This window comes from Kogia breviceps, chromosome 14 (assembly GCF_026419965.1).
Source record: "Kogia breviceps isolate mKogBre1 chromosome 14, mKogBre1 haplotype 1, whole genome shotgun sequence".
NCBI lineage: Eukaryota > Metazoa > Chordata > Mammalia > Artiodactyla > Physeteridae > Kogia > Kogia breviceps.
This window is the reverse complement of record NC_081323.1, coordinates 69,599,773-69,743,262: the sequence shown is the minus strand read 5'-3', so window position 1 is coordinate 69,743,262 and position 143,490 is coordinate 69,599,773. Positions and strand designations below refer to the sequence as shown.

The 143,490-nt window shown below is 46.3% G+C and overlaps 3 protein-coding genes and 2 non-coding genes across 9 annotated transcripts; 2 read left to right on the top strand and 3 right to left on the bottom strand.

Annotated features, from left to right (window-relative positions):
* The first annotated feature begins 8,502 nt into the window (after positions 1–8,502).
* CDR2 (cerebellar degeneration related protein 2) lies at positions 8,503–33,296 on the top strand. The gene is made up of 5 exons (XM_059037032.2): positions 8,503–8,845; positions 16,800–16,912; positions 29,565–29,713; positions 29,971–30,135; positions 31,371–33,296. The coding sequence occupies exons 1-5, from the start codon at positions 8,767–8,769 to the stop codon at positions 32,227–32,229; spliced, it is 1,365 nt and encodes a 454-aa protein (XP_058893015.1). The 5' UTR covers positions 8,503–8,766; the 3' UTR covers positions 32,230–33,296.
* Positions 33,297–38,797: 5,501 nt separating this feature from the next.
* On the bottom strand, positions 38,798–70,157 carry POLR3E (RNA polymerase III subunit E). Of its 5 annotated transcripts, none has more exons than XM_059036965.2 (21): positions 69,986–70,157; positions 62,898–62,971; positions 61,707–61,757; positions 58,415–58,492; positions 57,537–57,652; positions 57,020–57,102; positions 55,088–55,195; positions 54,689–54,738; positions 54,247–54,366; positions 53,053–53,138; positions 52,744–52,788; positions 52,558–52,649; positions 51,461–51,581; positions 48,770–48,851; positions 47,425–47,484; positions 47,177–47,334; positions 46,597–46,658; positions 45,439–46,001; positions 43,037–43,114; positions 40,512–40,637; positions 38,798–39,600 (listed from the first exon to the last, which is right to left on the bottom strand). In XM_059036965.2, exons 2-21 carry the CDS (start codon positions 62,931–62,933, stop codon positions 39,544–39,546), a joined length of 2,172 nt encoding a protein of 723 aa, XP_058892948.1. In that variant the 5' UTR covers positions 62,934–62,971; positions 69,986–70,157; the 3' UTR covers positions 38,798–39,543. The 5 variants fall into 5 exon arrangements, with proteins under 5 accessions (XP_058892948.1, XP_066869699.1, XP_066869701.1 ...); XM_067013598.1 differs by having other exon boundaries at positions 69,931–70,122; XM_067013600.1 differs by having other exon boundaries at positions 55,088–55,157; positions 69,986–70,113.
* A 156-nt stretch (positions 70,158–70,313) lies between these two features.
* Positions 70,314–70,395, bottom strand: TRNAL-AAG (transfer RNA leucine (anticodon AAG)). Its single transcript has one exon. It is a non-coding gene; the product is annotated as a tRNA-Leu (tRNA).
* Positions 70,396–84,408: 14,013 nt separating this feature from the next.
* On the bottom strand, positions 84,409–143,066 carry EEF2K (eukaryotic elongation factor 2 kinase). The gene is made up of 18 exons (XM_059036975.2): positions 142,386–143,066; positions 128,882–129,194; positions 115,186–115,286; positions 111,773–111,833; positions 110,393–110,430; positions 109,844–110,015; positions 106,382–106,531; positions 106,017–106,149; positions 105,630–105,757; positions 104,489–104,690; positions 102,422–102,489; positions 99,035–99,112; positions 98,140–98,202; positions 96,611–96,745; positions 96,289–96,477; positions 90,564–90,688; positions 86,506–86,684; positions 84,409–84,783 (listed from the first exon to the last, which is right to left on the bottom strand). Exons 2-18 carry the CDS (start codon positions 129,116–129,118, stop codon positions 84,674–84,676), a joined length of 2,169 nt encoding a protein of 722 aa, XP_058892958.1. The 5' UTR covers positions 129,119–129,194; positions 142,386–143,066; the 3' UTR covers positions 84,409–84,673.
* TRNAW-CCA (transfer RNA tryptophan (anticodon CCA)) lies at positions 124,319–124,391 on the top strand. Its single transcript has one exon. It is a non-coding gene; the product is annotated as a tRNA-Trp (tRNA).
* Positions 143,067–143,490: the final 424 nt, after the last annotated feature.

Sequence of the window (143,490 nt, the reverse complement as noted above, 5' to 3'; positions counted from 1 at the left end):
AGAGAAAGGAAAGCATATGTCCATACAAAGATTAACATGTATACACTGATGTGTATAAAATTGATGACTAATAAGAACCTGCTGTATAAAAAAATAAATTAAAATTAAATTAAAATTTATCTAAAAAAAAAGACACAAATTTTCACAGCAGCTTTATTTGTAATAGCCAAAAACTGGAAACAACCAAATGTCCATTAAAAAATGAATAGGTAAACAAACTGTGGTATGTACACACAATGGAATATTATTTGGCAATAAAAAGGAATGAAATATTGATACCACAGCAACATGACTGAAGAATCCAGACCAAAAAATAGTACATATTGTATTATTCCATTTATATAAAAATCTAGAAAATGCAAACTAAGGAAGAATTAGAGGGAGGGATTACAAGGACAATTTGGAGAGCGATGAGTATGTCCACTATTTTGATTGTGGTGATGGTTTCATGGTACATACATAGGTCAAAATGCACCAAGTCATACAGTTTAAATATATGTAGTTTATTGAGAGTCAATCATACCTCAGTAAAACCGTAACCAAAAAACTACCTTATTTCAACTCATTTTTTGTTTTTTTGATATCATAAAATGTTCTAAAATTGACTGTGGTGGGAATTCCCTTGTGGCCTAGTGGTTAGGATTCCAGGCTTTCACTGCTTCGGCCCAGTCTCCATCCCTGTTTGGGGAACTGAGATTCTGCAAGCCATGTGGCACAGCCAAAAAATTTAAAAATAAACAAAAATAAAATTGACTGTGGTGATGGTTGCACATATCTGTGAATATACTAAAAACCACTGAATTGTATACTTTAAATGGGTGAATTAATTGTATGGTATGTGAGTTACATCTCAATCAAACTGCTTAAAAACATCTATCTATTGGGAATTACCTGGCAGTCCAGTGGTTAGGACTCTGTGCTTCCACTCCAGTGGGAACGGGTTTGATCCCTGGTCAGGGAACTAAGATGACACATACCACAGGGTGTGGCCAAAAAAATAAGAATATCTACTTTTTTTTTTTTTTTTACTTATGTAAGAGTTTAACAAACTTTTTTTACCTGGAGGAGATACTACAGGCAAGTACATGATTAAAAGTGGGAATGTATATATAGCCTAGAAGCTGACAATAACAAGTAGAAACAAGAACTCAAACAGCTCCCCATTCTGGGTCAGCAAACAGCTTGAAAAACCTCAAACTGCCATGAAGGGAGAGCATCATTTTACTGTGTACACATAGTACCTGGGACTATACTGATAAGCCAGAAATGCTACTCTATTTGGGAAACTCTGCTAAACAGACCACATAAACACAGTACCCTTTAGAGAGAGAATCTTAAAGTGCACTACTCTAAAGGCCTCTGAGCCTCCCTTTTCTCATCAGGCAGCATGGGTCTTTCTCTCAAAGGCAGTTGTCAGGATTACACGAGATAATGTATACAATGTACTTGGCATAGTCCATCGCACACGGTAAGCACTCAGAAAATGTGAGTTATCAATATTATGGTATATACAGTAACCAAACTATGATAAAGGCCTTGAGCTAATGGCAAGAAAGGCAAATTCTATCCCTCATACTTTGCTTAAGAAAGTGTGGCAACATTTAGAACATTTCAGAACTGCTACCCCACATGGTTTAAATCTTTTGGAAAGTTAGTAAACAGTAAAAACTTGTCTATCTAGAGTAACTTATTCTCTGAAGAGTATAGATAACAGATTTTAATTGTGAAAACAGGACAAACCCATATCATAGGCTAGGTTGTCATATTTTTAGAGGATATATTTAGGTTAAGGGAAGCAATTTTATTCATCAACTCTCCAAATCGTGTAATAAACAACAGGCTGGTATAGTTTTTGGAGGATACACCCTCTACCATAATGGTCATGGCCATGGAATTTTACTAACGCTCTGGAATTCTAGGACTCCAGTCTTTTAGCCAAGTGTTTTTGAACCCTGGCTTCAGGAATCCATGATCAAGTAACTCTTCTTCCTTGTAACAGTCACAGGAATCTTAAATGTCAGGATAAAGCAAAATGACATGCTCACAGGAAGCCATGTGTTTTCCTACATAGTTGTGCGGAGGTTTAAATGAGGAAGCTCAGGAGAACAAAACTGAAAAGCTAAATGTTTAAAATATTACATTGCTCAGCTTTCTTGGGTTCTCCTTCCTTTTTTCCTTGCATCTCTTGTTTCCATTATATTTCTCCAGAATCTTGTATAATTTCTGGGAACTCTGAATCTTTGGGTCTCTTAGTAAATGTGAATCATTTTTTCCAACGACTGATATAATCAGATTTTTAACTCCTCAGCCAGGTAAGAGTTATATCTTTAATCCCTGTAGGAAGATACATGAAGAATCATCACATACCCGTGGGCAGATAAAGCCTGCCCCATACATGATGCTCCTTATGGAAGAAGGAAGAACATCCTTAGGAATGAGATTATCAACAAAGATCATGATGAAGTTACTGAAGAAGGTTAAATGGAAGACTTGGAAGAAATTCATAGTCAGAAAAAGGCGAAAGTTTTTCTGGATCAAGATTTGTCTCATCAATGAGATGACAGAGGTCCAGGGGATATCCTATTCAGTTTCTGAGAAAGGGTTTTCCTCGGGGCTTCTTTGAGGTTCTAAGTGACTCACGTGGCGCATGCTAGTGTAAAGGCTGGCAGTAGCAAGGATAGCATGACAACAGTGATGGCATGAAAACTGAGCAAAACTTCCATGTTATCAGAGATGAGACCACAGAAAAGGATACTGGTAGATACTACCAGTGATGCCACTTGGTTGATTTTAATAAGCTGAAGCCGACTAGTGAAATTAGTGAAAATAATTTAAATAATTAGCCGACTAGTGAAATATCTAGTGAAAACTCCTGCAAACAGTACACACTGGGCTTGCTGAACAAAGGTAAGCGTGCTATCAAAAGCACATAATGATACCACCAGGTGAAGCCCACTAAGCCAGTCACCTTCATGATAGTACTTCCAAGGGAGCCAAGGAAGCAGGAAGGCTATTGCATATAAAGGGCCACCACACAAAACAGAACTATGATGATGGGAACAGCAGTCAGCCTAACAGTTGTTGTGAAAATACCCAGTCAGGTCGTTAAGAGCATTCCAAATCATTAAAATCATCTAGGAGAAAAAAAAACAAAACATCACAGGATTATTTTAGTATAGTTTATACTGATGAAAATGACCACTGAATTTTTAATTAGTGTGAAGTAACCAAAGTTGATCAGTTGGAAAAAAAAAAAAAAAAGCTCATTGCTTCCAGTATCTGTAGGGGGTATACATACTGAAATATTAATAATATAATAACAGCTAATACTACCTCTCAAAAACAGTGTACATTCACTTTGTGTTTAGGCAAACAAGTTTTTACATGAATTATTTCATTAAATCCTTAAAACAACCCTATGAAGCAGGTACTATTATTATCCCTGCTTTACAAGGAAACTGAGGGCCAGATACGTTAAGCAACTTGCCTGGCTAATAAATGACAGAGCCAGGGTTTGAGCCAAGGCAGATGACCCCAGAGTCTGTGCTTTCAATCATTAGGCTACAGTGTCTCCCCACAAAGCACACGGCCATGCCTCTGCAAAGAGTGATGGCCTGTTTACAGACCATGGCACAGTTTTACATAATTTCATTAGGAAAGGTTAAAATATTAGTGTTTGCCATCTCAAAATGGCAAAAACACTTATTAGATCAAGGATGTCGTTGTTGGCAATAAACAAGTAACATGATAAGCCATATGGGTTTTTAAGACCATGAACTCTATCCATCCTGACCATCTAATTGGTAATGAGTTACAATAAAATTTGTGAATACCATGGGTCATTTCAAAACATAGAATATCTTAATAATTCTAATTTTTCCACATAAGGGAATTCTCCAGATAACCAAAAGCTTACCCTTTAAACTCTAAAGCTGTTGTGTTTTAAGTGACAATCTTTCAAAAGTCTCTTTGCCCTTAAACAGAGGATCTTGGACATGGATAACCTCTTCTTGATAACTCTTTCAGCTCATGAGGAATCAGCTCTTTGGAAAATTACAGCAAGTCACAACTATGAGGAAGGAGAAATTCTGTCCTAAGGAGAAAGGACAACAAGGGCTCCATCTCACCTGTGCTTGGTAAAAGGCCACTTCTGAAATCTTGTACAAGTGTAAAAAAGCCTTTACATACTAGAAATTGAAGATAGAATTTAGCATTTCAGTCCCTAATGTTATCCTAGAAAATGCCCAAGCAATGGTTTTGATATTTTAAAATGCCATTTTCCACACAGAGGAATTCTTCCTTTAGTTTAAGGACAAAAAGAAATGGTTAAAATTCACTGCTTGCATACAATAACTGATGGGTGGCAAAATTCCACTGGACACTAGTTAATTTAAGTTAAATAAAAGTCCAAAACCACTAGCTGTGAATATGCAACGAGATTTAATACTTTACTTTCTTATCCACTCACTCAACTATTTGTGAGACGTTGCCAGGAACCCTAGTTTGCATAGAGTGTGGCTTTACTTGAATATATTTTTAATATCTCTTCTAACGTATAAAAGTGAAATATATTCAAGAGTTTAGACATGTTTAACTAGTAGTCAGGGAGATGTGTTTATGGCAGTATTATCCTCCCTACCTGGGAGGGTACAGCAGAAAAGAAACAATGAAGTGACATCCTTTAGCAAGTGTCAGAGAGAAGGAATAGAAGCAAGCCCTTCATCTTAGCATAAAGTTGTCCATTCAGTAGTACAGACTTGCACTGGGAGATTTATTTTTGATCTTCTCCTGACATCCTATGTAACTTTGGCCCAAAGGACATAGCTAAGATGGATATAGAAAGAACACATTTTGGTCCTTGCTCTGATGTAAATGTTCCTCTTAAATCTGGCCTATTGTCTTACCCTTTCAGGGACTTGATTTATACAACTGGAAAACAGGAAAAGGTTAACCAAGCAAGAGGTAGGTCTAGACTCATCTTGCTTTTAAAATCTTGACTATAGTTTTAAGATAACACCATGGGGGCTTCCCTGGTGATGCAGTGGTTAAGAATCCGCCTGCCAATGCAGGGGACATGGGTTCAAGTCCTGGTCTGGGAAGATCCCACATGCCACAGAGCAACTAAGCCCGTGCGCCACAAGTACTAAGCCTGCGCTCTGGAGCCCACGAGCCACAACTACTGAGCCTATGTGCCTAGAGCCTGTGCTCCGCAACAAGAGAAGCCACCGCAATAAGCAGCCCGTGCACCACAATGTGTGTAGCGCCCACTCGCCACAACTAGAAAAAGCCCACGAGCAGCAACGAAGACCCAATGCAGCCAAAAATAAATAAATAAAATTTAAAAAAAAGATAACACCATGATTTTCCTGTTTTATAATGGGCAGGTCTCCAAAATCTTACTGAAGCACAAAACAAAAATATTCAGATAATTCGAGAGATGTTACCTGCTTAAACAATTCTTGGGAATTAAGCAGGAACCTCAGTCTATATCACCCAATTTCTTAGAGAAGGGGAGAGCAAGTGAGAAGGGGGAGGTGGGCATCTGGCTCAAATGATCAAATTACCTAAGTGCCTGAGTTTCATTTTGCATCGGGTAGATACAAGAATGATTTTAATTCTATGGGAAGCAGAGCCCTAGAATTATCAGAAAGGGTTATGAAACCCACATGCAGACCAAGCATTGTCTGTAAACAGAATAAAGCATATTTTGCCCATTTGTGTACTAGCTTTCTTAAAATTTTTGTAGATTCTGCTGTAATGATACAATACAAATACTTGAACTGTTATCATTATGCATTCTCAAACTCTTGAAAAATACAAGTACTATTATGTGGAGGTCAGCCAACATTTTTGGCTTTAAAGGTAATTCTCAGGTTTGAAAACGCTGGGAACTACTGTTGAAAACCGCACTCTAGGGAGTTACTTTTTGGCATAAGTGAGAATGAAGATTGAAGCTGAGGCCACAGGGTTACTAAGAGAGCCGGAAACAAGGGAGTCAGTAGAACCAAAAACCAAGATACAAATTTAGCCCACCAAAATCTAGGCACTCTTTCTTAGTTTTATTTCAGGCATGCTAAAACAAGAAGCATGCCACACCCTCTGAACTGATCTATCATTAAGTCAGAAGGCAGGTATTTATAAACTCAGAATTTTGCAGAGTCATAAGCTTGCTTAGTTGAGTTGAAATTTTTTTTAAAAGATTTTGAGTTAAGCACCCATCCTGTCTGAAACATAAGGTTTATGTGACATATATATACATATATAGTGAATATAAGGTTTTAATAACATTACAAAAAATCCATAGCCTAAACTTCTGTTTATACATATTGAGAGGAGGAAGTAAAAATCTTCCTTATTTCTATCCGCAAAAAGAACTATCAATATTTTGCTTTAGATTATTTTCATCGTAATAAACACTTATTTCAGTAGGTATAAAACTGAAAATCACCACTTAACAATCTTTTTAAAGCCAACACTACTATCTAAAAACTCTCCTTACCTGATTTTACTATAGCAACAAAACACCAAAGAACAAGAATAGTGTATCTTTACAACCAGGAATAAAGGATTTCTGAAACTGGTTCTTCTGTAACACAAAATGTTTTATACAGAAGAGTTTAAAAGTAGCAAAATGGTGTCATGATTAGGGTGGGCAGGTGCACAAAATACTGGTGAATTATTAAATGAAACCCCAACCCCTCCTTTTAGAATCAGCTTGGGTTGTTATTCACTAACCTATTACTAAACCAAATAATAATGTTGCTGAAGAGGCTGCTTATGATTGCTCCTCAGCTATGACTACATAGACTCTAAAAGAATGATGGAAACCCCTCCAAAGCAGGGTTTTCAGCGCTGGAAGCTAACTTGTCTTTTTCAGTGCAATTTTTGTTCGAGCTTTTGCAGGGGGAAAAAAGTTTCCCCAAATAGTGTCCTTAAAAAGAACACACTAATACTAAAAGGCATAAAGTCTGGTATGTGTGGTTTTGGTGGGGGGGATTGCTATTTAAAATCATCAATAACTTTAATTCTCCAGATTGTTCTTTTTCGTTGTTGTTTTCTGTTTGTTTTTTGAAGAATGTTAAAGAGCATTTCAATACAGTTTCCCATTTGACCCGGAGTCAAAAGGAGTTTTGCCGTGGAGAAAAAGCACTTTCAATCTTGCAGATTAGTGGCTGAAGGTCAGAGACATGATTCCAGCCCTTCAGCTTCCACAAATCACCATCAGCAAATCCTAAATCCAATCATCTCTCTTTCACGTTGGTGGTATAGTGGTGAGCACAGCTGCCTTCCAATCATCTCTCTTTCCAAAGAGCTTTCTCTGTAGTGACTTACTTGTAAATTAAGACAGTTGGTTTTGGTTAGTTTCTTTTGGCTCTGGACTAATAATATCTCTACCAGAATATTGACAACCAGGGCAGTACAGGCTACACAGGGGACCTAGCTTCTTTCTTAACCTAGCAATAAAAAGTAGATCAGTTACATTTTACCTTTTAGTATACCTGGATTCAGAAGAAAAGGATTTGTGAGTTTACCATTCCTCTTTTCTTACCTCTTCCACGTTTATTGGCTGCATTCTACTCTAAGCTGTCTTCTGTCAGCTGTACCTTTGACCATTACATCAAGGCTGAGAACACTGACCTTCTGGTCTGTCACCCTACTTTAGAATTTCTGTGCTTTGTCTGCACAATGATGGTAAGAGCCACAACCCATGAGCCGTATTTATTTTGTTACTGTCTGTGGAGAATAGCGTTCACTGCCCTGCTGGCCATCAAGTGCTCGGGCTGCATTCTCTTCTTTCCAGGTGTAACGTCATGACTTTCAGGTGCTTAACTGTGCAGTTAGCTTCAGCTGCACCCCTTCCTGCCCCCAGATACTCAGGTAGGTCCGAGGCCCACCATTTCAGGGGGAGTGAGTACAAATTCTCAGCGGGTTAGAGGCTCAGATATCAAGGAAAAAAGAGCTAACTGCTCTAAACTTCCGACCGACCCTCAATTTCCCCGCATTAAGCAGAGCAAATCTGGGAGTCAAAAGACCAGTAGAGGCCGGCGGGGCAGCGGACCTCGGTGTCCCGGCACTCCTCGCGCCTCCCGCCCGCAACCGCCCACTGCTCGGAGGCCGGACTCCTGTCCCTCACACCCACACAGCCGATCCATCGGCCGGACACCCATCACAGGGGCCGCGGAGGCCGCCACCTCTACACCCCAGCAACCCGAAGGCACGCCCAGAAGCTACTCAAAGCAGAGGAGGAGGCGGGGCCTTCGGCCGCACCCCTTCGCCTTTTCCCGCCTCCCTTGTTTCCTTCGGAGTCGCCATTGGCTGCTTGCCCTTGAGCCCGGACGAACAGCGGGCCTGCGCTGAGAAGCGATTGGACTACGTCGCCGCCGCTCGGCCGGCGGCCCGCTCACGATTGGTCGAGGCGCCGCCGGGGGTTTGAATCGCAGCCCTGGTCTGGGAGGGTTCTGCCGAAGTGCCACGTTGGGCCCGGCTGCGGCTTGAGGAGCCGGCTTGGAGCGACGGCTGGGGCGCTCGCGCCAGGGCGCTGGCCGTTGGGGTCGTTGGGCGGCGCGGGGTGAGTCGGAAAGCTGGTCCGCGGCGTGCGCTGCGGGTGGCTGTGGTCGGGCGGCGCGGCGGAACTTGGGCGGCGGCGGCGGGTCCCGCCAGAGGGCGGCTCTGGCTGAGTGCGGAGGGGCCGGCGGAGAGCCCGGGGCAGCGGCTGAGGAGGGCCGGCGGCGGCGGGGGCCGCTGCCCCCGGAAGAGCCGGCCGAGATGCTGGCGGAAAACCTGGTGGAGGAGTTTGAGATGAAAGAGGATGAGCCGTGGTACGACCACCAGGACCTCCAGCAAGGTGAGGGCGCGATCGCCAGGCGGGGCCTGGTCTGGGCGGCTGCCGGCTCGAGGCTACTCCTCCCGGCCGCGAAACTGTTAAAAAGTTGCTTTTGCTTGGGGCCCACCGATGCCAGGGGCGGGGTGGGTCTGGCTATCACCTGGCGTTGGGACTGTCGCGCCTGCCCGTCCCACCCGGGAGGACTCCGCTTTCCGGGGCCCAGGCTTCTGCGCGGTAATCAGCATCAGCATCATCAGTATCATCACCACCACTACTGTGTGTGCAGTGCTAACCGGGCGCCGGGCACCGTTTGAAGCGCTGTCCCCGGATTAATTGATTTAATCTCCACGGCGTTCCTCGGAGCAGAGAGGGGTGGCCCCTTACCGGGCTCGTGCCCCGCTCCGGGAGGAACCACAGCCGGGGCTCCCAGCGAGTGTGAGCTGCTGCAGGTGTTAAGTCCCCGGGTGTCAGTGCTGTGTGGCAGTAACCGTGCCGAGCCCTTTCATACATTTGATAGGCACAGTAACTCCGTGAGAGAGTGATTCGCGTTATCCCCATTTTCCAGATGGGGAAAGCGGAGGCTAAAGCGGCCAAATGACTTCCCTGAAGTTAAGTGTGGGAGCAAGTATTTTTTTAAAACTAATTTTTATTGGAGTATAGTTGATTTACAATGTTGTGTTAGTTTCTGCTGTACAGCAAAGTATTTTTGAACCCCCACACTCAGAATGAGGAGTCATCATAGTCACTGCCCAAACCCTGTCTCTTCTTCACCATCTGGTTTACACCGTTTTCAGTTGGTGTTAGACTGTTGGGGGCGAAAAAAAAAACTGCTTACGCAGAGTAGTTTACCGGATGCCGAGTGAGATGACTTGAGGGTACTTCTACCTCTGCCACTTCCTTCACTTTGCACCCTAGCTTTTTAGTTAAAAACAGGCATTCCTGTCTTGGATTTCTTGTCTCCAGAGAAAACCTTAGAGCGGCCCTCAGTTTGGAGCCAGTGCCACCCAGCTTTTTGCCTATTAATAGCAGGAACTTGCAGTTGGGAAGCAGCGTTTGTATGCCAGACACTGACGCGCCCTTCACACAGGTGCTCGTTTAATCCAACAAAGTTTCAGAGGTGGAAGTAGATACTGTTATTGGGGGAGCTAGGATTCCACTCCAAACTCCAGAGTAAACTTTCTCAACCACTATACTGAATCCTGAATAATCCTCAGGAATTTTTTTCAGGCATCTTGTTTCAGCTGTTCTGTGTAAATCAACTTTTTCAGCTCTAACTTGCACAAAAAATTAACATCTCATTTAGTTGAATAGTAAATGGCCATGGTGTTTGTCCCTGCTAACCACTGAATTTGGGGGGAAGAAAGAATGTAGGCTTGAATGACTCGTACTTGGAAAAGAAACATAAGGAATTCTTTTGGGGGAAGGTGATTTCTTAAATCAATATGTCGTGACCTGTCACTTAAACCAAAGCAGTTCACCATTACACTTATCTACTTTAAGCTATTCAGTGGCTGCAGTGCAGTATCTGCCGTCATGTTCACAGCGTCCACAAGGCAAATTTGTCTTACATTTTAACCTGTTTTCAGAATTCCCCCTAAGGATTGATGGCCTAGTTTGAAACTTTCTCCAGGATTTATGAGGCAGCCATTGTGCACTTGCAACATTTCCCTATAATAAATTAAGCAGTTTGTCCTATAATCAAAGCTAAATAGTTTTCTTTACTGTATTTAGAAAGTGTAGATCTGTATAGGCTCTTTTTTTTTTTAATCTAGCACAATACTTAGCACATAATAGAAGCTCGATTTTAACATTTGTTGAACTGAACTGAGGCACTCACACAGGATTATTGTTTTCATGGCTCTCTTCCATCAGGTGCCTTAGTCCACACTGAACTTTCCCCCTGCGGGAGGATTTTAGGAACAACTGATTGTAATATTCCAATCTACTGAGGAGCAAATGCAGCATATTGGGGTTAGATGTGGAACTCTTTAACCTCTGATCGAAATGAAGTCATCAGGTGGTCAAGTTTAATGAAACCTTAAAGAGCACAGGTCCAAACCTCCTTAATGCCAATTTGCATTTGGAATTTGTTCTGTGCTTTTCAAAAGACTTTTACATCTGTTATCACGATGGACTTTGACATAACCCTTTGTATCATAACTTAGTTTAAGTGTGTAGTGTAGGAATAGATGTGAAATTCCAACAATCATAACTGTGAATATGGCCTGTAAAAGCATGAGGGCTACAGTGTGAATAGAAGGGTATCTTTGTCCCAGTTTCATTAAATTATATGTTAAAGAACTCCTAAACTTCTAAAGGATTTTTTTAGTTTGTTTATTTCTCAACAATTTTATTTATTCTGTGCCAGCTGTTCATCCAGGCACTGGGGCCACAGTGTCTGTCGGCAAAATAGGATAGGCGGGATCCTACTCATTGACGACGGTCTAGGAACCTGTTGACTGGAGGAGACGCCACCTCCTGGTGTGTGCCTACTACATGTAGTGCCTGGCACAGGGCGAGCCCTCACTAGATAATTTTGCAGCTGAGTACAGTTTGGGAGCAGGTCTGTCCTCTTTGATTGATAAGCAGATCTAGTGGGATTTTATCAAGTGCAGACATATGTCTGTTCATTTTTTAACATCCTCACTATTAATTTTACTGAGAGAGCCTTGTTTGGAGAGAGCTGCTAAAACAACTAAGATCCTGTTCTCAAAGTCATAGAACTACAGATTTTTTCCCTTTATCAATAGAAGCATTATTTAAGTAGATTGAATCTCTGCACCAAAGTTTGCTTGGGGCATTCTTTTTAAAAATTAAAATTGCTGTAAGTTTCTAACCTCGGAAGGCTCTGAACTACCATTCATACCTTGTTAAAAACACCTAAAGCTGTGTGCAGGCAGAAGGAGAAAACCCTTTGCTTTTATAAAACACTTTGATGAAGAGACTGTCTTTTGTCAGAGGGCTGAGTTGGCACAGTGAGGACACTGACAGTGGTCTCTTGGGGGGGAGATCCTTTCTGGGACAGCAGGAGCCTCCTGTGCAGGTAATGATGGTGCTAGCTCTGAAATGTGCCCCTGAGAACAAGGTGAAAAGACTTAAGAGACTGGGTTTTCTCTTAGACCAGCTGCTATTATAATTGTCATTAGGTGAGCTGTGCAAGCTTAGAATAAGGATTCGGGTTTCTACTATATGGTTCAGCAAATGAAATCTTAGTTTAAAGGAATCCTAAGATTTCTACTTCTTTTTAAGAGGAGTACATTTTCCATGTGAGCAGCTAATTTGCTGAATCATGGTCATTAAAACTGACACCATCATTTTTCTTGATGTTTATATTCAGGTTTTTTGCTTTCCCAATTATAGTAACATTGGCAACAGGGGTTGCACAGAAGCATCATCAAATGACGCATTTGGTTTAGTAATAAGAAAAGCTTTCAGCCTTAATGTTATTGAATTACTGCTAGAGACTACATAGGGAATATGTCGTCCTCGTATCTTTTAAAAAACTGAAGTAAAATAAGAAAAATGTAATAGCAGTGGGATTTAAAGATTTCAGAATTCTGGAAGGAAGATCTTTTTTAAAAACTCACTTGACTGCTAGGGCTAATTTTTTGCCTAGAGCATAGGGCTGAGTAGAATATCTGTTTAAAGCTAACAGTTTACACTGTTAAAATAGATTATTATCACTTGCAAAGACTGATTAGTGGAAGAATATTAAACATGAAGGTATTGAAAAGTTGCGGTTCTCAAGCCTGCAGTAAATCTGTGATATTTTTAGTGGCTGCCTACACCAGTTCAGTAGGATTTAGAAAAGGCAACCTCTTAATGAAAATCCTTATTGTAAGGTGAGATGAACAGGTGCATAAGGCTTCAAAACTATATTGTTTCCTTTTCTTTTATGTGTTAATTAAAAATAAAGGACATTTATTCTCCCATTCCCCCCACTAATTTTTTAGAAAACCTTCTTGGGCTTACTGCCAGCTTTTGGCTCCCTTTGGTTATGGAAACCAGATGATACACAACAGGAAATAAACTTTTTTTTTTTCTTAAGACCAGAAAAGACTCTTGTCTTTAAACTAACAGATGAAGTAATATCCTGTTATACAGTGTGACTTCACAGACACTTTCTTGTAGTTGAGACTTGTTTTGCCAGAATTCTGTCCTAAACATCCTATGAAATATTTAGGAGACTGAGACTTCAGGTTACTGAGCCAGGCTGGGGCTTTGTTTAACTAGAAATAAGGATTGCGATAAGGACAAGTCTCAAATTCTTCTCTGTTTGCTATTTACTGGAAGAGTGCTATACTTGGCATCACTCTCTGCAGCAGCAGGAAAAGGAAAGCTGTTCCTGGCTGCTTTAAGTAGCATAGGTAGTTTCCTAACTGAGGAAAATAGCTGAAGTGGTCTCAAGTTAAGTCTTTATTCTGGAAGCGGTTTTGGCTCAGGTTTTGATTACTAGATAAGAATATCTTTGGTGAGTCTCGGGTCCTTCGCAGTGAGGAATTACCCCTTTACAGCAGGCCAGGAGAGACTTAAGTAATGTCTAGGTAATGTTTATATGCTTTGTCCTTAATAATTCAGCGTGGTGGTTCCTATGTGGGGCTATGTATACACATTGCCTACCCTCTGAGTACAAAATAATTATTTCTGGAACGTCTCAGCTGTGCTTAGTTCCTTTTTCACTTAATGAAAACAAGATATTAACTTGCCTGGGATTGTATATGCTTTCACTGGCAGTGCAGGCAGTAAAAGCCAAAGAGCTTAACTCTAGTTTCTCATTGCCATCCAGGAAAACAAGTGAAAAGATTAAGTACCTCAACTAGGAAGATTTGTACTCTCTACCTTAAACAAAGAAGTATATGGACATCTCTGTCAATAGACTTAAAATTGTGTGGATATGGATAATAGAGAATTGTGATGAAGGTGAAAGTTAGAATTGACAGTGGTTTATCTTTTGCTGTGACTCACCATGTGGATTTGGTCAGGTTGCTTAGCATCTTTGTGCTTCTCGTTTAAAAATCTCGTCTAACTACCTCGAAAAGATATAAAAAATTAATGTCTCTTAAATGCTTTGAATGGTTTGTAAAGGGTTTTATGTCTGTGAATACAAGATGTTATTTCATAGACTTGATATCTGAAGTCTTAAGTACATTAATAGACATTGTTAATATTTAAATCACAAGAGAATGTATTTTAACACCTATCTAACAAATGTATAAGGTTTTATTTTAAATTGGTGTAAAATGTTTTAAAATAGTGGTGTTTGGCGCGTTTTGCGGCTTTGTTTTTTTCCTAAGGAGGGAAAACTAACCAAGCACAATGCTAATTATGCACTCAGACCGACAGTACCAGGTAACAAAGTTGTTGCTTTTCTTTTACCACTTATTCTAGGTTAAGTTTTAATATTGGTGTAATGAATAAATGGTAAACCTTATTTGTCAACCTCTAAAAATTGTTTTAAAATCATATGTGGTGAGGTTCCGTTTTCATAATGAGTAATAATAAGTATATTTTTCGACACTAAGTGAAATGACTTTCCATCATACTTAGAATAAAATCTAAACTTTCTTTCCCATGGCCAATAAAATTTTGTGTGATCTGATCCCTGCCTACTCCTCCAACTCGCATACTACTCTCCCGCAGCGTGCTTCCATCACACTGGCTTTATGTTGGGCTGTGCAGTGTGCCAGGTTCTTTCCCATCTTAGGACCTCTGCCTGGCATTTACATGGTGAGATCCTCCTCCTTCAAGCTTTAGCTAAAACATCTAAGAAAGACTTTCCTTGTGACCTCCCTTTCTGAAGTAGATCCTTTGTACATTATCACCACACCCAGAGGTTTTTTTCCTTTTTCTCTCTCGCATACCACATGCAATTGATTAACGTATCCTTTTAGCTCTACATTCAAAACATATCCAGAATCCTATACCTCCATTCATCTGCATCTCTGCCACTGTAGTCTAAGCCACCGCCTTCTCTCACCCAGATGATTGCAATGTCCCTGTCACACTCCCTCCTCCTTCGTCCCTTTCCGTCTACACACACACACACACACACACACACACACACCCCACACACCCCACACCCCTCAAGCCTCGTTGGCCTCCTTATTAGCCCCAGTCATGCTTGCCAGGTTTGCCTTTGCCTGGACTGCCGGTCCCCTAAGTAGATCTACGTGGGTCACATATTCAGTTCCTTCACATCTTGAGTCTTATGTCACCCTTGTCGCCTGTTCTTTTTTTTATATATATAAATTTATTTGGGGCTGCGTTGGGTCTTCACTGCTGCACGCGGGCTTTCTCTAGTTGAGGTGAGCGGGCGCTACTCTTCGTTGTGGTGCACGGGGCTTCTTACTGCGGTGGCTTCTCTTGTTGTGGAGCACGGGCTCTAGGCACGCGGGCTCAGTAGTTGTGGCACACGGGCTTAGTTGCTCCGCAGCATGTGGGATCTTCCCGGACCAGAGATCGAACCCGTGTCCCCTGCATTGGCAGGCGGATTCTTAACCACTGGGCCACCAGGGAAGCCCTTGTCACCTGTTCTTAAATTTCAACCTCCCACATCCATACTCTTCCTGCCCCCTTCCTTCCTTTTGTTTTTTTTAGCACTTTTTGCTATCTAGTATATATTTTTTTCATTCTGTTTCTCCCAATAGATTATAAGCTCCATGAAGGCAGGGAATTTTTTAGCTGAGTTTATTCCTGTATCCCCAGAACAGTGTCTGCTATTATTGAATTATGCATACATGTATGGATGAACAGTGTTTATCACAGTTTGCAAGTTTATTTATTTACTTGCTGTCTGCCTTCCCCCATTAATCTGGGAGTGTCAGGAAAGTAGGAAATTCAGCCATTTATTCACCATTCTAGCCAAATCTTAGCATGGTGCCTAGCAACAAAATCATTCATTTGTGAATCAATGAATACTGATAATAACTTTGCCTGTGTATTGCAGCTTAATTTGTAAAGTACTTATGTATTATTTCATTTGATTTTCAGAATCATATTGACTGGACAGTCATCTCTCTACACAAAATACTAAATGTAGGGACTGTTTTGATAGTGTTAACCTGGTAAATATCAAAACTGGACCCCAGACCTTCCTACTCAGTTCAGTACATTTCCCACTATATCAAAGGACCTCTCAAAGAAATTTACTATGCAGATAAGTGTTTCAGTCACCTATGTTAGAACTATTGTCCTTTTTTGTATCACTAAATTTTTATTTCTGGGATTTATAACAAACAAATCCTGTCCTACGTGTGTATATGCCTAAGAAGAGAGAGCTTTGGAAAATGAGGTTTAAAATAGAAATATGGTTCTTTGCTAAATGAAAGTATGAGCTATGACTGAGTTACCACACAAAGTGTACTGCAGCTTTGCTTATCTGGTTTGCTCATCTTGGAGAAGGACATGAAGAGAAACGGATAAAAATGAGAGAGACCTGCAGCGATGTTCTTATCACTGATGTATCAATAGTTTTCCTTTTTTTGACTTAATTTTTAGTCCACTTAGGAGGCCAGGATCTGTAACAACACACTTTGCTTTGACGGTTGCATTCACAGCAGCCAGATTCCTGGGAACTTTAGAGACTGTTGAAAGGTTTGCCTGTACTTTGGCTTAACAGTCCATCCAGAAAAGTAGACAATCAGGATATGATTAAGTCCAGTCCATTAGCAAATAATTATGATCTTAGATGTCACAGTGCTGAATGATCATTCCTAAAGAAATGAATATCACTATTCTTCATGTCTTACAAGTAAAGGTACATCAAGAGTACATTACCTGGTAAAAGGCCCTAATACAACTGAATTTTAAGTAGAATCCAGGTTTCCTTCTGTGCCATTCCACCTTCCACTGGGATCTGACTTAAACTTTATATGTTGGGTTGGGTCTTGTTTCATTCTTAAAATAAAGGACTGGGTTATGTAAAATGTTAAAGTGAGATCATTTGCACTATTCTAAGATTTACTTGTTGTGCTAGATCTCCAACTTGCTGCTGAGCTTGGGAAGACATTACTGGATCGGAACACAGAGCTGGAGGATTCTCTTCAGCAGATGTACACAACCAATCAGGAGCAGTTACAGGAAATTGAGGTAATTTACCCCGTGGGAGAGTTACCTTTGAGGTGTGGCCTGTCGCTGCTGTGGCGCCAATCGTATTCTACTAAAATAACACTTGGAACTAAAAGCAACGTTTAATTTCTAATATACACTTTTTTTTAGAATAAAGAACCATTGGGAAGTGTGCGAAGGTTGACTTTTACTTTCTTTAAGCATTCCCAACATGTAAGTCTGCTATGATGAAAGAAATTTCTCTCTTCACACTTGGTGAAGTGTACTAGAAGTAAATGGTCCAGTATTTACAAGTATGTGAAGCAAAATAAAGCTGTGAATATTATACTGAATTTTTCACTTTTTTATTTTTAAAATGAATGATGCAATATTTGAGATATGCGAAGAGGTACAAGAGACTAATATAATGAACACCCTTGTACCCACCAAACAGATTAAGAAAGAAAACCATCCACATTGTTGAGACTCCCTCTATAACCCCTCCTTGGCTACATCCCCTCCCCCTAACCAAACACCATCCTAAATTTGATGAAAAATTTTAAAATTGTAGTACCTCATTTTGTAATACGAAAGATGCTAGATTAAGGCTTTAAAACGGAGGTGCTGTCTTGTAAATAGTCCCATTAAAGTAGCCCAGTTATGTGTAGACCAGGTGACTGTAAGGATGCTAGTTATGGATATTAACCAAACAGTTGTCCTATTAGAACACTTCATGCCCCAAACTACCCTCCCACCCCCAAAAAGCATTGCACTTAAATTACAACTCCTTCTCAAATTGGTACAGTAGAACCAGGACTCTTATGTCTATGTGCAGAAAAATATAAAAGACCTTAGAACACAGAAGCCATTCATCATGATCAGAACTTCCTGAGCTCTGATTATATATTGAACCAGATGCTAGAAACGCAAAGACGTGGAATAACATTGTCCTTGACTTCAATCAAAATTACACAGATTTCAGTTTTTGAATACAAATAAGCCTATCATCAGAACTAAGACAAATTTATTATTTCAGTATCCTTAATTTTACATAGTAGCCATAATTAAGATGCATACAGTAGATTCCCCTCCCCCCTTCATCAGGATCTATGAATTTAGCCAAAGATGTGACTGAAATATACCTTTATAATTCTAGGAAGGTGTATCTTATAATGATATTGAAGTCACCAGCTATCATTTTTGGTATATTTCTATATTAGAAGAGCATAGAACATGCCATACCCAAAACTGAATAGAATTGGGCAGAAACCTAAAAATGCAGGAAAACCAGGCATTTTAAAACTATTAAACTAGCCAAATGTCATACATGATCAAGGACCTCATTCCTGTTTTGCTTCATAGACGTCGTTTCTCAACTCATTGGAAAATTTCATAGAGTGGTCCTAGGGCATATATATGAAGATTACTGTATACCGTGAGGTACATTTATTTGTATTTGGGTAAAACATAGTCTTAATACATTGTATTGATGTTTTCCATGAAAGCACCTATAAATCACTATAACTGAATACTATAATGCTTATTTTAGCACATTTTCCAAATATAGATGAAAAAAGTACAAATATTTGTATAATTAGAGAATGATGCCTATTCGTTACTATAGGAGATGACAAACACAGTTACTTTATCATCTAAGTTACCTGTCTTTCTACCTTTATTTTCTTTTCTGTGGTATTGAAGATGATTAAACAGTTGAAACAGATCATTGACATTCTGAAAAAAATCCAAAGATCTTTGAAGAGTCTCCAAATCTACGAATAACACTCCACTATCTAAAGTCTTCTATAAGATTTTTTTTTCCTAAAAAAATGTTTGTGATCAAGCTTTTACACGGATGTGATTCCTTGGCCCCTGTAGTCACCTCTCCCCAACCCCCAATTCTTATAAGGTGTTGAAAAGCATAATAGAAATGAAGTATCCAGGTCAGACCTTAATGATTAAATAAATATACAATTAAATATATGTATAAAGCTAATTAAATAAATTTAGCCTGGATTACTTCCAGAAACATTTCCATGGATCTCTTGTTTCTGTAATAGAGCACGTGGTCCACTGGTTCATAGATCCAAGCATTGTAGCCTTCAACATTGTACCCTTTATCCAAAGCTGGTTTTTGACTAAGAAAAACGCTGTCTTAGATTTCTTCTCTGCCATTGCAGTTGGCTTTCTTCTTTCTTTCTTTTTATAAATCACTTCCTGAAAGTCAGTAGGAATGGGATGAAACAGGGAGATGAAATGGCAGTTCTGGCTAAGCCCACTTACCAGCCAGAGGCCTCCCACAGACCAGCCTTACTGCCTGTTTGGTTCACACCTAGGCCCAGGCAGACTTGCAGATCACAACAGACTTCCAAGGTCTCCCTCCGGTAATCTACAACAAGGAAAGCCTGACACTCTTGTAAAAGTAACCAGGCAGCTGAAGAACCTAATTCCGTACTAAAAATGACCCTTGCAATAGGTATAGTGCCTCTTATCATTATATCCTTTCGGAGCCCCCTAAGCTTTATAAGGACTCTTTCCTTAATTCAAACCTTATGTCTTTTTTTTCTCTTTAACTTTTTTTTTTAATATACATACAGAAAAAGGCACAAATGCTAACTATATAGTTGAGAGAATTTTCATAAACATACCCATGCAGCCAATACCCAGATAAGAAATTAGAACATTATCAGCTCTTCCAGTCACCACCCCGCCTAAACAGCACTCTAACACCCTAGATTAGTTTAGCCTGTCTCTGAACTTTACACAAATGGGATCACTTGTACAAGTTTTAAACTGACTTTTTAGAATGTTTATTGGGAGTTTTCCTGATTTGAAAAGTAATACATGATCATTTTTTAAATTTAGCAAAATATAGTTGAAAACCAAAAAGTAAGCTCTTATCCTACCAACCCAGAGAAATTTTAAATCAGCCAGAAAATGGTCCTGGAACAAGCTACTCAGAGTAGATGAAGAATGTGCAGAACTGGTGAAAATGCTAGGATAAAATCCCCAAAACTATACAAAATTAATGCACAGAAATCTCTTGCATTCCTATACACTAATGATGAGAAATCTGAAAGAGAAATTAAGGAAACACTCCCATTTACCACTGCAACAAAAAGAATAAATTACCTAGGAATAAACCTACCTAAGGAGACAAAAGACCTGTATGCAGAAAACTATAAGAAACTGATGAAAGAAATTAAAGATGATACAAACAGATGGAGAGATATACCATGTTCTTGGATTGGAAGAATCAACATTGTGAAAATGACTATACTACCCAAAGCAATCTACAGATTCAATGCAATCCCTATCAAATTACCAACGGCATTTTTCACAGAACTAGAACAAAAAATTTCACAATTTGTATGGAAACACAGAAGACCCTGAATAGCCAAAGCAATCTTGAGGAAGAAAAATGGAGCTGGAGGAATCAGGCTCCCTGACTTCAGACTATACTACATAGCTACAGTAATCAAGACAGTATGGTACTGGCACAAAAACAGAAATATAGATCAATGGAACAGTATAGAAAGCCCAGAGATGAACCCACGCACATATGGTCACCTTATCTTTGATAAAGGAGGCAAGAATATACAATGGAGAAAAGACAGCCTCTTCAATAAGTGGTGCTGGGAAAACGGGACAGCTACATATAAAAGAATGAAATTAGAGCACTCCCTAAAACCATACACAAAAATAAACTCAAAATGGATTAAAGACCTAAATGTAAGGCCAGACACTATCAAACTCTTAGAGGAAAACATAGGGAGAACACTCTATGACATAAATCACAGCAAGATCCTTTTTGACCCACCTCCTAGAGAAATGGAAATAAAAACAAAAATAAACAAATGGGAACTAATGAAACTTAAAAGTTTTTGCACAGCAAAGGAAACCATGAACAAGATGGAAAGATAGCCCTCAGAATGGGAGAAAATATTTGCAAACGAAGCAACTGACAAAGGATTAATCTCCAAAATATACAAGCAGCTCATGCAGCTCAATATCAAAACAACAATCCAATCCAAAAATAGGCAGAAGACCTAAATAGACATTTCTCCAAAGAAGATATACAGATTGCCAACAGCCACATGAAAGGATGCTCAGCATCACTAATCATTAGAGAAATGCAAATCAAAAGTACACTGAGGTATCACCTCACACTGGTCAGAATGGGCATTATCAAAAAAAATCTACAAACAATAAATGCTGGACAGGGTGTGGAGAAAAGGGAACCCTCTTGCACTGTTGGTGAGAATGTAAATTGATACAGCCACTATGGAGAACAGGATGGAGGTTCCTTAAAAAACTAAAAATAGGACTACTGTACAACCCAGCAATCCCACTACTGGGCATATACCCTGATAAAACCATAATTCAAAAAGAGTCATGTACCAAAATGTTCATTGCAGCACTATTTACAATAGCCAGGACATGGAAGCAACCTAAGTGTCCATCAACAGATGGATGGGGCTTCCCTGGTGGCGCAGTGGTTGAGAATCCGCCTGCCGATGCAGGGGACACGGGTTCGTGCCTTGGTCCGGGAAGATCCCACATGCAGCGGAGCGGCTGGGCCCGTGAGCCATGGCCGCTGGGCCTGCGCGTCCAGAGCCTGTGCTCCGCAACGGGAGAGGCCACAACAGTGAGAGGCCCGCGTACTGCAAAAAAAAAAAAAAAAAAAAAAAAAACAGATGGATGGATACAGAAAATGTGGCACATAATATACAATGGAATATTACTCAGCCATAAAAAGAAATGAAATTGAGTTATTTGTAGTGAGGTGGATGGACCTGGAGTCAGTCACACAGAGTGAAGTAAGTCAGAAGGAGAAAAATACCATATGCTAACGCATGTATATGGAATCTTAAAAAAAATGGTTCTGATGGACCTAGGGGCAGGACAGGAATAAAGACACAGACATAGAGAATGGACTTGAGGACACGGGGAGGGGGGAGGGTAAGCTGGCACAAAGTGAGAGAGTGGCATGGACATATCTACACTACCAAATGTAAAATAGATAGCTAGTGGGATGCAGCTGCATAGCACAGGGAGATCAGCTCTGTGCCTTGTGACCACCTAGAGGGGTGGGATAGGGAGGGTGGGAGGGAGGGAATATGGGCATATATGTATATGTATAGCTGATTCACTGTTATACAGCAGAAACTAACACACCATTGTAAAGCAATTATATTCCAATAAAGATGTTAAAAAAAAAATCCCCAAAACTGTGACTCATTATGGAAATAGACAACTAGGAAACTGTGAAAGGATATTCTCTCAGTAGAACTACAAGTATGCTTTCAAAGACTGTTAACGGGTTTCAAACAGTCCTCATAAAAATTAGTGTTTTGTTAGGCACTGTTTTTAATGTAAAAAAAACGATTAACTAAACATTGAAAGTAATGATTGGCTTCAGAGATGCCTATAGCCTGTGTGGCTTTTACTCAGCATCTAATTTTTCAAGATTCCAGAGCAAGTTTTTCTCTCCTGAATGAGGGGGTGGAGAGAAGCTTTGGAGAGTAATGAGATCTGACACATCAGACACAATCAGATTCTCGTAAAGTTTTCTACAGTTGTGTGAGCAGCCCACAGCCTTGTGTTTCTGTTGCTTCTCTGCTTGGAAACCTGCATTATCCCCACAGGAGTCAAAGAAGTCTGGCCTTAGAGGTGTCCCTTCTTTCAAAAGCTCATGTCTTCCTCGGAAATTTTAAAGCATTTTGTGCTTCCCCTATGACATTTATCGATATTCTACTATATATTACACTTATTTCTTGATTTGTTTTATTCTATTTCTCTCCCCCCGCCACCTCCCCATTTTCCGTTGCAACATTGAAGGCTGTTGCTGTTTATTCATGGTCTTTGGAACATAGTAGGTAATCACTGAATACTTGTTCAAATCAGTATCTTAACAGAGGACAGGTAAGCAGTTTACGAAGCACTTCCAATAATTCCTAAACTGTGGGTTTCCACCTCTGGAGATTTTGAAAGGAGGTGGAAGGAGCTCTGGCCTCAGTGTTAGAATGTTCAGACTTAAGCCCTTAATTCTATAGCAAATAGCTGGACTTTAGGCCTGTGAAATTACCTCTCAGATCCTGTTTGCTCTGCTGTGTAATGGTGATAAGAGTGCTAGCATGATGTTGTTACAGAGTTGTTCTGAGGTGATGAGATTATGTGTGTGTATATATTTTGGGCAGTATAAATTGTTGCACAGTTTATTTATGTGTTTTAAGAATTTTAGTAATGAAAGAATCTTAATTCTGAAAAAAATAAATCCTTTTCAATTATTGGAAAACAGATCTTAAGAACAAGCAAAGCTTTTAAAAGTGAGATTATAGGTGGTTTTTATTTTCATATTCATACTTTTTAATTTTTTCCTAAATTTCCTTCAAGTGAGATTATAGGTGGTTTTTATTTTCATATTCATACTTTTAAATTTTTTCCTAAATTTCCTTCAGGGGGAATATAATATTTTAATCAGGGGAAAGAAGTTTCTCAAAAGTAATGGGAAATATTTCTTCAGTATTGTGGAAGGTCATTTCGATACTAAATTCAGAGGATTTGGGCTGTAATCCTTAATATAAGAATAATCCCAACACTGCATAAAAGCTGAATTTCCATTCCATTCCTTATGAGTTTTTAGTTTGGTTGTGTCTGTCTTTTCCAGCATTCCAGGTCAGGGTTCTACAGTTGCAAACAGTTGTTAATATAATCCTGCTGGCCTTTTTCAAAAGTTTGCCTCAATTGTAAAGGTGGCCTATTTATAGCTTTTTCACATAACCTGAACCTTTTACTCCTAGTTGAGGTGACATTCTGTACAAATTCTAAGACAAGTGGGAGATAACCCATGGAACTTAAACTTTGACACTCTTGCCTATAAGTTGACATTTTTGCCTGTGTTTTTGCTACCCCCATGTTCCCCTCCCTCCACTGTTTAGCTTAAATATCCCCTCATCACCCACCCCTGTTTAATATGACAAATACTTTTGTACTCGATCTCTTTTTGGCACTTGAATTTTAGGATCTTGGCAGTCCAGACAGGTTCATTTGAGGCTATGATCAAAGATTCTGAATAGAGAAAACCAGGACATGAGAAGCATAGCCATACCTGTAAATGTAGGGTAGAAAATAAGCTAACCCATTTCCTTGTAGAATCAGAAAAAATTTGATTAAATACTAATTTGAAGTTTTAGAGGCCAAGCCTTAAAGCAGTGTCTGACTGCATGGATTCTGATCCTCTGGCCTCACGTCAATACTTGCTGAGAGAGCTAAACATTTTTCTTTTAAGTTGCTGACCAATTTAGTCAGATTCCTGTGTTAGGTAACCTATCACAGATTCTTGGAGAAGTGAAGGGCTTTTCTGATTAGTTTTGATTTAATCATAATAAGATTAAACTCCTACCACGTGAAAACAAGCTTCCTGCCATTCTTTAGATTGTCCTTAAAGCCAAGTCCTCTAAGACCAAAGTATCACAAGTTCTTCCTAAATGGTTTCATTGTGGTTTTTTTTTCCCTCTACCGGTTTTTGTTGTTGTTGTTTTTGTTGCGGAGCACAGGCTCCGGACGCGCAGGCTCACGGGCCCAGCCGCTCCGCGGCATGTGGGATCTTCCCGGACCGGGGCACGAACCCGTGTCCCCTGCATCGGCAGGCGGACTCTCAACCGCTGCGCCACCAGGGAAGCCCTCCCCTACAGCTTTTTATATATTAAATGAGGGGGACCTACTGCAGTTTTCTAAACAGCCTCTTTGTACTTATTTACATATTGACTTATTTCCTTTATGTCGGCCACGACTCTAATTTGAATATTATATCTTTTAAAAGGGACACATCTTGGGGCCCATGTAAGAGAGACTGGTAAAAAATGTCTCTTTCAGATTTCTGAGGCATACCTGTGCCATGGGAATAAACACAGAGAAATTGTCCATAAATGGAGCAAGAGGGGAAAGAATTCGTATCTAATAGGGCCTTTTCCTAAAAGGGCTATAGCCAAAGACATTCTCAAACTCTTTGAAAGAAGGCTCTCAACATTCCAGCAGTCTGAGTTGTGGTACCAAGCATGACGAGCTGTTGTGAAGAGAGGTCTAGAAATTGCCATTAGCCAATATTTTTTTAGTCCCTGCTGTGTATCACAAATTGTGCTAAATGGACTCGATGTATAAGAGCCTTCCCTTCTTCAAGGAGGGTTAGCAAGACTATGACATTAATAAGTAAGCAATTTGTTTATTATTAAGTGTGAAGTGTTTTGAGGGAAATTAATAAGAGTGCCTTGGGAGTGGTGGTGTTTTAGACAGGGTGGTCTAGAAAGGTTTCTGAAGCCTTTATGTTTGCATGGAGGCCTAAAGGATAATCTTGAGTTTTTTGGCCATCTTTGTGCTGTGGATCCCTTTGGCTATCTCGTGACTCTAAGATGAACCTCTTAAAATACATAAAATTACAGAGGGAATTGGTTATATTGAAATGACTATCAAAATATTGAAAAAATAAATTTGTGATATATTACTATCAGTGTTTATTAATTCATTAAATACCAAGATCTAAGCAATCTAAAAACTGTCATTTCAAATAGTGATAAGTCAGGATTTCTGCAGCTACTATCATGTGCTATGGAAACATCTGTGATTCCTGTAAGTGATGAAGTCCTAAGTACTCCTCATACTACTGGTGGTTTGTTGCCTCCATTCATAATTGAAGAAAATGCTAAATTTCAGTTAGAAGTTAGTGAAAATGAAGGTGTAACTTTTCTCCCATCCAAGTTCGTGGACCCTGTCAATTCAACCTGTGGACCTCAGGTCAAGAGCTGCTGGATTAGATGGAGCCAGCCAGGAAAGGCGAGGCCCCTGGGAGAGGGGAGATTGGGTAATAAATAAAGCTCCCCCTTTAGGAAGGGGGAGCTTGCCTTAAAGGGAGGCAACTCCACAATTTCAAGATAAAGGTACCCCCTGAGGGTGAAATAAGGACTACATATGAAGCTGGAAAAACCATTTAAGAGATGGGAAAATGTTAACACTGAAACATATTAAGGAATTGTTGGGGTTTTTTTTAAGTGTGATTGGAATTGTGGTTAAAATGAGGTCTTATCGCTTAGAAATATATAAATATGTATACTTAAATTAAGATGTCTTGGGGGCTTCCCTGGTGGCGCAGTGGTTGAGAGTCCGCCTGCCGATGCAGGGGACGCGGGTTCATGCCCCGGTCCGGGAGGATCCCACATGCCGCGGAGCTGCTGGGCCCGTGAGCCATGACCGCTGAGCCTGCGCGTCCGGAGCCTGTGCTCCGCAACGGGAGCGGCCACAACAGTGAGAGGCCCGCATACCAAAAAAATAAGTCTTGCTTTAAATTAATTGGGGATGAGGGGAGTGGAAAAGTAGAGCTGAAACAAGATTGACTGTGTATTGATAATTGTGAAACTGGATGATAGATAGATGAGGGTTCATTAAACCATTTTTCTGCGTTTATATATGTTTGAAATTATCCATTTTAACAAGTTTTTTAAATGCAGTAGATAAGATTAGCCATCTGTAGAGAATCAGTATTTGGGTGGACTGAGAATTTAGGAAGGAGCACTCAATTATATAAGTAGTATATAATTTCAGGGAATTACGATGGTAGGAACATGTCAAAATACAACATGATAAAGAATGCTGTTGCGATACAGTTAAAATATAGACTAATTTTTGTGAATAACTGCAACTAAATTAAGTCCTAAGAAGGGAAATGGTATACATTAAGCTTAAGAATCATTGTCGATCCAAGTGAATGTGTTTATGTCTCCTGGACCCAAGAGAAAGAGACATTGGGTTCGGGGAGGGGAGGCTTCCAGCATTTGCCATGTCCAAGATCAACATTTCTCTAATAAGTGTGATCCTTGGACCACTTGTACTAACATCACCTGGGGTTTTTCCTAAAAATGCAGAATCCTGGCTCTACCCCAGTCTCATTGACTCAGAATTTTAGGGGAAAGGGGCCCAGATTCCTATACTTCAGTAAATCCCCCAGTTGAATTTTATCACATGTAAAGTTTGAAAGCGCGTAACTGTAGATAGGGATGAAATAGCTACTCTTATCGAGCACTTTTAACCATTTGCGAGATACCATGCTGAACCCTTCCCTCATATTAACCTCACAGCAACTTTGTGAGGTAGGTGATGAGGAAATCTCACCTTAGAAAAACTAAGTTACTTACGGGAGGTCACCCAGTTAGCAATGGCAAAGTAGGACTTCAAACCAAATTCCAACCCCACAGCCTGTGCTCTTATCTTCTGTGCTGCTGCCTCCCATCAGGCCATCTCTCTTCTCTGATCCTGTGCCCACCAAGACTTGCATGGGAATTGGCCTCCCACCTGCCCTCTGTGGGGCAGATGTGTCCTACGGAGGATGCGACTATTCCAATCACTAGGCAGGGATGGCTCCTGTGGCAACTTAATAATGAGGGTCTGGTCTGTGCATTAGACTTTTTTTTAGGTTGTTGTGAATCAGTCCCAAAGAATATTTGAGATCTTATACTTGACATAAAGTAGCTTGCAAAATTTCTGCAGCTATTATATTCATTCCTATGTTCTAAACCTTCTTCTACTCCAGTATTCCGAAGAGATTGAAAACATTCCCTGCCAGTTACAGGAATCTACCAGGACATTGCCAGCCAGAGGGCAGGATTACAGGCACACTTCTAGGAGAAGCTGGTGGGGATTGAGGGAGTGAAGAATAAACACAGGCTTTTACAGGGGCTATGCTGTGTGCTCACTCCATCTCATTTAATACTTTCGATCCTACAAGGTAGGTACTAACGGATCCACAGTTTATTTTCAATTCTGAACCCGAAAAGCTCTATAAAAACAAGATTTTTTGCCTTAAGTAGGCAACAAATTTATTTGACAGCAAACCCTGACCTGAGCTCATGTGAGGCTGTTTATAATCTTTATTCATACTTTTGATGAGAATATCAATGCTTGATAACAGGGTGCTACCCAACCCTCACTGGGATGTTATAAAGTGTGTGTCGTCTTCCTAAAATTTAAAGAATTTTCCAACACACTCTTGGCCAAGAGTTTCAGATGAGAAGGTATGAGAATTAAGTGTTTTCTCAACACATTGCTACCGAGCTATGTAACTAGTTTGAAAAAAGGCCTCATATACTTTTTTCAACTCTGCCACACCACTGCCATTTAAAGAGCCCATTGAAAGTCATATAGCCCTTTCTTTGAAAGAAGTCTGTTAGCTTTGCAAATACTTGTATAGGTATGTAAGAGAAGCCTCAAGAAAAGTATTTTTAAAGTCATGTCTGGTCTGTTACCATGTGGTCATTGGTAATGCATCAGACCTACCTTTTTCCTCTTTCTGGTTGTGCCCCAGAGAAATAGTGTGACTATTTCATTTGGAATATCTACTGTCTTTCGTCGTCTTCAGGTGGAGTTGAGTCGGAGGGGAAACAAGGAAACGTAACATTGAGGCATTAAGGTTGTGACTATTCCCCTTTATCCTTGGCCATTTAGAAAGCAGTCTTAGCAGTACCAAAATAAATAATCTGTCAAGTTTCTCACAAATAAGGAGGATTATGGTGACAACATTCTCACAGAATTAAAAGTATCTTTGAATAATATTATGTTAAAATATCTTTTTCTAGTTAAATCAATATTTTTTTCCCTGTTCTTTGTCCAGAATGTCTTCACCCAGAGGGAAAAAAATTAGATTTTTTTCAAGCAAATATCATCTAAAATCCTCCTCTTTAGGCTTTTCTTATGTCTATAAAACATATTTTTGTTTAAACATTGATCATGTATTCCGTGCTTTTTCTCTTGTGGGATTATCGTGTCTCACTTAGATTTTCCTGTCAAACATTAATTTTATGTGTGTTTTGTGCTTTGTAAGGGTAGAAGAGCCTTATGATACATGAGATGTTGGTGAGCTTTAGGGAAACTAAGCATATAAAGGATGGCTTGTACTCAGTTCTTATTAAGGAAAGTAGTTTAATTGAGATTTAAAGTTCTTCTTTTCGTAAAATAAACCTGTGGTATTGTGGTATAATGAAAATCATGTATTTGACCTTGTCCCCATGTCCTGGTGTAGCGCTCCTAAATCCCTTGGAATTTCCACAATGATAGGATGGAGACTGGTTGCCAGAGGGACCAACCACATGCTTAGAGGGTTAGAACTTTCAGCCCAATCCCCAACCTCTGGAGAGGGATCAGGGACTGGAGATTGAGTTCATTCACCAGTGGCCGGTGATTGAATGAATCATGTCTGTGCGGTGAAGCTGGGTTTCCGGGTTGGTGAACACATGGATGGGCTGGGAGGGTGGTGCACCTGGAGAGGCAAGAAAGCCCCGCACTGCTCTCCACCCCCATCCCTGCCCTACGCATCTCTTCCCTTTGGCCGTTCCTTAGTTGTATTCTTTATAATAAAGCAGTGAGTGTAAGTAAATCCCTGTCCTGAGCTCTGTGAGTTGTTTTAGCGAATTACGGAACCTGAGGGGAGGTCATGGGAACCCCCAGATTTACAGCTGGTTGTTTGAATGTGCGGGTGGTCCCTGGGACTTGCCAACAGCACCTGAAGTGGGGGCAGTTTTGTGGGACTGAGCGCTGATAGCTCCAGGTACTCAGTGTCAGAACTGAACTGAGGGATACAGTTGGTGCTGGAATGCTGCAGGTATCTTATGTGTTTAACGTGTAAACTGGTCACAATCATCTCTTCCAGTATCTGACCAAGCAGGTGGAGCTTCTGCGGCAGATGAACGAACAGCACGCAAAGGTTTATGAGCAGTTAGATGTCACAGCAAGGGAACTGGAAGAAACAAATCAAAAGCTCGTTGCTGACAGCAAGGCCTCACAGCAGAAGATTCTGAGGTAATGTTTTTAGAATCCATTGAAGAAGCCCTAGGAGAAGTCATTTAGTATAAACTAGAATAGAACGTGGCTGTAGTGGGTTTGGGTCAATATGCGGGAAGGTTTAATTTAATTCTCCGTGGAGAATAGAGATTAAATAGAAGTCTTTTCCAATTATGGAAGCCCAGTTTGAGTGGCTGGCAGCTAATCTCTCCTCACTGCTTATGCCCTTAATTTAATATGACAAGCAGCAGTTGGATTCTGTCTGTTCCTCGCAGCCTGACCGAAACAATTGAATGCCTACAAACCAACATTGATCACCTCCAGAGCCAAGTGGAGGAGTTGAAGTCATCTGGCCAGGGGAGAAGGAGCCAGGGGACGCACGACCGGGAGAAATCGGCACCCAGCTTCTCGTCTCTGAAAGAGCTGTATGACCTCCGCCAGTAAGAGCCTGCCTTTCCATGGCATTTGCAAGCAGGAGAGCATCTCGTGTCACTGACACATTCTGGATTCCAGTAGATTAAAAGTACCCTTCTAGGAAATGCCACTTGGCTATTAGACCACCGGTGGTTTGAACTAAACCACTGAATTTAAACGTACAAATGATTGAGTTCTTGGGTATTAGTAATTCTGTGAACACTTATTTTTGAAAGTCTCGTGTATTTTAGTGCTTTTAATGTGTTAAATCTTAATTTAAAATAAGGTGCAGTACTTCTGATAGACTACAGATTTGGGGGTTGTATTTCACATTCCAGTGAAGAAAAAAATTGAAAATTCAGTTAAACAAAAATCCAGGCAAACAGAAGGTCTTTTTGCCTGCAGCGATGCCTTTACAATATAGAGTTCTGAGACTGAATCTTTATTTAGGAACTATTTCTTGAGCACCTGTGTAAGGCAGGTGCTAATGCCAGATGTGAGGAGTGCTGAGCAAAACAGACAAAGTTCCTGCCCTCGTGGAGGTTTCAGTCTCATGAAGAGGCAGATAAGCAAACAGTCACCCGAATAAGTACAGTTACAAGTTGCCTAGGAGTCGGAAGAGGCGAGAGAGCAGCCCGTGCACCCGGTGGTCCTCAGCGCCGACCGTTCGCCAGGCCGCCTGTGTGGCTTTTCACACACTGCCAGACCAGCGGCTCCCTCAGGCCTAATCAGAATCTCTAGGTGTGAGGAAAAGGCTGCCCAGGTGTTTCTGATATGTGTTTGTGGTTTAAAAATCACTGCAGCAGTGGTTCTGTCTTAGCTGTATATTAGGAATCACATGAAGAGCTTTTAAAAAGAAAAAAAAAAAATACTCAAGTCCAGGTGGCAGACGAGCTAGGTCAGAATCTATGTGGGCGGGACCCAGGCTTCAGTATTTTTTAAGACTGCCCAGGTGATTTCTAATCTGCAGCCAATTCTGAGCACCGCTGGCTGTTCTGATTTCCTTGAACGGTATCAGTCATACAGCTGGTCTTTGGGAATGGATGTTCTGTAGTATTTTGAATGTTTAAAAAAAAAAATTAGTCACAGAACTTGTGTCTTCTCACACGTGTCCATTGTAGCCACTGCTCTAGTGTGCAACAGGCAAAACGTCAGTCACACCACAGCTCCTCAAAAACAGGTAGTTGAAAAAAAATCATCAGTCTCCCTCTTTGCATTCTCGGTCGACCTGTGTAACAGATTCTTTCAACATTTTCCCCAGGCACTTCGTGTACGATCATGTGTTTGCCGAGAAGATCACTGCCTTACCAAGTCAGCAAAGCCCAGATGAAGAAGAAAACGAGCATCTGAAGAAAACAGTGACAGCGCTGCAGGCCCAGCTGAGCCTGGAGCGGCAGAAGCGGGCGACCGTGGAGGAGGAGTACGGGCTGGTGCTGAAGGAGAACAGGCAGCTGGAGCAGCAGCTGGGCGCCGCCGAGGCCTACCGAACCCGCGCGCTGGAGCTGCAGGCCGACGTGGCGGAGATGCGGCAGATGTTGCAGTCGGAGCGCCCTTTTGTGAACGGGGTTGAGAAGCTGGTGCCAGACTCTCTGTTGGTCCTTGTCAAGGAGCCCAGCCAGAGCCTGCTGGAGGAGATGCTCCTGACCGTGGCCGAAGCGCACAGAAAGCCCCTCAAGCGCAGCAGCAGCGAGACGGTGCTGAGCAGCCTGGCGGGCGGCGACATTGTGAAGGGCCACGAGGAGACCTGCATCCGGAGGGCCAAGGCCGTGAAGCAGAGGGGCATCTCCCTCCTGCACGAGGTGGACACGCAGTACAGTGCCCTCAAGGTGAAGTACGAGGAGCTGCTGAAGAAGTGCCAGCAAGAGGAGGACTCCCTGTCCCACAAGGCTGTGCAGACCTCCAGGGCCAAGGACCCGGCTGCAGTGAATACCCAGCCTGAGCCGGGCACCCTTGGCTGGGAACTGGCCTCGGTCACCCCAGAGCCCATCAGTTCCCCCACCACCTCGACGCCACCAGAATACAAAGTGCTTTTTAAGGAGATCTTTAGTTGCATCAAGAAAACCAAACAGGAAATAGACGAACAGAGAACAAAATACCGATCTCTCTCTTCTCATTCCTAAGTGAACCGCCAGCTCCACTAATTGGCCTGTTTCCTGTCACCCCTCTCTCCCTCTCACACAAGTGTGTGTAGACCCCAAAGCCTGATACTGCTCCTGACGTCTGCCTCATTGCTCTGCTTATTTAGCAAATGCATACAGTGAGGGAGGAAGGTGGCTACCGGTGGCAGTTGTATAATCGAGTTTCGTTTAAGCTCCTCAGCAAATCCCACGACAGACTAGCCTCTGGCTGGCGTGACAGTTAGGTTGCAATTCCTTGAAAAACCCCAGGACCCGTGGAGGGAAAATATGTACTCCTGGAGAAGTAGGCCTGGAGTAACTGTAGTATATACTGAGTGTATGTATATATATACGTAGTCTATATAATATAGGGGAAAGGGCAGAGCTGAAACAGAGCTAAGGCAATTCCTACTGCCTCCTTGCTTAACTTCTCAAAACTATGTAGAAGTCAGACGGCTGCCAAGGGAAAATACCTTTCGCAAACGCTGTTGGATACTGTGAATTCATTAAGAAGAATGTTCAGGAGAAAGCAGGGGTCTAATCCAAATACATGGCATTAACAAATACTCCAAGCCTTTGAGTTTGTTACATGGGCTACCAGTTGAACTGTGACTGACAGGTAATCCTAATACATTTTAGTCAAACTGAATACCAAACTGAAAGGGCAGGCTCTGGTTGGCCGAGTTAGCTTGTTAGAGCCCTGGAGGGCCTCTTCCCCACATTAAAATGTTTTTACTCAAAGCTGTAGTGGTTAGGATAGGCAAATCATTCTTTTCTTAAATTCAGACTGAAGGGGCGAGATGAAACCCTTACCCACACTGTGCTGTCTGAGCTGGCCAGCCTGCCAGCCTCAGGCTGCCTCTCCTCACTTCCTACCATTCCTGTAAACATTTGTGACTTGCTGCAGAAATTCCTGTCTGCCACTTTATTAAACAGTGTTGATGTCCTCACTGTGGAAATAACACTCATCCTCTCACTTGCATACTTTTAATTTAAAACTATTTAAGAGAACTGAGGTTCCATTTATTGTGTATATTTTTCTAAAAACCAAATAAAACTACCTATGAAAATGAAGAAATGGATCAAATTGCTTGTTATTTTAAGCTTAAGCCATTTCACTGTTATTACCAACTTTTCTTCTTCCAACAAATCTCTCTGGGAAGAACTGAGTGATTTTATTTTTCCATTTCCATTTTTTCCCATTCCTTGGAATTGTGTAATAGCACAAATTCTGTTCATACTGATAAATGTTCATTAAAATTACTATATGATTGAAAAACATTTTCAAATGTATATGCTGTATATAATTTTCACTATTTTAGAAATGTCAGACTTGGTTCTGAATTCATAGCATTTGACTAGGTAATTCTCAAAACATTTGATCACTCAGTCATAGGAAAGACATTTTACAGTATTCAGATGTTAAAATGAGCATTGAATCTAATTTTGCTCAATGGCAAAATTGGATTAATGGGTAAAACATTATTTTTTCAAACAGTACAAAGAGTTTGTAAAGTAAGTTGTCTCATCTTCCCTGACCTCCCAACCTTTCTCCCCAGAATCAACTAGTTACCAGTTTGTTGGTGTATCTTTACAAGTGCGCTCATTATCATCCCTTTGGTTTTTTTTTGGCTGCGTTGGGTCTTTGTTGCTGCGCGTGGGCTTTTCTCTAGTTGTGGCGAGCAGGAGCGGGGGCTACTCTTTGTTGTGGTGCACAGGCTTCTCGTTGCGGTGGCTTGTCTTGTTGTGGAGCATGGGCTCTAGGCATGCAGGCTTCAGTAGTTGTGGCATGCAGGCTCAGTAGTTGTGGCTCGGGCTCTAGAGCTCAGGCTCAGTAGTTGTGGCACACGGGCTTAGTTGCTTCACAGCATGTGGGATCTTCCTGGACCAGGGATGGAACCCACGTCCCCCTGCATTGGCAGGCGGATTCTTAACCACTGTGCCACCAGGGAAGTCCCACCCCATATTTTAAACTAGGAGTATACCATGTCTTTCATTTTTACTGAACCATGTATTTTTTTTGAACTATGTATTTTTTTTAACATTTTATTAAAGTATAGTTGATTTACAATGTTGTGTTAGCTTCTGGTGTACAGCAAAGTGATTCAGTTGTACCTATATATTATTTTTCATATTCTTTTCCATTATGGTTTATCACAGGATATTGAATATAGTTCCCTGTGCTATACAATAGGACTTTGTTGTTTATCCATTCTGTATATAACAGTTTGCATCTGCTAATCCCAAACTCCCAATCCATTCTCCCCCACCCACTTCCTCCTTGGCAACCACAAGTCTGTTCTCTATGTCTGTGAATCTGTTTCGTAGATAAGTTCATTTGTGTCATATTTTAAATTCCAATATAAGTGATATCAAATGGTTTTTATCTTTTTGTGACTTACTTTATTTAGTATAACAATCTCTAGGTCCATCCATGTTGCTGCAAATGGCACGATTTCATTCTTTTATGGCTGAGTAGTCGTCTACTATATATATATATACCACACCATCTTTATCCATTCATTTCTTGATGGACATTTAGGTTGTTCCCACGTCTTGGCTATCATAAATAGTGCTGCTGTGAACATAGGGGTACATGTATCTTTTTGAATGTTTGCTCCAGATATGTGCCCAGGAATGGGACTGCTGGATCATATGGCAACTCTATTTTTGGTTTTTTTGAGGAACCTCCATACTGTTCTCCATAGTGACTGCACCACTTTACTTTCCCACCAACAGTATAGGAGGGTTCCCTTTTCTCCACACCCTCTCCAGCATTTATTTATAGGTTTTTTTTTTTTTTTTTTTTTTTTTTGCGGTACGCGGGCCTCCCACTGCGGTGGCCTCTCCCGTTGCGGAGCGCAGGTTCCGGACGCGCAGTTTCAGCGGCCATGGCTCACGGGCCCAGACACTCCGCGGCATGTGGGATACTCCCGGACCAGGGCACGAACCTGCATCCCCTGAATCGGCAGGCGGACTCTCAACCACTGCGCCACCAGGTAAGCCCTATTTATAGGCTTTTTAATTACGGCCATTCTGACTGGTGTGAGGTGATACCTCATTGTAGTTTTGATTTGCATTTCTCTGATAATTACCAATGTTGAGCAGCTTTTCATGTGCCCGTTGCCATGCTAATAAACTTTATGACCCTTGCCAAAGTAACAGAAGAAAAATGGTGTTTCCTTTTAATTTATTTTATTTATTTATTTAAATTTATTTTATTTCTTTTATTAATAAGGTTGAATAGCTTTTAATCTGTTAAAAGCCATTTTTGTATTGTCCTTTGCCTCCTACTTTTCTTATTTAAGAGCTCTAGTATTTAGGAAATTCACTTTTGCAATTAGAAATTACAAATATTCTATTTATCTTAATTTTTACCTTGTTGCTGGCATTTTGCCAAGCAATACTTTTATGTAGTTACATTAATCTTTAAACACTTTCTTTTTGTGCTTGGCAGTCGTTTGAGCCATCTGAACTTCAACTTTTTTGGTTTTGTTTTTATTGTGGTAGAAATACACAATTACCATCTGGACCATTTTTAAGTGTACAGTTCAGAGGTATTAAATACATTCATGTTGTGCAACCATCACCACCACCATCCATCCCCACGACTCTTCCTCTTTAAAACTGAAACTCTATACCCATTAAACAATAACTCTGGGAGGTGGGATCAAGATTGTGGAGTAGGACCCTGGGCTCACCTCCCCCCACAAACACATCAAAACTACAACCACATATAGTTCTCGTTGAGAGCCACCTGAAGACTAGCAGTGTGGCTCTTCTACAACCAAGGCTGTAAAAAAAAAAAAAAAAAAAAGAACCACACAAAGTCTGATAGGGAGAAGTGATGTAGTCCAGGCCTGCACCCATAGTGGGTGACCCAGAAGAGGGGATATCACAGGGCAGGCTCAGGGATCCGCCCTGGGGAGCAAGGTGTTCAAGCCACATATTAGGCACCCCAGCCCTGGGGTCCGACACTGAGATAAGCCCCGTTAGCTGGCTTGAAAACCGGTGGGTCTTACCAGACGGCTGTAAGTGGCCGGGATTCTGCTCTTGAACAGCAGGCACACTTGCTTGCTCCCAGTCTCAGTGTGGAGGCTACAGATTGAAGACCACCTAGTGCTCTGGCTGGCCTGCCAGGACCACCTCAGGGCACCCCCGGCTTGTACCAGGCTTTGAATAAATGTCTGCTCCAGTCCTTTGCCCATTTTTGAATTGGGTTATCTTGTTGAGTTTTAGTTCTCTATATAATCTGGATATTAATCTCTCATTAGATGATATGATTTCTAAGTATTTTCTCCCATTCTGTGGGTTGCCTTTTTACTCTGTTGAGTCTTTTGATGCATATTTAAAAATTTTCACCAAGTCCAATTTGTCTTTTTGTCACTTGTGCCTTTGGTGTCATAGCAAGAAACGATTGCCAAATCCGGTGTAGTAATGCTTTAGTTGTCTTCTTCTAAAAGTTTTGTTTTAGATCTTCCATCAAGGTCCTTGATCCATTTTGAGTTAACTTTTTCTACGATGTTAGGTCAGGGTCCAAACTTACTCTTTAGCATGTGGATGTCTAGTTTTCCCAGCACCGTTTGTTGAAGACCGCCCTTTCCCATTTGACAATATATATTAGGGTTTATTTCAGGGCTCTCTATTCCATTGGTCTATTTGCCTTTATGATCACTGTAGCTTTGTAGTGAGTTTTGAAATCAGGAAGTGTGAGTCCTCCAGTTTTGTTCTTTTTCAAGATTGTTTTAACTATGTGGTGTCCCTTGAGATTCCATATGAATATTAGGATGGGTTTTTCTATTCCTGCAAAAAACATCATTGGGATTTTGATAGGGATTGCATTGAATCTGTAGACATTTTAACAATACTGACTCTTCCAATCCATGAACATGTGTTTCCGTTTGTCTTCTTTAATTTCTTCCAGCAATGTTTTGTAGTTCTCATTATACAAATCTTCTACCTCCTTGGTCAATCACTAAATATTTTATTTTTTTGATGCCATTGTAAATGGAATTGTTTTTGTAATTTCCTTTTTAGATTGTTCCTTGTTAGTGTGTAGAAATGCAACTGATTTTTGTGTTGACTTTGTTTCCTACTACTTTGCTGACTTCATTGGAACAGACTTTTTGTGAAATCTTTAGTTTTCTACATATAAGATCATACCATCTGCAAACATAATTTTACTTCTTCTTTTCCAATTTTTTTCTTCTTCTTGCCTAATTGGTCTAGCTAGGACTTCCAACACTATGTTAAACAGAAGTAATTATGGTAGGCATCCTTGCCTTGTTCCTGATCTTAGAGGAAATGCCCAGATATCACCCTTGTATAGACATTTTATGGTTGACTGACTTCTTTAACATGCCATTGGAATCCACTACTTAGGATTTTATTCATATCATGCTATCTTTGTCAGGTTTTTTAATTAATCCTTGGATAAGAATTTGGGGGCCTATTACATGCTGAAGTTTAACCCTTGTGTTACCGCATAAAGATTTGATATATTCAACTATGATAATCCCTGGCCCTTTTCTTCTCTAATAATTGCTCTGTTGCAATTTCTTTCCAACCACTTTTAGTAATTTATATTTTCCTTATAAATCATCTAAATGCTCTAACTTTTCCCATCTCACTATCTATACAAGCTTGTGCCATTTTCCTTCACTGGTAACTAACTATTGGTATATCTCACTCTACATTCATTTTTCACCTCATTTTGTTTTTAAACATTTCCTATGTTCTTTATCATTTTCCTAGCAATTTGAATGCAGTGTTTAACTCATCTCTCTTTATTAGTGTTTAAGGCTTTGACTCCCTACTGAGCCTGACTCCCCCAACCCCTGCCAGCTCTGCTCTGCTCAGTCTCTGCTGTGCCACAAGGGGCCTCCCCTTGGGAATATTATATGATAGCTGGACACATTCCAGACACATTTTGGAAGTTTTTTTACTCTTTTCAGACTCGTATATGTTAACAATTAGAACCAAAAGAACATAATATACAATCAGCCTGCTAAACTACATTACCAAATATTAGATGTTTCTCTTTTCTTTCTTAATTTTTTTTTTTTTTTGGGGGGGGTACATACACGTAGACCATCATCTAAACCTTCAGATAGTAGTGGCTCTATTGCCCAAAATAGACCATGGCAAACGTCTTACTGTAGCAAAATTTCACATCTAGCCCAATCCAGCTTACTCTTATTTTTTCATAATCCTCTAAGGGCTGCACTGTCCAGGAGTCACTACGAGCCACATGTGCCAAGTACTTAAACTGTAGCTAGTCCAATTGTGAGAGTTATAAGATACCAGATCTTGAAAACTTTGTACCAAGAAAATATTAATATTTTTTATTACATGATGTTTTAGCTATATTAGGCTAAATCAAATACATTAAAATTTAACCAGCTTCTTTACTATCTTAATGTGTCTACCAGAAAATTTTACAATTACATATGTGACTGCACAGCACTACTGGGCAGTGCTGCTGGCTCTCTTCCCTCTGGTGTACATACAAGGCTTTGAAACCACAGAGAGCATTGCCTTCTTGCAACCATTTGAAGACAACAGCACCATGATGCCACATTAGTGTTAGCATTTATTTTAAAAATACACAAAATATAAATTCTTTACATCAAAGTGGGATGACCTCACTTATACATTGTTCCATACTTACCTGGTTTTGCTTGCATCCTTATGCAAACATTAAGGATAAATGGATTTGATTCTGATTTTTTGCTATGGTTCACGTAAACAGTTGAGACTGCTACATAAAGTAGGTTGTTTTAAAAGGTAAAATGGCCACAGGAAACCAACAGTAAAACAATTCGATTTGGTTTGTTTAATGAAATTGGCAGAAGTCTTAGCAGATAGATAATTAAAGACTTAATATTGGCTTCTAGGCATTTTAAATATTAAAAACCTTGAGGTTTTCTTGTAAACACAACTTAGACCTTGTTGGCATTAAGTTTGAAAGTAAAATATTAAACCATGATTTTCATCATCCTGCCCATGTCAGTATACACTCTCTTTATTATGAGAATGAAACCAAATAATAAACAAAATACATCAGGAATTTCAAACTGTACTGCAGAGAAGGTCCCAGCTGGTCTCTTCTGGGAGCAGTCTAACTTAAGCTGACCCTGCCACTGGCTGAGTATGATCCCCTCTGTCCACTGGACAGTGCAATGCCACGGGCCACGAGATGGTCAGTTCCTCTTGCTCCAAGTCTCCTGAAGCAATCGAGACTCTACTTCCACCTCTGCTGGCTCTGCCGTCCTTCCTTGGGCTTGAGTTCACTGGGTTAGTGGTTTGCAACTATTGTCAAGACTGTACTGTCCCTTTAAGGTACCACATGCCACCATAGCTTACACAGCAGTCCTATGAATAGAGAAACATGTCAAGGGCAGACTTTAACAGGAAAAGGAGCTACTTACATTCTACGCAGAATATCAAAACTCGATTCATGATTAATGGGGAGATCACAATCTGTCTGACCACGGCACTGCGGCCGCTGCCCAGCCTCCTCCGTGCGTGAGCCTCAAGCCCCTCCTCTCCTCGGGGTTATCTTAAGAGTGAGGGGCTATAAATGAATGTGCTCTATAAACACAAAATACAAAAACTGAATAAGCTGACCAGAACAAAAGTGCTTCACAAATAGCATCAGCATCTATGGACCTGGAATACAAGAATACTAGAATATAGGGAATTTGTCATCAGCTTTCAGTGTTCCAATGCTTTCGCAAGTACGATATTTGTACCACAGAGTCAATTCGAAAGGCATTATAGGTAATGCTTAACAGGAATTAAGTATTTTCATATACTAGACAAATGATATATTCCTTTTTAAACTAAATTTTATTTAAAAATTGTTCTACTAAAAGCAAGTAGCACAAGAGTTAGTATGTGGCCACGGCAAAAACCATGGAAGTGGTACATGATTCAAAGGAGTGGGGTAAGGATTCTAATCTAAGCCCTGTCACTGTAAAGGATGACTATATTTTTTTCAGATGGAGCTTACATCTTATTCAAGTTAGTCCTTTTGCATATAGAAACCACACCGATGCCAATTATCTGTTGCTGAAGACCCGACTGGCTGGGGAGGAGTCCAGAGGAAGCCTGATTTATAAACAACACAGCAGCAGGCAAGGCACGAGACTAGGTCCCTTTCCACACACAGTCAGCCTCTATCTAAGACAGGGAGGAGCCAGTTGTGGGCGCCCTGGTTCTTAAGCTCACGGTCAGCAAAAGCCTGGAGCCTCCAGATATTATTATACACAAAATGGATGTACCTTTAGCACTTTATCCACCTCCTGTTTACTCAGATCTTCTCCACACTCTTGAGTCAGCCGAGACTGGATCATGTTCCGGCGTACCCGGTAATTTTTGGAAAAAATTTCAAGCAAAACCTGTCGATGCTTTAGTAGCAAAAACATGTTACTATGGGAAACAATCACCTAAAAGAGAAACATCCCCAAACAAGAAACCCAAAGGCTATGGACCTAACTGCACGCTGCAGTCTTTGCTCAAAGTCCTTGCTCAGGACCTCTGGTTAAAGACAAACACGTTTGGCCAATCTGTCACCTCTTAAGACACCAATAAAATGAAGAAGCAAAGGGGTATATGCCCACAAGAACAAAAACCCAGTGACGCATCGGCAGAGGATGAGTGACTGAGACATGCTTTTTCGTGATTAAAAAACAGGAGTGGTAACTGATTCAGCAAGCAGGTGAAGCCACCATCTAAACTGCGTGAAGACAGAGAACAGGATGAGAAGTGAGTGGCTTAAAGTCCTGACACACAAACAAGACAGGATGCCATGAAGCATTAGGTCCCAAAGAAAAACTAAATAGGAAGGATAGAGGACAGTCAAAATCCCCACCCCCTGCAAAGTACAAAAGGAGTTAAATGAGAGAAAAAAGATTTGATCCACTAGGTCCAACATATGACCTAAGAATTCCAGAAGAACAGAAAAAAACAGGCACAGGAATTACAACTCTACCACAGAACTTCGTAAGAATGACTCAACTGTCCACAGCAGGGTGCATCTGGAGTTGCACTGATGTGCCGTATGCGGAGTGAGGAAAACCGTCCTTTGGTTTAAGGGAAGAGGGTGTGGGTCAGACTAAAAAGACCAAGGAACAGAGTGTCTGTGTGCACAACTCTGAAAGCTTGAATACAGCAGAAAATGATCTTAAATTCAGAGGAAAATGATTTGCCCTCCAAAATCCTAGTCCCCGACAAATAATAAAACCTGAGGACAAAAAGAAAGCCATTTTAAGACATGGAAGAATGCAGACAACTCCTTGTGCTCTTAGAAGCTAAAATTAAGCAACAAGGAAGACAAAAGATTGCAAGCCAGCAAACGACATGGAGCTGGTCCCGCTGGAGAGGCACCTGGGGAGTCAGATTCAAGAACGGTACTACTGTCGGTATCTATGCGTTCAGCAAACCAGTAAGTGAAAACAGGAAGTAGTATAAAGAAGAAATGATGTCAATTATATTTCAAGAAAGCTGGAAAAAAGTGAAAAAAAAAGAGAAGAAATGTAATCGTAGATACTACTGGTATTTGGCTCTACAATGAACAAATTTCCAGTCGTGATGCTATAAGCATTGATATATGATTTAACAAAAAAATTGTCATAACACATCCCACACCTGTCTACATTCTCCCATAGCTGAGAACTAAATCCTCATCCACCACAACAAGAAGCCCATTGATAACATCAAGTTGAGACATCAGAGAGCAGTATAAGCACATTTTGCATATATATAATAATTTTTTTAAATGGAGGAGCTCTTTTGGTGGCATCTTGTAGTTAAAAAGTGACTGCCTCTGAGGAGTGGGAATCAGGTCGGGCAGGGCAGGAGACAGTTTCCCATATAGCTTCAGTCTTACTTATCTTTAAGAACATGCACTTATACTTTTCTCCTTTTAATTATTGGAGTACTTCAGGAGTAGGAAACCCAGATGCCACCTATTCTGGCCAAAAGCACACAGAGACTGTTCCAGTTTGCTCTCCCCATCTACAGCACCATCACAGAAGGCCCTGCCCCTTCGGTATTCTCGGCCTGCCTGTCAGATACTTCTAAGAGGCAAAAGGGGACACAGAACTCAGTGGGGGCTTTTGCTCACTCCCCTTTCTCCCCAAACCTGAGGGACAGGACCTGGAAAAGGACAGATCGATTGGAGTTTAGCAATTAACTCTTAATCTTTAAAACTCAGGCAAGCTCATGATTTAAGGAAAACTTCTGGACCTCAGGTGCTGCTGGCTGCATTCATATTCTGTTCACTGGACACCCGTGACCCTTCCTGTCTGGGTGTGACTAGAGGCAAAACGACCAATTTCTCTAACCTGAGATCTGATGCAGCACCTGAGATCTGATAAGGAATCCTTTTAATTCCTACCGCCATCAGCCACCTGAAAAATGTGGTCCATCACAGGCTCACAAGCCTGCCTGGGCATCAGAATCATCTAGAAAGCTTTGCAGAAACTTAAAATACCTAGGACCCTACCCCATTCCTATGGAACTGAACTGAGTCTCTGGGGTCAGCCCTGGGAATCTGTATTTTTTAAAAGGCGATTTTGATGCTGATGGTCCAGACTGGCACTTGGAAACCACTGGTTTTGGCTCACACTACTGGCGCATCCAGCATATCTGAAGTACACAGAGACACAGAGCCAGAATATTGAAAACTGGGAGCGGCTGGAAAATCTGAAGTGGACATGACCACACTTGGGGTCTCCCCAAAGGTCTAACCCTCTTTAGAACACCGACCTGCTCCTGGGGAGGATGGCAGCAAAGGTCACCTCACCTGGTCACTCATGTCTCCAGACTCCCAGAGGGCGAACACCTTCTGCTCATCCGGGGAAGCAGCCGTCTGCGGGGGAAACTAACCAAGACCAGGTGTGAGCTGGCCGATCTCGTGCTCACCGCCTGGACCCTCCCTCCCTCGGGGCCGTCAGTCTGCACCCGCCCAGTTCCAGGAGCAGAGTTCCAGTGCCAGCTCGTGCCAGCTCCTGCAGCTCACCAGCTGTGGGCCATGGGCTGTGGGCCGTGGGCTGTGGGAAGCCGCACACCTGCCTCTCTCTGCTTCCTCCTCCTCACCAGCCACACCCCGCGCGCGGAGAGGCTCCTGCGAGGAGCGGATGCGCCCGGCCCACGGACGTGCCCAGCAAGGCAGGGAGGAGGCTGCTTCTGTTTTTCCCATCAGCCTGGCATTAGCTCTCCTCTCTGCTTTAACATCCAGTGTCCTCCCACCCTAAATATCAACCCTCCGACGTGTCCTGAGAAGCACTCCCACGCCCGTAACTCCTTAGGAATACCCTGGGGATTCCTTTCAATCCCTCCCACAAGGGCCGGGCCCGGACGGGCTAGAGGGCCTGCCCGACCCCAAGCGGCCCGTGCCTCGCAGATCAGCAGCGTCCGAAGGTGGGCCGAGGAAAGGGTGGCCCGGGCTCCTGGTTCCTGGAGAAGGGGGACGGAGAAAGGGGCGCCCGGTGGAGTGGCACCGCAACACAAGCAATAATAACAGTTCCTACCACGTAAAGTCCCAGGTGGGGCTCTAAATACACAGTCTCATTTGCTACCAGAGAGGAAGCGAGGTGTTGCTGCCTCCACTCTCCATGAGAAAAGCCCAGTTCGGAGAGTTCACTCAATGTCTGTGGTCACACAGCTAATAGGTGGCAGAACCAGGAGTTAAACTCAAGTCTTTGCGAGTGTACTTGCTCTCCCTGGGCCTCAGCTCCCTTGTATAAAGAAAAACAAGGCTGGACAGGTCTAGGAACATTCCACCTTGGACATGACTATGATACAGGATCACGGGTCCCAAGGGTGGCCCACTCCATGCCCCTGGCCCTCTGTCCACTCCAACAGCACAAGACGGCCTGGCTAACATCAGGCAGGCGCCTCTCCCTTGCCTGGCTCGGTCAGTCAGCAAAAGGCGAGTCTGCAGATAACCGGACCCGTCTGCTACGTGGACAAGGGTGGCTCCAAACAGGGCAGGGCCCCCAAACCCCAGTACCTTCTGTAGAGAGCTCACCCAGGAGGCTCCTCGCCACACGGGCCAGATCCCCCGGGACACCCCGGCCAGCCCGGGACCCAGGGCCTCTTGTCCTAGTTTCTGCTCCTCACCTACACAGGGATGGGCCTTTGCCTCAGATCACCCAAGGCTGCAGGTGCCCCTGACCTTAGACTGCAGACGTCAGCGCTCCCTTGTTAAGAGGCAGACACAGCCCCACCTCACCCCATGTGCTGCCAGGTCTGGACAGAGCCTGGGAGAGAGAATGACGAGCACAGCCTCCCGGGGGCCACAGCCTGGCACGCTTCACCCTCAGCGCAGGGAGGTCGTCTCCCAGGGTCCCTCTGCTCTTGCACTTCCTCCCCTCTAGGGCCCCTTCCAATGACGGACAAGCAGCCCAGAAGCCGGGGGCGGGGGCGTGCCCGCGCCCGCCCTGCACCTGCAGGCTTGGCACCAGAAATGCTAATGGAAAGGTCACAGAGCCACGCTAGTCAGCCAGCCTCCAGGGCAGGGAGGCCCACTGGCAGGAGCCCAGGCACAGCTGGGGGCTCTGGTGAGGGGGCCGGCTCATCTCAGCTGAAGCAGAAAGGATTTAAGACTTGGAGCCACTGTACAGAGGTTCAGCTTCCAGCTCTATCACTTCCCGGGTATGTGACCTTTAAACAAGTTCATTCTACTCTGAAACTCGAGCTTCTTCATCTATGGTTGCAAGAAGATCAAATGATACTGCAAGTCAAATCATCTTGAAAAACGGCAAAGCTGACAGGAATGAGGGACGTGCCGGCACAGGAGGGGGCTAGACCCCAGGACGGGGAGCCGGCGTGACCAAGGAAGGCCCTGCTGTGTGCCAAGCCAACAGGTGACGGCCTTCAGACTCCCACTCAGCCCTCACCAAAGCCCCGTGACACGAAAACTAACATTCACCCACTTGAGATGAGGGTGCAGAGCCGAGAGGCTGACCGGCCCAAGGTCACACCCAGCAACCACGTGGGAGCCGAGATTCACACCAAGGCCAGCAGTCTCCCGAGTGCCCCTGCCCCGTGCACCCTACAAACAGCTGCTTCCCCAAAGCCCGCAGGGCTCAGGCCACTCTGCTACCAGCTTCTCTCCACAGCCACTTTCATCCAGGAAAGATGCTGCCGACCCAGGAGCCCTCCGAGGGGGTGTGTGCTGCCCGTCCAGCAGGCGCTACTTACAGGCACCAGTATCTGCTTGCAGCCGGCGGCCAGCACCGTGTCCTGCAGCATGCGGTCCGAGATGCCGCTGAAGAGCATGTGGCCGGGGGGCAGGCTGGCCAAGTGCAGGTTGAAGAGGCGCTTGAGTTCGCTCAGCGTGAGCACAAACTGTCTCTGAAAGGTGGCCTCCACGAAGGCCCTCAGCTCCCGGGCCACGGGGGTACCAGCAGAGCCCGAGGGCGGGTGCCCGTTGAAGCTGTCCCCGCCTGCCACCCGCCCAGCAGGCAGCCCGTTGGCCAGCCTGCTGTGGAGGCCACCGCTGGGCGAGGTGTGCACGGGCCGCTCATCCTCCTCCGCTCCCTGCTCTTCCTCTTCCTCCCCCTCCTCACTCATGGGCTCCTCCTTGACCCGCACACCGGGCGGCACACCCACACCCACACCGGGCGGCACACCGGGCGGGGCCGAGGACGCCCGCAGCTGCTCTTTCCTCCGCTGCAGCTCCCGCTCCAGCAGCGCGTGGTTCTGCTGGGCCTGTCTTTTGGCGACTTGGACCCGCTGGTCCCCAGAGACCAGCCCGACAGGCCCTGCGGAGAGACACAGGACTGCTCAGGACAGCAGGGACTGTGCAGGCAAGGGCCTGAGGTGAAGGCCCACGGCCCCTCTGCCCCACAGATGTTCCCTTCCATCCTGATGGGGACACATCCTGCTGACCAGAGGAAGGGGACAGGGAAAATGCAAGCCAGCTGGCACAGAAGCAAGTGGCCCAGCCTGCCTTTCGCCCCCAACCTTACCCAGAAGGAATGTGGCTACCCCAACAGTGAGGAAGAAACAGAACCAGGAAAAGCAGACTCCCACATTCAGAGGCCCGAGCCAGCATGGGTTACTGCCGAGTCCCCGCCGCCAGCATCCCCGCCAACCCCGGAGGTCGAGAAATCTCAGCAGCCTGGAACCCAGACACAGCCCTGGAACCCCGAAGCCTCAGTCCCTGAGGCCAAGGCTCTGCCACTGGACAAGCCTCCAGCTGAGGGAAGAGGGCACACAAGGGCAGCCAACAAGGAGCCACCCCCTCTCATATCCGCCCCCCCCCGCACAGGCTAAGCCCTGACAAGTTCCAGAAAAGTAGCCCTTCTGGAGCCAGTGTCAGGGTTAGTGGCCCACCCAGCCGACACCTCTCCACACCTGATTGTCCATCCGGCTTCTTTGGCATGGTTTCCTTCACAAGATTATAAACTTTTTCTAATCTGAAAAGAAGAGTGAACCCTCTTAACTTTAAACCGTGTCCCCTCACGTCACCTGCCTCCCAGCAGAAACACCTCCTTAAGCCCTGGACATCCTAGTCCCTGAAGACGCCGCACGCCTGGAGCTTCGACGGTCTCTCCCCGTGGCTCGGAGCCCCGCGGCGAGGGTGGGGAGTGGTGGCCCGCCCTCCCTTCCCCAGCTGGTCTCCCGCCAGCCTGCCTTGGGCCACACAAGCCCCCGTTCTTGCTCCTGAGTGCTTTCCCCCCCCCTCCTTCCCGAACCCTCAGAAAAGATGCGGGTCAGTTTGAGTCGGCTCGGATCAGCAGGCGTGTCTGTGCCAGGGGGATTCTGGGATCGAGCAGCAAGGTCCACCTGAGTGGAGGAGGGGTGCACACAGCCCCAGATTTGCATTCCCGCCCCAGATGCAGCCAGGCTGTGCTCCCCGCTGGAAGCAGGTGGCTGGGGACAACCTGGTGCCCCTCTGCCTGGCTCCCCCTCATCCCGCCCAGCAAGCTCTTACTTGGCCTGGATGCCCGTCCACAGCATGTGCTGCCGCTGGACCACATCTGGATGCTTCTTGATGAACTCCCCGTCATAAGGCAGCATGAACTCCCAGCCCTTGTTGATCCTCACTACGGCCATGTGCTCCAGAAAGTCCTTCACGTCTTCCGCACAGAGCTGAGGAGAGGGGGGCAAAGGTGAGGCACGCCCAGCCCCCATTCCTCCAGTAGTGGGACTGGGCCTCGGGTCGAGAAGAACTTCACTTACTTTAGTCACCGCTGCCACCTCTTTCCTTACCACCCACCGGCTCTGCGTGAACTTCCACATCTAAGGGGGAAAAAGAAGCTTGTTTCCAGGAGGCAGGGATCCTACTAGGACTGTCCCCCAAACCCCTGCTGTTGCCCTGGGAGCCTGGGATGAGGGCACAAAGTGGCGGCTCTGAGCCAGCCTGGGTGTCAGGCAGACTGGTCTGGGTCCTGGCTGAGGGCAGTCACTTCAACTCTGAGCCTCCATCTCCTCTGTAAAGGACCTCCTGGGCCACCTCTTCCAGGAGGGCAGCTGGACCCACTCCACACCACAGAAGCTCCCTGGGATGGGGGATACCTTGCCCGTATGTCACCTACAACAACTCAGATTTGACTAGACCCTCTCCCAGACCCCCAGATGTGACGGTGTCTGCGCGAACAGAGGAGGGCTGACAGGCAGCTGAGGGCGAGTGGCACACGTGTGGAAGGCGAGCCCGGGAGTCGATGCCACTGCACCCGGACCCCCAGAGACGAAAAGAAACCACACAGGCATCTCGACGCTAAGTACCCACAGGAGCTGGGACACCCAGCTGGGAAAAGAAAAAACGGAGGCACTCTCTGAAACGGTTGAAGGGCTGCCTGGTGTGATCAGGTCTGCGCGTGAGCTCACCGAGGTCACCACGGACAGCTCCAAGGAGACAGACTGCAGCAAACTCAAAGCACACTGCCAAGGTCAAGGGAGGCAGCGCAGGTCCCAGTAGCTCAGGGGTCAGGCCTTTGGGAGGGATGCCTTGGCTGGGACTTAAGCTCTGGATAAGGGCCGGGGGGCAGATAGGGTGACGGGGAGGAGGCATGAGCCAGCTCAGGACCTGCAAAAAGCCCACAGCAACAGGGCGGGAAACACGCACGAGGAAAGCAGTTGTGAACTGGGGAGCGTGAGCCCCACTCAAAGAGGGTGCTGTTTGGGGCTGCGGGTCCAGTGGTACCAGACTGTCCAATTATTCATGACAAGACAAATCTAGTCTGAATCGTGACTGTGATTTGTAAAAATAGACAACTAAGTCAACATTTTGAAAACACCACTCAGGTCAAATGGCTCCTTGGCCAGAATCTACCTATAGGACTCCAGTTTGCAACCTCCAGGCTAGGAACTCAAAGGTTCTTATGAAGCTGAAGACTCCAGGGTCTGAGAGGAAGGAGAAGAAAGGCACAGAGTCCAGGGCCCTCCACTCCCCCCCGGCCCCACCCTGGCCACACATACCTGCCCTTTGCCCGCTGCCTGGGCGAAGGTCCGGGACACTCTGTGCTGCCCCAGTCCTCCTCCCATGATGCCCCAACCCGGGAGGCCAGAGAGCCTGGGCACTTACAACAAAGTCTCGGCCCCTGCAGAGCACCTCAGCAGGCACGCCGCTGTGAGGGCTAGAAGAGTCCTTGGGGTACAGGATGTCACTGCCAATGAGACAGGGTGGCAGGTCAGTCCCTGTCCTCAGCCCCTCTGCTGCCCACTCCCTCAGGCTCCGAGTGGAAGCTCAGGCCTCTTTCCAACACGGGTGAGTGCTGGCCTGGGCCCCAACCGCTCCCCTCAGACCCTCCCCTTTTCCCTGGGAGCCTGGCTCCAAGAGTTCTTCCTCCTACCCCTTTCCCAACGTCCCCCTCACACACTGGCCCAGCCCCAAGGCCCCTGACACAGTCGGAGGGGCCAGGGGCTCAGAGACAGCCAAGGTGAGCCCAAGACTCTAGCAGACAGCAAGTCCCACCTGTAAAGCAACACACAAGGCCTTACCACCGGCTGAAAGGGAAGGGGGAAGCAGTGTGAGCTGAGGCAGGAGGGGTCAGGGACTGGGATCCAGACAGACCCCAAGCACGGGTGAGGCTGGAGCCTTTGCAGAGAATGGGACCAGCACTCAAGGCTCAGGGACCTTCAAGGGCAAATGAGCAGGCACCAAGGCTTAAAAGCATCTCCTGACCCCAAGTCCAGATGCAGACCCTGTTGCCCAGGAAAACACACACGTCCCCGGCCATCCATGCCCGGGGCGCCTTTGCTCTCCCCGCCCCACTCGCCTCCTCAATCCCACCTGGCAGCCAACTACTACTTTCCTTCAAGGTTGAGCTCTGTGTCCACCCTTCCTGTAAAGCTCTACGGGACAGGGCCCTGGCCCCATCTCTGCCATGGAGAGGAGGTACCCGCTAAGTACACAGTGTGGTCCGTGCACACCGCCATGAACTCCCAGCCCTTGTTGATCCTGCCTGACACCCAGGCAGCGTGTAACGGTGCCTGCCCCACCCCCATGCCCCCGGCCCACTTTCCTGAGGACAGGGACAGCACTGAATGAGAGCCCAGTGCAGGACACAGAACAAGCCGTCCAGACACATTTACTCTACAGATGGGAGCATCCTGTATCACCTCCTCACAGAACACAGAGGGACAGGGCATGGAAGGACCACTACCCACGGGTGTGGCAGAACACACAGGGCCCGGGAGGGCCTATCTTCAAGTCACAGGGACAGGCAAGACCATAAGCTGAATGGGGCAGCAGCACCAGGGCATGCGTGGTGCTGGGGGAGCTCAAACCCCAGCTCTGTGGCTGCCAGGCTGCCAGACATTTGGCAAGTCTCCGTGCCTCCTCTGGGCGAGCATCCTCAGGGAGCTAATGGGATGGTCCCTCCTGGATTTCATCCATCCGCAGCATAAATACACATAAGTGTCCCATTTAACAAGTGATGTGCCATCACGAAGGTCCTCGTGATTAAACACTTGTGTCACATAAGACAATAGCCGCAAGGACCCACAAGGCATGTTGGGCATCGTTTCCCAGGGAAAGGCCATCACCACGTGGCAGTGACATGACTTTGCAGTTTACCTGGCCAACCAACTGTGAAATGATGGACTTTTTGCAATGAATAACTTTTTTAAAATTTTGGAACAATTTACATTTTGACAGACTGTTCACTTTACATCACACTTTCTAAAAAGTGAGTATTCAAGTATTTTATATTATACAATTTAGAAGTAATATAATTCAAGTGTGTGTAAAATGTAGACACAGTGTATTTACCAAGGGTCTGCCGTTTGCCAGGCATTATACTGAGTACCAAGGATAAAGGGAGAGTCAAAACAGACAGTCCCTACCCCTAGAAACTGAAAGTCTAGGGAGGAGGCAGGGTCTAGAGGAGGAATCACAGGAGGAGAGAAACTACTGAAGGACAGCAAGCCACAGATTTAGGACCCATGAACCCCAACAGGATACATAAAAAGAAATTCCCACTTAGGCCCATCTTAACGAGCCCTGGGAAGCCAAAGCAAGAGAAAATCTTAAATGCAGCCAGAGGGAAACAAAGGAACATGTATTAGACAGACAATAAAAACAATGGAAGTCAAACTGCAATGCAATTACGTCGGTGTGTGGAAAGAAAATAATCAAACTAGAATTCTATACTCAGTAAAAAATATAACACAATATTGTAAATCAGCCATACTTCAATAAAATTAAAAACAAACAAAAATATCCTTCAAGAACAAAGGTGAAATAGACATTTCCAGATAAAGAAAAACCAAAGAAATTCATCACCTGCAGACCTTCACTTTAGCAGAAGGAAATTATCACAGTTAGGAACTCAGAAATGCAGAAGGAATGATGAGCAAAATAAAAAGGCAAACGCGTGAGTAGATCTAAAAAATATTGACTGGATAATATAATGTCTTATGGGGTTTAAAACAATTAAAATATACAAATACAATGACACACGAGTTGAGAGGAAGATAAATATAAAGTATTCTAAAGGTCGTTGAATCGTCATGGATGAGGGTAAAAAGTGGCAACTAATATTAAACTGTGAAATCTGCAGGGTAATCACTAAGTCAAGAAAGGATAACTTCCAAGTTAGTGGGGAAAATGGAATAACAAAAAAAGAAGGTAAAAATTAATATAAAATGCATTGTAAGCTGGGCAAATAAAAAGCACTAAGGTAGACTTAAACCCCAAACATCAGTACTTCCATTCAATTTAACTGGGTTAAGCGCTCCCAACTAAGGGACTAAAACCTTAAGGTGAACTTACCTCTTCACCACCCAGTTTCCTTGGACTAACATCGCCACCTTCTGGATGCCACGCAGAACAGCCACAGAGTCGATGGAGGGGCCCAGGAGGCTCATCAAGTTGGCAAAAGGCATGACCTTCACTGAGGAGGGCACAGGAGACATCAGACAAGGCAAGAGGGGCCTGGGCTCCCATAACAATCCCAGCGTGACAGTGCTAACGGTAATGGCTGGCATTCGCTGGCTGCTTACTCTGGGCAGGCACCCGCCTCTCACCGAGCCCTGGAGGAAACACCCACTGGAAGACCAGGCGTGCCTCATGAGGAAGACAGCCCAGGAAGGTTTCAAAATTCACCCATGATCACTTGGCTAGTAAGTGGCATGGCCAGGACTTGAACCCAGGCCATCTGGGTCCAAAGTTCATGCACTTCATCACCGTGCTCTGCTCTCCCCCACCCGAGCCCCCAGCCCAAGTGAGAAGGGGCAGGGCCTGGGGAGGCCCCGTGTCTTCTGCAGCAAGGCCAGCGGCCTGGCTCCCCCCGGGCGCGCCCCTCTCCACTCCGACCCCGGAGCCCCTGGTGCCGGCACCTCAGAAAAGCCCAGGGCCTGGGACTCCGCTCTGAGGTTCAAGGCTCACGTCCACTCTAAAGGTTCTGGCCTTCAGCGTCCCCACGGTGCGGAGCCTGGCGAGGGCGCCACAAAGTAGTGCAAGTGAACGCGCTTCATTGTGAAAATAAACGTAGCTCACGTTCACATGCAAGGCTCTGTACAGTCGCTTTAGAGGCCTCACTTCTGAACCCTCACCTCGGCCCCATGAGCTATCTTAGTCCGTTTTTATAGATAAACAATCTAAGGCTCAGGAAGGCCAGTGGCCTGGCCAGGCTCACACAGCAGGGGAGTGGCAAAGGTGGCAGGGAGGGACCCGCAGCCCATCTGAGGTAGCCTGCCACCAGCTCTAGTGCGCCTTCCAGACAAGGCCAGAGCTGTAAAGCTGGGCGGGCTCTGGGTAGTGGGGCCTCTGGTCTCGCCCTTTGGTCCTTAAGTCTGTCCTAACTCCACTTCCCCAGAAGGTGGCAGGGCTGGGGCCCCCCAGAGGGCAGGGCAGGGCTGCCCACCCACCATTCTTCATCAGGATCTTGATCTGATCAGCCAGGGGCAGGGTGCGCAGCTGGGCCATGGACAGGACATTGCTGGGGGCCACGGGTTTGTCTCTGTTGAAAACAAATGCAAAGGGTTAGGAGGCCAGGGGCGCGTTAGGGGGTGGGAAGGGGAAGGGCGTTGAAGGCGTTCAGCCCCTCTACTCACTTCTCCTCCTCCTGGCTGGGAGGCATCAGCATCATGAGGTACTCACTGTGGCAGGAGAGAACGGGGTCAGCAGCTCCCAGGGCTCTGTCCTTGCCCCACCCAGCCCCCAACCAGGCTGTATCCAAGCCCCCCCCCCAAACTCCCACACCCGCTCCTGGCCCTCTCCAGAGGATGATGGGCTCCTCCACATCCCTCCCCCATGTTACAGAAGGGGCCACAGTACCAAGGGAGGACCCACAACAGAGGGACCCTCCTGGGGCCAGTGTCGGGCTCAGAAGCCCTCAGCAGCCCTGGGCTGGCCAGTCTCACCTGGGTGACTTGACAAGCTCTGTGTTCTCAACCCCGCTGGAGCCCTGGCACAGCAGGTACTGGCGCTCATGCTCAGAGCGGCTGTCCTGTTGGGGACGGAGAGGGTGTGAGAGGAACCTCAGCCAACATTCCAGGCCTCCCTCTGTGATCCAGTTCCCACCCCTGCATCACCACCTGCTCCAGCCACCCACTGTCTTGCTCTGAGGCCAGCCACAGGATCAATCCAACCTCCTGAGCATGGCACTCAAGGCCTCTGCGATGTGGCTCAACCAACTACCCTCCTGCCTTTATGACTACACAGCCCCAGCACCCGCGCCTCAGTGCCCTGTCTGATACAGGAACACTGAAAGCGGTGCGGATAAAAATAACAACTAACATTCACTGAGCATCTACTATGTGCCAGGCTCTGTTCCAATGGCTGTATACATACTCTAACTCATCTCATCCCCCAAATAACTATGAAATTAGGTACTCTTATTATTATTCCCATTTTACAGATAAGGAAACTGAGGCTCAGAGAGATTAAGTAATTTGCCTAAGGTTACACATTAGGAAATAGCAGAGCTTCTGAAAGTCTGACTGACCCAAAGTGTAAGGCTCTGTCAACATAAATCTCTTTCAGGAAGGTTTCAGAATAATCAGGGGTTGCTCCTCCCCCAGAAAAACGCTGGGGGGCCCTTGTCTATGGTGTCTTTGTGAGCTAATATTCAATTGCTTCCCTTACCCAACACACAGTTTCGAGGACTGCGCTCTAAGTCAAGTACGGTAAAAATCACCCTTGGCAGGTGCACAGTGAACTCAGCCATGGGACAGATGGCTGATTCTCCACGGAGCAGCCGATGAAGCATCTAGCCTTCATTCAGGGCCCATGATACTTAAAAGTACGTAACCAAACACAGGCTCACTGAGCCCGGCAAGATGCTAACACTCAGGGAGTGCCTGGGGGGCCACAACCCCCACCAGTGACGTGGCAGGCTCACTCCCTTGGGGCACACAGTAGGTGGGAAAGGAGGGCAAACTGCTCACAGGGCTTAACCTCTCTCTCTGTGGCACTACCAAGTGGCTATGACTGAATCTGAAAGAAGTTAGATGTGAGACAATGAGGCCACCAGGTAACACTTCCCAGGCACTGGGGCTTTTCTCCCAGGACCCCACCCTGGCCAGTGTCAGCACCGCCCAGGGACCCCAGCTCACCCTCAGGCCGTAGTAGTGCAGGTGGACCCAGGGCTCCTCAGCATGTTTCTTCTGCAGAAACTCGTAGGACTGCACGCGGCGCTGGCGGGCCTGCTCCGACTCAGGCCGGGAGAACCGCACCTGGTTGGGGGGCGGGGCGGGTCCACAACCTCAGGCCCAGGGCGTTTCCAGGCTGCTGCCCCAGCACCCACCAGGAGGCCAGAGAACCTCACATATGGGGCATTTCCCACTGCCACCCAGTTCAGGCTGGGCAGAGGTTAGATTATCCCTCCAGGTAGCCCAGCAAGGAGGCTCTAAGGCATGGACTCTGTTTCTGTATGTTTCACCCCAGAGCCCACGTTCTGTGCAGACCCTCCCACCCCTTGCTGCTTCCAGGAAGCTGAGCTACAAAGCTGGCCCTGCTGCCTCCCAGGCTGCACTCTCTCTTGGGGCCAGAGCTCACCGTGATCTGCTTCACATCTTCTTCTGCCTCGTCCTGTGAAGAGTCTCCCGCTGCAAAAGAAAAAGCCTTGCTTGCAGCTTCTGTTGGAGGCTCTCCACCCCACCCACCAGGCAGGTCTCAAGCAGCGGAGCCTGTGAATTCTCCTTCTGGACCGAGGTAGCTGCATTAAGTCAGTGGTTTTCAATTAGGGGCAATTTTGCCCCTCAGGAGACATTTGGAAATTCAGAGATATTTTTGATTGTCAAATTTGTAGGGGTGGGTGCTACTGGCATCCAGTGGGTAGCAGCCAGGGATACTGCTAAGGATCCTGTAATCCATCCCTTTAATACTTCTTCCCATGACCAACCTATCCTGCTAACATATACAGACAGACAGCAGGGCTGGGGGTCCAGAGCTCACCCTCATTGGCTGCCTCCCTCTCACGGTGCTTGGCATCTGCCTTATCCAGGTAGGAGAAGCTAGGCCGCAGCTGCAGGATGCCATGTAAAGGTGTCAGGTGGAGCTCACCTGGCAGAGGAAGAAGGGCTTGGACCTGACTCTAGGAGCTGAGGCTGACCCACACAGCTTGGCTCAAGGGAGCTACCAAGGGCCCCAGACTCCCCTAAAGGCCTTGGCTCACTGCCAAACCGCCTCCCACCTCTGCTCTAGCCCCAGTCCTAGAGCCTTGGGACCACCAGGCCGATAGCCATTCCCAGCCCGATCTGGCTGTGCTGGACACAGGAAGCACACAAACCAGATGAAGACATGAACGCAGACTCTTCCACCCAACGTCACTTCCTTAAGGCTTGCCTGCAAAGCCTCCTCCTCCAGCATCCAAGGGCCTCCCAAGCCCGGTCCCCGCTGCCCTCCCGCACTAGCTTGTTCCAGCCACGCTGGGCCACTCATCCACACCAAACACGCCCTGCTCCTTCCCCAGCCAGGCCTCTGCCAGACCACCCTCAGCGCCTCCTTAACCCCACACACACCCAGATCTCTTCTCCTCCTCATTCTCCCACCTCTTCCTGTCAAAATCCCACCCATCCTGTTAAGAAGTTGGCTAGTGCAAACGGGGCTGGAGAGGAGGCCTGGCGGAGCCCGGTGGAGGAGTGTCTACGCCGTCTCTGGCAAAGATCGTGACTTTCTCTTGTGAATCAGACCTGTGCACTGGGAGGCAGTGCAAAGGTAATCAATTTCAATCAAGCCAATGTAGCCTTGAAAGAAAAGAAATCAGACAGACACTATGGCTCTGTGGAAGCTCTCTGGGACTCCAGAGGGAGCAGAATGCTTGAGACGAGAAGTAAGTACGTGACTAGGCCTGGCTACAAGGAATGTGGCTTTAAGGAACTATATCCTTGAGACTTGGGTTCAAAACAGAAGAGTATAGTTATTTGACATTACTTTTAGTCTATCACAGTTTATTTCCTCAGTGCTCAAATTTCATTTATTGCTTTATAAACTCTAAATACTTATAGAAACCTTGTACTTCTTAATAGCTTTACTGAGATATAATTCACATACCATATAATTTACCCACTTCAAGCATACAATTCAATGTATTTTAACATATTCACAAACTAGTAAACCAGCCCCACAGTCAACTTTAGAACATCTTCATCACCCCAGAAAGAAACCCTGTACCCATCAGCAGCAGCAACCGTCACTCCCCACTCTACTCTCCTCCCAGCCTCTGGAACCAATAATCTACTTTCTGCCTCTATGGGTTTGCCTATTCTGGACATTTCATATGAATGGAATCATGTAACGTGTGGTCCTTTGTGCCTGGCTCCTTTCATTTAGCCTAATGTTTTCAAGGCTCACCCATGTTGGAGTGCTTATCAGTACTTCTTTCCTTATTATGGCTAAATAATATTCTAATGTATGGCTATACCATATTTTGTTATCCGTGCATCAGCTGAAGGAATTTGGATCATTTCCACTTTTCACTACCATGACTAATGCTGCTATGAACACCTACGTACAAGTTTTTGTGTGGAGACGTGTTTTCATTTCTCTTGCGTAGATGCTTTCTAGGAATGGAATTACTGGGTGCTAAGTACCTTGTATTTAAGACAAAATTCTACCCCATCCAAAAGGTTATGCTGTGTGTGTCTGTGTCCCAGGAGGACAATGACCTTGGACCTCCACCCCATCGGGTATGGTAGTGTCAAGCTAAAAGTCCCTTGAGGTGGCCAAATTCCATTCCCCTGACAATCTGACATTTCTACAACCCATCTGGCCTCTGGGTATCCAGCATTCGGGGTGTCCTCTTCCTGTTCCAGCCCCCATTCTGCTTCCCTCCCACCCACTCAGCCCTCACAAGCCATGGCAACCAGGGATGTCCAGCACGGGTACCTTGCCTGTAGAGCGCAGCAGCATAACGAGACGTGTTACTGGTGGTCTGGGAAGAGCAGAACGTCTGCTTGTCCATCAGCTTCCTACAAGCACAGGGAGGACAGACGTCAAGGAGAAGGAAGCTCCAGGCCTGGGCCTGTAGGCGGGGCCCCCTCTACCCCAGACACCTGAAATCCAACTGCCAGAGACCAAGACCACAGGACAGGCCACAGGTGCCGCAGGAGGGGAGCTGGGGATGAGGAAACCTCATGTGCAGCCCAAGAAACAAGCAGTGGGTGGGAGCTCCCTCTTCCATCGAGGGGCCAGCTTGCCTCTCGGCCCAGGAAGAACTTGGTCAGAGGTGCCATCTCGGGAGGGAAGACGTTTCCCACGGGGACGAGTCTGCGCCAGGCCCAGCCATGCAAAGACGGACGCTGGTGGGGAGCTTAACTGTAGAGCACAAGGCCTAGGTATCTCTGAGGGCTCTGGAAGGCTCGTATCTGAACAAGGTGAAGCTCGGAGGCCTCGGGGAACTCACGAGGAGTATGTGCTGGTCTCGTCAGCGCAGGCCCCGTCCACGTTCAGCGCAATCTGCTCCCCTTTGCTGCGGCAATAGTTGGGATTCAGTGTGTCGATGGCCATCTCAAGCTCCACCTGGAGGCACCAAACACCCCCACCAGCTATGAGGACCCCAAGGCACAGCCCTCAGGGGTCCCCTCAAACCCACCATGCCCACCTCCCTAACCCCAGTCCCTGCCCAGAAGCAGGACTGACACCATCCCTCTCCAAGGGCCCCTAAGCTTCACTCCACACAAAAGCCACAAACCCACATTCCAACAGAAGAGCCAGAATGCTCTTTTTTGGAGGGGGTTCATGTAGTTTTGCTTGCCCACACCCACAATTTCACTCTCCAAAATCTAAATTAGGTGCCAACATTTAAAAAACAAGAGCTTTTCTCTTTTTTCCTTATTTCCAACTTCTTTTGAAAAGTCAGCAGAATTGGCAATACTGGTACAGCTTTTTACATGGCAACAGGGCCTAGAGCTGCAGGTGCCCGAGGAAAGGCATGTCTCCTGTTCCCTGTCACCCTAGCCCTGAGAGGCACAAGATTCCCCATATCGTGCCCTCTTCACATAGGCGCTGCCCTGTCCTGTGAACGTCGGTCCACCCCACCCCATGTTCTAATTCATCTCAAGCCTCCCTCCTCCCTGGCCTCTCTGGAGCTGCCCACCCCCTTCTTTCTGCAAGTTTTTCCTCCTGCAGCTTTCAAGGCCCTGCAAGCTGCTGGTTTTCTTCCTAAATCTCCAATCACTCCTCTGGGCTTCCACCCCCAAAAGGCCTGTCTCCTGGATTCTTTCAGCTCCCACCCTATCACCCCGCCCCTCCCTCCACCTCCATCCAAGAGGGTAGCCCCACCTTCTGCTGCTTGGGCTTGATCCTGGCTGAGAGGTGCGGAATGTCATCATAGGTCATCGAGACTGGACGCACAGGGTACTGGGGAAGGGAAGGGAGCCGTCAGTCCACCCTGCCCGGCCCCAATGAGAGCTGACCTTCAGAGGTGCCGGCCAAGAATCAATAGCCACCCTCCACGCCCACCTCAGACCAGAGGCCCTCGCTGGTCTCTGCCTGCATCCCTGCATCCCATTCTCACCGGCTCCACCTAGTCTCCTTCCAAAGAGCAATTTTCAAATGTCCAAGGGACATGCCTAAGCATCAGACAGGCCCCAGCATGCATGGCCCCATGGGCCCTAGGAAGTCAAGTGCACTGCCATGGGAGTCAAGAGTAAGTGTCCGAAGTCTAACTGCTAGTTTACAGGCCAACCAGGTGGAGAAGGACAAAGGAAATGAGACCACAGGAAGCAAAGAGGGAAAACAAAACTGGCGAACACTGCTCACTGCTAAAGCCTGACGATGGATCTGTGGACAAAGGATGTCACCTGCTGCAAAGGATGCTGCGGCCTTCCAACCCTCTGCCGTTGCAGCCACTCCCCCTACAGTGCACCCTAAGGGGACTCAGGATGGAGAAAACAGGAGACTGGCCCTAGAGAGTTAGGGTGCATAACAAAGGAATGATTTCAATTAGCCCAGACTCTTGCCACGTACCATACATAGAAAAGTCCTAAATTCATTAACTTGAGAGAGTCTGGTTTTCTTTAACAAACAGTAATCTTCTGATGTTCTGACTCCCTGGGGTTTTGTTGTTGTTTTGCAAAAACTCCTATAAGTCCTGACTCCTCTCTTACCTCTTCAGTATCGTTCCTCAGAGCTACCTGAGAGGCTATCTCCCAGACTTAAGTCCTCAGTACGCCCGAATAAAACATAATCCTCAACTGTTACGTTGTGCTTTTTTTTTTCAGTCGACAGATCTATGGGAATCACTATCCCATTCTCTCTCCTTTTGCTGATGTGTAGATTTTTCCATAATAAAAAGTTGATGACAGAGAAGGGAGCTGGTCTGCCACTGACCTGCTCAGAGAGCTGTCTCTGGGCCCTAGTGTCATCAGGTGTGAAGTTATGTCACATCTGAGCGTACTGCTCTGAAATCGCTTCTTTTCTCTGAACAAAGGATGTAGAGACATCCTTCCCCACAGACGACGCACGCTTCGCACGCTTCCTTTCTTTCTCCCGTGCTTTACGTATGCCACTGGGTGGATGGATGAGTCATGGTTTGGACTCACTCACAAAAGGCTGTGGCCATCCCTATGAATGAGCCTGGTGGAGGTGTGGCAGTGCATAAAGTAACCCTCCTTTGGAAGCCATTTGGATCAGCTGCATTCTAGCCCAAGGAAATGGCTGTTTCCTAAAAGCTCACTTAAATACCAATACAGTGACTCTTCCCTGCTTCCTGGACAGAAGCTTGGGACAGGAGCTTGGACCTTAGGTCTAGGAACGGCCTGGAGCACAGCTGGTCTGGGCTGAGCCCTGAGCTGGGACAGGCTAGCCCACGACAGCCCGGGAGGCCCCTGGTCTGCCAAGGTCCAGGGCAGGTCTGTGATCTCCTGATCGCTGGGAAGGGTGGTGGGGAAGGGTGCCAGTTCTAGAATCAGGCGGTCCTAACTCTGCCACTTGCTCCTTGTGTACTCAGGCAAGCTCCTCGCCTCCCAGGACCATCAGGAGCACGGAATGAGGCAAATGGAGCTGACACCCGGCACAGGGCCTGGCACACCATGAACACACATGGGTCACTGTCACCACCATCCGTTCCATCACTCTGCAGTCAGTCAAGGAAGCAGGTGCAGACAACAGCCCCCAGTGCCACAGCCTGTAAAAGCAGATGCCAGGGGCCCAACAGCAGGCCTCTTCCCAGCACACGCTTGGAAGGTGCTGCCACCCTGTTTCAGGCCCCTTGTGCAAGTTACTAGCCTCCCTGGGCCTCTTTTTCTTATATGCAACGTGGGGACAAAAATTCTTAACAGCCTTACTGCTGGGAATGTAAAGGGTTCAAAACAGTCTGTCATTTCCTCAAAATATTAAACATAGTTTCTATAGGACCCAGCAATTCCACTCCCAGGTATATACTCAAGAGCAATGAAAAACTCTCCACACAAACACCTGGACAGGAATGTTCATAGAAGCGTTATGCATAATAGCCAAAACATGGCAACAACCCAAATACCCATCAACTGATGCATGGAGAAATAAAATGTGGCATATAGGTCCATACAGTGAAGTATATTCATCCATAAGAAATGAGGTACTGATACATGCTATAACATGGAAAAGCCTTGAAAACATCACGTTAAACAAAAGAGCCAGACACAAAAGGCCACATATTACACGACTCCATTTATATGAAATGTCCAGAACAGGCAAATGCATGGACAGAAAATAGGTTAACGGTTGCCTAGGACTGCAGGGAGTGAGGGCAAAGCAGCAGCAAACACTTCCTAAGATAGACTGTGCCGCTGGCTGCACAGCCCTGTGGACAGACTAAAACCCACTGCATTTACGCTTAAACAGGGAAGGGAAGCTGCACCGGTGTGAACTAGATCCCAACAAAGCTGTTATAAAATTACAATAGTAACCACCACAGGGGTATTGTGGGAGGAGATGAGTTAACATATGTAAAGTGCTTTGAATGGTGCCTGCAGGCAGTCGGCAGTCTAGGGTCAACACCTGTGAGTGACTATGATTAAACTACCAGCCCAGCTGAGAGGGGAGGGGGCAGGGATAACAACTGGGGGGACTCACAGCTAGCGGGACAGAGGCGCACCAATGCTGACTGCAGCTGCCCCAGAAAGCCGCTGCCTGAGTCTGTTACCGCGGTGGCGATCATTCGCGGCACTAACTCTACATCAGGCAGGTGGTGTTCTAAGCACTTAAATATGGACTCACCTGACCCTATCAGGCAGGTATTATTACTATCACCACTTTGCAAATAAAGAAACTGAGGCACAGAGAGTTGTGGGGTTTTTTTGTTTTTTTTTTTAAGGAACTTGCCCAGGGACTCACAGCCAAGCCTCAAGGCCGGGAGACTGTCCCCAGGGCCCAAGCTTTATCCACTACACTGTTCTGCCTCTTAGGGTTGCCTTGGTTTTCCCATCTTCAAAATGAGAGATTACTATTGACCTGCCCATAAAAGCAAAGAGACTGTCTTACCAAACACCCTCTGTGCCAATCAAATTGTTCCTGGCCTACCACTTACTGTGTCTCCACCACCCACCAACACTTGCTTTTTCTCCCCCTTACCTTTATGTCCTATAATTACCTGAAACAGATAGAGCTTCTCTGCCAGACTTTTGGCCAAGTACACGTCGATCTGGGAACAAGGGAAGAAGACTTAACCAGGAGACAGAACCCAATGCCCAACCTGCCCCAGGAACAAGCATGCTCCTCAAATTACAGGGATAATGGCTCTGAGGCCATTTGGGGAAGAGGAAATAGCTCAGCTGATGCTAAAAATAAAGGGAACCAAATCTCCAACCTGGATATGTCCAGAGCCCCCTGCCCAGGTTCACTATAACCCAATAAAAATGTATTCCGAGGCTGCCCAGATCAGGATGCATCCCAGAGGGCCCAATTAAATCTGATGAGGATGGGGCAGGGGAGGGCTTCCTCCCTGTGCCCTCCAACACCTGTCCTGGACTGGCCTGTCTTCAGGTCGTGTGACCTGGCTCTTTCTTCTCAACCCTCACCGCCCCTGCCCCACATGCAGTTTACCTTCCTGCTTCCTAGCTCTTCCTATGAACCATGTTCTCTCCGACCTCCAGGCCTTAAGGATGAGTGAAGGCTCATCAGGCACAGGGGAGGCATATGTGAAGCAAACAGCATGTGCAAAGGCCCAGAGCCTCTAGGATATGCCTTGGTCTGGGCTGACTCTGGAACCACCATCTGCATCTTGAGACCCCTTCCTTGTCAGTCTCGCCTCACAGATCCTAAGCTTCCCAAGGGCAAAACACTGCCTGGCCCCCTGCTGTCACAGCCCCCAGCACATCATGGATTCAGTGAACAACTGCTGAATGACCAAATCTGCATAAGCCCATGAAGAAGAGGGAGCTGTCAAACCCATTCATTTATTCAACAAATAGTCACTGAGTATCTATTAATTGCCAGGCACTGGACTTGGCTTTGCAGACACAGTGAACAGGACAAAATCCCTGCCCTCATGAGGCTTACACTTCAGTGGAAGGAAACTTATGTGTAGGGGCTGACAGGTGTTGTGGCCAAACGCAAGGTATGGCCAAGGTAAGGGGCTAGGGAGGGTATGCAGGAGAGTGTCATGTGAGGCAGGAGGGTCAGGGAATCCTCTATGACAAGGGGATGTTGGATCAGACACCTGAAACAAGTGAGGGGTCGGCCAGGCAGGTATGAGGAAGAGAGGATGCCAACAGGTCCCAGGCTGGCCTGAGGATGGATGGAAGGGACCCCGCCCTGGCAGAGGGTGGGGAACAGCAGTTACCTCCTGTATGACTGGGTCATCCTCTTCATTGGCCATACTAGGGGGGAGCCAGCCGCGCGGTCCTTGGACTCAATCTGCAAGGAGAGCAAGAGGCCTGGACCGTCAGTCGGTTATTCAACCAACACACCTAGGTACCCATTCTGCAAGCAGCCCTGCTCTGGGAGGGAGGAGCCTGAAGCAAACAGAAACTGGTCTTATTTCTACATCTATCATAGTCAAAAATGGACAGCCCATTATACACCCCATCGGCCAAAAAACAAAAAAAAAGCAGGCAGAAACCACCAAGCAGTCGGTGCAAACAGGTGGACCCAAGTCACCACATGTCAGCTACACCCATGGGAAAGAATAAATGACCAATTTTAGGGGTTTTCTGACCACTCACAAAGAATTCACCACCAGGCAGGAGGCTGGCTGGTCCACAGCCATGATGAAAACACTTGAGAAGTAATCGGGGGCCATGGGGAATCTTTAGAGGAGAGCCTGATGCACAACAGGAAGAGCAGACAGTCCCAAGACTTGGATTCCAGGGTGACTCCATCTCTAATATGATTTTCAAGCTGACTTTAAACCCAACCCCAAGGGAGATGACCTCCTTTCTGTGGTTTTCTCTGTGTGTGTGTGTGTGTGTGCGCGCATGTCTAAAAATGACCCTCTTTCACATATGTACTCTTCTCGTAATTGTCCCCATTTTATAATGAGGAGACTGGAACTCAGAGACGCTTTTATGTGTTTTACCCAAAGCCACACAGGAAGCAAGGGGACCCACTGGACCTCAATGCCAGGCCATCCAACTTCAGGTTGCAGTTATAGGTAGGGGAGTTCAGAGGAAGGAAGGGCCTTCCTGCTGGGGGAAGGGGCATCTGGGCTGGGCCTTGAAGGACAGAAGGATGTGGACAAGCCAGGACAGCACAGAGGAAGAGGGACTCCAGGTAACAGGAAGCACTTCAAATACCTGAAGGAGGGAGGGCGGCAGGTCGCCATGGTGGTCAGTGGGTAAGGGGGGGGTTGGTTCCAGGACCCTCAAGGATACCAAAATCTGGATGCTCAAGTCCCTTATATAAGATGGCACAGTATTTGTATATAACCTAAGCACACCGTATACTTTTTTTCAATAAAAATTTTTTTTATTGGAGTATAATTGTTTTACAATGTTGAGTTAGTTTCTGCTGGACAATGAAGTGAATCAGCTGTATGTATACCTGTATCCCCCCACCTTGGACCTCCCTCCCAGCCCCCCCCCATCCCACCCATCTAGGTCATCACAGAGCACCGAGCTGAGCTTCTTGTGCTTTATTTATAGCACGCTCCTGCTAGTTATCTATTTTATGCATGGTAGTGTATATATGTCAATCCTGATCTCCCAATTTGTCCCATCCACCCTTTCCCCGTCCCCCACATCCACACATCCGTTCTCTACCTCTCCGTCTCTATTCCTGCCCTGCAAATAGGTTCATCTGTACCATTTTTCTAGATTCCACGTATATGCGTTAATATACGATATTTTTCTCTTTCTGGCTTACTTCACTCTGTATGACAGACTCTCTAGGTCCATCCACATCTCTACAAATGACCCAATTTCGTGTATTTTTTTAATTGGGGTATAGTTGTTTTACAATGTTGTGTTAGTTTCCACCTTACAGCGAAGTGGAGTTCCCTGTGCTATACATCAAGTTCTCATTAGTTATCTATTTTATATATATTAGCATATACGTGTTAGTCCCAATCTCCCAATTCATCCCACTCCTCCTTACACCCTTGGTGTCCATATCTGTGTTCTCTACATCTGTGTCTCTATTTCTGCCTTGCAAACTGGTTCATCTGTACCATTTTTCTAGATTCCACAGATGTGCATTAATACACAATATTTGTTTTTCTCTTTCTGACTTACTTCACTCTGTATGACAGTCTCTAGGTCCATCCACATCTCTATAAATTACCCAATTCCGTTCCTTTTTATGGCTGAGTAATATTCCATTGTATATATGTACCACATTTTCTGTATCCATTCATCTGTCTTTGGATGTTTAGGTTGTTTCCACGTCCTGACTATTGTAAATAGTGCTGCAATGCACATTGGGATACATGTGTCCTTTGAGTTACGGTTTTCTCAGGGTATATGCCCAGTAGTGCGATTGCTGGGTCATATGGTAGTTCTATTTTTAGTTTTTTAACCAACCTCCATACTGTTCTCCACAGTGGCTATATCAATTTACATTCCCACCAACAGTGCAAGAGGGTTCCCTTTTCTCCATACCCTCTCCAGCATTTATTGTTTGTAGATTTTTTGATGATGGCCATTCCAAAGCAATCTACAGATTCAATGCAATCCCTATCAAATTACCAATGGCATTCTTCAAAGAATTAGAACAAAAAATTTTACAATTTGTATGGAAACACAAGACTCCCGAATAGCCAAAGCAATCTTGAGAAAGAAAAACAGAGATGGAGGAATCAGGCTCCCAGAATTTAAACTATACTACAAAGCTACAGTAATCAAGACAGTATGGTACTGGCACAAAAACAGAAATATAGATCAATGGTACAGGATAGAAAGCCCAGAGATAAACCCACGCACATATGGTCACCTAATTTATGACAAAGGAGGAAAGAACATACAATGGAGAAAAGACAGCCTCTTCAATAAGTGGTTGTGGGAAAACTGGACAGCTAGCTGTAAATGGATGAAATTAGAGCACATGGTATACTTTAAATCATCTCTAGGTTAATTATAATACCTAATACAATGTAAATAGTTGCCAGGCGCAGGGCAAATTTAGTTTCTGAGGTTAGTTGAATCCATGAATGTGGAGGGCTGACTGTAATTCAGCTGGGATGACCCTTCATATTCCCAAAGGGAGTGGATGGGCACAGTCAGAAAGGCACCTGGGCACTCTCCAATCTCAGCAGTTCCCAGACCTCTACTTTTAGGTAAGACCAGCTCGATTTTTGTCTTATCTACCTAACATTTGAATGGTTTAATATTTAAAAGAACATAAATATTTTCACCATGGGATTCAATGGCATCTAAGCCCCCTGCCCTGGCCACCAAGCGGAGTCATCTCGCTTATTCCAGATATACATTCCAGACGCTGAGAATGCTCAGGCCAAAACAATAGCATCATCCTCAGTGCTTCTCTTCCTCTCACCCCACACCAGCAAATCCTGTCAGCTGTGCCTTCTAAGTATGTCGGGAATGTGCCCACCCCCACTGCCACCTCCATCTCCTGCCCGCCTTAGAGCAGCAGCCTCCTAACTGGTCTCCCTGCTTCTACCTTTGCCTCCTACGGTCTTTGCTCACCCCACAGCCAGCAATCACATCACTCCTCCACCTTCAAAGTCTTCCCATCTCACTCAGAAATAAAAGCCAAAGTCTTTTTCATCCCATGTGAGGCCCTGGACAATGCCCTCCCTGACCCTTTTCCTTTCAGACCTCATCTCCCACAGGCCTCCTTCCCTCCCCGATCCTCACCTCTGGGCTTTTGTAACTGCTCTACCGGCCCCCATAACCTCATGGCTCCCTCCTTCACCTCTTTCAGGTTTTTGCTCAGATTCTACCTCATAGCTAAGACTTTCCCTGTCCACCCAACTCAAAATCACAACACCCCGCCCCGCCAGCTCCTTCCCTGCTCTGGTTTTCTCCATAGCATGTATCACCATGTGACAGTTTATAGCTCTGTATTTATTATCCATCCTCACCCCCACTGGCAATAAGTGGTAAACTACATGAAGGCAGAGATTTTCATCTATTTCATCCCTTGCTGGCCCTCAGTGCCTAGCACATAGCAGGCACTCAATACGTACGTGTTGTCTGAATAAGTAAACCACAGGAGCGCCATTTAATAGAGAGCTACCGTAAGACTCTGAGCAGAGGAAGAGAGGAGAGGGAGGCAGGCTACCTCAACAGTTCGGGATTAGAAGACTAGATGGAAGTCATAAACCCCTAATGCCTGTTACCGCCCTGCCAGAGGGCAATGCATGGGAGAGCCCGAGACCCCACCTCACCTGCCAAGGATCATAAATGTATGCGAAGTACCTACCTTCTCTCCAGCTGGCTCTGTGGACAGAGAGATTGGGGACTTCTGGGTGAACCAGGGAACCGACGTAGGTACTAAGAGGGTATGGCCCGGGAGGATCCCAAGACAGGCTTTCTCAGCTCTTTCTCTACTGGCCTCTCCCCCGTCAAGGAGGAGCTCAGGAAGGATGGTGCTCCTCCCTCCAGGTAGAATATATGATTTGGTTAATGCAGGGATTATCACCTCCCTTCATCCTCTCAGGCAACATCATCCAACTCAGGGGCTTTCAAATTTTTCAGCCTAAGACCCACAGTAAGAAATCTATTTCATATAAATGACCCAGAATATACATACAATTACCTAACTAAAACAAGGTTTCACATAACCATTAATTGTCCCTACTATATCTGATGCAGTGATGTTTTTTATCCTCACTCATTAAAATTAAAAAAACTGGTTACAAGCCCCCTAAGCTGATTTCAAATCCCACTAATATATCTTGATCTGCAATTTGAAAAGTACTGCTTCAACAAGTCTTTCCTACCTCCAATCCTCCCAGAAACACCCAGAGCTGTCCTTGCAGGAAAACAGATCACATCAATCCCCTGCTCAAAAGCCTTCAACTGCCACATAGAATAAAATCCAAATTCCTTTCCATGGCCTCAGCATCCCATATGTTCTTGCTGGGCCTACAACAAGCTAAGCCCCAGCCTGTCTCAGGACCTTTGCACACCACCTATTTTCCCCAGGTCTTTTCAAGGCTGGCTCCTTCGCACTAGTATCACCACCCCCACCCTCTCCAGGAACAGACAGGTTCCTGGACTATCCACCTTAAAGAGCCCCCCACCCATTTCCAGTCACTACCACATCCTCATTTTATTTCCTTCATGGTTCTTATCACAATCTGGAACTACTTAATCTATTTGCTTATGTGTGTCTGTCTTCTGCACTAGAATGTAGGCTCCATGAAAGCCTCTTAGTGCTTCAACCATAAAATGGAGATGATTATATTTACTTCATCAAGTTGATATGGGGATTATTATCTTTTTTAAAAATTCATGCCATTCTCCCAATATCTAGAACAATGCCTGGCATGGAGGAAACACTCAGTATAGTACAAAGAATAACTGAGCGAATGAGTGCATGAAATCAGGCAGTTAACAGACCTTTTACCCAGTGAGACTAACTCAGCCCCATCCAGAGACTAGTGGCCTCATGGTTTGGGCCTTGTGGACACTTGAGGACAGAGATGTGGCCTATCCTCTCAGGCCACAAGGCAAGCTTCCCCAGCAGCAGTGACCACCTTGGCCTCAACAGGGTGTCCTGTGGCCACAAGAGACTCCATGGCAGTGGCTCCACGGCACTGAGCACAGAAAACAACCCCTGCCAGGGGGCTGCTCAACAAACGCAAAGGGGACAAGAACACCAGGTGAATCTAAGGAGGGGTCCAGAGCAGAGGAGGTGCCTGAAAGCCACAGCTGGGTGCATCAGCGCTGCACCCAGCAATCTAACCTGTCAGCCAATCAGAAAAGTAGAGGCAACTCCAAATAATCTCCAGTTACTGGAGGGAGTGAGACAAGGTGAGGACAATATACAATGTGAATTAAGAGGAAAGGGTCCCGGGGCAAATAGTCTCAAGGTCTGGATTCTTATTGGATGTGTGCCCCTCACACAAGGCATCTCCCTCTTTGGGTCACCCCAGTTTCCACCCCGGTTAAAAGGAGAGATGGCCTAGGGGCAGGAAGAATGAACTCAACTGAGTCAGACCCTCCCTTCTCTAAGGACTTAATATTCAATGTCATTTAATCTGCTCAACTGCCCTATAAATTAAGCTGTACCATCCCCAATTAAGAAAGGAAGAAACTAAAGTTCAGAGAGTTAAGTAACCTACCCAAGGTCACAGTGCTGGAGAATGGCGGAGTTGGAACACAAACCTGAGTCTAGCTGATGGCAAAGAGCCTTATTCTCATTCTTAACAACTATGCTGAACGCTTTCTTAATAGAAGACAGGATGGTGTAGTGGGTAAGAGCTCGGACTCTGGAGTGGAACTGTGCAGGTTCAAATCCTGGGTCTGATGTTTGCTACCTGGGGCCCACCCAGAGTCATTTACACGTAGTACTGCTCACTATTTTCATCCCTAAAATGCAAAAGTACTGTGGTGAGGATTAAAAGTTAAGGTATAAATAACCCATATGGGAAGGTTTGTTACTACGTGGCCCAATGTTTTCTTCCAATATAAAAGGGCAGGAAACAGCCACGAAACTAACTCTGCAACCTGGGGCTTCTCCCGTCTTACCCTACTGGGCCCTCACCACAAACCTATGAGGTAGGTAATTCTACTATCCCCACTTCACAGATGAAGAAACTGTGGCGACTGCTAAGATCTCCTCTTTCTGCCCCCAAGCCCAACAATTCTAAACGTAACACAACAGAATGACCTTTTTTATTTACTGGTTTACGTGCTTACTGACACCTCCTCTGATCAAATGATCAGGGCCCTATCCGCCGCACACAGCTGGCTCCCAGTTAGCCCTGAATGGTGGCCGGAATAAATGAATGAAGAATTCCGGGCCTAGCCGGACGGAAGCTAATCTGGGGCGAGGAGGGGGCCCGGGCACCCTGCCCCTGCCCATCAGGGCGGGCCGCCAGCCACGAGCCACACTGTCCAATGGGTTTCGCCTCCCTCGCGGGTGGTCAGGCCCCCTTCTCACGCCCACCATGCAGCCATTGCCACGAGCCGCCACGCCGGCAGGACATCGGCTGCCTTCGGACAGGTGCTCCCGTAGGAGGCCCGTCTGAGCCGGGCGGGGCAAGGTGGCTGGACCCTGAGTCACCGCCGGCAGCCTCGGCCGCGGCCTCAACGACTGCCGGGCCGAGGCGAGGTCGGAGCCCGCGGCCAGTCCGGGTCTACTGGGCCAGGCTGCCCGTCCTTCCCGCCCGAGTCCCGGGAGGCCGCCAGCCCCTTGGCCCAGGGTAGCGCGGGCCTCCCGGCCTACGCGGCAGCCCCGCCCAGGCCCACCTCGAGAGTGCGGCCCGGCTCCAGCCTGGGCGGGCGCTGCCACATCTCCACTAACCTCTCCGACGGGCCCGCGCGCGGGCGGAGGCAACTGCCCAGGTACCCGCGGGCTACACAGGCGGCGGCGGCCCGGCTCTCCTCTCAGGCAGCGGCCATGTTGCTGGCGGAGAAACTCGGCGGACACGTGGGGGGAGCGAGCGGGGAGGGCCCTCGCGCTTCCTTTTACCCACAATGCCCCGCCCAGGCGCGCGCGGGCCCGCCCCCTCCGCCGCTCCATTCATGCGGGCAAGCAGCCGCGCCTGGCAGCAGGGGGCGTTGTTGCAGCCGCGGAACAGAGATGAATATAGAACCAGGCGCGGAAGCAGCAGCAACAAAAAAAGCTCCTTTGGCAGCGGTGGGATTCGAACCCACGCCCCCGAAGAGACTGGAGCCTTAATCCAGCGCCTTAGACCGCTCGGCCACGCTACCCAGCTGTGATTAGGGCTTTCTAGGAAACTACTTAATACATTTATATGCAACTGCAGTTCATTTCTGTGGGAGTTTTTTTGTTTCACATGTGCTACCTTATCCCTATAGAACTATCTTAGAACATGCCAGGTACTAAAAAGAAAAATATTTGCTCAAATATTTAGACCCATACTTCTGAACAGGTCTTAGAATGAAAAACACTTTAAGAATCTGTATTCTGAGTAGGACGTTTAACTCGGAGACCTCAAGTTAACTGACATGGGAGAAATGATGGATTTCAGCAGTAACCCGCACCAGGGGCTTCAGAAGCCAAACCACGGGAACTGGTGTGGGCAGTTTTCTCTAAAAAATTATGTGTTTTAATTTTTAGTTACACAAATACTATGTGAATTGTTGCAAATATGAAAACTTTGCATATACAATACAAATGTTCTTTTACCTTTGGCATCTATCGTAAGTCTGCAGAGGTAACCGTTATACAACTTAGCATACTGTATATCCTTCTGGATCTTCTACTGTGAATTTATATGGATATATATGGATATATTCATAATAGATATATCCATAGAAAATAAATGGCTTTTTATTGTTGTGGGTTTTTACATAAATATAAATATCATGCGGTTAGTATTTATCTGCAACTGTTTTTTCACCCATGTTTTTTAAATATCTATTCATGATGATAGATAGATGTTTAAAAATACAGAAAAAGTACAAAGAAAAAATAATCATCCATGTTCCAACTACCTAACATTAGTGGCATTTCACTTCCAATTCTTTTCCTATGTATATGCTTTTTATTAAAAGTGTGAATACGTTGTCCTTTTAAAAATCTATTAAAAAATATTAGACAATTACAAACAAAAAGAATTGGACTATTACAAATGAAAATATAACCCCTTCCCAAACATCCTCCCTTGGCTATAACTATTATGAATTTGATGTGTATCCTTCCAATTCATTCTTATACTTTCATATCTATCTATCTATCTATCTATCTATCTATCTATCTATCTATCCTTTTGTGTGTGTGTGTATAGACCCATGAACAATACATAGTATGATCTTCTTTTTTTGCTTTTCATTTACATAAACCTTACTACACTGTACCAATATCATTCTGCAACTTGCTTTTCTCCTCCAACATTATGTTTTTGATTTATTGTGACACATTTATATCTAATTTATTCCATACTATGAATATGGACATTTAAGTTGTTTATATTAAGTTGTTATATTCAAGTTTCTGGTTAATATCCAGTTGGCAGACACCTTGATATTTGGGCATTCCATATTCCTCCTCTTCAGTTCCTCCTTAACCCATTTTTTTTTCTCCAGCTACCTTTAAAATAAGTATTGATATGCAAAGACTTCATTGTACTGGGAGAGTTTGTTACTTGTAAAGAAATCTTTAAAAAATACAGAAGCAGCCATCTCTCTAGGTGAGGCATTGTTGGGGGATCTATAGTCCTTGAGATCAATAGAAGCATTGATCTACTCATGGTGTTTCAGTACCAAGAGGCACTGTGTTTGTGAGTTACGTGGTGGGTTTTCCAAAAAGAAATATTCCCATGGTGGAGAATAATTGCTGAAATCTCTGCCTAATCCCACTTTTCTAGGAATTGCCTGACCAGCCCAGAGGGTGGGTCCACCCTCTGGGTAGCCACCTTCCCCAAACCATGGCCAGTGGGCTCTATAGTAAACATAGGACAGAGGTTGGACCAATCAGATTCTCTTTTGAGAATCTGAACTGAGACATGGTGAGTTCCTGGTTTGTTATTTTCACTGTGTTAAGTGTTGGAGTTAGTCTCTGAGATTGACTGACTGGAACTAGGGAGAAAGTGGGATTTGTGGTGGCCATATTCTGTGAGATGGACTGGAGAAGTAGAGAAAAATAATGATAAAATGAGAAGAAGAGCAGAAAGTCATAGAGAAATTCTGATGGTTTTGTGGCTCCCAGCTCAAGACTCTTCCCAGGGCCCAGTGGAATTCACATTCTTGGAGACCTCCTTTTATCATTGTAATAAATTCCTCTTTTCTGCTAAAGATAGGGTTACCTGGTAGCTGTAACAAATGAACTATCCTTGCGTGGTAAGGGCTCAAACAGAGCTAAAGATATTTCTGCCAGAACATTCTGCAGCAATTCAGGTCTGTCCCTACCAGAATGCTTAACAGGGATGCAGGCTGATCCTGGAAGACAGAGCCCAGGGCCTCCTTTTGGGCATTTCTTGTACACCTACAGTCCCATTACACAGCTGTCTTATGACAATCAGATGTGAAACTAATAAGCAGAAGAAGCAGAATGTTGCACCAGAACTCCTGGACTCACTTGTTCCCAGCAGCTTTATGTAAAAGGAGAGAGGGGGGCCTCCCTGGTGGCGCAGTGGTTGCGAGTCCGCCTGCCGATTCATGGGACGCGGGTTCGTGCCCCGGTCCGGGATGATCCCACATGCCGCCGACCATGGCCGCGGAGCCTGCGCGTCTGCAGCCTGTGTTCCGCAACGGGAGAGCCCCGAAGCCCGAGGCCCGAGTACCACCAAAAAAAAAAAAAAAAAAGGAGAGAGGGAAGGGCTGAAACCCTGACTGTCCCTTGGCATGTCTGCTCTGTCCCTTGAGGTGGAGGGAGAAAGGGCAAGCACCACAGATCAAACACTGCCCCTGTCACCCACCCTCAATCTAGAGGCTGTCAGGTGAAGGGTGTCTGTCTCTAGATCATAACCCCTCAGCTGTGGGCAGTGGGGATAGACATGGGGGCTCTGTCCTGGATCCCCTCCAATCTTCACTCCCTTGCCCCTGCAAAAGGAAAATCATCCCAATCCCAAACCCCGTCTGAGGCCAAACCGCACTGCATGAATGAATCTCCTTCTGGAAAGAAATTAACATTCCTAATAAAATGCTTAACCATTTTTCTTATGAAATTTACTAGCATTAAGATTTTTACTGGGAAACTAGTTTTCTACCCATCAACCAGCTGACTGTTTGTCAGTCAAGAGAGTAGTGAACTTTAATAGAACGTTCTCTCTCTCTCTCTCTCTCTCTCTCTCTCTCTCATCTAACAATGATGATTTAATCATTCTCTTGTCATATAAAGTGTCTCTACCAAAATAGAGGTCAGAAGAATGGTCACCCTTGTTGGGGATGGGGAGGGGGGCTGAGGGAGCTTTCTAGAGTTCTGCAAATGTTCTAAAATTCAGCAAGCTCTACCCTTAAGATTGTACAGTTTACTCTATGTAGGTGATACTGTAATAAAAGGTAATTTTTAAAAAATGTCCCTACCAAGTGTGGATCTTTGAACTAGCCTCCCTGAGGAGTTACACTGGCAGGAAGACTAATAAAATTTTGGCATAGGCTTGCAAAAAAACCATTTGAAAAGTTTTCTTTAACACTTCCCTCTAATCTTCAGGGCCCTTTTCCTCTTCCTCCCCAAAGGGAATACTCTCTGAGTGGGAATCTGTTGTTTTTGTCTTCCCAGAATCCTTCCCCCACTTTTCTAGTTCCAATGCTGATTTTCCTTTGAGGAAACACTCCTCCCTGTCGTCTTTTTTTTAAAAAAAAATTTTATTGGAGTATAGTTGGTTTTCAATGTTGTGTTAGCTTCTGCTGTACAGCAAAGTGAATCAGTTATACGAATACATATATCCATCTTTTTTAGATTCTTTTCCTATATAGGTCATTACAGAGTATTGAGTAGAGTTCCCTGTGCTATACAGTATGTTCTTATTAGTTATCTATTTTATGTGTAGTAGTGTGTATGTGTCAATCCCAGTCTCCCAGTTTATCCCTCCCCACCCTACCACAACCCCACTGTGGTCTTCAAGGAACTGTCACTCAAAGTACAAAGTGAGCAGGCACAAGATCCAAATTAGGCCATTCCGAGGCTTTATCCTGGAAATCTGAATTTGAATACCACATACAAGGATTTAGCTCACTAGTGAGGTTGGGAAGGAAACTTCCAGACTCTTACCTTCTGCTAGATCCCCACATTTGCCCTGGGACCACCCTTTCTGAGGCCTGATTATTTCTCTTTTACCTTCCAGTATATAAACTACCTCCTTCTCAAAAAAACTGCTTCTTCACTAATGTTGGCTAGCATTAATTTCTGTTAACCTGCAGCCAAGGGACCCCCCTGATCACCTAGGCCTCCCCAAAAGGAACCTTGTTTTTGCAGAGGAGATGGTTTCATTGCTTTTGCAGAGCACACACCCTCAGCAAGGTGACCAGGCCACTTCTGTCAGGAACAAATGCTTAATTAGAAGGAGAACTGGGACCCTGGAGTGAACTAGGACTCTCCCTGGTGGACCACATGCAATCATCTTACACCTTGACCACTTAAAAGTCCACAGAAATTGACAGACCTGAGTGGGATTTCCTGTGTTGTGTCAAGTTAAGCTGAAGGCTCCACTACTGCTGGCACCCTTCCTTCAATACCTTTAAGTTTCAGCTGTTCAAACACACTCCTGTGTCCTGTTCTGGTAGATCATGGGAATAATGCAGCAGCAGCCACAGTTGGCATCATTTATGTTGAAACTATGATGGTGTTTGAGCTTCAAACCTCCACCTTTCCTTCTTGATGAATGAAAGCATGCTTATCAAGTACTTTCGCTATGGGATACCTTTAAGCCTCATTTTTCTCATCTGTAAAATGGTCACAATAATACTGAGGTTTGTTGCAGGATTAGAAGGTGACTGTGCATGTCCAGCCCAATGTCTGGCATGCCATATATCATTATTTCTAAGACATTTTTTCTCACATTTTGATATCTCTAAAATTGACCTGCATCTTATGATTGATGGCATAGTTTATTTTCAGTGGTTTTTTTCTTATTAATACAGAAAATAATGATGCATCTTAACATCAGTGGTGTCTTAGATTCAACAAAGCATAGTAGTAGATGCTCAATATATGAATTACCATAATGAATTTTTAACTTAGCAAATTTAATTTAGTATTTTTAGCTTAGTAAACATTTAAAATTCTTACTTTGAGCTCTGCAAGCTACCAATCTCTAGAGAGGAAACAGGGCCTCCTGCAAATTTTTCCCCAGCAAATTTCTCTTGCGGTTTCTTCTCTAGCTGGACATACCGGGAAGGGAATTCTTGAAAATGCAGTTCAGCTTAGCCAAGTTGACATCTAGAACCACCACAGGCTATCACTGAAAGCCTAGTGAATGCTGGCACTAGCCTATGGAATCAGGCTTTATGAGATGGCGGTCAAGATAACTGAGAGATTATACCAATTTTCTAAGAGCCTGGCAGGAAGAGGAACAGACATAAAATATAACAGGAAGCTGTGTTACTCCAAAAATATTGCAGGATTGGATGATGTGAAAACCTTCACGGAACATTGGACCATGACACCATTCGCATCGGGATAAGCTGCAATGAAGGAAACATCAAATCTACTAAAGAAAAGACAGTTTGCTTGATTCTATGTAAGCCTCAAAGTAGTAGAAAACATGGCCCTTCTCATTATTGATCTTACCATCTCACTGAGGAGCCTAAGACATACACAAGTGAAAAATTAAATGCTGAAAAATAAACGTGTGTATACAAAGTAATAATAAATAAAATGCTTACTTTGATAATTTTATCAAAGTTCTTCATGTGTATAATATCAATTCTACAAGGCTTGTTATCAAAAGAAACAGTATGCCTACTCCTTCCACTCCAGGCAACCACTTTCAGCTTTTAGCTGATTCTTCTTGTGTTTCTCTCCATGTCTAAACAACATATTGCTGCTTTTTTTGTTTCCTCTCTCCCTCCCTCCCTCTCTCCCCCTTTCCCTCTCTCTCTCTCTCTCTCTCCCTCCTTCTCTCTCTCTCTTTCAGCTTTAGGCATTTCCTATTGACTTCCTGCTAAGGAAGATAAGAATTTAACCTTAATCAGCCCACCTCTGCCATCACAAACACCTCAACCCTCCTAAAAGTGTTGTCTTATAATGTCATTTGAACAATAATTAGTAAATGCTACTCACTACGTTTGAGCTTAGCTATGTACTCAACTATGATTATTTTTTCCTTTTCTGGAAAATATTTTTACCTTATTCTTTACTTAATAATTACCTTTAAAACAATGTACCTACTTTCTATGAATTCATCCCTAATTCAACTTCAAACTGTCCATCCTTGCCACACAGACACATGAGGTGTTCTATCGCTTCAACTTTTTGAAGACATGTCTCCCACAGCATCCTGACAGGGGCCCTAGACTCTAGGTTTATGGTAAGGCCACCATGTTGAGATGGCCCTACACCCTCACCTGGGCACTGACTTTGCCTCACTCTTATGCTGGACCTCACACATTTCTTGTTATTCCCCCAACACTGGCCCTCTTTTGATACAGCAACTCTTCCAGTGGCTTCTGGAGGAACAGTATTTGAGAGGTTACTTTCTTGAGAATTTACATGTCTGAAATTGTCCTTATTTCACCCTTATGCTTCATTAATAGTTTGGGCATATGATTCTAGGTTAAAGTGTATTTTCCCGAGAATTCAGAAGCCATCAGCTTCCAACTTCCAGTGTTACTGTTGAGTTGTCTGATGTTATTCTGATTCTCAGTCATTTGTATGAAACTTGTTCTTTCCCTCTGAAAGTTTCCGGGATCTTTTCCTTGTCCTCAATGTTCTGAAATTTCATGAAGATGAATCTTGGCATAGGTCTAATTTTATCAATTGTGCTAGATACTTAATGGGCCAAATTGTTCTGGAGACACACATCCTTCAGTCCCAAGAAATGTTCTCAACATTTTTTAAAGACTCTCTTGGGGACTTCCCTGGTGGTCCAGTGGTTAACACTCTGCTCTTCCATTGCAGGAGGCATGGGTTTGATCCCTGTTAGGGGAACTAAGACCCCTGCATGCTGCGCAAAAAAAAAAAAAAAAAAAAAAAAAAAGATTCTTTCCCCTCTACTTTCTCTAACTCTTTTTTAATTTGGGCACCTAGACGTATAAAAAATTTTTTTTCTTTTAATTAAGACTACTACATTTATTTTTTTCCAATAGATACTACTTAGTATTAACAGCTCTAATTCCTTGGAACTAATTTCCTTTATAATTGGAAAAACTAAAATTGTGCATGAAGTCAGAAAGAAATATATGTAGGAAGAAAAACAAATGGATACCTCAAATGGCTCATAAAAGGAAAAAAAAACAAACTCATTCCTAACCAGACTTATGAACTCCTTTTGGTGATCTTAAATACTGATCAGTATGTCAAGGTAGGAAAAAAAGAAAGCAAACCTTTTTGCAAGCTTCATTGTATTACAATGAAAGCATTTGCTTACTTCTAAATGATTTGCATACTGGTAGGACTGAGTTACACTTCTTTACATTTTAATCTATATGCTAAATATAATTCAGTAAAAATGATATCTATATCTACATGCACGCTTAATTTCTAGTAAAAGGCTATATGAAAATTTTGACTTTGAAACTAGGATCATAGAATTCTGGTCCTAAATTTTAAAAAGCCAAGGAAAGACCATTAAAAATTACACATAAATAATCTTAGGCTGTTCTTAGTTAATTTCTCCACAAAGCAAAAATGGTAACAATTATAATGGTTCCATCGTGGAACAGTTTTACAGCCCAGAGTGCATGCTCCTCTACCTCCTAGAATTTCCTCTCCTATGCTTTAGCTTTTTTGTTCTTTTGTTCCGCTTCCTGGGAGATTTCCTCAACTTCATTTTCCAACCCTTCTATTAAGTTACTCATTTTTGTAAGGGTATATTCGATTTACAAGAGCTCTTTGCTGTGTGAATTTTTTTTTAAAACATCTTTATTGGAGTATAATTGCTTTACAATGGTGTGTTAATTTCTGCTGTATAACAAAGTGAATCAGCTATATGTATACATATATCCCCATATCCCTTCCCTCTTGTGTCTCCCTCCCACCCTCCCTAACCCACCCCTCTAGGAGGACACAAAGCACCAAGCTGATCTCCCTGTGCTATGTGGCTGCTTCCCACTAGCTATTTTACATTTGGTAGTGTATATATGTCCATGCCACTCTCTCACTTTGTCCCAGCTTACCCTTCCTCCTCCCCGTGTTCTCAAGTCCATTCTCTGTGTCTGTGTCTTTATTCCTGTCCTGCCTCTAGGTTCATCAGAACCCTTTTTTTAAAGATTCCATATACGTGCGTTAGCATACGGTATTTGTTTTCTCTTTCTGACTTACCTCACTCGTTATGACAGACTCTAGCAAGACCTGTATGCAGAAAACTGTAAGACACACATGAAAGAAATTAAAGACGATACAGACAGGTGGAGAGATATACCATGCTCTTGGATTGGAAGAATCAACATTGTGAAAATGACAATACCACCCAAAGCAATCTACAGGTTCAATGCAATCCCTATCGAATTACCAATGGCATTTTTCACAGAACTAGAACAAAAAATTTTACAATTTGTATGGAAACACAAAAAGACCCCGAAGAGCCAAAGCAATCTTGAGAAAGAAAAATAGAGCTGGAGGAATCAGGGTCCATGACTTCAGACTATACTACAAAGCTACAGTAATCAAGACAGTATGGTACTGGCACAAAAACAGAAATATAAATCAATGGAACAGGATAGAAAGCCCAGAGATGAACCCACGCACATATGGTCACCTTATCTTTGATAAAGGAGTTAAGAATAGACACTGGAGAAAAGACAGTCTCTTCAGTAAGTGGTGCTGTGAAAACTGTGTGAATTCTTAGAATTGCATCTTGATCCTTTTTTCATGGACACAATATTTTATCTAAGGATATTGATAGTTTTTTATTACTTGAGGTTTTCTTCTCCAGGCATATTGTTTCCTCCAAGATGCTGTCTGCTCTTGGTTCTATTTGTCTGTTATATGAAATGTCTTCCTTACATATGGATCTTTGGGTGGCTGTTCAAGTTTAAGAACAGGGCTCTAATATGTTATCTGGGAATTTCTGCAGGTGTGGGTGGGACTTGTTGGGTGAGGCTGTTTTTGTGAGGTGCTCTGGCCAGCTTGTTTCATTAGGGGGAAGTACCTTAAGTCTTTTATCTTAGGCTAGTCAGATTCCCAAGAAATTTATTTAACTGTCTGCCTTCCGCCAGGAGGGACAAAGTCATCTGCCAGTGTCTGGGAGCATGGGGGAAAGAAGGCTGGTGGACCCTCTACAGCCAATACAGAAACTTCCACCAACCCTCCTTTCATTAGAGTAGCCTCACTCTCTACTGTGCCTGGTGTCCTAGGCTTCTGCAGGGTGATGGAGGGGCAGTTGGCTGGCTACACAGGGGAGCTGAGTGGGTCTAGAGGTCTGATGCTTTGTCTTTCAACTGAATCTACATTGTTAGCCCCATTTCACTTCCCCTTCCAGAGGTTCCTTGTGCCAATTCTTCAGCCTTTGGGGGGGGGGGGTGGTCTTCAATAATGAAAACTGGGTTCTTAGATTTTCCTACTGCTGACCTAGGATCCAGCCTTCTTGGGTCTGCTAACTCAATCAAAGTCTATCTGCTTTCCAGCATCCAAAATTTTGTTACTGTTGATAACTCTTCCTTTTCACCCTCATGGGCTTATGCCATTAAGAAAATCTCTTTCCTGTCATTTTAGTGGAGACTTAGGAGCAAATGGACCTAAATATGTGTTCAATATACCATGTAGTTATGGTATATTATTCAAATTTCTTAAAATTTTTAAAGAAATTCTCATACCAGTAACAAAGGTTTTCTTAAGTTTTAGATCACAAAGCATCTTTAACATGCATTTTCTTTGAAACTGATGACAACTATGTAGTGGTAAAGATTATTGGTTTGTTTTGTTTGTTTGTTTGTTTTTATTTTTTTCAGTATGCGGGCCTCTCACTGTTGTGGCCTCTCCCGTTGCGGAGCACAGGCTCTGGACGCACAGGCTCAGCGGCCATGGCTCACGGGCCCAGCCGCTCCGCGGCATGTGGGATCCTCCCGGACCGGGGCACGAACCCACGTCCCCTGCATCGGCAGGTGGACTCTCAACCACTGCGCCACCAGGGAAGCCCAAGATGATTGTTTTATAGATGAGAAAAACCAAGAAAAACGAGAGGTACACATCCTATATTTAAAGCAAACAGAAAACGTATGTGCCAAATCTATAAGTTTTTTAAATAAGAATTTATTAGAAATGTTAAAAATCAAGAAACCTTGCATAAAAAAATCCAATTTTCAGCAGCTTGAAAAATTGGAAAATGGGGCAACACTGGGCCCGCACTCCCCATGGGGACAACCATTCGGAGCTGAACCTGGGCTGCCTCTTTCAGGTGGGGCTGAGCCCTCCAATTCACCCCACCTCCACCCAGCTACTTCACTCATGTGTTACCAGGAGACATTTGAATTTGAGACCAGAAAGAAAGAAACCACTTTATTTGGAAAGGCAAAATGGAACTTAATATATATGCAAAAATAAATCTATAATGCAAGCCACTTCTCTGGGTCCACCCAGTGTCCACCTTGTCTAGGTTAACGGGGTACCGCAGAGATTAGAAAAGTGAGAAACAGGCACAAATGCAGAGAATATGCATATTTTATCTCCTTTCCCCCACACAAGCTGCATATACTTGTGTAAACATTTTTGATTTGGAAAACATGTCTAGTACTGCAGACAAATGTGCTGGGACGAAAGGAAATGAAGTCACTAAAACAGCAACAACAGTAATTTACCTGGCTTGGTTCATCAAGGTTGCATTTGATGATAAATTCCCACAGGGCCTCAGGCGAGGAGGAGGGGATAAGGATATCCAGGTGCACAGGGATTACGGATTTTTTCCTACTTACATCCATAAAGGCTGCTTTTTTTTCTTTTTAAACCTACAGCAAAACTGAAAGAGACATTACACTCCAGTTTAACTTTAAATTTTATTCCCAGGATCCTCTAAATAAAAGCAGCTCTCAAATCCTAGCTCCAGCTTAGCCTCTAACCAGCAGGGTACTTGGAAAAAGTCTACCTTTCAGAACCTTGGATTCTCCATCTGTGACTGAAGATGCAAACTACATCCCCAACTCTGCTAATCTCCTGGACCTTCCCGTTTCTTGCACCTGAAAAGAGTCTCTGATGTCTCCCCAGCTGGGGTTTTTTTGCTTTCTGCTTTTTTTTTTTTTGGCATGCCTAGCATTTGTGGAAAAAGAAGATGCCCTAACCAGCTTTAGAAGGCACAGAACTAGCTTTTGAAAGTGGAATAAGTTCTGCTGGCTCAGAAGGATCTCATTATTTTGCAGATCATTTTGCTCTCAATGGTACTTAAAGAAGCATTTGCCTAGCTATCCCAGCCTCCTGCAGAAGGGGACTGCCCTGACATTAAGGCCATGTGAGTGGGTGGAATTACAGGGGTGACCGTTCAAGCCAATCCAGACAAGGAATCATTAACCGGTTGGAGGAACCAGAGCCACAAAGAGTGAGTGCTGTGACTAGGGCTGATTCTCCATTGTTCATGAATTTACTGAGTGCCTACTCTGTGCTAAGGCACTGTCTTTAAGCACTGGAGACCAAAATAAAAATTGAGATGACTCTTGCCCTCAGGGTTTAATATAGTAGCTCGTAAGTCAGGATTAGAGCAGGGGTTGGCAAACTGTAGCCCAGGCAGGCTGTTTTGTCAATGAAGTTTTATTGGAACGCCAGCCATGCTCATTCCTTTAGGTGTCTGGTCCCCAATGTTTCTGCACTACAACATCAGGGCTAAGTAGTTGCAACAGAGACCGTATGGCCCGCAAAGCCTAAAACACTTACTATCTGGCCCTTTACAAAAAAGTTGCGGATCCCTGCGTTAGAGGAACGCACTGACATATAACTAAGAAATGAGACAGGGGCTTCCCTGGTGGCGCAGTGGTTGAGGGTCCGCCTGCCGATGCAGGGGACACGGTTTGTGCCCCGGTTCGGGAGGATCCCACATGCCGCGGAGCGGCTGGGTCCGTGAGCCATGGCCGCTGGGCCTGTGCGTCCGGAGCCTGTGCTCCGCGATGGGAGAGGCCGCAGCGGTGAGAGGCCCGCGTACCACAAAAAAAAAAAAAAAAAAAAAAAAAGAAATGAGACAGGTAGTCAGGGAACATAAATGATTTGCATAATAAAATCTCAAAGAGCAAGGAGGCTGGCTGAACTAACAAAAGCATGAATTTTTTTTTTTTTTTTTTTTTTTTTTTTTTTTTTTTTGCGGTATGCGGGCCTCTCACTGTTGTGGCCTCTACCGTTGCGGAGCACAGGCTCCGGACGTGCAGGCCTAGCGGCCATGGCTCATGGGCTTAGTTGATCCGCGGCATGTGGGATCTTCCCGGACCAGGGCACGAACCCGTGTCTCCTGCATCGGCAGGCGGATTCTCAACCACTGCGCCACCAGGGAAGCCCCCAAAAGCATGAATTTTATGAGGCTTGACACCTTTGAAGAGATAACTCAAAATAAAGTTGCTTCTAACTTACATTTAACAAATGCAAATTAACTACATGCACTGGTTTAAAATACACAAACAACTTAAGACAAGCCAACTACTTGATCTGTGCAAACGGAAAAAGGGTGATCAGTTCCAACTTCTAAAGGAAGCTGGTTGTGATGAGTCCAAATACAAAAACAGGGATACTGTCATTTATAGGTGCTCTACAGGATTTTTCAAGGGTAATTTTGACTCTGCCTGATTTTTCCTTTAGGGCACACTCTGAACTTTGGAACCTAGTGCATGCACACGGTCATGACTTCACAGTACTTAACACTAACATGCTAAAGGACCTGTCTTAGTAAACAGGTAAGAATGGTTTGTATGGAAATTCCCTGGAGGTCCAGTGCTTAGGACCCTAACCTTCCACTGCAGGAGGAACCGGATTCAATCCCTGGTCAGGAAACTAAGTTCCCACAAGCCGAGTGGTGCGGCCAAAAAAAAAAAAAAGAATGGTTTGTATGTTACCCTCTTTTTTTTTTATGTTTTCATTTTTAAACAAAGGAAGAGAGGCTGTTTTAGCACCTGGGGTTGATCCAAGCAGTCTGTTTTCTTTGCTATTTGAAACACCAACTGAAATCAAACTGGTGTTAAATCTGAATTCCTTCTAAAGAGAACTGCTCATTAGATACAGATAGCCATAGCCTGGCCCTGGGGAAACCACTGGAATTAAAGAGTGTTTATAGTTCTTGCCCTTTCATTCTCCAACAGCTTAGACAAATCTCAAGGGACTGCTGCTGAAAGCATTCTGCTGCAAATAACAAGAAAATCACCAAGCTTCAAGCAGAAAATGCCAAGGACAGGGGTTGGGGAGCAGATTCTTCATAAGAACGCCAGGTGCTAAGAAAATACGGAGGAATATGGTACAAAGGGTATTTCAGTATATTGTGGGTGCTGCCACTGAGATGCAGGGTACATGTCTGCTTGGAGGGCAGGCTCCAACTTTCCAAGCCACTGTCCTTACGTGTAAAAGCTCTGAGGTGCACCCCAAAAGGTGCACAGTAGCTGATGGAGGAGTTAGAGGTAGTCAAAGTGTGCACATAAAAATCAAACCTGTTTTGTAAAGCCCACTGTAGAGAGCATGCTTCAGAATGGAATTTGGCTGTATTCCAGAAAATAAGCTGCATTTCAGGAAGGACAGTAAACTAAAAGATTAGAAAACATGGGAATTCCCTGGTGGGCCAGTGGTTAGGACACGGCACTTTCACTGCTGAGGGCCGGGGTTCAATTCCTGGTTGGGGAACTAAGATTCCCCCCAAAAAAGAAAACAGTGTGCAGGTCTTTCCCCACGGCAGAAGGGGGCCTGGGTGATGTACAGGCTCACATCCACCAAAAAATGCCACCACACTTCCAAATGCTCTGAGAAAGAAGGCTTTGCACTAAGTCATGACACTACACACCCCCTGGATAGTTAATGTGCAGCTCTACCGCACCCCATCGCATCCTGACTCAGGAAACACAGGCTCTGTGGGCCTGAGATTTCAGCCCAGCCTGAAAAGGCCGATGAGCAAAGCCTTAGTATTTTCCATCCAGGGGAGAAAAGATACATTTTCTTACATCTCATGACAAAAAACAACAATAACAACAACAAAACACAGAAGAAGAACCTCAAAGAGAAATGTTGGTTCATTAGGCTGCTTTTTCAATCCCCCTCCCCCAAAATGCTGCCCTAGGGGACAGCTGCAGTGTCTCCACTGGTAGCAAAGACATTTTCAAGAGTCAACAATAAAATACAAAAGTTGATTTACAACACACTAAAAATATTTGCCTCCTCCGGCCCCAAAACAATCCTAAATAAGTAAAGAAGTCTTTTTCTTTCCCCCACTCCTAGCCCTTTAGCTTGCGACTGGCTGGCAGTGATTTTTCCAGCAAGCTATTCCTCCACCTGTGCCCAGGCCTCCTCGGCTTTCTCGTAGTACTGGTTGGCCAGCCGGCCCTTCATGGCTTCCATTGCTGCCTCGGCTGCCTTGGTGTACAAGTCGCCTGAAAGAAAGTAAAGTGGGGCACAAAGATGTAAAGCACCTGTTATTTTTGCCACCCAGTGTCCCCGACCCCCTCTCTAGAAGATCACCCTGAGGTTACCCTTTCTTGCCTCTCCCTCCACATAATCTTGGTCGGGCTCTGGGTGCCATGTGATTCAAGCCTGGCCAATCAAAGCACTTTCCCATTCCCCACCAGGCCACAGGGACTGGTCCACATTTAGGCACAGCCAATCAGAGTAAGCCATCTCAATAAGCACAGTGATTGGTTTAGGGATGGGTAGGTGATTCCAACTGAGCCAATGAGAATCAGGCTGAGGGCTTTTACAGGGCAAATTGAAAGTAGAAAAGATAAACTATAAGAAATAAAAATTATGAACAACCTCATTTCAGTTCTGGACAGGTTTTGCCACCAAATGAATTTGTGCAAAACATATAAAAACACTTGGTTTTCAGAGCTTTTTGGATTTAGAAGTTTCAAATAAAGGATTGTAGAGTTGCGGTATTATTTGCTTGATTTTGTTACACCACCTTAAAAAAAAAACTTTTAAACTTAGCCTCAGCCTATACCTGTGAAATCAGGAGCTCAGTATGTCTATCATGTTATTTAAAAATATATATATAGGAACTTCCCTGGTGGTGCAGTGGTTAAGAATCCACCTGCCAATGCAGGGGACACGGGTTCGATCCCCGGTCTGGGGAGATCCCACGTGCTGTGGAGCAACTAAGCCCATGCACAACTACCGAGCCTGCACTCTAGAGCCTGCAAGCCACAACTACTGAGCCTGCACGCCACAACTACTGAAGTCCACGCACCCTAGAGCCCGCACACCACAACTACTGAGCCCGCATGCTGCAACTACTGAAGCCCGCATCCCTAGAGCCTGTGCTCTGCAACAAGAGAAGCCACCGCAATGAGAAGCCCACACGCTGCAAGGAAGAGTAGCCCCCCGCTCATCGCAACTAGAGAAAGCCCACACGCAGCAACAAAGATCCAATGCAGCCCCCCCAAAAATACACATATATATATATTTCATATATATATAAAAGTGTGAATCAACTGATGAATGTATAAACAAAATGTAGTATCTATACAATGGAATATTACTCAGCAATAAAAAGGAATAAAGTACTGATACATGCTACAACATGAATGAACCTTGAAAGAAGCCAAGACACAAAAGGTCACCTATTATACAATCCCATTTATAGGAAATGACCAGAATAAGTAAATCTATAAAAATGAAAAGTAGGTTAGTGGTTGCCAGGAATGGAGGGAGGGGGAAATAGGGAGTTGCTGCTAACAGGTACCAGGTTTCATTCAGGCATGATGGAAATGTTCTGGAATTAGGTAGTGCTGATGATGGCATAATACTGTGAATATACTAAAAACCACGGAACTTTACACTTTAAAATGTTGAATTTTATGTTATGAAAATGTCAGCTCAATTTGTGAATTAAAAACAAACCTCCCAAACTCCTAATATTTGACTATTAAAATATAAAAATGTTCGTCTGCCTACCAACTGCATAAAGCCCTCTTCTAAGCCAGCATCATATGGGTATCCAGCCTGGCAAAAATACAGGGCCAGTACAAATCTTTCTCCCAACCAGAATTGAAAGAAGAGACTCAGTCTTGCATGTTGTTGTAATTCCCAGAGAGACAGGAATTATGTCTCACTGTCTACCACTGTCCCATCCCAGGGGCAGGTCTGCCAGGCCCTACCTGCTCTCTGTGGGTTCTTCTCCAGCCCGCAGCCGCCTGTGAACAGCATCTCTGCCTCCCTGGCCAGCAGCAGGTACCGGGGCTCATCGTGCATCCCATCATACTCCCCACCTTCATCGCAGTCAGTTGTCTCCAGGGCAGTGTTGTACCAGAGTAGAGCCTCTGGCCAGCTTTGGGACCTTGCCAAGAGATACAGAGGAAAAGAGGGAAGTTACCATAGCAACAAGGCAGGAAGGAGGAGGTCCATCAGCAGGAAGGGTAAGTCAGGAATCCCTATGGGGCCACCACCTATGATTCAGGACCCACAGTACCCAATGCCACCACATCTAAAGGGTGTCATTTACATTGTAGACTTACATATTTATTACAATAGTGGTCAAGCAGTTTTCCCTAAAAAAATTGGTATAGTACAACAATTTTCCAACAGATGGAAGTAGAGCATTTGAAGAAGGGGAACATTTTCCTCATTTGCACAAAATCACCCTATGGGAATTCCCTGGTGGTCCAGTGATTAGGACTCAGTGCTTTCACTGCCGTGGCCCGGGTTCAGTCTCTGGTCGTGGAACCAAGGTCCTGAAAGCTGCACAGTAAGGCAAAAATTTTTTTTAAAAATCACCGTATGGGTGATTTTTGCATTAGCAGTGGCTGGTATCCCAGCCAATTTGCCCTATGACTCACACAGGAGAGAAGGTGGGTGGGGGACTCTCTGTCGAGGCCTCCAGAACCTTCTCACAGCAGTCATTCAGCCCCATCTTTTGCTCTGCCTCTTCTGGCCAGCTCTGGCTCTACTCCAGCAAATGCAGAGTTTACCCGGAATAGCTGACTTCCCCCTTCTGGCTCTGCCCTCTACCCTCAACTCTTTCTCCTACTGCAGCACATGAATGGCCAAACCATCAAGGGCGTATGCTAAATTCAAGTTCCAGCTGAATCTGAACAATAGAAAATAAAGAGCAAACAGAGCAGTGGGCTCTTTTCCTTGGGGTGTACTAATGCATATTACCAAACATGTGAGTAACTATTTAGAGTACATCGGGAAGGAGCAAAGAGAGACACAGATAAGAAGGTCTATGGGCCTCATGAAATGTTCCAGGAGCAACAGCTATATATATATGGACCTGGCTCTACCCTCCAGTCTTAGCTCCTGTCAACCTCCTCCCATATGCCAGGCTCGTTGGGTCACGTTCTCCTCCCGGACGCGCCGGCTCCTGTCTCTGCTCCTTGGCTTTTGTACCTGCTGCTCCCCTCTGCTTAGAATGTCTTCCTTCAACTCTTCCCATAACTGGCTCCTCCTCTCTCCAACCTCAGCTTAACTTCTTCAGAGATGCTGTCCCCAAACACCCTATTTCTTATAATTACCTCAATCTGTAATTCTCCTGTTTACTTATTTACTTGCTTATTATGGTTTCCCTGACTAGAACAGAAGCCCCAAGAAGGTAGGGACCTTGTCTGTTCTATTCACTACTGCATTCCCAGGGCCTGGCAAACAGCACAGCCTCTCTAAGTGTCTGTTGAAGTGGCTGGCTAGGATGGTGTCAGGAGATAACCTTGACTCCATTTTATTTTATAAAAAAGGAAAGTTATTTGAAAACTACTGGTGACACACCCAAAAAAACAGGGTTTTCACAGTGGATTGGAAGCCACTAAACTCTAGATAATGTCACTTCTTTCAGCTTTGACACTCCCCAGTCTTGAAGGGCAAGGCAGAATTCCCCCAACACATTAAATGTAAAAGGAGGAAAAGGGCCTACTCGCTCCCCTACCCAACTCTGCACCCACCAGTTAGCATGTCTACCCTGCCTTGGAATTTCCAATGACTTTTCCTTGTCCTATTAGATGGTAACTTCTAGGGGGGTCAAAACCCCTTAAAATGCAAATAGCTGACCCTCAATTAATGCTCCCTGAATGGAAGAGGCTAGAGCTGGTTGGAATGAGGAAGAAGAGTACGAAAAAGACTATAGCAGAAGCTATAGAAGAAAATCTTGATAGATTTAACTACAAAATATTAAAAACCAGCATGTCCCCAGACCCAATAAACAATGGTCATTATGTGGCACATGTGCCATCCCCTGCCCCCCCAAATCTATGATAGCCATCTCTCTTTTTTTTTTGGCCACGCCTTGTGGCATGCGGAACTTCCCACACCGAGGATCGAACCCACGCTCCCTGCAGTGGAAGCGCGGAGTCTTAACCAAAGGACCACCAGGGAAGCCTTTATTTTTTATTTTTTTAAATTTAACACTATCTTTTTTTTTTTTTTGGTAGCCATCTCAGAAAAAATTTTTAAAGCCAACTCATATACTAGAGTCAACAGTCTTAATATATTAAAATTTTTTACAGGGAATTCCCTGGTGGCCCAGTGGTTAGGACTTCACGCTTCCACTGCAGCGGGGTATGGGTTCAATCTCTGGTTGGGGAACTAAGAACCTGCATGCCACACGGTGCGGGGGTGGGGGGGAATAGATATATATATAATTCTTACAAATCAAAAACAAAAAGCCTATTGTCTCAAATTAAAAAGAGAAAGTAGACAGAGGACATAAAGAGAAAACACATACAGCAAAGATTTTTTTTCAGGGCCTCAGATACAGATATTCAATGCCCAGCTCCAGCTCCCCACACCCATGCCATGGTGCTTCCCCACTGCACTCAATGGGCACCACAGATGTTGGCATTTGATAGGACACAATTGTGTCGTGTCTGTTTTGTTTACCTCCCCTCCATGCCAGTGTAATTCTGAGTCCCCTAAGAAGCAGGTTAATGTACTGGAGGAGAGGTGAAAAGACCAAAGTTTTGGCTCCACTACTTACTGGCTACTTGACTATGGACAAGCCCCTTCACTTCTCAGAACTACAGTTTACTCATCCATAAAGTAAGCCCCCAAATGCCTGCCCTGTCTGTGTCAAAGAGATGTGTTGGTTCATTCATTCAAACAACTACTGAGCCAGGCCCTGCATGAAGCACTGGGACTGAAGAGATGCAGGAGACCCAATTCTAGTTCTCAGTGAAATAAAATCACAGATATGAAAGTGCATCCAAATATAGGGGAGTATTACCGCCACAACACAGTGGATAGCTGACAAACGTTTGCATGACATGTAATTCAGGCAGGATGTCATGTATGCCAGACGTTTTAGACCCTGAGAGCTTGATATGACAGACCCACAGCCCTGACTTTCCTTCTAAACCCAGTGAGGGGGACATGAAAACTTGACCCACAGAGGAGGGAACTGCCAAACTGCCCCAACCCTGGAGGTTTAGACAATGAATGCGCCCACCCTTCTCCCTGCGCCCGAGGACAACAGGAGGAAGCCAAGACCCACTGGGAGCCACGGAGGGTGAGCAATGGGTCCCACTAAGAGTTCAATTCCCCCAACCGTCCTCTGCTCCTGGACTTCTGGGACCTCCCACTGGTCAAGCCAAAGAGCCGAGATGAAGCCACCATTCTCCTCTCTTCCCACCGCAGGATCCAGTCCTGGCATCTCTGCCAGAGGGATAACCGAAAAGCTGTTGACACCTGCAGGGCTGTAACCATCAGGAGTTTTAACCACTCTGGAAAACTCACACCAGGCTTGAACTCCGCTCTGGAGCTTGCTTCCTTCCCTCCCCTCCCTCTCCGAAGTGAAAAATAGTAAGAATAAAAACAAAAGTAGGAAGAGTCAATTAAAATCACCCCTAATTCTAACATCTAAGGACAACCGCTCTGGACCTGATGCTACATATCCTTTCAAACCCGTTCTCAGGCAAATCTTTACATAAAATGGCTAAGATGCCATTTATCTCTCACTTTATGTGCCAGGCACAGTGAGGATTACAGGCAGCGTCTCATTTAACCCTCACACAATGACACACAACCACCCTAGGATGCAGGTTCTATAATAGTTTCCATTTTACACAGTGAAGAAACTGAGGCCAGGGAGGTAAAACTACTTGCCCATGGTCACCTGGCTGGTACTCAGGGGAGCCACATCTGGAACCCAGGTCTGTCCTAACACCGGAGGGGAAGCTCCCACTTGCAGCCCAGGTTCCCACCAGTGTCACCTGAGCCATGGCCACAGTACCTGTCTGGGCTGAGGTTCTGGCCAGTGTCAAAGGCTCGAGCCACCAAGATCATGGACTGTCTGTCGCCAGCTTCAGCTGCCTTCAGTAAGTAATCAAATCCTTTGGTTTTATTCTCTTCTGTCTCCTGTTAACACAAACCAAAGACGGGAGAGAGAAAAGGAAATGAGGCTTACACAGGAGGGGCTGCCAGAATCTCACTCATCAATCTTTTCCCTGTTTCTTGAAGTTTTGAGAGCTCCAGGCTGGGGCTGCTGTAGAACTGCACATCGTGAAAAAGAGAACAGGGCTTCCCCCGCTGCAAAGAGCTCCTGGGGGTTCCCATCAGGCAGGGAGAAATGGAAGCTTAGCTCACTCCTGCTCGCCCTCCTCTATCTGCTCTGATTCCTCCAGAGACCACATCATCTCTCGCCTCCAGCAGGGGCTCCCTGCTTCCAATTCTTTTTACATTTTTTAGCACCTTTACTGAGATATAATTCACATAACATACAACTCACTCGTTTAAAGTGTACAACTCAGTAGTTCTTAGCATAATCACAGATTGTGCAACCAGCACCATGATCAATTTCAGAATATTTTCATCAAACCAAGAAGGATTCAAAACACATACCCCCTAACCATTACCTCCCAATTGTTCCATCCCACCCAGCCCTAGGCAACCACTCATCTACATTCTGTTTCTAGAGATTTCCCTACTCTGGACATTTTATATAAGTGTAATCATATAACATGTGGTCTATGGACTTCCCTGGCGGTCCAGGGGTTAAGAATCTGCACTTCCCTTGCAAGGGGCGCGGGTCCGATCCCTGGTCAGGGAGCTAGGATCTCGCATCATGCTTGGCTCAGCCAAAAAACAAAACAAAACAAAAAACATGTGGTTTAGTGTGACTGGCTTTTTTCACTTGGCGTAAATTTTTTTTTAATAAATTTATTTTTTTAATTTATTTATCTTTGGCTGCATTGGGACTTCGCTGCTGCTGCGCGTGGGCTTCCTCTAGCTGCAGCAAGCGGGGCCTACTCTTTGTTGCGGTTCGTGGGCTTCTCATTGCAGTGGCTTCTCTTGTTGCAGAGCACAGGCTGTAGGCACACAGGCTTCAGTAGTTGTGGCTCGCGGGCTCTAGAGCGCAGGCTCAGTAGTTGTCGCGCACAGGCTTAGTTGCTCTGCGGCATGTGGGAATGAATCTTCACAGACAAGGGCTCGAACCCGTGTCCCCTGCATTGGCAGGTGGATTCTTAACCACTGTGCCACCAGGGAAGCCCTGGGATAAAGTTTTCAAGGTTCATTCGTACAGCTTCTATCAGTGTTTCATTTTCTTTTATGGCCAAATAACATTCCATTGTATGAATATATCACAATTTGTTTATCTGTTCATCAGTCATCAGATGATGACATGTGGGGTGTTCCCACTGTTTGGCTATTATGAATAATGCTGCTATGAACATCTGTGTGCATAGTTTTTGTGTGGATGTATGTTTTTATTTTGGGGGATATATATACCTAGGAGTAGAATTGCTGGGTCACATATAACTCTACGTTTAGCCTTTTGAGGAGCTGTTTCCCACAGTGGCTGAACTACTCTACATTCCCACCTGCTTCCATCCTGCTTCTCCGATATCCATCCAGAGAGATGCTTTAAGCCCAGGTCAGGTCATGTTACTCTATCAAAGCTGCTCTAAGACTTCCTATCTCACTCGGAGACAAATCCAAAGCCCTCCTATCAGCCTATGAGGCCCTTCTCAACCTTCAGGATTCAAGAAGTGTAGCTGGGCCTACCAGTTGTCTGCCATATCCATTCTCCTCTGCCATATTTTTGCTGGCACATGGCTGACCAGCTAAAAACTACATTTCCAAGCCTCTCTTGCAGCTGGAATCAGCGTCCTAATAAGAAGAGGCCTATCCACTCTTTTTAAAAAAAATTTATTTGTTTTTATTTTTGGCTGTGTTGGGTCTTCGTTGTGGTGTGCGGGCTTCTCATTGTGGTGGCTTCTCTTGTTGCGGAGCATGGGCTCCAGGCACGTGGGCTTCAGTAGTTGTGGTGCACGGGCTTAGCAGTTGTGGCTCACGGGCTCTAGAGCGCAGGCTCAGTAGTTGTGGCGCATGGGCTTAGCTGCTCTGTGGCATGTGGGATCTTCCAGGACCAGGACTCGAACCCGTGTCCCCTGCACTGGCAGGCAGACCCTTAACCCCTGCGCCACCAGGGAAGCCCGTATCCAGTCCCTCCTGATCTCATTCCCTGTCACAATTTCCCCCCAGCACTTAAGAACAATGCTTGGCACAGGCAGTGCTCAATAAAGGTCAGTTATTTTTACTTCTGTTGGAAATATTTTCATTTGTTAATTATTATCTGTATTACAACCTTATCTGCCTGAAAAGTTTGCTGTTGTGAATAAGAACCTAGGATGGTGCCCAGAGTGTAGGAGATACTCAGAAAGCATGTGCTGGATAAACGAATGTCTTAGCAAGACAACAGGAAAAGGTCCTAAGAATGGGGGCTTTGGGGAAAGCGGGAGATGGGCCAGCAGCCTTTCAGGGCATGTGGCCATGGTTTTCTTTGCTGCCAGATTCTGTCCTGGAGAGAAAGCCCTTTGGGACACCTGCAGATGAGAAAACTGAAATAGCTTCTACATCCCTTTACAAAGGTGCTCGGGTGCAGCTCGTGTAAACAGCCTGAGAGCACAGGGAGAGTTACCAGGGAGTCTCAGCGAGAGTGGTCTCCTCAGTCCTGGCCCCTAACCACTCATCCTGGACCCTGGCATTCCTTTATTCAGGCCTCAAACCCTTCTGAGTGTCGTCTCTGTGCCAGATGCTGGGAGAACAGGCCAAACACAGTGGGTACGCTGGAGCCGGCTCTGCAGGCTTGTGAGAACCGATGTGAAAGCAAGCCAGTCGTAAAACACAGCCATTATTAAAAATTAAATTATGTAAACTTACAATTAGATGAAAGGTAACAAATACCCAAAGCTCATCACTTCCTAATTATTTTACTACGTTTTACTGTTGTCTGTCCTCTTGAGGTTATTTATATCTATTTCAGGGCTTCTCAACCTTGGTGCTACTGGCATTTTAGCTGACATAATTCTGTGTTGCAGGGACCGTCCTGTGCACTGTAGGATGTTTCGCAGCATCCCTGCCCTCTACCCACTAGATGCCACTTGCACTCCCAGAGTTGTGACAACCAAAGACGTCTCCAGACACTGCCAAGCGTCCCCTGGAGAAGGAGGCGGCAAAATGACTGGCCGAGAACCACCAGTCTGTGGAATCTTCGTGATGGAAATGCTATATAATGGCGTGCTGCCGTGCGTTTCCTGCAGCTCCGTGCTCAGTGATGTCATCTTAGTGCTTGCACATTGGCCATGGTAGAAGCAGTTATACCGCGAGATGGCAAAACATATTAATGATGCAGACTAATTTGAAAGTGTGCTGGGTCTGCAGCCATTACATTGTGACTAGCACAAGAAACTGGAGAAACATTCTTCAGTATTTAAAACTATCGTCTGATTCAGCAAAGAAGTTGCTGGTATCAGCAGCAAATAAATGAAGTTCCAACCCTGACAAAGGACTTTCTTATTTCATTTTCATCTTACCAAAGTAAGTGAAAGTATCAACCAGTATCTAATGTCAGAACTTCACGCTTCCGTCAATTGCAACCAAAGGTGGGCTACAGACATGAGTTCCACAAAAATTAGCGAAGGCATTCTGTGAGGATCTATTGACTATATAGAATTCACAACAGAGAATTTTTATGATTTGTAAACTGTATGCTCCACATCCCTCACATCAGTAAATGTATAATAAACTTACAAGTAGATGTATAATAAACGTACATACATATATGTGCAAACACTCCCTCCCCGCCCGCAAGAGCCAGTTGTTAAGCACTTATCAGCACACCGCTGGCTAAATGAGATACAGTCAGTCCACTCCTCAGATATATTCATGCTCCACGCCTCAGGGAGCACGGAGACGAGAGGAAGAGGAACAAATCATCCTCCTGTCAAATCCCCTCCCCCAACCAAGCGCGTCCTTCACCATCTAAAACAGGAAATAAAAATGGCTGTACGTTACCCCTGAGCGCATGCCAAAGGATGTATTTGACCGAACCATATGAAACTAACAATATTCTACCTTCATGACCTACAAAAATGGTTCAACTTAATATGTCCAAGTCTGGTCACTGCAGCAGTTTTTGAGATATCCTAAGAATGGAACCAACCCAAGTGTCCATCAACAGGGCACAGGTTAAATAAAGTACCTGGTACAATGGAATGTTACTCAGCTGTCAGAAAGAATGAGGAAGCTGTCTCTACAGCACTGAGGGAAAAAGTCTGCAGGACACTGCAGAAATAGGGTCTTTCCAAACAGACAGATGTAACTTGTTAAGATGAGGGCAGGCTGGGGTAGGGTGGGCCCTAAACTCCATAGGACTGGTGTCTTCGTAAGAAAAGAGACACAGAGGCACAGAGATACACACACACACACACACACACACACACACACACACACAGAGAGAAAAGGTCATGTGAAGATGGAAACAGAGATTGGAGTGATGTACCTACAGACCAAGGAACCCCCAAGATGGCCTCCAGTCACTAGAAGCTAGAAAATCATGGCCTGTCAACACACTGATTTTGGACTTCTGGCCTCTAGAACCGTGAGAATGAATTTCTGTTGTTTTAAGCCCCCCAGTTTGTGGTTATGAGTTATGGCAGCCCTAGGAAATGACTACCCTCTTGGAATTACATGTGAGAAACTAATAATGATGGTTACCTGTTATCAGGAGAATGAGAAGATGGAGGAAAAGGTGGGAGGGAGATTTTTCACTGTAAACCTTTTCACATTAAAAAAACTTTTAGTCACATGAATGTACTAACTATTTTAACAGTTAAATAAATCAAGGACTTTTGGGTGCCTTCCCACACCCTCTTCCAGTCTGAGACCCCCAACCTGCTGGGCCATGGCGAGGCTCACAGAGGAGGGCTGGTGCCCTGTGCCCACACCAAGCCCAGCCTCGTCCGGCTGCAAGCCTGGCCCACGTGACACAGAGCTGGAGACATTTACGCTGGCAGCACGTGCACACCAAGGGCCTCTCAACTTCTCTAAGGAAAGGATCACACTCCCTAGGCCACGTCAGGTCCTGTCCCCTGTGCCCACAGACCAGGGGAGTGATGAGGGAGCAGACACCCTCACGGATTCCCATCACACCCATCCTGCCCGGGCCCCTCTGCAGCCTCATCTCCTGCACCTTCTCCTCACGCTCCACACTCCGGCTGCACGGATCGCCTCCTGTCCTCTCACCCCACAACCCTGTCTCCCCAGGGCCTGGGCCCGCGCTGTCCCCTCTGCCTGACTGACTCCACTGGGCCTGCAGGTCTGCCTTAGGGATCACTTTATTCATTCGTTCCACAAACGAATGCTGATGATCTAGTGTGTGCCGGGTCTGTTCTAGCCACTAGGGACAGAGCTGGAACCGCCAATCAAGAAACCCCAGCTACGGCCCCTCCCTCAGTTATTTGCAGTAGCATCTTCTGCTTCTCCCACCGCACCACGTCGCAACTGCCTGGGAACGTGACTGTCACCTTCCACTCAGTCCCCAAGGCCGGAGACCAATTCTATCAGCGTCAACTAACTTGGAAGTGCCTGGTCCCAAACTGATGCTCGGGAAATTTCTGAGGCATAAACCCAGGGAGGGAAGGGTGATGGGTTGACTGAGCCCCCGCCCCCCTCACCTTCAGAGAGACGTCCGCCAGGATGTGGTGGGGCAGCTGCGAGTACATGAGTCCCAGGCCCACGATGGCCTCCAGCTCGCCGAGGTCGGCCGCGTGCTCCAGGTGGAAGATCGCCGACTCCTGGTCCCACTCCTCGTCCTTCTGGCAGAAGCGCCCGCCCTCATGGTAGCGCACCATGGCCAGATGGACCTGCCACACAGACGGCAGGTGGGCCTGGCTGCCTGGAGGCCGCAGCCGCAGCCGAGGGCCTCCCAGCCAGCCTGGGGGAGGAAGTGCTTCTTGGGGGAGGTGCCGGGTAAATGCAGAGAGGGCATCACCCTACCTTCCCCAAAATGGACTTCCCAATTCTCTTCTCAAGGTCCAGAGCATTGAGCCTCTGCACTTCCAGGGCCACGGCTGAAGGCCTCGTCAGGTGGAGACGGGAGGAGTTGAGGAGATTCCACTTCTCCACACAGACCTGAAGGGAGGACCGGGCATTTACAGGCCAGAGAAGCGAGGGGCTGGGGATGGACGCACCCTCCCAGCTGCGAAAGTCGGCCTGGCAAGTTAAGGGGTGCAGACCTGTGCGGTGTCAAGTTTTCTTGGACAAACCCGGCTCCATTTCCAGTCACTTGAATTATGCCAGCTTGTGGGCACTGAGGGAATGTTGTAGCAACAGGACACAAAGGCTAGCACACTGCACTGCAGCAGTTCAAAGAAGTGTCTCCTCACTTATCCATCTGACTTAGGTCGGGGAGTTTCTACCCTGAGCTGCTCCTCTGCCAGCTCCCCACACAAGGCACCAGAAGAGCCTGACTTCAGACCTGGCAGCAAATGCACGTCTCCCAGCTAAAAACACCCCTGTCCAAAGTTCTCGCAGGACAGAGCCAGGCTGCTGTGTGTGTATGTCTGTGTACACACACTGAACATCCTACCATGCACAGGGCGTCCTCCACAAAAAAGAATGACGCAGCACAGAATGCCAGTGGTGCTGGGATCGAACGACCCTGCCTCCACACCACGCTGTGGCCTTGACCCGACTGAGAAATACCTTGTGGTTAGGAAACACTGCGTGATAAATAATCTGTGTTCTGGAAGCAGCAAGAGTCAAGCCTGCCCTGGGGATCAGGGAAGGCTCCTGGAGAAGGTGCCCCTGGGGTCCAGCCTGGGAGAGCAGACAGGCCTGAGGAGATATGACCACAGGGGAGGAAGGACCTTGCAGGCAGGAGAGAGACTCGCCTTAGCAAAGGCTGGAGGGTGAGAGGTTCAAAATGTGGTTCCGAGTCAGCTAGAGAAGAGCGTTTCGGAGGCTGGTCTTTCCCACACCGGCCTGAGGATAATCACCTGAGATACTTCGTCCAACTATTAGCCGGGTAACCTGGGGAGAGTCGCTTAAGACCCCCTTTCTCTCATACATCAAAGAAGGATGAATAACATTAGCCTGTCTCAGTGGGTGGCTGCAAGCATTAAATTTTGGGGGGGCTGCACCACGCAGCTTGTGCGCACTTCCCCAACCAGGGATTGAACCCGGGCCACGGCAATGAAAGCCCGGAATTCTAACCACTAGGCCACCAGGGAACTCCCTAGAGTTCCCTGGTAAATTAATGTATACTGGAAGGCGTTGTGAGCTGTGGCCTCCAGGACAGGCCATCCTGATCTTCTCTAATTCTCCCCGCTGATCCCGCAGCATCACACCCAGGAGCTCAAAAAGTATTTGCCGAGGGGATTGGCTCCTTTGCAAAATCGTCCTTTAGGAGACATGTGAAGCACCTGGGCGGGCAGAAGTGACATGACGTGAGGGGGAAGAATCAGAAACAGAGTCTGAAAAAGGCAAGCACGCAGCCACGACGAGGATTCCCGGGGGCACATTACCCGTCCGCAGCTGCCCAGGCTGTCTTCGTCCGACTCATACCTCCGGTTACCGTTTGAGTGGCCCTGATGGAGACACAGATTAGAGTGATCCAAACAGCAGCCTTTCTCCCAAGAACCTCCTCCTGGGGAACTGGTCCAGCCCTCCCAGGGGATCCTCCCCAGGGAACTGGCTCGGCACCCCCCCCGGGAAGCCGGCGCCTTCATCTGCCAAGCAGAGAGGATGCTGGGTAACAGGCAGGACTGATGTGCTGGGGTGGCCGCAGCCTCCCTCTCGTTCTCACCATGTGCGTGGACGGAACCGACTCAAAGGCACAGGATCCCAGCAGACAGGCACCAAGGGAACGGGGCCAAGTGCTTCGCTTAGCCAAAGCTCCCATCACCTGTCTCTATATAGATTCGCAGTAACAAAGCCGAGACCAGAGGCTCCCGGCAAGACTGCCCGTAATGCTTATGCTCCATTTTGGCACTTGGCAAAACCTCTACATGGCTGATACTGCCTAAGACCACCCTCACCAGGACGCTGCTGAAAAGATACCGTAAGGCATCGTTCATCCCGTGCCTTTGAGCTGGGCCCTCCAACCTACCAGCACCATCCTGGCCCACCCTGCTCAGCATCCTCTCTGCTTAGCAACCAGAGGTCCAGCTTCGCTGTAAGATGTGTCCGCCATATTCAACCCGGTGTCCAATCCCCCATGCTTGTCTCTTTACTAAACTTACTAGTCCACATTGCCCTGTTTTATCTTCTGCCCTGCATTTATCTTTAACTGAAATGATTTATTAATTTACTTTATGCTCTTACCACCCAACCACATTCCCCCCTCCGTCCCAGCTCTCTATCCTCCTGGACAACTAGGCAACAGGGGGACTCTGTTCTCACTTCCTTGGGGTTCCTTACATGTTCTCGGGGCTCTGGGTCATCCAGCTCACCCCGCTTCTCACTGGGGTATCCGCTGTCTCCACTGTTCTCGGAGTCCTGTGGAGAAAAGATGGCCCTAGGGTCTCAGTGGTCCTCTGAGTACCCGGTGGTGGTGATATCTGGAATCCCAGCCATGGGCTTTCTCTCCTTTGTCCCATCACCCCACAACATTCTCTTCCTCCTACCCTTGCTGGTTGGGTGACAAGGGAGCGGTAAAAAAAAATAGTGGCGAAGAATGCGGGCTCTGGAGCCAGACTGCCTAGGCTCAAATCCGAGCTTCGTAACTCACCAGCTACGACTCTGAATAGCTGCTCAGCCTCTCTGAGCTTCGGTTTCCCTAGCTATGGGGATTCACTATAGCTACCTTCATCAAGCAGCTGTGAGGATGAAATGAGATGTCACACTCAGAGTGTGGATCGTAATATGTGCCATTGTTAAGAGTGACTCACCCATTTCACAGGACGAAAAACAAAGCCTGATTGAAAGGATACGATGCATGGATAAAAATGCAGCATTGGAGATGCAGACCTACTAGAGGGTGGACTTGAGGACATGGGGCGGGGGGAGGGTACGCTGGGACAAAGTGAGAGAGTGGCACGGACATATATACACTACCAAATGTAAAATAGATAGCTAGTGGGAAGCAGCCGCATAGCACAGGGAGATCAGCTCGGGGCTTTGTGACCACCTAGAGGGGTGGGATAGGGAGGGTGGGAGGGAGACGCAAGAGGGAGGAGATATGGGGATATATGTATATGTATAGCTGATTCACTTTGTTGTAAAGCAGAAACTAACACACCATTGTAAAGCAATTATACTCCAATAAAGATGTTTAAAAAAAAAATGCAGCACTGGGAACAATTATTTACTACAACTAAGCCCTCTGCCAAAACCGCACACATCACCTGGGCATATTTTTTATTCTTCTAGATCTGAGTTCTGTTGTGAAAAGGAACCTGGTATAATTTAGAATCTCTAAAACTTCAGTCATTTGTCTACCAACGTTGAGTTCTGGCCATATCCGCATGTCACCTGCATCACTGTTCAGCTAAAACTTTTATTTTTTTCCTCCTTCATTGAGAAACTGAGAAACATTTCAAACACACAAATAAGAACAGAGAATCCTAAAATGAACTCCTGTGCACCTGTTGCCAAGTTTTGTCAACTCTTAACACTAGGCCTAAGTTACTTTAGATCTTTTATTTCTAAAAGGAATTAAAACATTGCTGTTGAAATTTAGACCTCTTATGAGTCCCCTCCACATCCCATTCTCTTCCTCTTCCAGATAAAACTCTCCTCATGGGCTTCCCTGGTGGCGCAGTGGTTGAGAGTCCGCCTGCCGATGCAGGGGACACGGGTTCGTGCCCCGGTCCGGGAAGATCCCACATGCCGCGGAGCGGCTGGGCCCGTGAGCCATGGCCGCTGAGCCTGCGCGTCCGGAGCCTGTGCTCCACAACGGGAGAGGCCACAACAGTGAGAAGCCCGCGTACCACAAAAAAACAAACAAACAAAAAAACACTCTCCTCATGAATTCATACTCCTCTTTTATTATTTTTCTTTAAATAAACCATTTTATTTTACTTAAGTCAATATATTTTTAAAAGAAGCTTGGTATCACTACCATTAGCGTAAAACCTGGATCAGTCTCCTAGACAGATGGGCGCCACGGAACATACACAATGGAATCCTTGGCCTCTGGTCTGGCCAGGATCCACTCCACCCAAAGGAGCTGCGCTATTCTAAAAAGGCCCCTGCCCTGGTTTCTAGAAGCACCACAGGCTTCCTACCGCCCTCCCCCAGGTCTTTGTTCTGTGTGAGCCAAATAGCTGTTCTTTTTTTTTTTAAACGATTTCAATTTTTTTTAATTGAGGTATAATTTACAGACTACCAAACTGAAGTGTTCAGTGTGCTGAGTGAAAGGTTTTTTTTGAAACTGGATCACAGGCTATACCTAAAAGCTCCAGGCAGCCCCCTCCTCGCACCCACTCTCTGCATGACCTTGGGCCCCCTGTCCCACCCTTGGGAACCCCTCCCAAGCCGGGCAACAGAGAGCCTCACTGAAACCCCAGCTCCGCACTCCCCAGGTCAGACCCTGGGCAAGGCAGCTAACCTCTCCAAACCTCAGTGTCCGCATCTGAGAAACGGTAGAGAATAAAAGCAAAGGGCAGCAGTATAGAGGGTGGGTTCGAGGCCAGATGGCCTGGCTTTGAACGCCGGCTCCATCACTGAGTGACCGTGAGCAAGTGGCTTACCTTTCTGTGCCTCAGTTTCCCCGTCTCTAGATCAGGGATAATGAGGGCGCTGTCTAAGTAGCTGCTAATGCTGGGGATAAGCAGGTGGCTGAGGGGACAGGTGGGAGGGAGACTTTTCACCTTGTAATTTTCTGAATCTTTTCCTCTTCAACCTACTCTGAAATTCTAAAATTCATCCTAGCTCTAGCGGAAAACGTAAAACCTATTCTAAAAGGAATAGGGTGACGCAAGAGGGAAGAGATATGGGAACATATGTATATGTATAACTGATTCACTTTGTTGTAAAGGAGAAACTAACACACTATTGTAAAACAGTTATACTCCAATAAAGATGCTTAAAAAAATAAAATAAAATAAAAGGAATAAAAACTATTATCTACTTATCTCATAAGTTGTTGTGAGGATTAGATGAGAATTATCTACCAAGCTCTTAAAACAGTGTCTGTCCATAGTGATGATTCCATATGTGTCAGCTATTCCTATTTTTTGTTCACGCTCAAGAACTCTGAAAGGCCGTCAGGAGCGAAGTTGAACCTTTGGAGCTGAGAGTGCAGCTTAAGATGCTGTGGCCTGTGCAAGTGTGACGTGTCTGTGAAGTCTGTTTAAAACATTCTAATGAATTTTTAATTTCACACCATAATATATGTTTGTCTGAATGCAAATACGTCATCTACAGCTTCTTACTGCTAGTCACGCAGAGGCTGCAGGAAACCTGTTCTGCTTATCCAAGCTGTGAGCATCACAGCTACTTGTGCTGTAAGTTACACATCGGAGACCCAACGTAGCCCCCTGTCCCCCAAGATAGCTTGGCCACACAACATGCGGCCAAACCAAACCCAGGGCCAAGCCCAGCATGTACCAGAAGGGTGCATTATTGCTGATTTGGATTCTCTCTGCTTTAACCACCTCCAGGAACTGGAATAGACCCAGCTCTTCCCAGACAAAATGCTGTCCTGGGCAGGTGGCTGGGATTCCCCCCATGCGCCTGTATCTTCCTGCCAGTGCCCGGAGCAGACCTGGGTTACCCACCTCTGAATCTGAGGTCTCATCCTCAGTTCCCGGGGGGAGGGAGTCCACTCCACCCCACCCTGCTCCTCCACCCCCCTCTACTCACCCGGTGGTTGTCCAGAGGGTCGGGGTCTCGGGGTGCCATGTTATCGAGGTCGCTGAACACAGGCCAATCTGAGCAGGGAGAAAATGGAGTAAGGCACCAGCTCCATCGCTGGAACAGTTCACAAGACCCATCTACAGCCTACAGCTGCCGCCAAGCCTTTTTTATTTTAAATTTATAAAGTACAAAAATGGGTGAAGAATGTATGTTGTCAGCACCTGGGTGGGGACACAATTCTTCCTCGAGAACTTACCCAGAGTCTCTACTCGCCAGCTGTGGGGTCCTGAGCAAGCGGCTTAACAGGTTTGCCTCCTTGGGGTTGTCATAATGCAAACACAATTGTGTTATGTATTGATAAGCATCAGGTGCTTGACCTATGGTCAGACCTCAGTGAGGTGCAGTTGTGAAGGAAGGCATGCCATTTGTATATTTGGGGCCCAATGAGTAGCTACAAATGGGAGAAGCCTTAGATGGCTTAAAAACCAACCATCCCAGTCTTTATCTCCTGTCCTAAGCTGCCACTAGCCAAATCTGGCTTGTCTCCTATTCTCACATGGTTTTTAAGAATGCTTTTTACATTTTTAAATGGTTGAAAAAAGTCAAAAGGAGAATAGTATTTTGTGATATGTGAAAATTATATGAAATTTAAAATTCGGCGCCCATAGAGTTTTACTGGAACACAGCCGCACCTATTTGTTTTAAGTATTGTCAATGGCTGCGTTTATGCTGCAAATGCAGAGACCACATGGCCTACAAAGTCTAAAATACTTATTGCTCTCTGGCCTTTTAAGAAAAGGTTTGTCAACTCTTGCTTCAGACTATTCCCCAGGCCTTTCAGTGGTGAATTTACAGGCTTCTTTAATATCTGACATTAAAATCCTCCTCTCCTGCTTCCCTGGGGCCTCCTCCAGCTGAATAAATGGCCCCATCATCCTGCCAGTTCTTCAGATCAAAACCTTGGGGTCAGGGCTTCCCTGGTGGCGCAGTGGTTGAGAGTCCGCCTGCCGATGCAGGAGACACGGGTTCGTGCCCTGGTCCGGGGGGATCCCGCGTGCCGCGGAGCGGCTGGGCCCGTGAGCCGTGGCCGCTGGGCCTGTGCGTCCGGAGCCTGTGCTCCGCAACGGGAGAGGCCACAACAGTGAGAGGCCCGCATACCGCAAAAAAAAAAAAAAAAAAAAAAAAAAGTCAAAACCTTGGGGTCAGCCTTGCCTCCCCTCTTTCCTGCAGACCCCGCATCCATATCACGAGCAAACTCTGTCACTTCAACTTCGGAAATAATGATGCCCATTTTTCTCCTTTGACCTGTTCATATGATGTTAATTGGTTTCTGAACACTGAACAACTTTCAGATTCCTGCAAAAACCCTATTTGGCTGTGACAGACTATTCTTTTAAGGTACCAGTCTTCCCCCCCCCCTCCACGCCCCCTACAGTGGAAGTGAGGAGTCCTAACCACTGGATCGCCAGGGAATTCCCTAAGATACTCGTTTTTATTTGTTAATACTTTATTTAGAATTTTTGCCTTGTATATTTATTTATTTTAAAAAATTTTTTAAATTTATTTTTGGCTGCATCGGGTCCTCGCTGCTGTGCGCGGGCTCGCGGGCTCTAGAGCACAGGCTCAGTAGTTGTGGCGCACGGCCCTGGCTGCTCCACAGCATGTGGGATCTTCCCAGGCCAGGGCTCGAAGCCGTGTCCCCTGCATTGGCAGGCGGATTCCCAACCACTGCAACACCAGGGAAGCCCTGCCTTGTATATTTATACCTGAGGTTGGGATATAGTTTTCTTTTTCGGTGTTTTGTCAAATTTTGGTATAAAAGTTTTTGCTAATTTCATAAAACACTCTGAAAAATGTTACCTTGTTTTCTACAACAAAGGCTGTTTTTACAGCATTTGGATGACTGCATCTTGAAAGCTTATTAAAAAGAACTCACCCGTAAAACCATCTGGGCCATCAATCTTTTCGGCTGGCATGTCTGATTTTCTAACATAAGTGAAAGCCAGTTTAGCCCTGTTTTACCTGTGCTTGTCCCCTCCGATCACAATGCCCAGGGGCCAAACCATCACTCACGAAGGTGGTCCAGTTTCTGGCTGTGCGGCGTGGCAGAAGATGGCGAGGAAGGGAGAGAGTCAAAGGTTATGTCACTCATGTTCTCATCTCCAGAGTTCTCTGAGAGGCGAAGGAGCAGGGGGGGCCGGCTCCCCGAGAGGGTCCTCACCCGGGGGCTCCCGCACTTTTCCTCTGTCCCCCTCAAGATGGTCTGGGCTGATTGCTGGAGAATTAACAGGGACATGCACGTCACACAGGCGCCCTCTGGGAAAGAGGGGCTCTTCTTGCTGCCGATTGTTCGCTCGAAACCTGAGGCCCTTTCAGCCACAGCACCCAACTGTGCCTATTAAGGGGCTGGCAGAAAACCTAAAACGAATCAGTGGCCTCTAAGAAGGGGCATCCTTCTTAGAAGGAACAGGAGCTCAGAGGGCCAGCAATCCCAGAAGCGCTGCCCATGCTTTACAGCCCTGAGCTGGCGGATACACTCCAGAATCCCAAGCTGGTCTTTGCCAATATTGTCTTATATCTGGTCCATGCAGTGGGGGTGGGGATGGGGGCACATCCTGGACACGGTGAGGTACTCAGTGAGACAGGTCCAAGTCTACTCCAGCCATTTGTCAACACATCACACAAACCACATTCCACCCACCCCACTCGCTATCTGTACACACCTGGTCCCCTCACTCTGGGCAAAAATGGGCCCAATGGGCTTCCCTGGTGGCGCAGCGGTTGAGGGTCCACCTGCCGATGCAGGAGACGCGGGTTCGTGCCCCGGTCCGGGAAGATCCCACATGCCGCGGAGCGGCTGGGCCCGTGAGCCATGGCCGCTGAGCCTGCGCGTCCGGAGCCTGTGCTCCGCAGTGGGAGAGGCCACAACAGTGAGAGGCCCGCGTAACGCCAAAAAAAAAAAAAAAAAAAACAAAGGGGGGGGGCCCAAATCAAGCAGACCCCAGTTCCTCTATTCGTGGAGATACTCAGGAGGGCTGTGTGCATTGGCTCAAGAGGGACGAGGGACACAGATAGGGCTAAGAGTCTTCTGGCCCCAGTACTCTTCAATTAAGCATCGCAGGGCCTGAGCCACCAGCACACAGGAAATACAGTTTGCGGGTCCTGGCAGCAGAAGGGCCCTGCCAGTCTGAGCAGGTTCACGCTGGGTACCCACCAGTAGCTTGGTGTTCTGAGTCACCGCGTCCCTCTCTCTTGGGGAGAGGTCGAAAGGAGCGAGGCCCATGCTCTTGCAAATCCGGTTGCAGGCATGAGAGTGGAAGAAGAGAGCCATCCCGCGGACACCTGTGGACACAGCAGAGCAGGGGGTCTGGAGCATTGCTCTGCTTTGGGACGGGGGCAGGGCGGTTCTGAGCACCCTAAATGTGGCAGGGGCAGGTGTAAAGCATGCTAAACTGGCAGGAGCCAGAGGCCCCAGGCTCCCATCTCCACAGTCTTGGGGCGCCCCATATATTACCTCGGCCTGCTTTCTTGGGTGAACAAAGAGCCCGGAGATTTTGTGGGGAATGTGGTCTCCGTGGACACACTGGCTTTCCCTGCCTACCTAGGTTGCCATCTCCAAAGTCAGTGCCCTTCTCGGTGTGGATCTGTGGGTCGGTGTAGAGGTCACCCACACCCTGGACGTCCACCACAATCAGCTGGTGGCCGGAACGCTCAAAAGTGAAGTGGCTGAAGGCCTGTGGGGTGACATGAAAGAAAAGGTGACCACAAGAGACCAGGCTGTGGGCTGCACAAACACTGGCAGGCACTGCTCTGAGAGGTTTCAACACCCCACCTCTGCCCATGTTGGGGGCCCTTTATCTGCAGGGAGGAGCCGTGCAGAGGCAAAGACAAAGGAAGGAGCCCTGCTTAATTCGGAGGGACCCGAGGTCTGCTGAGACGGGGCATGGGCCTCTGCAGGGGCCTCACCTGAGGTGTCAGGCGCATGTTGTCATCGCGGACGAAGCCTGAGTTGGAGTTGTACTTGATGTACTTGCCCTCGATGTAGTGCTCTAGGTGGAAGAGAGGCCGGCCCAGCCTTTCCTTCAGCTCTATGACGCACATCTGCATGATGTCCACCTGGCGGGAAGGTGGCGGGAGGGGGGAGGGGAGTCAGAGACAGGGCCCAGGCGGAACCCTCCTCTGATAAGAGGCTGGAGCAGAAAGGCTGAAACTGTTGACTGTCCCCAGAATCCATTCCCCTTTTCCTTTGAGAATGAAAACCCCTGCTATGGCCTGAATGTATCCCCCCAAATTTCATAGGTTGAAATCTCAACCCTCAAAGGTGATGGTATTAGGAGGTGGGGCCTTTGGGAGGTGATAAGGTCATGAGAGAGAAGCCCTCATGAATGGGATTAGTGCCCTTATAAAAGAGACCCCATAGAGCTCCCTCACTCTGTCTGCCATGTGAGGACACAGCAAGAAGATGCCAGCTATGAACGAGGAAGAGGGCCCTCACCAGAACATGACCGTGCTGGCATCTTGATCTCGGACTTAACAAATTTCTGTGGTTTTTGAGTTACCCATTCTGTGGTATTTTGTTACAGCAGCCCAAATGGACTAAGATAACCCCCCATCCCTGAGCTTTAACAGGATGCACAGTCATTCAGTAGGGATGGCATCACTGGGCTTCCCCTGGATGCTAAGTGTGGCCATGTGACTAAGCCTGGCCAATAGGAAGCAAGCAGCAGTGATGATGCAACTCCAGCCTGCCCTCTCTTTCTCTGGCCTTCCTGAGGCTGTAAGGTGGACATCTGCCAGTGAGCCAGATCTGACCATGTAGTCCAGGGCAACTCCCGGCAGGTGGTAGAGCAAAAAGACAGAAGGAACCAGGCCTCTGGATGACTTAAGAAGGCAAAGCACCAGCCCACCCCGAGACCCCACCAAAGCGGGATTGTTAGATGAGACAAAAGGAAACCATTTCGAGTTAGCACACAACTGTGGGTCTGTCTGTTAAGCAACGCGACCTGTGCCTTATGCTAATACAGTGAATTTGCACAAGTTATTTCACCAATCTGTGCCTGAGTTTCCTCACCTGTGGAATGGGTAAGAGGATGAAATCTGTTGGCACAGGAAAGAGCCAGTTTGCTGATGTCATTATTATCAGCAGACACAATTCTAGAGTGATACATACCAAACCGTAAGAGTGGTTCTTTCCCTACAAAGGGGAATTACAGGGAACTCAGACATTCCTTGCTAAATTTTGCACCAAGTATATGTTTAACTTTGTACTCAGAAGAAAACATGTAAGTCCTGTGTATGTCTGTAAACTAGAGGAGGGAAAACCTGAAACTCTAACTTGTGATCTATTACGCAAGATCATACCCACGGCACCCTGTTCCCTTGACGCCACCCACAACAGGAGCCAGGTGTGGGTTTCCCAAGGAAATGACCACCCAGGAAACTGCTTGGCTGAGTCACCAGACAGGCAGATAACAACTGCAGAGGCCAAAGGGGCCCAGAGCTGAGAGCTGAGAACCTCCCCAAATGTGGCCTCGGTTCTGAGAACCAGCCAGCGGGGAAGGAGTGGCTGGTTCCCAGAGGGTTCCTGTCCCCAAAGCTGGCTCCATTCCTACCAGGAAGCCTGCTGCAGGGCCACCTGCGTGAGCAGAAGGCAACTGGGTGAGGGTCAGTGGCAAGGATACATCCTCAAGGGGACAGCCAGGTCCTCCTCAAACAATCACATTCCTCTCCCTTCATCAATTCAACCACGTTATTATACACTGAGCACCTAGGCACTCGGACAGAGTTGAACAAGACAGATAAAATCCCTGCCCTCAGGGGAGAGAAGCAACTAAAATATTAACTACATGAGTAAGACCCTTTCAGACGGTGCCAATTGCTCTGAAAAAAAGAAACCAAAACAAACAAAGTGACATGACAGAGGGTGCAGCGGTGGGTTACTTCATTTAGGATGGTCTAGCACAGCCTAGCTGAAGAGGTGACATGAGCTGAGACCTGAACTGTGAGCAGGACTGAGGAGATGCAGTGATGCAGCAGCCTTGCAGGAACAGTCAGTGCAAAGGTCCTGAGGCAGAAACAAGTTTAGGGAGGAAGGAAAAGGTGGCCAGGCCTGAGTGTACTGAATTACTAAGGAGGTCACAACCCCCGAGGGTGGGAATGTGGCTTTTTGTATCCACACCAAGGACACTTAATCAAGGGCTCTGCAAACAGTAGGCACTCAATAAATTCTGCTGGCTACCTGGAAGTGTGGCTCTCCTGGGCACTCCAAAGATGGTACCTTATAGCTAGCAGGTGCACAAAGAGTAGGAGAGCTGAGCTGTGAATTTAAGCAGGGCAGAGGCCTGGGGTGCTATTTCCTCAAATGCCTGCAGGCAACAGGAAGTTCTGCTTGGCTTCAGGTCACCAGTACACTGGGGTCTCAAGTGAAGAAGCCAAGAACAGGGGCTTGGAAAGCCTGGATTTGAGCCCTGGCTCCATCCCTGCCCATTTGGGAAAGACACTTAACCCCTTTGTGCCCTAGGTTCCCCAGGGGCAGATAAGGAAAGAATCCATTCCCCACTCCCTCTCCTGCTTTTCCTTGGGAGCCACCAATCTCAGTCCACCTAGTCTGAGTGGAAGAACCCATATTGCTGGTGGGTACAAGGCTCAGGTCTGCCTAATCTGCATATTCCCACGCCCTGGCCATCATGGTTGGCTCAGTGATAGGCACCTGACCTAATCAAGCCAATGAAACCCATGGGACTTCCCTGACAGTCCAGTGGTTAAGACTCCGTGCTTCCAACAAAGGGGACGCGGGTTTGATCCCTGGTTGGGGAACTAAGATCCCATGTGCCGCGCGGTACGGCCAAAAAAAGAAAAAGAAAAAAAAAAGAAACCCAGTTTTGAGACTTTCATTGAAACTTGTGGGAAAACATGTCATTCCATCAACGTTGCCGAGAAACGGAAAGGGAGCCTGCAGCTACTGGGACTAACATGTCACTACAAGTTGAAAAGCTGCCCGAGAGTGATGCCAACACAGAACACTGAGGCTAGAGCTGGAGGAAGATTCCCAACAACTTCAATTTGGCCCTGGATCCAGCTATGCCTGTAGCCAGCACTATTTCTCAGTTATCGGAGGCAATAAATTCCCTTTTTGGATTAAGCCCGTTTGAGTGGGTTTCTGTCATTTGCAAGCAAAAATCCTGACTAACAGATCCCATCTGTAAATGGAATAAAAATATTCCAACCTCAAACAACCTCAGACCTCTGTTTTCAGAAATAAATAACTCTTGGCATGTAGAATACTTGACATATCAGGCTCAATACACGATGGTTGTTATTAGCTGCTGCTAAGACGGTGAAGAAGGAAGCCTGTGACAGGCACCTCCATCGCCCTCATCTCCAGATATGTCCTGGTGTTGGAGGGTGGCAGATAGGGGTGCCACACACCTGCTTAGGGGGCTTGTGCCGATTATACTCCTCTCCCCAGAGCTTGGCTTCCATCTGTAGACGCACGTCCTCAAAGTACACGTCCCTGTCCACGGACTCGATGTAGCGCTTTGCCACATAGTTGGAGGCCCCCTTCCACTGTTGAGTGTGCAGGAAGTTGGAAAGCTTCTTCCTGAGGGGAGAGGCATCAGGGGGCCCACCTGGGTGTTCTGGATCCCAGCCCTAGACCTCAGGACAGGAAGACCCTGCCTGACCTGGCTGCCTAGAGCCAGGAACAAAATGCAAGAGGTGGGAGGGGCTTCCCCACCCCGCAGCATCCTTCAAAGAGCTGCGAAGGGGGCTTAAGGGACATACTTCCTATTGTCCCCCAGCCCGTCCCCACAGCCGGTCCCAACGTATGGTCCAAGGGAGACCAGATGGAGAGGAGCTTGGGCTACAAGAAGAGAAGCCACTGTCTCCATTTCTTGACTGGAAATGTCACAGTGTCCCTGCTCTCAGGAGCCTGAGGGAGTCTGGGCAGGGCCCCGAGAGGCAGGCTGAGTCACTTACGTCCTGAAGCACTCCCTCATCGCTCCCTGGCCGAAGGGCTGAAAGACACACACACAGCAGGTTATCAGTCCCCACACCCCACCCAGAGGCTACCCTGAGCCAGGAGGAGATTTTCCCCTTGGACGTCACCCACCAAATCGATGCCCTGGACCTCATCTCAACCCGAAAATCCCTGGGCCCTCCCTTTCCTTTACTGCAGCACCGAGGCCTCAGCCTGGAGGCTGCAGGACTGATGAGACCCCCCCCTACTCCCCGCCCTAGCTGAGCAGAAGATCCCCCAGGGGGTGAAGATATTATGGGGGTGACGGGGTGGGGGTAGAGACAGTACATGTCAAAGGATGTTTTTTGTAGCCCTGTCTGTAACAGAAAAAAAGCAAAACCACCCAAATGTCCATCAACAGTATAACAGAACAATCAATCAGGTCTATTTGCTTGACTAAATATTATACAGCAATGAGAATTAGCAAACTACAGTTCTAGAAAAAACACGTACAAACCTCATGGACAAAATGTTGAGCTATACACATACCGTGTGGTTCCATTTATACGGAGTACAAAAATAGGCAAAACCAATCTCGGGTGATAGAATTCAGGGTAGTGCTTACCCTTGGGGGTAAAGGAGTAGTAACTGGGGCTGGGAGGGGCTTCTGGGGGTGCCGGTGATATTCTGTGTCTTGATCTGGGTGCTAGTTACACACGTGTTCACGTGGTGAAACTCATCAAGCTATACACTCTTCCGAGTGTGTGATACACTACAAAATGTTTCGCAAATCGATCCTTCCCCTTACTATGCAGGAAGTTCTCTATTTTCTAGTTGATTCCGTTTTCTTGCAACCCACTGAGTTCACCTTGTTAGATGAAAAGTAATAGGTGGTGACTTGCAAGTTTTGAAAACTGATATACACATTCATGGTTCACTGATTTTCAATAAGAGTGTCAAGAAGAATCTTTTGATATAGATGACTAATACATGAAATGCCCAGAATAGGTAAATCTACAGAGACAGAAGATACATTAGTGGTTGCCCATGGCTGGGGCAGATGAGGGAATTGGAGACGGACTGCTAATGGGTAGGTACGGGGTTTCTTCTAGAGATGGTGAGAATGTTCTGGGACTGACCGTGGTGATGGTTGCATAACTCTGTGACTACACTAAAAACCACTGAACTGTACACTTTAAATGGGTATGGGGTATGGTGTGTGAATTATATCTCAATAGAGCTGTTGTAAAAAATAAAATAAATATACAGTAGTATAAAGAATCCCCCAAAGTTAAAAAATAAAATAAAGTGGGTGTGGAGAAGAGGAAGCAGGCCCTGACGTTGGCTCAAGAGAAATCCCCACTCAGCCCTGACTACACTGGCCTCGAGGCTCTGCTCACCTGAGACGCCATCTTGATCAGAACTTCATCCTCCACCCACTCCCCGGTGACGGCGTTGTACCTGCAGAGACCAGAACCCACCCCAGGGCGCAGCGTCCATTACCTGATCCTGTCACTCACTAGCTAAAGGCAGAAGACTTTTCTGGGCTGCCCACTGCCCTCGGTATCAAATCTGCTCTCTACCCACAGGCCCAGCCGACCTCCTGGGCCGGGTCTGTGGACACTCCCCCTCCCTCCCAGGTCCCCACCACACCGGCCTCCTCGCCTCCTTCCCCTTCGTCAAAGGCAGCTATTCCCTCTCCACTGTGTCCCCCAGCGCTTACTGTTGTGCAGTGGGAGGTCTTGCTCCCTGCCTATCTGGCTCCCCCACTGGACTATAACTCCACAAAGAGGGGCCAGTGAACAGGACCTGGTACAGGGGAGGCTTAATAAATGCCATGTTGGATGAACAGTTGAATAAGTAAATATCCTTGTTATAAGTGGCCTAGATAATGAATGGTGTGTCCCAGGATGGGAGGTGGCAGCATCCTCGGTCTTGCCAGTTTGAGGCCCAGCCCAGGTCCCGGTGCAGGCAGGGCTGGGGGAGGGTCCTGCCTCTGAGTCCAACCAGGAAAGGGGCTGCTGGATACACACCCAAGGCAGAGAGGGATGGAGAGGGTTCCAGAACATTTTCATCTCTCTTTTCCCAGGGATCCTCTTTCCCAGAGCAAATCTGCCCCTAGGCCTGGCTGGGCCTTAACAGGTTTGCCTGGTAGGAAGCTCCTTGGCTCCGTAAACCCCTAAAATCTCAAACCTCCCCCAGGGCTGAGATGTTCTTAGCTCTAGCAGATGCCTCCCTGGCCCTCCCTCAGGGGCGACAGACTCCAGAACCTCCCAGCTCGTGGGAACAGCCTTCTCAGAGCCTGTAAAACAAGCAGGGGCCTGGCAGTTAACCCACACCAGGCCCAGGGTGGGGAGGAAGGCTTGTCAGAGCCACACACCTGCTGGCACCAGCCCATTGCAAGTACTGTGCTCAATAAATAACAGCCATCACTGTTATTACTACTACGTAGAGGCCACGGTAAAGGAAGTAGTCTTCCCTCACTTCCAAACAGACTGAAAGCTCAGAGGCGCCCAGAAGTTGGGGGAGGGCAGAGACATACAACACTGGAAGGATCTTAACTGTCCTTCACAATCACTAACCTTACAGAGGACAGAGATGCTCTAAGTTCACTGAGCATTCACTGCATGCTGAGTGCTTACACAGAACTCCTCCATCAACCATCACTCAGCCCTGTGAGATCCGTACAAATATTGTGCCCACTTTCCAGATGGGGAAACCAAGGTTCAGAGAGGTGAAAAAACCTTCCTGAGAGCCAAGATTCAAGCCCAGGTCGGTTTCAAACGGAACCTTGCTCTTAACCAGCCTGGGTACAACCCACGTGAACAGGAAATCTGTCCCAGTAAAGGGCTGGCTTGCAGGAGAGCTCTTTAAAAACCAGTAATAGAAGTGGAAGCCTCCAATTTAGAAATCTCTGGACATTCTGGCCATCAATGCCTGACCTCCCTCTGCTGGCAGCCAGGGCAGGTGAAATGAGCTACTGTGGTTAAGAAATAAACACAATTCGGCACGGCCCCTGGTCCCTGGTGCCCAAGGAGCTCAGGGACACACAGAACCAGCCCAGCATGTGAGTCCTGCTTTTCCAAGGGCCTCCCTAGTGGCCTGGTGTCCTCAGCCTGGAGGCCAGATGTCACCGACCAGCCACCACGCTGCGTTTATAGGCAGGAAGGAAAAGAGTCCACAACCTGGCCTTCTGGGGCCCCGACGATGTTGACCTCGGCTGCTGGCACAGACCCCGGAGCCCACTAGGAGGTGAGCCTCCGAAATGGGGAAAGGTGCACGCTAGGCTCTAAGCCATCTTCTCACAAGGTGGGAGCAGGAACACATTTCAGAAAGGTGGACAGGGCTCCACTGTTTCTGCCTGCCTAGCAACTGCTGCCCTTTCTTCTGGTAGCAGCACCCCAATCTTCCTTTGGAAAACCACCATCCTCCATTCTCAGAACATATGGACTGGGTGAGGCTGATCCTCCAGCACCTTCTGGCTTGTGGTATGTGATCTAGACCTGGCCAGTGAGAGCAAAGCTCCTGGCACAATGACTGGTTCAGTAACTGGCCTATAACCAAAGCCAGGCCAATGAGATTCAAACGTGGAACGTTTGTTTTAAAAAAAATTGAGAAAGAAAGATCCTTTCCCATTGAGTGAGATGAAATGTGGGGCTCCTAGGAGCCATCTGTGCCACTGATGTAAGACAGTCCACCTGGGGTCAGAGGCAAAAGCGTCCTTGGAGCATCTGGAACTAGACACACATGAAGCCCACGAAGATAAGTCCACCATTCATTTCTATGCTTAAGCCACTGCGAATTGGGTTTCTGTCACTTGCATTTGAAACAGAATCCTGACTAATTCAAAGACACTGGTCTGAGTCAGAAAGTTATCTTATTAACTACCTGGGTGGCCCTGTTCAAACCTCTCTCTCCACTGGGGCAACTGAGGGAACTCACAGGGTTGACCTGGATGAGTCAGAGCTGGAGAGGTCGACAGGGGACATAGGACAGGCCCCAGGGCAGATCCATGAGTCTTCTAAAAATACGAGTAAAATTAGACATATGTGTGCAACCTTCTGAGATGGCTTCATCGGGTTCTCAAAGGAGTGCCGAATGCTTGACACAACTACTCCAGACTTTTTTTTAATGAGTAAATACATATAGAGTGCTTAACCAGTGCCTAGCAGATGGAAAATTCAGTAGATAAGGACCCTCATCATCATCATCAGAGTCCTCCTTATTATTATGTTGGTGGTAGTGTTTTGTTGTTTTTCATTTTTCTTCCTGAAACCCCCTGAAAACACTCTTCCTTCCTTCTGCCTTTTCAAATAGGAAATCGAGACCCTCCCAGCTCTGTTTTGTGACTCTTCCTGGGGCCAAGGCACTGAAAGATTGGTCTGCTCTCTTTCCCTTTGATAGTAATTGTGGGGTCATGTGTTGAGATGATGGAGCCACAAGACGAAACTAGCCTGGATCCCTGAGCCGCCCTGAAGAGTTACTCAACTCTCACCCAACTTCATATGAGCAAGAAATGCACCTTTGTTGCATTAAGTCCTTGGGGTATTTGTATCTGCAGCATAGCTCAGCCTAGCCTGTAGAATACGCACCTTACAGGATTAAATACACACTGCAAGGATTAAATGAGATCATGCACAATGCCTTAAGCATGCGTAAGTACTCAAATATTGGCTGATATTATTATTATATTCCCTTTTCCTTGATCTCCAAGGGTACTTAAGCCTCACTGATTTTAAGCAGAAGGAGGACCCAAACCCCAAGGACTCCCTGTGGTCTGGGGTCATATAGCGTCTGTAGACAAGGTGCTGACCTGTGGCGCGTGGCACATTCCGTGGCAATGTCCTCCAGGTGGAACTCGGCCCAGGGGTCAGGCATGTGCTTGGCCTTCTTGATTGCATGCTTCCAAGCTTCCTGCAGAAGCAAAGGGGAGTGTTAGGTCCAGACCAGGGGCTTCTGGGACAGTGCAGGGCAGCTCCTCTCACCCTGTGATTTCCCAGTGTCTCCAACCTCTGGGGAGGCAGACAGCATCAGTCAGAGAGAATCACTCCCATCTATTATCCTTGTAGGAACCTAGTTCCCAAAAGACCTCACACAAGCCCAGCTCACATGGGCCCAGCTTTCCCATCGCCAGAAGTGACCTGTCTTAACTACAAAACCGAAGAAGAAACATGATATGTATAGAAAACACATACTGCTTCACTTGTTATCAAATAGTTGAGAATGAAAATAAGATGATATTCCCCTATCCTGCCTTGTTCAGACTGGCACACATTTTAACAGCTGGTAATGACGAGTCTGACCAGGATGTGGGGAAACAAGTGTTCGCACGTACTGTCAGTGGGTATAAACCTCTTCTAAAGGCAACCTGGCGATGTACTAAAATGGAAAAAATGCATTCCTTTATTTTGACCCAGCAATTCTACATCTAGGAATGTATCCTCTAGAAATACAAGCATAAGTGTGCAAACATATGTGTACAAGAGGTATCACTGTGATTGTGCAAAACTGAATTCATCCCAAACGTCTGTGGGGAGTGGTTAATACACTTTGATTCTATTCATTTAAAATGCTAAACCGCCTTATGGTGGGAATTCTGGACCCTATCAGGCCCAATGTCACCTTTTCATAAATATTGTATAAATCATAAATACACCCCATTTTACTGCCCTAAATGAAATTCATAGACAATTTAACCTTCTTAAACTCAAGAGGATATCAAACCATGCAAAAGATATGTTGCCTTTATATTAACAAAGTGCTAAGTTCTCAGTTAATTATGAACAGATTCCCTTGAGACGTTCCAAGGTCCTGGGGGTGCGGGACAATTCCTTGTGCAGATCCGCTCTGCCCGTTGCAGGGTTCAGCATCCCTGCCCTCCACCCATTCGGTGTCTCAGTGCCTTCCATTGTTGTGCTGCCCGAAAACATGTCCCTAAACATTCAAACCCTATTAAGAACAGGGCTTCAAGGGTGCTAACTGGGCAAGATGACCAAGGCACGTTATGGAGAGAACATGCTGATTCTCAACAGCATCATAGTACGACCCCATTTTTTTGTTTTAAGAAGCTCATTTGGGACTTCCCTGGTGGTCCAGTGGCTAAGACTCCACACTCCCAATGCAGGAGGCCCAGGTTCGATCCCTGGTCAGGGAACTAGATCCCACATGCCTCAACTAAGAGTTCATGTGCCGCAACAAAGATCCCAAGTGCCGCAACAAAGATCCCAAGTGCCGCAACGAAGATCCGCACAGCCAGATAAATAAGTATTTTTTAAAAAGCAGCTCCTTTTACTGCTTTTATAATTCCAAGGTGGACTCCTTTCTTGTCCCCTCCAAACAAAACACTCCAACTCTCACACTGGGTAGCAATACCCTCTCCATCTTTTCCTGTAGAGCTTGAACCTTTGCCCAACAGCCTCTACAGAATCAGTGAGACCAAAACTCCCTTCCAGGCCACCGGCCTGAGCCACAGGGAGGGTCTGGATCATGGGCTGGCCACTGTCTGGGCCTGGCAGATTCCAGACCTCCCCACCCGCCAGTGGCATCCCTCAGCCTCCTGGACCAGCTCTTAGGAGCTCTTCCACAGACTTGGGTCCAAACAGGACAGCTCCCAGCACATGCCTCCGGCCTAAGCTCCATCACTGGGAGCCTGCTCAGAGGAGATGAGGAGCACACACATGCATGCACACAGCCCAGGGCTTCCTTACTGGGGCTTTCTACTCTCTGCAAAGTCTAAAAATGAAGCCTGTAATTTTTTCCTTCCTATTTGGAGGTAATTCGTGCTTAATGAAAACACTTGGAAAATACAGAAGACAAAGAAAATTCAAATCTGCCACATGCCGTCCACCAGAGCAACTATCATCAATGCTTTGAACTAGCTCTTTTCCAGATCCCTTACGTGCATTTTTAGATAAAATTGGAATCACACTGCAAATATAACTTACAGCCTTTCAGGAGAGTGGGTCAGTGGGACTTGGTTCTTTATTTAGTGATCTTGACTTTTTTCCCTGATTCCAAATGTTTGATCTGCTTATTACAAAAAAGTACAAGTACTACAGAGTTCTGAATTAGAAAGCAGCAGTCCTTTCTAACCTCTATTCCTCTGAAAACCTCAGCTGACAGTTGATTTAGATATTCTGCAGGTTTCCTCCTATGCATTTGTTAACACACACATGAATCTAAGAGCACTGGGACAGTATTCTGTTCTGCATCTTACATTTCTCCACTTAACACAGGATCCTGGACCCAGTCTTTCCATGTCATACGTACAGACAGGCTGGGTCGACCTCGTTTCCCTTGCATGGTTGTAGGATATACAATGGTATAAATGTACCTTAAGCTGTTTCTCAGACCTCAGTTGATGGCTATTCAGATTCTCTCTAATAATCCCTCGTATAAACAGTGCTAAAGGGACCATCCTCGTATCTAAATCTCTGTGCACTTGGGCAAGAGCTCAGTAGGACATACTTCTTGGAAGTGTTATCACTGGATCACATTTAAAGTTTAGAAATTTGGAGTTCTCCTCCAAAAAGATTCTCCTAGTTACACTTCCAAGAAGCAATGAACAAATCACTCAAATTTTTTGACACAAACATCACATCATGAATTTACAAATTAGCTGCAACAGCTGTGTAACAATCCACTGCATGGGTTTATCATTATTGACTTAACTGTTCACCTGTGGTTCTCCACAGTGAGACTCTGAGCCTGTCACTGCCTTTTCCCTGTTATACATAACCCTGCAGCAGACATGTTTATGACTAAAGAAGTTGCTGGATTTCTGTACTTTAAAACCGTGCCACAGTCCCCTCCTGTATTCCAGCTGCTGCGAATGGCAGGGATGGCCTTCTGACCCCCACCTGTCAAGGAGCCCGCTGAGTTCTGAGTAGTCAGCAGGCTGCCCTTCTGAGCATGTCTGTACAAGCGCCCTGTTCTCTGCCTGAGACACACGACTTTCTCAATGTACCTCTCTCAACCGGTGACTAAGACGCACCCTAAGCAACCAAAGACAGGGCCCCTCTTTCAATGAGGATTATCGACAGAAATTACCTGCTGGCTGGATGCTATGGCAGCAACCAAAAAAATCAGTCAAGGAAAAAAGTATTTCAGAGATAGAGGGAGTGTTATTTCACAGGCTCAGAATTACCTTTTTTTACAAACCCAGAAAAAAAATCAAGCCACACCTTACTGGCAACAGGTGGGTTTAATGCAACTGACTCTTTTTTTTTTTAAGCACAATATAAAAAGTCCTGTACTGGGCTTCACTGGTGGCGCAGTGGTTGAGAGCCCGCTTGCCGATGCAGGGGACACGGGTTCGTGCCCCGGTCCGGGAAGATCCCACGTGCCGCGGAGCGGCTGGGCCCGTGAGCCATGGCCGCTGAGCCTGCGCGTCCGGAGCCTGTGCTCCGCAACGGGAGAGGCCAAGACAGTGAGAGGCCCACGTACCGTAAAAAAAAAAAAAAAAAAAAAAAAGTCCTGTACTAAGATTCAGTTCCCTCAGCTCTGGTTCCGGCCCACTGATGACCAAATGGGGGAACCTCTATTTCCTCATTTATAAAAGACAATGAAGAATACTTTGACTACTGGTGGTCAACTTCTTTCCTGTCCCCACCCGTGCGGTAGACATACTCCCACTAGAAATAGTGGCTGCTCCTTACAGATGAACAACCTCAGCTAAGCTGAAATCACCGGTACTATTTTACCCATCAGGTTAGGAAAAACAGGTGGTTATAGAGGACCGGGAAGTGAGTGCTCTCAGACACTGTGAGGAGAGTGGAAGCAGGTACTGCCACCTTTGAGGGCCATCTGGTTATGCCAGATAGTTGGCCAGTGGTTATGAACCTTCTTCACTGACTTCTGACCCAGCCATTCTGATCACCTACCCAGGTGTGCCCAGGTAAGCCAGCCCAAAGGTGGTCGGTGCTCGTAACGCTATGTAACAGGCAAGCGTTACAAACAACCTGCCGGTCCACAGGGGGATGGTTAGGTGCACTTGGCATGCTTGTATGCAGCCATTAAAAAGATGACGATGCTGATATGGGCAATCTCTAAGGCCTACTGTCTGGGGGTAAAAAGCAAGGTGCTGAACAAGGCAAACAGCATGACATCATTTACTGGTGGAGGAAATGCACAAATCAGTACTATAGACTTCTTAGACTCACAGACAGAGATCAGACCTGTGGTTGCCAAGGAGGATGGGGGTGGGTAGAGAGATGGAATGGGAGATTGGGGTTGGTAGATGCAAACTATTACATTTAGAATGGATAAACAACAAGGTCCTACAGTATAGCACAGGGAACTATATCCAATTTCCTGGGATAAACCATAATGGAAAAGAATATAAAAAGAATGTCTATATGTGTGTAACTGAGTCACTTTCCTGTACAGCAGACATTGGCACAGCATTGTAAATCAACTCTACTTCAATAAATATATATATGAAAAAAATACCATGGATTTCTAAGGATATGTGTGTCTGTAGGTATATGCATAAATGTACATTTATATATAAATGCATCTTAAAAGATCTGAAAATTTTACAGCACAGGGAATATAGCCAATATTTATCATGACTTTATTTTTAAAATAAATTTATTTATTTATTTTTGGCTGCGTTGGGTCTTCATTGCTGTGCGCGGGCTTTCTCTAGTTGCAGCGAGCGGGGGCTAGTCTTCGTTGCGGTGCGCGGGCTTCTCATTGCGGTGGCTTCTCCTGTTGCAGAGCACGGGCGTTAGGCGCAGTAGTTGTGGCTCGCGGGCTCTAGAGCACAGACTCAATAGTTGTGGCGCCTGGGCTTAGTCGCTCCGCGGCATGTGGGATCTTCCCAGACCAGGGCTTTAACCTGTGTCCTCTGCATTGCAGGCGGATTCCTAACCACTGCTCCACCAGAGAAGCCCCTATAATGATTTTAATGCAGTAGAATCTATAAAATTACTGAATCACTATGTTCTACACCTGAAACTAATATAATGTTGTAAATCAGCTATACTTCAATAAAAATTAAAGATAAACATAAATTTAAAAGGTCTGAAAAGTGATTATTCGAAACTGACACAATGGTTATCTCTGCGAATAGAAGGAGATAAGAGGCTGATCAAGGTGACTTCAGCTTCATCTACATTGTTTTCATTTTTTTACTATGAGAATGCCTTCAGGCATTGCATGTGTAAGTTAACACTATTAAACAAAGATCACTGGGTTAGATGACCTTAAGGCCCGGACAGCTCTAACATTCTCTAGTTTCAAAGAGCCTAAAACTCAGGTGAGTGGACTAATTATTCTTACATAAAACAGGGGGTTTCACAAAGAGGAAAACATAATCCTGGGAAGAGAACAGAATGGCTTTGGTTCCTCAGAGCCTGAGAGTATAAAATAAAACTAACTAAATAATTAATAATAATAGTAAATTTCCTGAAATATGCCAGGAGTGAGACCAGATGTGTGGCTAACATGTTTGCAATGTCTTTGGCACATATGATGTTATCAGCTACTGCTGCCGTTTTTATATCACTATTCTTATTACTACTATCACAGCAATCCAAGCCTCAAGATCTTACATGAAGAAGCATCCAGTAGCTCCTTGAAGCTTCCTTTTTTAAAAAAAAATTAATTTATTTTATTTATTTTTATTTTTGGCTGCGTTGGGTCTTTGTTGCTGCGTGCAGGCTTTCTCTGGTTGCGGCGAGCAGGCCCTACTCTTCGTTGCGGTGCGCAGGCTTCTCATTGCAGTAGCTTCTCTCATTGCGGAGCATGGGTTCTAGGTGCGCAGGCTTCAGTAGTTGTGGCACGCAGGCTCAGTAGTTGCGGCGCACGGGCTTAGTTGCTCCGCGGCACGTGGGATCTTCTCGGGCTAGGGCTCGAACCCATGTCCCCTGCATTGGCAGGCGGATACTTAACCACTGCGCCACCAGGGAAGCCCGAAGCTTCCTTCTTGAAACATCAACTGTTACATTCAGTAAGCAGATGTTATAAAATATGCTTTCCCCATCATCACTTCTGTAGATTTTAAGAACTATAGCCTTAAGTCAGCCCTACTAACCCCTCCTAACCGACAGTAAAGGGCTTAAACCACAGCCAAGGACAAGTAAAAGAAGTGGGAAGAAGTGGAGACGCACAGTCATGCTCTGGGATGGAAAGAGGTCACATCACTGTGTGGCTGCCCCACTCGGGGCCACACGCATTTAGGGGTTTCGTGCAATTTCCATAGAACCCAGCACTGAATATAATAGCAAAAACCTGGAAACTTCCTAAGGATCCCACAAAAGGAAATACTTAAAGAAACTGTGGCATATCTATACAATGGGCTGCCATGGGGCCACTAAAAAAATGATGGACTAGATCCACATTTACTGATGTGGAAAGATATGCACCCTTTCTTGATTGCTGAGGAAAAACTGGTTATTAGAGAGCCTATATAGCAAAATCCTGTTATTGTAAGGAAAAGTCCCTGTTAATTTAGTCGTGTCTGTATTTATAAGGAAATACACACTAAGACCTTAACAGCAATTCTATCTGCACTTTCAAAGTTGTCTTCTGCAAGGAGCATACATTACTTCTGTAAGCAATAAAACAAATAATTATAAAGGAAACGAAGTTAAAAATCCTCAAGAAATCTCTCTCTGTTGAAAACAGTAGCTGCAGGTCATCTTCCCTGACCAGTGGGATTCAGAGTCCTGGCTAGAGAGGACAGGAAGAGAAGGATGGGAACAGCAAAGCAATAACATTCCCTAGGATGGCAAAGCGCCCTGTCTCCTGGAAGTCTTTCCTCAGACAGCATCCCGGCCGGCACCTCATGGTAACCTTGCCAAGGACGGACAAGCAGGTAGGATAGTTCTCAGTCCACTGACGAGGTACTCAAGGCTCAGAGAGTGAGAGGGTGATTTGCCTTCAGACCTACAGCAACCATGAAATGGAAGAAGACCCAGGACTCAAGAATGTGGACCAAACACAGAGTTACCATATGACCCAGCAATTCCACTCCCAAGTACCTACCTAAGAGAAAGGAAAACATGGTCACACAAAGACTTGTGTAGCACTATTCAAAACAGCCAAAAGGGAGAAACAACCCAAATGTGCATCAACTGATGGATAAACAAAATTGGCATATCCATCATCAATAAAAAGGAATAAAGTACTGACACACACTTCAACATGGATGTGCCTTGAAAACACTATGCTAAGTGAAAGAAGCCAGACACAAAAGGCCACATATTGTATAATTCTATTTACGTGAACTGTCTGGAGGAGGCAAATCCATAGCGACTGAAAATAATGTTAGCGGGTACTAGGGTCTGGGTGGAATGGGGATACTGGGGGGTGATGGCCAAGAGGTATGGGGCTTCTTTTAGGGTAATGAAAATGAGCTAAAACTGGTTGTGGTGATGTGGATGCATAATTTTATGAATACACTAAAAGCTACTGAATTGTACATTTTAAATGGCTAAACTGTATGGTATGTAAATTATATTTCAATAAAGCTGCTAAAAATTTACAAAATAAAATGAAAGAAGGGGGACCCCTGTTAATGAATATCCAGCATATTCCACAAAGGACCACGTGCTTCATAAAAATGAGTCCCTCCAGCCAGGCTTGACTCTCTTCAGCCTCCTCCTGTTTTCCAGACACCAGGTCACTGATGGCTTCCTGCCCAATGCCAGAAGCAACATCTTTTTCCTTCATCTGCCCGGCAGGCCCTTATTTTGCTGGAGGTCCAAAGCTTTTTGGACCCAGGACACCTAAGCTTCTCTTTCCCATTCTGCATTCCCAGAGCACTGGGCAAAGTACCAAAATGGTCACCACCTCCGTGTATGCACAGAGTTTCCTGTGGTCAGTGGGCAGTGGCAGAAGCCCAAAGCTGCCAGGCTGGGGTCTCCCCGGGCTCGGGTGGGCAGGGATGCCTCTTTTCCCAGTGAGTCATCAGACACTCGTCCACTTCATTCTGGGGTGATTGCTGTACTTTGACCAAGCTGTTAGAGCCACCCTGGGCGGGTTGAAAGTATCAGTTTAATCACCAAAGTCTACCAAGAAGGGCGTGGGAAGCAGGCGTGCCCATGCATCATGGGAGCACCTATGCCAGTGCAACCTCTTTGAAGGGCAATGGGCAATGCTCAGCCAAGTTTTAAACCCACAAACATTTTGCTCCAGCCATTCCACCTCTGGGGATTTACCAGGCAGGCGCACCCCCGAGTGGGCACCAGGACACACGCAGATGTAAGAGACACACATAAGAGATGCTTACGGAAGCAGTTTGTGGTAGCGAAAAGACTGGAAGCGACCTTCACACCCACCCTTGAGGGAGTGGCTAAATATATTACAGTGCTTCCAGATAATGCCATGATATTTGGCCATTAGAAAAACAAAGCAAGCAAGACAACATACTGCACTCACGAAGCATCAAGCAATTAAGATCTCAGAGCCTCAGTTTTACTATCTGTCAAAACGCCAATCCTCACAGGACTGCTGTGCAGATTCAATGAGTTGATATGAGTAAAATCCTGCAGATTCAATGAGTTGATATGAGTAAAACATGTAGAGCAGGCGTGCCTGATCCACAGTGCCAGTTATATAAGTTCTAGCTGATGTCAGGTCATATGTGCCAATATGGAAAGACAGCACAGGAGTGCAAAACAGGTTTGTGGTAAGCTAACATTTCTGCGAAAAAGAAAAGGAAGAGAGTCACATACGTACATATGCTTATACTCACAAGGAACATTTCTGGAAGGACATCCCCCAGGGAAACAGGGATCTGAGGTGGGAGGATTACTTTTCCCTGTTTACCATTTGTACAGGTTGAATTCTGTCTACCGTGTAGGTATATTATTTACATATTACAAAATACATGTATTTTAAAGTTTGTTTAGATATGTGTATAGATTACAGCACTATTTGTAACAGGAAAAAAGGAAACAACCCAAGTGTCCCTCAAGAGGGGGAACTAGCTAGGGATTTCCCTGGTGGTCCAGTGGTTAAGACTCCACGCTCCCAATGCAGGCGGCCCAGGTTCGATCCCTGGTCAGGGAACTAGATCCCACATGCTGCAACAAAGATCACAGGTGCTGCAACTAAGACTCAATGCAGCTAAATAAGTTTTTTTTTTAAAAAAAGAGGGGGACTGGCGAGATAAACCCATGTACATCTTGTGATGGAATACAACTTAATTCATTTAAAAAACAGGTGATCTAGGGCTTCCCTGGTGGCGCAGTGGTTGAGAGTCCGCCTGCCGATGCAGGGGACACGGGTTCGTGCCCCGGTCCGGGAAGATCCCACATGCCGCGGAGCGGCTGGGCCCGTGAGCCATGGCCACTGAGCCTGCGCGTCCAGAGCCTGTGCTCTGCAACGGGAGAGGCCACAACAGTGAGAGGCCCGCGTACCGCAAAAAAAAAAAAAAAAAAAAAAAAAAATTAACTCCAGAGCAGAAGCAGTTTCCCACGTTATGATAAACTGTATAAACATCCTCTGGTTGGCTGCCTGATGTTCTACCCCGGGGGTGGCCCCCTGAACGATTCTGCCGCCATCCCCCTGGGAACTCAGGCAAAACGCCCTGGACTTGACAGTGACAAACTCAACAGTTCACAATACACGCCTGGTACCTGCCGGGGCGGCGCCACCTTGGAGGAATCCCAGGTAGCCATTTTGGTTAAACAACTCAGTTGCCATGTAGAAAGTAAATGAAAAAACACATTCAGTGTGTTGAGTGCCAGGGAGAGTGAGGTCTGGAAAACTGAGCTGCCATCTCCCTCTGAAGTCACCACTGGCAACAAGAACCCCATAGAGCCTCCCTTCGATCACCTAGGACAGTGGGCAGCCAAGAGCTACATCTCATCTTTTTTTTTTTTTTTTTTTTTTTTGCGTTACACGGGCCTCTCACTGTTGTGGCCTTTCCCGTTGAGGAGCACAGGCTCCGGACACACAGGCTCCGCGGCCATGGCTCACGGGCCCAGCTGCTCCACGGCATGTGGGATCTTCCCGGACTGGGGCACGAACCCGTGTCCCCTGCATCGGCAGGCGAACTCTCAACCACTGCGCCACCAGGGAAGCCCTGAACAATCACTTTAACAGACCCAACTGAAAGAGGTTTCAGGAAGAGATGTGAAAAGAGAAGCCTGCTGCAGGAGCGGGGAGAGGTGCGGGGCCCCTGCGGACCATGAGCTACCATCGTCAGTGAGGATTTTGAACTTTCTCTTGCAGAGTCGATGAGTTTTAAAGACAGCCAATTATTTTATAAATTTATCTATTTATTTGTTTATTTTTGGCTGCATTGGGTCTTCATTGCAGTGTGCGGGCTTCTCATTGCGGCACCTTCTCTTGTTACAGAGCACTGGCTCTAGGCGTGTGGGCTTCAGTAGTTGTGGCTCGTGGGCTCTAGAGCACAGGCTCAGTAGTTGTGACGCACGGGCTCAGCTGCTCTGCAGCATGTGGGATCCTCCCGGACCAAGGCTCGAACCCGTGTCCCCTGCATTGACAGGTGGATTCCCAACCACTGCGCCACCAGGCAAGCCCAAGGACAGACAATTACTGATGTTTGTTTAGGGGAGGGGCGGTTACCTGGCTGTGCTGCTTTATTTTTCTTCTTCTAAAAACATCCTTTTGCACACAGAAGTAATACATATGTGTAGTTTTAAAAATTCCAATGTTTAAAAATATATACCAAGTAGATAATCAAAGTCCCCCTTAACTGCTACCCTCTCCCCCACAATCACCATTAACTGTTGGATGCAAATTCCTTCTTTTTCTTGTTAGTAATTTTAAAATTGTTTTATAACATTATATGAGTTTTTTGCTATGCAAATACTAATATATGTATATCTATGTTTTTTGATACAGGTGGGATATTTCAACTTGCTTTTTTACTTCACAGCACATAAAAATAAAAATAGCTAATTTTCGTTTGTCCTTATTATGGACCAGCACTATCCCAAGAGCTTTTCATGGATTTTGTTTTCTCCCCACAAAAAATATATCTTGTGTATATCTTGGCACTGGTTTGAAGTCAATTCACATAGAAACATTTTTGTTTTAATGTAAATACAGCATTCTGTTAGGACCATGGTCTATAATTAAACAGGCCCCTCTCAATGGAACTTCTGAGCTGTTTCGATTTTTTCTTTATTACAAACAATACTGTAAAGCACATCTTTGAATATGTAAATCTGAACACTTGTACAAATATTTTGTTACTTGTTCTCAACTGAGGGCAGTACCTCCTCATGCGAGCTTTGCAAATATACGGTGGGGAACATTTTGGGTTTTCATAATGAATAGGGGAGAATATGGCATTTAATGAGCAGAGGTCAGACATGCTGAATGTCCTACAATATAAGGGACAGTCCCACCAAATAATAAATTGTCCCCACCTGAAACTAATGTAGTAGTCTATGTTAATTATAACTCTGAGGTGTAAGTATTTTTTATTTCAATAACTACTGTCAAATGGTCCAGTGGTTTCTGTTTTATGTAAATACCGACTATCTGTCCCTATCTGTCCTTTAGCAAGATAGCATCCAGTGAAGTGAGCTCAGCATTCATTCCTCTCCTCACTGATTCCAAATAAAGCACCTACTGTGTGCACGGCACTGGGGATGAATGATGAGCAGGCCACAGAGTCCTGCCCTCATGAAGCTCACGTCCTAAGCCAGACCTATAGACAAACTTCCCTTTGCTGGATCACTCCATCTGTGTTTCCTTTAAAGGATTTACCATACTGAGTTTTGTGGTCAGAGGCTGTGTCCATCCCTCCCTGTCTGAGACCCTCCAGCTCCTGGACCCACTCAATGTTTGCCAAAAGGCCAAACCAGGCTCATGGCTCCTCTGAACAGGCAGCTGTGGGTGGAGCCCTTCTGAGGGGTCTGCCCCACTAGGAGGCCTCCAGGATCCTCCTTCTCTGGAAGCAGCCCCTGTTCTGTGATCCCCGGCGCCCCACCATGCCGTGCCCTGGCCAGAGGTGACTGGACCAGAGACAGAGGATGCCTGACTCGGGCTGGGCCAAGCAGATTAGATTTTCTCCTCTTACAGCTGGGATGGAAGAAGGTCAGATCTGTCTTTGCATGTGGCTCCGTCTGTAATGAGGGGACCCTGGGGCTGGGGGGATCCATTTTCCCACCGTGTAGACTGAGGTGTAGAGAAGAATAAAGAATCGGCAAAGAGAGTTGAGGAATGAGAAAGAGAGAGACAGTCCTGTCGCCTTCCAGCTTCCTGGATCTGTCCCCTGAGAGGCCAGACGTTGTTTCTGCCCCTGGGTCTCAAGAAACACTTCTTGACTGCTAGAATAAATTTCCTTTTTTTTTTTTTTTTCACTTGATCTAGCATGAGTTGGTTTGTGTTTCACAAGCTCTGACCCCTCCAGCCCCCTCTGGCACCTGGATCCCCTCACACGTGGTTCACGAGGCTGCAGGGATCCTTGTTTCCGCGAGCCTTCCTGACTCAGCGCCGGGCTGCTCCCGTCTTCCCACGCTGCCCTCTGCGGGGCAGCGTGTGTGTTTCAGAAGCCATCTTAGGACAGTAAAGCAGGGCAAGCCGCAACCTGACCCTTCAGGGGCCCCCCAAACCTCAGAGGGGACCCACAGGCCTATTTTTGGAGCTGCCTGACGGAGAGAGCTAAGCTAGAACTCTTGACTTGAAAGGGAAAATACACAACTGTCTGAGAACTAGAATTATTAATTTTCTAAAAACAGATTAATTCTGCAATTAGAGAAGAATGACTTCAATTTCAAATCCCAAAGTGGTAACAGGCATTTTTGTCACAGTACAAACTGATACTTACTGTTGGTGAGGGTTAAATTAAATAAGGATAACAGTACTGCATTAAAAATGTTTTTTCACCACCAGTTATTATACAGAAGTTCAATAACGTTCGCCTTTCTCCCTCTTCTCTATACCAGCTTTGCCATGGTATGCACAAATTCCTAACAAAATAAGTCCCCTCTTCCTCAATCCAGAAGAAGGATGCCCAACTCTAAGCAGTGGCTCTTTTGACCACAACCAACATGGAAGACATTTTACATCCTTTCTCCAGACCCTCATACCCACAAATGCAGGGATGAAATAAAAATATTTCACAACCGCTATGTCGGAGAACCTGGTCATCAACAACCAGTTTGGTCACCACGTGTGAGTGTGTAAACGTGTGTGTAAGTGTCCCTAAAATATCTTTACAACTGTCAGTGCTCTCTGATATTTTTTCCCCCTCCCTCCTCCCTCTCCGATATTTTCTAGTCTATTCTGTTCTGTTCTGGGTCTTAAAAAATTGGCCAAGGTTTCCACAACCCACTAGTGGGTCCAGAGCAGCTATTTGTAACACACTGCTCTAAAGGAATGAAACTTATACTAAAACAACCAAATCTTCCCAGCTTAACAGGCATAGCCTCAGATCCAGAATTTACACACTGGCGAGAGTTTGGAAACAACCTCAACCAGCGACCCCAACCTCCCATCCCTACGGCAGGTGAGCAGGTGAGCTGGTCGGGGTGGGGGTGGGGGCGGGGGCGGGGGAGGGGAGGGAGGGACCCACTCACCTTGAAATGGAAGGAGATGGCCGGGGACCCACTGGAGCCGTAGTGCTCGCTTTTGGCTAGGTTGCCGTCGTAGTTATTAACCTTGGAATCAACATTCTGGCGTGCCCCCGGGTCATCAGTGATGGGGCAGATGAAGTAATCCTCCTCACCATTGCTGTCTGCATCTGAATCACCAGCCCGGGAGGCCTGGCCGCCATCCACGCCTTCCAGGCGGAAGATGAGGTCTTCCTCTGCCATGTTCCCGGGACGCCCGTCTTACCCAAGGGCTGGGCGGCACAGCCAGAGTTACTGGGCAAATGCAGCAGTGAGGGTCCTGCAAGGAAACAAGAGAATGGGGGCTGGGGTCCAGGGGCTGAGAGCTTGCAGGGCACCTCACCCCGAATGCCCCTGGCACAGAAGGAGCGGGCACCCTCAGAGTGAAAACTACTGCTACCTTTAGGGGAGACGCTGGCAGGCAGCGTCTAGGAACATTTTGAATGTACAAACCCCTCCACCGGGTAATTCCACTTTGAAGAACTCAGCGCTTGAAACAGAAAATAAATGCTTCTTAAGCCACAAGGCTGATCTTTTTAGGACATAAATTAGATCAAATCATTTCTCTGCTTGACACCCTCCAGCAGCTTCTCTTCACATTCTTAACAAAATCCAAACGCCTTTTAAGGCTACCAGGCCTGTGTTAGTCTGGCCCCTGTCCACCTCTCCTCCAGCCTTGGCAGCTCTCCAGGCCCATGGGCTTTCTTTGTGTCCCGTGAACACTGGGGGCCCATTTTCCACCTCGGGGTCTTTGTACTTGTTGTGTTCCTGTGCCTGGAACAACCTTCCCTATCTCCCAGCAGTGGGTCTTTCTCATCATTTGGATCCCAGCTCAAAAGTCACCTCTCCAGAGAAATCTTCTCTGATTCAATTCAAAGAACCCCTGTCAAACACACATCCAGTCACTCCCTAGCACATCACCCTGTTTTCTATTTTCTTCAAAGAGATTTTCCCAAGCCAAAATCATCTCATTTAACTTCTTTATCATCTGTAGCCCTGTTGCCTTAAGAGTGCCTGGCCCAGAGCGGGCACTCAACACACGTCCCCGGAATGGATGAGTGACCTGAAGAGCGTTCTCTGTAGCACAATCAGTAACAGTAAAAAGAGGGAAGAGCCCACAGTGACCATCAATGGAGGCCTGTTACATAAACTACAGTTTTTCTACACCATGAAATACTGTGTGACTGTTACAAAGAACAAGGAAGCTCTGGATACACAAAGACATGCAAAGATAGTCAAGAAAGAGTGCAGCAACATTGTAAGATACAAAAATCAATAGTATTTCCATATACTAGCAATGAAAAAATCCAAAAATGAAATTAAGAAAATAATTTTATCTATAATAGCACCAAAAAGAATAAAAAACTTGGCTAGGGAATCCCATGGAGGTCCAGTGGTGAGGACTCCACGCTTCCATGGCAGGGGACACGGGTTCAATCCCTGATCGGAGAACTAAGATCCCACAAATCATGCAGCCAAAAATAAATAAATAAAACATCTTGGCTAACAAAAGAAGTGCTTGACTTGTACAGTGAGAAACAAAACATGTCAGAAGAAATGAAAGAAGACCGAAATAAGTGTAAAGATATCCCGTGTTCACAGATCAGAAAATTTCACATAGCTAAGGTGGCAATACTCCCAAAACTGATCTACAAATTCAACCCAATCACTCTCAGAATCTCAGTGGCTTCACTGAATAAATTAACACACTGGTCCTAGAGGTCACATGGAAATTCAAGGGACCCAGAATAGCCGAAAGAATCTTGTAAAAGTTACAAGAATCACACTTCCTGAATTCAAAAGTTACTACAAAGCTAAAGTAATTAAGATAGTTGATAGTGGCATGAGGATAGACACAGAACTGAGAGTCCAAAAATGAACCCTCACATTTACAGCCAACTGACTTCTGAAAGGGGTACCAAGACAATTCAATGCGGAAAGAATACTCTTTTCCATAAATGGTGCCAGGACAAGTGGATATACACATGCAAAAGGATGATGTTGAACACCTTCCTACATTATATACAAAGATTAACTCAAAATGGGGACTTCCCTGGAGGTCTGGTGGTTAAGAATCCGCGCTTCCACCGCAGGGGTCACGGGTCTGATCCCTGGTTGGGGAACTAAGACCCCCAAGCTGCGCAGTGTGGCCAAAAAAATTAACTCAAAATGGATCAAAGGTTTAAATATAAGAGTAAAACTCTAACACTCTCAGAAGAAAATAAAAGAGAAAATCTTTGTGACACTGAATTAGGCAAAGCCTTAGATAGGACACCAAAAACACAAGCAACAAAAGAACAGATACACTGGACATCATAAAAATCAAAATCTTTTGTGCTTCAAAGGACACCACCATGAGAGTGGAGAGACAGCTCACAGAACGGGAGAAAATGTTTGCAAATCATGTCTGATAAGGGACTATGTAAAGGACTCATACTACTTAACAATAAAGACAAATAACCCCAATAAAAAATGGGCAAAGGGGGACTTCTCTGGCAGTCCAGTGGTTAAGACTCCAGGCTTCCACTGCAGGGGCACGGGTTTGATCCCTGGTCAGGGATCTAACACCCCACATGCCACACAGCACAGCCAAAAAAAAGACAAAGGATTTGAACAGACATTTCTCTGAAGAAGATACAAGTGGCCAGTAAACACATGAAAAGATACTCAACAACATTAGCCGTTAGGGAAATACAAATCAAAGCCACACCCACTAGGATAGATAGAATTTTAAAAGTGGAATATGACAAGCGTTGGTGAGGATGGGGAGAAATTGGAAACCCTCGTACACTATTAATGGAAATGTAAAATGGTGCAGTCACTTTGGAAAACAGCCTGGCAGTTTCTCAAAAAGTTAAACACAGAATTACTATATGATCCAGCAACTATACTCTTAGGTATATACCCAAACATGTCCACAACAAAAACTTGTGACATATGGTTCACAGTAGTATTACACGCAATAGCCAAAAGGGGAAACAATCCAAACATCCATTAACTGATGAACGGATAAGCAAAATGTGGTCTATATATACAACGGAATGCTCTTCAGCCACAAAAAGGAATGAAGTACTGATGCTAAGTGAAAGAAGACAGTTCAAAAAAGACCATATATTGAACGATTCCATTTATATGAAAAGTCCAGAGAAGGCAAATCTATAAGAAAGTACGTGAGTGGTTGCCTAGGGATGGGGGAGGGGAGGGTTGGGGCGAAATGGGGAACGATCACTAAAGGGTTTCTTCTGAATGGATGAAAATGTTCTAAAACCGATTGTGTTGGTTGCATGACTGTCTGTACATTAAAAAACCACTGACTATATTAAATCCACTTTAAATAAGTGGATTGGTAGATTTGTGAATATACTTCAATAATCTAATGTTTGAAAAAAGAAAAGACATGGGACTTCCTTGGTGGCACAGTGGTTAAGAATCCACCTGACAATGCAAAGGACACGGGTTCGATCACTGGTCTGGGAAGATCCCACCTGTAGCGGAGCAACTAAGCCCACGTGCCACAACTACCGAGCCTGTGCTCTAGAGCCTGCAAGCCACAACTACTGAGCCCACCTGCCACAACTACTGAAGCCCGCACACCTAGAGCCCATGCTCCGCAACAAGAGAAGCCACCACAATGAGAAGATCGTGCACCACAATGAAGAGTAGCCCCGGCTCGCTGCAACTAGAGAAAGCCCGTGTGCAGCAACAGAGACCCAACGCAGTCAAAAATAAAATAAATAAATGTTTTTTTTAAAGATTAAAAATAATAATAAAAAAAAGAAAAGACAAGAAAAACCGTTACATTTAAAAAGCAAGTTGCACAAGAGCCGTTACATTATGGTGATCCTATGTATGCTAAAAGAAAAGCTACATCCCTGAAGGGCCCGCAAGAGCGCTACGAGCACTGGCATGCGCAGTGGGACAGGGAGCTGGTGGGTGGAGGGAAGTTTTTAACATTCTGTATACTTCTATGCTGTTTTACGTTTTTACAAAGCTGGTTGCTTTCAATATAAAAAAATTAAAAAGTGAAAAAACTTAAAAAATTTTTAGGGCTTCCCTGGTGGTTCAGTGGTTGAGAGTCCGCCTGCCATTGTAGGGGACGCGGGTTCGTGCCCCGGTCCGGGAGGATCCCACGTGCCGCGGAGCGGTTGGGCCCGTGAGCCATGGCCGCTGAGCCTGCGCGTCCGGAGCCTGTGCTCCGCAACGGGAGGGGCCACAGCAGTGAGAGGCAGGCGTACCGCAAAAATAAATAAATAAATAAATATTTTTAAAATCACTAATTCCAATGATTCTTAACAGCTGTTTCCATCGGGAGGCAGTTTGCTAGACCTGAGGCTTCAGCACTTTCTCGACAGTCATCAGAGCAAGAAATATATTTATATCCTAACCCAGTACCCACCCACAAAATGTAAGTTAAAATTTCAGCAAACTGTACTTAGCCTTACTTTGTACAATGCCCTCTGCTATTTTCGATTCTACTTGTTTTTCTTTCTTTTTTACTCTTTATCTTTAATGCACCACACACACTGACTACTCAACTCAGTTTGAAAATTGCTGCTCTGGGTGTCAACCGCTGAGTTTGCTTCTGACACTCTGGGCAAGACAGTCACCGCCTGGATCCGATGCCAAAGCCACCTGATCCTGCTTGTTACCAAAATCGCCCCCGGGCCCTGTGCCCACTTCTCCCCACCCTCGCCTGCTCCCAGCCCCAATGCATACTCTGCCCTGGTCAACCCTTGGCCAGAGTCTCTGCTGACCAAGCGACAAGGTTGCCTGGGGCTGCCAGCAGCCCAGCCAGGTTACTGGCCTCTGGGGCTGCACTGGTGCCAGGGGAGGTGCTGGAGCCACAGCCTCAGCTACGGACCTCCAGGAAGTGTTGCCCAGCAGTTAAGAGCCCGGGCTCAGGAGCCAGGCTGCCAAAGGGTGCAAATCCTAGCTGTGCACTAGTGACCTTGACTAAATTAGTTCATCTCGCCAACCTCCCCATTTGTGAGGGGAGCTGAGCAGGAAAGTGGCCTGAGGCTCCACAGGAGTTCACAGGGGAATTAGGACCAGAACCCCAGCCCTTGGCCACGTCCCACCACAGACCTGACATTTTCCTCGGCCCTGGGAAACAAAATGAGCTGCAGACAAGCAGCTGTGACCCTAGTTGGCACAGTGCCTTGTACTCGGCAGGCACTTGATTCGTATTCCAGAACTGAGTGAGGGGGATCTGTTTCATGGCTTTTCAGTTGTTATACATTTGCTTTTAAAAGGCAGCTGTGGCAACGCCTGCTAACTGTCCCCCGACAGCTATTCTCTCCTTATTAATAACAGAAGCACTGCTTTTTAGCTAAGCATGCAGCCACTCATAATAAGGTCTACATTTCCCAGATTACTTTGCAATTAGGCGTGACCATGTGAGCAAGTTCTGGCCAAGGAGATAAGAGCAGAAGGGTTGTATGCAACTTTAGGAAGGTTTTTTTTTTTTTTTTTTTTTGCTTGCAGTACGCGGGCCTCTCACTCTTGTGGCCTCTCTTCCGGACGCACAGGCTCAGCGGCCATGGCTCACGGGCTCAGCCGCTCTGCAGCATGTGGGATCTTCCCGGACCGGGGCACAAACCCGTGTCCCCTGCATCGGCAGGCAGATTCTCAACCACTGCGCCACCAGGGAAGCCCAGGAAGGGTTTTTTTTTTTTTTTTTTATTAATTTATTTTATTCAAGTGTAGTTGATTTACAATGTTGTGTTAATTTCTGCTCTACAGCAAAGTGATTCAGTTATACATATACATACATTCTTTTTCATATTCTTTTCCATTATGGCTTATCACAGGATATTGAATATAGTTCCCTGTGCTCTACAGTAGGACCTTGTTGTTTATCTAGGGAATGGTTTTTAAAAAGAGGGAGTGTACCCTTCTGCTCTCTCTCCTTCCTGCTGGCTGGAATGCAGGTGTGATGGCTGGAGCTCAAGCAGGTAAACTTATTCATGAGAAGGAAGCCATGTGCCAAGGATGGAAGAGCCATGAAACAAAGAGAGCCTGGGGCAGCATAATCTTATATCATGGGGCACCATAATTATCCTGGACTCACAGTCTTCAGAGTCTGCTATCTAAACTTACATAATCGACTATAATTTTGTTTTTTTTTCCTACTACTTGCTAATTCTATCTGGTCCAGTGACCCTTCTCTCCCATGTCATAAAAAGTCACATCATATCTCTTATGACAAGTTGATCCTGGGCACGTCAACCTGGGAAAACTGTGGTCTCAATCCAGAGTCCTAACTTGGTAGCTGCTTCTACATCTGCCCATAAAGACTGGACACCTGGAGGATGATGGATTCCCCTAGACAGGCAAGGAGCCCTCACTGGCCCATAACTCAGCCCCATGATGCCTATTCCAACACCAGCCTCTTAGGAATCTCCATCTAACCTGGGCTTTGCTCAGCCCACAAAGGGCCTCTCTGTGAGCAGAGAGACTGAGACCAGGAGCAGAACCCCAGTTCCCAAGACATCAGGATTCTCTAGAAGCTTTCCTCTGCCCTCACTCAGGCATCCACATCTTCCCCTCCCAGTCCCTGACACATCCTGGGAAAATATTTCTATGGACAGGCAGCTGAGCAGAGTTCTGAGTGGGACCCAAGTTAAAGCCCCAACTCTGCCACTTACTAGGTATGTGACTTTACCTCTTGGCCTCGGGTTCCTCATTATAACCTGGGATGCAGAGTTGTACCCACCCCACTAACTTGACAGTGCTAGCACAGAACAAGCACTAATACTATAATTATCATCATCATTTTTAGTACCATCAATAAAGGGGGCTGAATCCTGGGTCCCGGCCAAGAGCTGGACACCTGGTTAGCAGCCAAGCCAAGCTTCTTCAGGGGTCCTTAGGGGACAGGCTATCTTCGGCTTTGGCCACTGAACCACTGCTCTCACTGCGTCTTGCTGTAAAGGGCTTCTCTGGCAGCCACTGGGGCAGGAAATGATGATTGCAGTGCCTAGGTCAAGACCTGTGGGCCAAGCCACAGTGACCACCGGCCCTCCTTGGGGCTCCCCTCACCCCCAGGAGCTGCCTTCCTGATGTAGAAATGATCTGGAATCTCCCACCCACCACTCCTGGGAGCCAGCACCCCAGAGCCAACACAGCTGTGCTGAGCCACCAGTACACACACTAGTATATAGCCAGCACGGCAGACCTCAATGGTCCTCAACTGCAACCAAAATGGGCCGGGTGACTTATGGACCACCTCGTATCACGCACCTGTTTCTGTTTGGGGATCTGCTTCTCCCCCACTCTCCAGTCATGGGGTTGGGGATCCACCCCCAGGTAATGGGGTGTGTCACATGACCCCACTAAACCAAACACAGCACTGGGTACCTGGCCATAGTGATTGGCTCAGAGATGGGCATGTGACTCAAGTCAAGCCACTATGGCCTAATCTCAGGGAAGCCTGGGGCTTTAGCTTGAGCAACTGGAAGAGAAGGTCAGTCCTTTCCTGCAGGATGTTAATCTGAGACAGGGGCTGAGGCCACCAGAGAACAAAGCTGACTTTTGGTGAAGAGAAGAACAAGAGATGAAGAGAAAAATGAACAGTGATGACATCATTTGAGATTCTGGATCCAAACATGCCTGGGACTCATAGATACAGAAACCAAAGTAGTGGGGACAGGGATAAAGGGAGGGGCAAGTTCAGATATATGAGCTACTATGTATAAAATAAATAAGCAACAAGGATATATTTATAGAACAGGGATTTACCGCCATTATCTTGTAATAACTTTTAATAGAGCATAATCGGTAAAAACACTGAATCACTATGCTGTACACCTGAACCTACTATAATATTGTAAATCAGCTATACATCAATTTAAAAAAAAAGGTGGTGAAAATAAAAGAAACAAAAACCAAAGCTCAGTGTAGGGCCCGAGATACGGTGTTCTGCGGTCACAGGGCCCAGTTTGAATCCTGGCTCCCCAACTAGGAGCCTGAAACAACAGACTCCGTGTGGCAGGCTGGGACTTCCTTGAGTCTTTACCTGCACTGTGCCCGGCCCTGAGCAGGGCTCATAAAGTGCTAATCAAATACCTTTCCAGGCCTGCCGGTGGGGAGGGTAACAAAGTGCGACAGCAGGAGTTACTAAGTCAAGCCTCCAGCTAACAGTTCACGTCAGTGACTTGTTAACATATATACCCCCAGGATATGGTGGGTGCTCATGAATAAACATTTATTAAAACTATTTCAAGAAATAATACAGTTCATGTCAGAGAAAAAGGACCGATTTACAGATGTCCCCACCCACGACCAAGTTCTCACTTCCCTGCCCCTGCACCCTAAGGACATTCTTTCTGGAATGCCTCTCCCACCTGCTGCCAAACCCCTCTGTTCCCTTCAAAATCCAGCTCAAATTTTTACCGCCTCTGGAAAGCCTTCTCTGGGTGGTTTCCTGTCTATAAAACGGGGTACAGCTATAACCCCAGGAGTTGTTAGTGAGATCAGGCCCATGGTGCCTGACGGAATTGTCCTCAAAAGCACCAGCTGCTATTATGCTCTGACCATACCCCACTCCCCAATTCCTAAGTCACTTCCCTCCTCCCAGGCCCTCCATAAGCATTTCCATCATACCCAGAGACCCAACAGTCTACGTCGTGGGCAGAATAATGCCCCTACATAGATGCCCACATCGTAATTCCCAAAGCCTGTGAACATGTTCCCTTATGTGGCAAAAGCGACTTTGCAGGTGTGATTAAGGATCTTGAAGTGGGACAGTATCCTGGATTATCCAGTGAGTCCTTATAAAAAGGAGGCAGGAGGGTCAGAGCCAGAGGAAGAGATGTGACAAGGGAAGCAGGGGTCGTAGAGAAATTCTGAAGATGCTATGCAGCTGGCCTTGAAGACGGAGGAAGGGGCCACACGTCTAGGAATGCAGGTGGCCTACAGAAACTGGAAAAGCACGGCAACAGATTTTCCCTACAGCCTTCAGAAAGAACATGGCCCTGCTGCCACCTTGGCTTTTGAACTTCTCATCTCCAGAACCATAAGAAAAGAAATTTGTGTTGTTTTAAGCCACTAAGTCTGTGGTAATTTATTACAGTGGCAGTAGGAAACAAATAGAGTCTAGAACAGTGGGGTAATTTTGCCCCCTCAGGGGACACTTGGCAATGTCTGGAGACACCTTTCGTTGTCACATCTCTGGAAGTGCAACCGGCATCTAGTGGGTAGAGGCCAGAGATGCTGCCAAACATCTGACAATGCACAGCACAGCACCCCACAACAAAGAACTGTCCGGCCAAACTGTCAATAGTGCTGAGGCTGAGAAACCCTGCTCTAGAATGACTCTGGTGGATTCCAAGGAGACTTCCCCCAATCCACCCTCCCTCATCTCCTCTTTAAAAACACATCTCCACGCATACCAGAGACAGAGAAATTAGCTTTCTCACTGATGAGAACAGCAACCTGCACCTGGACCCAGAGAGACAAGTCAACATTCACTCCGCTAAAGCTCATCGTTGCAATTCACTGTCCTTCATTCATATAAAACTGTTAAGGTGCAAAGGCTGCTTTACTGTTTTAAAAATCAGAAAAATACATTTTAGAATACAAAGCACAATAATATGATGACAGCTTCAATTAACAAAATGCACAAGAGGGCTTGAATTTTAATTTTTAATCAATCGTTTGCACCCTTCTCATGTTCCCAGAATACTCTGTCCTCCGGGTGGGTCAGATCAGAGAGACAGTGTGTCTCACTTCTCAGGGCAACTCTGTGTCTACACAGCCTCTCCGTGGCCAGACCACGTGAGTGTCTGGAACAAAAGGGGCCGTGTCTTAGTCCTTCTAGCTACCAGCCCACAGCACAATGCCTGGCACACACTAGGTTCCCTGTAATGCAGGCTGCATGAATGGGGAGAGTAACTGAACAAAAGTGGGCAATTTCTGCGGGTATAATGAGTATTGTAGGCCTGGAGGAATGGAGGGGCTATCGGGTTAGAATTACAAGGCATCTGGGGGTTATTCAGCCCAGAGACGCAGCTGAGATCCCGAGTGGGAAAGCCTGGGTCGTGGGGAGGCCCTCAAGAAGCAGTCAAGACCGGGAACGGGCCCAACAAGTCTTTTGGGATGAACAGATCTGTGTTCAAGTTCCAGCTCTGCCACTAGCTGAGTGACGTTGGGCAAATTACCTAACATCTCTGAACCTCAGCTTCCTCATCTATAAAATTCACTCATCCACCAAAGTGGGGCAGAGTAAGGCGAAGAAGAGGTGAGAGAACTGGTCTGTGGCACAGAAGCCAGCTGTCCACTACGGATTTGTTCTCCCCTGCCCAAATCCTTTTGCATCTAGGTGGGGCCATGCGACTACATTTGAGCCAATGGGATATGGACAGAAGTAACCTGCAATGCTTTCAGGCCCTCCCATCCCCAAGGCCCATTTTCCATGACCTGGTCAGCCTCCCCTCCACTGCAATGCCACCCTGAGACGTGTAGCCCAGAACAGATTCATAGCAGTTCAGCACCACTTATAAAGCTCTTGCTCCATCACTCCTCTCAGCTCCTTGGAGGACAAGCATTGCCCCCTCCCTTGGCTCGCCCACACTGTGCCATCTGCTTGGCACATGCTCTAGCCTGCTCTCCTGCTACCTGTCCCCTGGCCAACTCTGCTCATCCCTCAGGTCTCAGGTTAGATAGATGTCACCTCCTGCAGGAAGCCTCCCCTGAACCCCAGGAGGTACATACCATTGGCTCCATCCTGCAGATGAGGAAACTGAGGAACAGAGAAGTTAAGTGACTTGCCCCAAATCACATGGCTAGAAGGTGGGGGAGGTGGGTCTGAAGCCAGTGCAGGTCTATCCAGGGCTTCACTCAGCCATCACTTGCTAAACCACTTTTAAAGTGTGATCCTGGGACCACTGGCGGCAGGAGCAGCCTCACCTGAAAACTTGTCACATGTGCAAATTCTGGGGCCCCACTCCAGTCCTGCTAAAGAAAACTCTGGGGGTGGGCCCAGCAAGCCATGGTTACACAAGCCCTCCAGGTGGTACCAATGTTCACTAAAGTTCAAGAACCACTGGTGGAGATAATGTTCTGCAGCTGAACCTCTTGCCCTTCAGCCACTCCCTGTGGGGTCCTTGCCAGGTCTAGAAAGCATCACAGCTGGAGAACGGAACAATGGCCACCCTCTGACTTTCCAGCCCTCTGAAATGCTTCTCTGGGTGTTCCACAGCCCTGGGACTTTGGGGACCTAGAGAATGTCGTCTTCTACTTCATCATCAGCCTGTTAGTGACTCACTCCTTCCTTCGTTTGAAGCCTTCTTCTTGTGCCCATCAGCCTTGCCTGCAAGAGTTTAATCCAAGCTACTTTTATCCTGTGGTGGTCACTATAACCACTTTCTTCTAGAACATTCTCAGTTCACGGGGGTTAAGTCTGCAGCTTCTCGGTCAGCAATGATCTCCCCAACACAAAAATGTTTATTTTTTAATCAGTCCAGCCAGCCACTATTACTTTGAATGCAGTCCCAATCATCAACTTTTCCTGTATTAGCTTTAGGAACAGGACCAGAAAGAGTAAATCCTAGAGAATGAGCTTGAACAAATCCAACTTTCTGCTGGTGACCCTCAGCTTTCTTCCACACTGCTCTCAGTGTCCTGGCAACTGGATGCCAATCCTGCCAAAGACTGGACAAGACTTCTTTGGGGAATCTGACCAGTGTGAGAAAAAAAGGCCTAAAGATACCCTTCCCCTGTGGAACAGCCCAGTTAGATCACTCACCCTGAGGGGAAGGCCACAGCCAGCAAGCCTCTCTCATACCCAAAGACCTTCCAAAGAGCTTCCCGGAGCCCCATACTCTTCAGTGGACAGCCACAGACCACCAGAGAGGGGGAAAGGAGAGGCTCTGCTCCACAGTCATTCAGAGTCCCAGGCTCCTTCCAGCTTGTGGCTCTGCCCTTCTCCAGGCCCTCAGAGTCCTCTCAACTCTGCTGGTAAATGAGGAAAGTGGGGGGGTTTTTAGGGTCCAAGCTTGAGGGGGGCACACACTATTTATGCTCACATTCCATCAGCCAAAACTCAGTCATGTGGCCCACCAAACTGTAAGGGAGCCCAGGAAATATATCCAGGTGATACCCCAAGAAGAAGAGGACATGGGTGACCAATAGCCATCTCTGCCACATAATTCATTAAAAATGTTTTAAAATCATATCAGTGATATATCCTTAGTAGTCAGCCAAAAAGTACTGTCTGTCACCAAAAGCACACACACACACAAAAAAAAACCCCACCACAAATCACAGAATATACACAAGTGATCATATGGAAACCGAAACCATTTCAAGGGATGGTCAGGCCCTTACTTCCTGCTTCCCCGCCCCCTGCAAAAGATAAGAACTTGGGATCCCAGCCGACACCCCCTCTTTAAGAAGAACAGGAGAGGAGGGAGAATGGCAATCTCAAACATGTTACATCTAATTTCCCATCATCAAGCAGCTTTATTGTATTTGCTGAATAAACGCATGGACCAAACAATGACTGTAAGGTGCTGTGGAGGCCACAGAGAAGGATGACGCCTGCCAAACTCTATCTCCTAAACCCTACCTCCTACCGCTGGCATCCTTTCCATCACCTCCTCCAGGAAGCCTTCTCCAATAACCCTCCCTCCCCACCCCCCCACCCCGAGTGGGCATTATCAGCTCCCACCTGCTTGCTCTGTATTCCCAAACTTAGTCCATCTTGCTTATTAGTATCTGCCATTAGACCACTCTGGATCTGTCTCCTCCTCTGTAAAATCAGAGGGGTAGACAATTTCCTGGCTGAGCGGCCCCAAGGCAGGCAGCTTCCAGGGCCGAGGACCCAGAAGTCAGGCTCCCATAGAGCGTCCCCACAAGGCAGACGGAGCAGCGCCCCCCTGCCAGCAGCCCATCTGTCTCACGCAGGGTGCAGCTGGGCCGGTTTCCCGCAATCCCCCAGGCGGGTGCGCTGAATCTAGGCCGGGACTCACCCGGGAGGCCCCCGCCCCGCCACACGCATGTTAACGCCCGGCCCCTTGGCGCACAGGTCCACGGAGCCTGCCAACACTCGAACTCCTGCAGTCAACAATGCAGCAAGGGCGCGTCTACACGGTCCTCAAGGTTCCCGGAACTTGGGCCTCTCGTTCAGGGGCTGGGGTGGGGGATGCGGGCCCTGCAGGGGAAGAAAGGCAGCGCTGCCCCCACCCTCTGCAGGCCTCCAGGCGCCGCGGGCGGAGGCCCCCAAGCTGCCTCTCCCCGACCGTCACGTGCCAAGTATTTTACCAACAGACACTGCCGATAATCGGCACGACTCCCCCATTTTACAGAAGCAAACACTGAAACCCGAGGAGCTTAACCCCCACGCTCTCCTTCCGCCTGGGGCCCCACTTTTAAGCCCCAGACCCTCCGCGCTCCGGGCGCCGGCTGCACCGGGGAGCACAGGCTTGCAGCGCTGAATCCCGGCCCCCAGGCCAACCGCCGCCCCACCTACCTGTCTCAGGCGGAGAGGCACGGCAGCCGCTGCCCACGGCCGCGAGGATCCAGAGGAGCTGGCAGAGGCTCGAGGCCCGGTGCTCCAGGGTGCAGGGCGGGCGGGCCCCCCGAGAGTGCCGGGGAGCGGCGAGCGGGGCGCGCGGGCTGGCGCTCCGGGGAGGCAGCGGCGGCCGCCGGAACGATCCCGGGGCGCGAGGGGAGCGCGGAGCCGCTGGAACGATCCCGGGGCGCTGGGGGCGCGTTCCAAGGTCAAGGGCGCCGGCGACCGTCGGCTGGGCTGGGGCAGCTGCAGCGCGCGGCGTTCGGGCGGCGGATCCGGACACTCGCCGAGCTGGGGCTGTGGTTGGGGCAGGAGACTGCGGGCAGGGGCGGGGCCGCGGGCGGGAGGGCGGGCGAGCTTACGCTCGGCGCGGCGCTCACGTGGCCGTCGGTAATGACCATCACCGCTCTTGCGGCCGCCGCGTGGATCTCCCGGCCCTGCGTCTGCGACTCCCCAGCCCGCTGAATACACAGCGTCCGGATCTAACGCATGGGGCCGGCCTGGCACCTACCAGCGAAGGGGGCGCCCTCCCAGCGGGTAATTTGAGAGGGGGCAGCTAACCCCTCCCTCGCGCACCGCACCTTCCCATTCTCCATCCGATGCCCGCCTAGTTCCTGTATTAGAGTCCTTTCCAAAATCAGTAGTGATCGGATCTCATTGTACGTCTCTATGCATAACCTTGCAATATTTTTATCAGAAATTGATTTTTTTTCTGATTTCTGCTTTGTGAAAACAGGCACTTATGACTGTGGCAATTATTTGTGTAATTATTTGTGTAATACGTTGCTGTATTCCTAACTCAGTGCACAGCCTGGCACATAGTAAGTGCTTTAATAAATACCTGTAAAATGAATGACTAAATATGGAAGGTATAAAGAAGAAAAGGAAATAAAACTAATGATAACTACTGTGAACATGTTCAAATTATATTCTTCCAGATATTTTTTCTAGTGAAAATTTAGAAATTTCACAACTCTTATTTTAGAAATAAAAGTAAGGGACTTACCTGGCAGTCAGTGCGGTGTGGCCAAAAAAAAATAAAAATAAAAGATATAAGTAATAA

What these genes read in the sequence shown, in the direction of transcription:
- CDR2 (XM_059037032.2), top strand. Translation starts at nt 8,767, where the DNA reads ATGCTGGCGGAAAACCTGGTGGAGGAGTTTGAGATGAAAGAGGATGAG. An exon ending in AGCAGTTACAGGAAATTGAG is followed by an intron (nt 16,913 to 29,564) that starts GTAATTTACCCC and finishes CATCTCTTCCAG; the next exon opens with TATCTGACCAAGCAGGTGGA. An exon ending in TCACAGCAGAAGATTCTGAG is followed by an intron (nt 29,714 to 29,970) that starts GTAATGTTTTTA and finishes TGTTCCTCGCAG; the next exon opens with CCTGACCGAAACAATTGAAT.
- EEF2K (XM_059036975.2), bottom strand. Translation starts at nt 129,118, where the DNA reads ATGGCAGAGGAAGACCTCATCTTCCGCCTGGAAGGCGTGGATGGCGGC. An exon ending in CCATCTCCTTCCATTTCAAG is followed by an intron (nt 115,287 to 128,881) that starts GTGAGTGGGTCC and finishes TTGCTTCTGCAG; the next exon opens with GAAGCTTGGAAGCATGCAAT. An exon ending in CCAGAAACTGGACCACCTTC is followed by an intron (nt 102,490 to 104,488) that starts GTGAGTGATGGT and finishes CTCCCTGCTCAG; the next exon opens with ATTGGCCTGTGTTCAGCGAC.
- POLR3E (XM_059036965.2), bottom strand. Translation starts at nt 62,933, where the DNA reads ATGGCCAATGAAGAGGATGACCCAGTCATACAGGAG. An exon ending in CAAGATCCTGATGAAGAATG is followed by an intron (nt 51,582 to 52,557) that starts GTGGGTGGGCAG and finishes TGCCCTCCTCAG; the next exon opens with TGAAGGTCATGCCTTTTGCC. An exon ending in GCAAGCAGATACTGGTGCCT is followed by an intron (nt 43,115 to 45,438) that starts GTAAGTAGCGCC and finishes GGTCTTGGTTAG; the next exon opens with TTTCCCCCGCAGACGGCTGC.